General features: G+C 47.6%; 2 protein-coding genes and 1 long non-coding RNA gene across 5 annotated transcripts; 2 read left to right on the forward strand and 1 right to left on the reverse strand.

The window, feature by feature from the left end:
* Positions 1-8,953: 8,953 nt before the first annotated feature.
* Positions 8,954-71,845, reverse strand: LOC140918181 (uncharacterized). Of its 2 annotated transcripts, none has more exons than XR_012161102.1 (3): positions 71,692-71,845; positions 13,446-13,648; positions 8,954-9,717 (listed from the first exon to the last, which is right to left on the reverse strand). It is a non-coding gene; the product is annotated as an uncharacterized lncRNA (long non-coding RNA). The 2 variants fall into 2 exon arrangements; XR_012161101.1 differs by lacking the exon at positions 71,692-71,845 and adding an exon at positions 29,934-30,011.
* Positions 56,412-68,859, forward strand: GRIFIN (galectin-related inter-fiber protein). Its single transcript, XM_073361508.1, has 4 exons — positions 56,412-56,453; positions 66,922-67,001; positions 67,106-67,268; positions 68,586-68,859. The coding sequence occupies exons 1-4, from the start codon at positions 56,412-56,414 to the stop codon at positions 68,748-68,750; spliced, it is 450 nt and encodes a 149-aa protein (XP_073217609.1). The 3' UTR covers positions 68,751-68,859.
* Positions 71,846-85,943: 14,098 nt separating the features above from the next.
* LOC140918179 (galanin receptor type 1-like) lies at positions 85,944-90,558 on the forward strand. 2 transcript variants are annotated; one of them, XM_073361982.1, is made up of 3 exons: positions 85,944-86,991; positions 87,036-87,428; positions 88,153-90,558. In XM_073361982.1, exon 3 carries the CDS (start codon positions 88,320-88,322, stop codon positions 89,649-89,651), a length of 1,332 nt encoding a protein of 443 aa, XP_073218083.1. In that variant the 5' UTR covers positions 85,944-86,991; positions 87,036-87,428; positions 88,153-88,319; the 3' UTR covers positions 89,652-90,558. The 2 variants fall into 2 exon arrangements, with proteins under 2 accessions (XP_073218083.1, XP_073218082.1); XM_073361981.1 differs by having other exon boundaries at positions 85,944-87,428.
* The last annotated feature ends 49,350 nt before the right edge of the window (positions 90,559-139,908 follow it).

Raw genomic sequence — 139,908 nt, forward strand, 5'->3', positions numbered from 1 at the left:
CACAGAGCTGCCCGTTCTCACAAGGAGAATTGGTGACAGAGTGGTTTACTCTGCACAGAGACAGTGGGGATTTGCTTAAATCTCTGGTAATAATAATTACGTTGCAGCTGCCGGGGAGGAGGCTCACAGCTATTTTGTTAGCAATTGAAAGCCCAGATCTGGATAAATAAGGAAGCTTGAATCTCTCTCTAGAGGAAGATAAGAAAATAGCTTATTCTCCGGCTTCAAGAGACAGCTAGCCCTTCCTGCTTGACTGAGGTTCAACTCTGGGGAAGATGCTGGGAATGAATTTGTACCTTTTGTCGCAAATTCTTTGTGTTGGCCTGGAATTCTCCCTTGTGCCCCAACCCCATCAAAGCTGAAAGTGCTGCCATGTTATTGTTAATCAGCCAGAGGGCCTCTTGCAAATTACACCGGCTCCTTTGTCAAGTCGCCTTTGGGAGAGCTGCTGTACAAGGCTCTGGAATGCTGGGACAATGGGACCGGTCAGTTCTTAATTAGACTGGATGCAGAAGGGAGCTGGCCCAGAACACTGGTGTGTTCCAATCCCCTGGGAGGTATTGGGCAAGAGGAATGTATGCTGGGAACTGTGAGCAATCCCGGGGAAAAAAGCCAATGAAGGGGCATGAGGGAGCATGCTGATGAAAGGCGACGTGCAAATGGGACCTTGTTTGTTTCCTTTGCATGCTGGAAATGCTTCTTACAAAGGACCAAGAGTCAGCTGTATCTAAGAGCTACTTGGGGGTGGGAGGCTGCAGCCATGAAAGGTAATTTTTACATCTTGTTTTCCATGAGGGGCTGAACTACCTGCTACCTAGGGAGCCAGCCAGTGTGTCATCTTCATTAGAAAGCAGGGGGAGTCTTGAGTAATGGGGCATGAAACGGCACGTGTTTGAACATAACATAAGAACGGCCATACTGCGTCAGACCAAAGGCCCATCTAGCCCAGTAGCCTGTCTTCTGACAGTGGCCAATGCCAGGTGCTTCAGAGGGAATGAACAGAACAGGTAATCATCAAGTGATCCATCCGCTGTCACCTGTTCCCAGAGGCACAAGGCTTTATCGACTCTTTAGTGTCTCATAGCAAGGCTCCGCACAAAAGACAGAGATGAACTCAGAGGTTTTGCAGGGTTATGTTGTCTGGTCTGGTCCGGTCCGGAGTAAAGACGCTTAAGAACACCATGCAATGTATAGTAAACACATGCTTGATTAACGCTGCAGTGAATAGGAACATCATGGTGATGCCTTGCTGTGACATACTGCCTTTCTAGAGGCTACCAACCAAGGAGCCTCCCTTTACAGCAAAGAGACTCCTTCTATAACATCCAGGAGTCACCCTGGCTGAGATCCGATGAGTTCAGCTCCAGTTCCACTTCCAGCAATGAACCAGCATGCCATACATCTTTCTGCAGCATCACATCGGAGACCTTTGTCCACATGCACGGACCATACTCACACGGCCAAGGGAGCAGGCAGTTCCGTGTGTCTAAGACATGCCCAAGGGAGTGAGCTCACGGGGAACAGGCTTTTCTCAGAGGAATCAGATGACAGGACTGGGCTAAGAGCTACTTGGGGGTGGGAGGCTGCAGTGGGAGGCTGCAGAGCAACCTGAGGGCAGGGGCCAGCGTCTCCAGAAGAGTCTGAGGGGTGCCCTGCCCCCTCCGATGACAGGGTTTTATCTAGAACCTGCTGGGCATGTCCACATTTCAGAGCCAGGATCTCAGCTCTTTGTAGCCAGAGTCACAGGATCTGAACATTTCCAGACACCATAGCTGTGATTTACAAGACTGTTAACCACACGGAAAAGAGACTGTGACAAGCACAAGCATGATAAGTCAGATGCATGAATATGCAGTGGCTGGAGCAGCTGGCAGCAGGGCTGAGAAGGGAGCTCACCCCACTGGGGCAGTGCGGTGCCCAAAGGGCTTTTAAAAATATCCTTTGAAAGGTCCTTTTAAAATGGAGGTTTGAGGCCTCCCCACCTCTCCCAGGTCAGGCCCAGCAGCGTCTCCTGTGGAATCTCTTAACAAAGGCCTTAGTTCAGCGTCAGTTAAAACGCACCACCAGAGCCTCCCCGCATCATGCCACATGGAAGGAGGACGAGCCCATCTGCTCGGGGCAGATGCACAGGGTTCCCAGGCTCCCGTGTACAGTACCAGCGGGTTGGGGGAAGGGCTGCTTAAACAGTAATGAGTCCTAAGACCAGATGCTCTGATTTGCTAAGGGGGCTGAAGAAACCCGGGACCCAGTTCATGGGAACGCTCCCTTCCCCACCACGTGCACATTAACCTCTTCACTGCCACTGCTCTCTGCATGTGGGTTCACAGCCATCCTTAATATCATGCCCAGAGAGGAAGGAGGGCCTTGTTAAGGCACAGGCCTGGGAGGCGAGAGACCTGCCTTATATTCATGGTTGTGCCACAGACTTCCAGCATGACCGTGGGCCAGTCACTTAACCGCTCTGTGCCTCAGTTTCCCCACTTATAAAATGTGGAGAATACTAATCCCCTACCTCAGCGTGAGGCTAAGCCCATTGTGGGCTCTTCAGATTGAAGGTGCTATGGCCCTACAAGGCATCATTATTAGTGACTCTCATTCATTTGACGGAACCACTGGGCCATGATACAGGAGCCCAATTATTCAAGAGGGGAAAAGGATCTACAGCTAATACAGTACAGCAGAAGATGGAGGAAAGTGAGAAAGGGGCATTGTAACATGGGATTTCACTTTGGTGGTGGCCCACTAAAAAATAAAGCTGACTCACTCCTACTCCCCCACATAGCGTGATTTCTGAGAGCTGGTGCAGCTCCTTCTGTCCAGGCCTTTATTCAGGAATTCTGCAGCAAAATCAGCAAATGGTGTGAGGGAGGCAGGACCAGAACCTTCCGCCTCCAGCTCCAGAAACAGGCCCCTTCACTTGAATGGCAGGAAAAGCCATTTAGAACGCCCCACTAATAGTGCCCATAGCGTCTGTGTGCAATTCGTAAGCAGCTGTGAAGCCCGTCGGGAGGCACTCGCTCAAAGAGAGCCAGTACATGGCACAGCGCCCTTTAACGTCTGAATTTGGACACAGCTGGGGTGAGTGAGAGGTGGGAGGCCCTGCTGCAACCATACATGGCAAATCAGTTAGCATTCCGGGCACCTTGAGACCCGCCAAGTCCTGATGAATTGGAAAGGGAGCTATTTCCCCTCCTCTGCATAGCTGCATCATAGAACCTGGAAATGCAACTAGGATTATGATGCCAGGAGTTTCAGATCTGATAGGGGAGGAGATGAGCCTGAGTGTTGTGGCAATTTCTCTGCTGCTTTGGTGTCCAGCCCAATCTGTCTGCTTGTTACCATCTCTGCCTATTGTTCAGGGTCACCCCCTATGCTAGAGAGTACAGCCAGCAGCTCTGCTCCAATTAGTGAGAGTTGGAAACAATGAAGTCTGGCGTGGGGGCGCTGGGCGCTGATTTGGCCTCATCTGATTTCCCCAAGGACCCACACTCTGGATCGGAGTTTTTCTCTGTGACCTTTCACATCCGCTGTCTCTCCGACAAGCACCTGCCAGACACAAACACACACTGAACATGTCAGCTGCCTGCCTGCTGCCTGGGGGACAGAGGGGACTCTATCTGGGCCAGCAAAGAATTTGAAGGGCTATGTGAAAATCCCAGCTTGATGGAATGTCTCCCTGTGATACAAAGGAGCTGCCTCTGTCTCCTTGTGTCCCTGTGCTTCTGTCACCGCGCACGATGACTGACCTCTACAAACCACTGCAAGGGACTCCCTCTCCTCTTACAGGGCCAGATCCTGCCATCCCACTGGGTTTGATTCTCCATGGCCTTGCCCCTTATGGAGCCATTTACACCTGCATAAAATGCTACTGTTCTGATGCCATCGCATGTTACCGCTACGTTGCACAGGTGGAAATGATAATACAAAGTAAGGCATGGGGAAATCAAGCCCATTGACTTCATCAGTGCTACTTGCATGAGTAGAAGCTACTCCTGGGAGCAAGGGTTTACAGAATTGGTTAGTTTCACTTGTAAATCTACATTCACCAGGATCGTCTCTTTACCTGCTGCCCTAGGAGCTCCCTTACCTGAGATGAACACTGAACAGCAGAAAGAGAAAAGGAGTACGTGTGGCACCTTAGAGACTAACAGCATGGCAGTGTTACTTTATACAGCCTGAAGTAGCAAACAACTGTTCCCCTGCAAAGCAGATCTTCAGTACATAGCAAGTAGCTGTGTCCTATCAAACTGATATTACTGGTTCACAATAGTTAAGGTTGGGGCTAGCTTACTGTTCAACACACATATATTACCGTCCCAAGCATATATTACAAAAGATGTATCTGGTGCGTACTAAGCATACATATCCAGTAGCCCTTGTAGATGCAGCAAAAGACAGCAGGGTCTTGTGGACTGATTATGTGACTTGGAACCAGAACTCCTGAGATTGAATGTTCGCTGTGCCACCAATGAGCTGAATAGATTTGAGCAAGACACTTAACCTTGTTGTGTCTCAGTTCCGCCCCCCTCCATCAGCAAAGTGAGCATAATACCACTAAAGTGCCTGTCTGATGAGGACACAGTGACTTTGTCCTTACCCATAACTATTTCACATTTGGAGACAATGTATACCTTCAGATCAGCGGCACTGCTATGGGTACCCGCATGGCCCCACAGTATGCCAACATTTTTATGGCTGATTTAGAACAACGCTTCCTCAGCTCTCGTCCCCTAAAGCCCCTACTCTACTTGCGCTATATTGATGACATCTTCATCATCTGGACCCATGGAAAAGAAGCCCTTGAGGAATTCCACCATGATTTCAACAATTTCCATCCCACCACCAACCTCAGCCTGGTCCAGTCCACACAAGAGATCCACTTCCTGGACACTACAGTGCTAATAAACAATGGTCACATAAACACCACCCTATACCGGAAACCTACTGACCGCTATTCCTTCCTGCATGCCTCCAGCTTTCACCCTGACCACACCACACGATCCATCGTCTACAGCCAAGCTCTGCGATACAACCGCCTTTGCTCCAACCCCTCAGACAGAGACAAACACCTACAAGATCTCTGTCAAGCTTTCTTACAACTACAATACCCACCTGCAGAAGTAAAGAAACAGATTGATAGAGCCAGAAGAGTTCCCAGAAGTTACCTACTACAGGACAGGCCTAACAAAGAAAATAACAGAACGCCACTAGCCGTCACCTTCAGCCCCCAACTAAAACCCCTCCAACGCATTATTAAGGATCTACAACCTATCCTAAAGGATGACCCAACACTCTCACAAATCTTGGGAGACAGGCCAGTCCTTGCCTACAGACAGCCCCGCAACCTGAAGCAAATACTCACCAACAACCACATACCACACAACAGAACCACTAACCCAGGAACTTATCCTTGCAACAAAGCAATTTCTGTGGGGGGGTGGAGGGTGAGAAAACCTGGATTTGTGCTGGAAATGGCCCACCTGATGATCACTTTAGATAAGCTATTACCAGCAGGACAGTGGGGTGGGAGGAGGTATTGTTTCATATTCTCTGTATATATATAAAGTCTGCTGCAGTTTCCACGGTATGCATCCGATGAAGTGAGCTGTAGCTCACGAAAGCTCATGCTCAAATAAATTGGTTAGTCTCTAAGGTGCCAAAAGTACTCCTTTTCTTTTTGCGAATACAGACTAACACGGCTGTTACTCTGAAACCTGTCTGATGAGGGTATAATGAGGACTAGTTAATTATATGCGCTATCATTATTGACTGTGGTAGGCAAGAAGGTTTCGGTTTTTTTCTTTTGTGCCAGAGGCGCCAGTGTGTTTCATTTAGGGGCAGGAGACACGTACAGCTGGGACCCCCAACTCATGTCACAACTCATGAAACTTCTGACTGCTCCTGAGCTGGTTTGAATTCAAACCAGCAACCTACAGGTGAAAAGTTTTTAAACCCATTATGCAGCCCCATAGTCAACCAGGCAGCCCTCTTTAGTAGCTCTATTACTCTGTCCCTTTCACTTCTTTCCCCTCTAAATTCCTTTTCACCAGATAATACAGGCCCTCCAAGGCCTTTGCCGTCCCAAGTCTCACTCCAGGAGATCTTACAGGTGGGATGTGAGCCTGTCAGGCTCAGTGTCCTGTTTGAAAAGGCCTTGACTACTGAACCCTGAAAAATCTCACCCTTTCTGCCGGCTCCTTCCATGCTGCTGGTTCCCACACAGTTCTCCAGCAGACATGTGCCTCCTGGAGAGTCACATGATCTCCCTTCTATCTAGCTTGGTGTTGTGGGAATCCGATTAGCAAACGGCACTGGCTCCGGGATTGGGCAAAGCTGGGCAAGAAAAGGACTAGTTCCAGGGAAGTGTTTTCCCACAGTCTGTTCCCCTACTGCGGTGACTGCAGAGGAAATCGTCCATATCTAAATGTGTCCTGATAGCTGCACTAATCTAAAACCGAATATGCAGCTTGTGGTGGGCTTGTTGGCAGTGAATAGGGTATTAGTAGAACACATGGCCTGCATTCAAGATAAAACAATGGGATGTATTCTCTCTGGGCTGTCCCCCTCCCCAGTTCTTGCCTGGCCGATTCAGACTTTAACCTCTCAAGTGGAAACACGGAGCCGAGATCTCCACGGAAGAAGGAAGAGGAGCAATCACTGAGAAATAAGGTCAGGAGTTTCTTATCCTGAAGCTCCAGGGAGCTTCCTCTGCCCACGCACACCTTCCATTACTGATATGACAGTGCCTCACGAGAGCCTTACTCAAGGGCATGGACACTGTGGCCCAGAGAGGGCAAGGCCAACGTGTTCAACGACTGGCCACTGAGCTGGAGTGCCACAGTTTCTGGGTGCCCAGGTTGACACACTGGGGGTCTGAGTGTCAAAGGTGCTGAGTCCCCCAAACTCAGTCAAAGTCAATGGGAGCTGTGAGTGCTCAGAATTAGGCCCCAGGGAGTCTCAAGCTGGACACCCAATGTAAGCAAGTGCTTTCAGAAACTGCGTGTTAAGTGACCTGCTGGGAGTCCATTCTGCTCTCCAAGGCATCTCATAACCCTGCCCCGGGCTCTGTTCTCCGTCTGCCACCTCCAGCTCTGCCCCAGCCCTCTTCCTAGAGCTCCTTTTGCTTCCATTGCCAGTCTTCATGCCTGGAACAACCTCCTATCTAAGGGCTGTCAGGTCCCACCCTCTCCTTTCTGCTGCAAATTCACCAGTTCTGCTGGGTTTTAGTGACTACATCTTGTTGTCAAGGCCCTGTCTACTCCCTGCCAAGTTGTAGCTGACTGCTTTGGTGGGGCCCCAGCTTCTGGGCTGACTGGAATTGCCACAATACCTTCATCTGAATTTTGAAAATGGATGTGTTTAATTAATTAGAGGTGAAAATGAATCACACACTCAGCACAGCGCCCCCTGGCTTATTTATTGTGAGGTTACATGCAATTTGTTTTGTGCTGGCCCCATGGTTTCAGTTTTCAGTGCCATAGATGTTTGTATTGGCAGCACGCCGCTACACTGGAGAAGTTGTTCTGGGGGAAGCTGGAAGGTTTGGCAGCCGGGTAGGGGCAGCTGGAGTTTCTGGAGTAATAGGAGGCAATCTGGAATTGTGGCATAAACAGACTAGCTGGGTGTTTCTCCGAAAATGATCAGCAGTGAAGTAGTTAACAATGTTGCCATGTTGAGTAACATCTTTAGGTTTCAGGATTAACACCCATTTGAGACTAATGGGGCAGTTTGCACTTGTCTGAGAGCTATTGTTTCAGGCTGTCTGCAGACTCAGGCAGACATCACTGCATTGGTTTGCATTCATGGCATGTTTGCAAGGTTCTCTTTACAACCATAAGGACAAGAGACAATGTGGTTTGCTTTTAAATGAAAGCATGGACCTCCGAACACTGCTCCGAACACATGGCATTTTGGGATGTATAAGTAGGGGCATAGCGAGCAGATCGAGGGACGTGATCGTTCCCCTCTATTCGACATTGGTGAGGCCTCATCTGGAGTACTGTGTCCAGTTTTGGGCCCCACACTTCAAGAAGGATGTGGATAAATTGGAGAGAGTCCAGCGAAGGGCAACAAAAATGATTAGGGGACTGGAACACATGAGTTATGAGGAGAGGCTGAGGGAGCTGGGATTGTTTAGCCTGCAGAAGAGAAGAATGAGGGGGGATTTGATAGCTGCTTTCAACTACCTGAAAGGGGGTTCCAAAGAGGATGGCTCTAGACTGTTCTCAATGGTAGCAGATGACAGAACGAGGAGTAATGGTCTCAAGTTGCAGTGGGGGAGGTTTAGATTGGATATCAGGAAAAACTTTTTCACTAAGAGGGTGGTGAATCACTGGAATGCGTTACCTAGGGAGGTGGTAGAATCTCCTTCCTTAGAGGTTTTTAAGGTCAGGCTTGACAAAGCCCTGGCTGGGATGATTTAACTGGGAATTGGTCCTGCTTTGAGCAGGGGGTTGGACTAGATGACCTTCTGGGGTCCCTTCCAACCCTGATACTCTATGATTCTATGCTCTGTGTACAGGGCTGGGCTTTGCACTACATCCCAATACTAACCATACTGTACCCTCCTGTGCCTATAGAGACAAATCCTGCAGTCCTTACACAGGCAAAATTCCCACCCCATGCTCATCCCAGGAAGGGGCACCGTGCAGTATAGGTGTCTGAGCCCCTGCCCCATGTGCAGATCCCTGGGTGACCTCTGTACATAGATTGGGGAAGGGAGCAGGCCCATAGCGTGTAGCCGGCAGAGTCAGGAATGGAACCCAGCTCTCTCCTCTAAGCTCCTTTTAACCTACATTAGCAGCAATGCGCTGCTGCCCGCCACCCTCAGCGAGAGCACTGTTGATACCACTCCCTCAGCCTCAGGCTTAGCAATACCCCCTTTTCTCTTCTCCTGGCACCCTTCCCCACCCGACCCCCAGCCTCAGCCCCAGCTGTGTGAAATCCCTTCTGCCCATCTTTACAACAGAGCCCGGTGGGCGTGAGCCAGGCAGGTACAAATAGGTGATGGTGCCACTAATTTGATCAGTGGAAATGAAACGATCATCTCAGGATTCAGTCAGTGCTGTTCGGGGCAGGGGAAGACAGCAGGTTGGCCGGATGGTGAATCCTCCAGCATCCTCCTCCTGGGCCCTGTTGAAATTCGCCTGTTTTAACTTGTCTGTATGCCTCATTAGGGAGATGTACTGGAAAACACAAGGCAGATCCAAGCAGCTTTCTTCACAGGAAAAGCTTTCATCACATAATAGTCTGAGGCTTGTTTGATGCCTGGTTTGAAACGCAGCTGAATAAAAACAGAGAAGGAGTTTGAATACTAATAGGCAGCTGGAATGACAAGAGACTTTTTCTTCACTCTCCTGCTGTAGAAAATACCACAGAAATTTTGTGTGTGGGGCCGGGGGGCAAGGGGGTTGATTCACAGTTAATCTTAAAACTACGGCTTCCACTGTAAATGAAAATAAGCACTCATATTCCAGCCTTGTTGCCATGGAGAGAGCTGTTTAATTAACCACAACCTTCATGCCACAAAAGTATCCAGGAAAATATTACAGAATTCTCTATGAGATGCTTCAGTTCTGTCATTATTTTCTTGGTTTTTGCGTAGTACCAGAATTTGCTAGAAGTCCTTCAAGTGCTTAGTACAATCTAGTGCAACACAGTTTTGCTGTACATGCAAACTGAGCTGGGATGCTGCTGCGAGAAACATGGTTTAGGAGCCTGGGTTAAACAGAAAAAGGATTACATTTAGACTAAATACATAAGACCAGTTTCCCTGGTAGGGTCTCTACAGATGGGGCATTCCAAGAGAGAGAGAACCTGTCCCTCTAAGCCCCCTTTATGTTGCACCAGGACAATGCAGAATTGGACTTGTAATCTCTTTATTTGAAAGTATGCATGTGGCATAAATTTGTTTGGCCTCAGTTAAATTACCTGTGCCCAGTGGAATCCATTCAACTAATCTTATGGACTGTGGCTTAAGGACAGAGTGCTGGGGATCCCAGCTCCTTGAAGCAACCTCCCTTGGCCTTGCCTGCACATCAAGGTAGGATGTACATCTCTGGCAGTGCCCAAGATTTTACTCAAACACCAGCTCTTCATCCTGAGCACAGCAGCAGAGAGACTCTAGCCTAGCGATTGCATGGAGGGGTCTGGGGCTGCCAACAACACTGAGGTGGGGGACCTGGCACAAGCACAGGAAATACAGCTGTCAGAAAAACTCCAGCATGTTCACCCATCCCTGCCCTGCAGCTCCCCTTTTTGAAGAGGAGAAGTGCTGTTTGTGTTTCAGACAGTGCTGATCCTGTTGGCCAGCCTCTACCTGCCAGTGTCTGTCAGACACTGCAATAAAGAGTAACCCCAGGGCATGAACAGCCCGCCACAGGGACCCCACCCACAGAAACCTCTCCTCCCCTAGTGGTGCAATGCCTTGCTAACCCAGCTGCTCTCCTTCACACCAGCGGCCCCAAGGCTCTGCTTTATAATGGGTGTCGGAGTGCTCTCCTTCATAATAAATAAGAGTTTGGCAGATCGTCAAACATTTGCTCAATCCCAACCTTGAAGCTGAATCCAAACACAATCTAAGCAAAGCCTTCACCTCATCAGCCCCAAGGAAACACATCAGGATGAGGAGCCACGTTCCACTCTGTGCTGCAGCCCCTCACACCATGTCTGGTCACAGCCCGACAGGAGGGCTAGCAGGCTGGTCAGCGGTTAGGACACTAGCCTGGGGTTTGGGGTTCCTGGGCTCAGTTGTTCCCCATTCTGCTGGCTGCTGCAGACTCCCTGTGTGATCTTGGGCCAGTAACAATGTCGCTGTACCTGAGCTCCTTATGTGGGCTGTAGCACTGTCCTGCTACATGAAGATAGCTACATTAAAGATTGTGAGGTGCTCAGACACTATGATGATGGAGGCCATATAGATACCTACGACAGATGAAGCTTTTAAAGGAAAACTCCGCTTGACCCTAATCATTATTGCATCCTGCCATTACAGGGGGACTTTCAACTGACGATCTGATTTAGGAAGGTACCAAAAGATCTAGCCTTTCTGAAGGCTTGCGGTTACAGCCCTGGCCCTCTGCTGCTCAGGCCCTGGACTCTTGGGACCTGTCCTAGTCTGAGGGCCATAAGCCAGGTAAGATGTGCTGTAGCAAAGGCACCCAGTCGGATGGGATAGAGAGGGTCATGGGTAACGCAGCAAGGGGCTGAATTTATGGCACCCTCTGGCCAGAGAGCTCTGTGTTTGCCACAGAATCAAAAGCCACTGGCTTGGAGACGACAAACAGCTCAACGATGATTATCCCCATGGGTGATCAAGTCTCAAGGCTGTTAAGTTGCTTGCTCAGGGTCACATGGAAAGTCAGTATTATAGCCAGGAATAGAACCCAGTTTTCCTGGCTCCCATCCCCTCTTATAACCTGTACACACACTTGTGAGCATGGGAGCATTGCTACTAAGCAGAACAGAAGTCAAGTCTCGCTCTCAGACTGTGGGGACTTCCTATGCCACTCAGGCCATTGTGCTTTTTAACAGTGATGGAACACTGCAGTGCTGCATAATTCTGATGGCTCGAACCTGGAGCGCTCGGGAACATACAGCTACGGAGAGCTACCAGGCAGGTCATACCAGGAGCTGGCACAACTGGTACTGACAAGGCACACCTACAACAGGTACCAATATAAAGGGCTGTGTGCAGTCACTGTGAGCTCCCGGGCACAATGGCAAAATGTAACCTGCCTGGTTGGCTGTGCTCTGCCTCCGCCACAGGGAGCAATGAGGTCAGGTCTTCTCTGACATTGGTTAGGAGTAACTCCACTGAAGCCACCGGTGTGAAAGAGAAGAGCAATGGGCCCAGAAAGCCAAGCTGGCTCACTTCTAACTGGGCTTAAACCTGAAGATTCAGCCATGGTGGTGAGTTAGGATTGCCTCCCTTGGTAAGCAGGAATGAGAAGAGCCCATGTTGTGTGGGTTTGACCTTTCAGTGCCGTGGGATGGAACACCAAGCAACTCAATAGGATTAAATCAGCCATACCATGCTCAGGGGCATCAAAACCCAGTGCTGGTGCCACCAAAAAAAAAAAAAAAAAAAAATCCCTAGTACAGTGAGATTCTACAGGCAAGGTTTTATCAGCCAGATCCTGATCTCAGTTACTCTGGTGTAAATTTGGAGCAACTCCACTGAAATCTGCTTAAGGCAATAGAGTCAATAGACATAAGTGGGTTTATTGGAGATTTACCCCAGTGTACCTGAGAGCAGCCTTTGACCCAGAATCCTAAGGAGAAAACTAGGCTAGCTGGCAGACGAGATGGGAGATACAGTATAAAACAGGATCCCTAGTGGGAGAAACTTGAGGTATTGCAGATGAAGAAGGGCCAGCTGGCAGCTCAGCATTTTCAGATCATCTTGACCTTGTCTGGAGGGACTCACTTCTCAGCCTCAGGAGGGGGAGACGGGCCGGGGGCGGGACGAGGACTTTTCCCTTGGTGCTTCCCTAATTTAGAACCTCATTTCCATTCTTGTGCTCTCTTGAGAGGCTGAGGATTCCTTCACTGTTTTTACAGTTTGTGCTGCTTTCTCTCCCCCTCTGTTTGCCTTTTCCTCTCACCAGTGACATGAAACTGAATTAAATCTTGTTGGGGGAGAGGGAGGAGACAAAGAGTCTCCTGGGCTTTGTGGTTTCATTAAGTTTTCCAGAGACATAGACATGATTCAAAATGCCCCTTGAGGTAATGTCAGACTGAGTGGCTCAAGGGGGTTTGTCCTACAGGCCAGGAATGGGTGGCTGCAGAATTAGTAACACTCTTCATTATTTCACTCAGTGGGGTTCTCAGTTCTTTTGGTTCAGGCTCTGATCCGATACTGCCGACAGCCCCTGCTGAGGGAGTGAGATGCTGGAGTTGGTAGCATTGATTTTTCGGAGATCATGCTGCCAGTACCCTCCAGGTACAGGAGAGAGGTGCTGAAATTGTAGTGTTTGTGTTGTCTGTAGCCTAGGGCAAGCTGCTGAGACAATAGGTCAGCAGGTCTAGTGCTACTGCCAGTGAGCCAAGAAGATGGTGAGTCTATGACATTGGCATCACTGAGATGGATTCTGCAGCTGTCCCAGGCTGAGCCAGCTCTGTGATGGACTTGTACATTTGTGCAATGGTCTGTTACCTGCACACTGTAGGGCACCCACCTTTACACAGTTCCTAGGGCTCAAGGCATAACCCGGTTGATTTCCTGGGGTGAAAGGCACCTACCTGTACCCAGCTCCCTAGGGCTCAGGGTATAATCTGGTTAATTTAAGTACCCACCCATACTCAGTTCTTAGGCTCCGGGAGTATTCTTCTGCAGGTTTGCGAGGCCCTTTACCAGTGAAAGAGCCTTACACAGTAATATCCTTAACCTCTATTTATTAACAGTTACCAAAAAAGAAATCACACGCTAAGCATATAATGCTCACCACTCCCAATAAGGCAGAGAAACGTTTCCTGATGGCCAGTTAGGATCAGGTCATCTGGAGACTCCAGCTTCGGCACAGTGTGGCTGATAGGGTGTTGAGGTCAAGCAGCTCTGATCCTGGGGCTGTCCCTTGAAGTAGGTTCCAAAGAACTTCCTTTTGAACCCCAGTTTATATAGTGAAACTTGAGTCCTGCTTAGCTGTACCTTAACCAATCATTTTAGCAAAGTCTTACAAAATAATTCTTTGATCAATCCTAACAATTCTTTACCCAGTCATACCCCACCACCTTAGTTGATTTACACCTTGCAAAATTAGCTATGTAACAGACAGAAACAATAAAAAACCAGACAGAAACCAGACAGATAAACAATAGAGAAGTAGGGACCATAAAGGTAAAAAAACAAAGAAGTAGATCTTTCACACCCATAACTGTTGATAAGCGATTCCTTGCCAGATAGAATGCTATCAAAGGAAGTTTTCTTTAAACATTTTAAGAGATTCCTTGCTTATCTGGTGATGGTGGGTACTATTAGGAGGGGTGCCTTCTTAACTGCTCCATATCACATTGTTTTGATATAATTTAGATGGAATGTAAGGATGTGGTTTTCTGCCTCTTGGCTCATGGCTGCTGCTGTCCTAATGTGGCTGCAGGCCTCAGACCTTACAGGTCAGAGAATTCAATGCCTTGCTGGTGCTGCTTATCCTAGTACTGGTTAGCTTCTCTCACCTTGCTCTTGTGGTGACCATCATCTTGGCTGACACACCTGGGAGTGAAGTCAGGGGCTCCAGCATTCAGAGCAGCTAGAGCTAGACAGCCCAACTCTGTAGCTGGGGGCTGAAACAGACTCAAATTGTCTGCAGATCAGCACAGAATAGGACACGCAATTCACACTGACCGGTGTTACACTCTCATGCGTGTATGTTAATGTCGTGTTTGATGTGCCGCCATTCTGTCTCGTTGAAAGCATGCATCTCCTTCCAGTGAGGTTGGCATGGAGACAGCATGAAGACTGCATATACAGTATAGGAGGAGGAAGCTTGCATGGTAAGATTCCCCTCTTCCTGGCCTCATTCACTAGCTCAGGGACACTGGGGGGGATGGGGGGAGGAGAACACTCTTGAGAACTGTCCTAGTTTGAGGACCGTAAACCATGGACAATGTGCAGTAACCAAGGCCCCAGGTAAATGGGGTGGTGGGCTAAGTGGGATAACGCAGAGAGAGCTGAATTTATGGCACCCTCTGGCTCCTTTAGAGATTGCTGCATTTGACAGAGAACTAAAAGCAACTGACTTGGAAGGGGAAGGATGAAAGGCTAAGAGAAAAGAAAGGATTATCTTTCTCTTTTTTTTTAAAGCAGCGGAGGAAAAGGAGAAACCATAGCAACAGTGGGGGTCCTTTGGACTTAACACTCCACAGACAAGGCCTTGATGTTAACATTCTGCCTGCACTCAGTTTGGACAATCCTCAGTAAATCTTGTTAAGAGACCCAGTTCCCCCCCTCTCCCCCCAGCTCCACACACCCACACACCCCTTCTGTTCCCTGACCTGCCGTTAGAAAAGTGATTTCCAGAAGATGGAATCAGTCACAGCCCTGTGTTCCCATCTTCTCTGTGCAAAGGAAGAGGTGGTGGTGAAGGGGGGCTGAGGGTGGGAGGGCGATCCTGTTAACAAACCTTGGCTAAACAGGCTGCCTCAGGCCTTCCACACAGAGTCTGTCCCCCCGCATTGATATTGAAATAAGGTGCAATCCATCATGCTACCAATAGGCCCCTTTTACAGAGGCTGAAAAGAGCCACTATCAACGGGAGGGAGAAAAACTTGTCAAGGGGAAGGCCAGACTAAAGCGTGGCAGGTGTGTTATGGAGAGGGAGCCTGTTGGAATGAGAGGGTGATTCATTGCCCTTGTCAGGGGAACAGCTTCATGCTCTTGCCAGGAAGGGCTCTATCAGCAGCAGCAGAGCCCTGTATGCAGCTCTATGGTGGGGGCCAGGTTCCCCTTGGTATGGGGAAGGAACAGGAGAATGATCAGATGCAGAGGAATTGGGAGACAGCTGGCTCTGTACAGGCCCAGGGAGAGTGCTGGCATGTGGGATGGAAAATTGCCTTTCTTTGTTCATATTTATGGGAATCCCCTTTCTGTAGGTGTCTAAGTAATTTGGAGAGTGAGATTGGGGAATTCTTGTACATTTGAAAGGGAGGCACCAACCTGTATGGCGATGGGGATAAACATCTACTGAGCAGGGCTTGATAGAGACCACCAAACTCCTTTCACTTGGGACCAGAGCCCAGGCCTCAAGAGGCAGCATTGTATGTTCACCCACTGCACCTCCAGGAGCCACATAAGAGTGAGACCTTGGATTACTGGACATTAGCAAATGCTACTGTGCAATCCCATCACCAAATTAACTGGTTCTAATCCCCACCCTAAAACCCATTTTAATCCATGTTGCTGCAGTTCGCTTAGGACCACTTGATTGCCTTATGTGTCCAAGCTCCATAGTGGGATTAGGCTGGTACCCAGTGCTGGCACAGCAGTCAGGGAGGTGCTGTACTTGACCTTTAGTGATACACTCACCCTGTGCTGGTGGCTGGGCATGAAGAAGTTGAAGATCACATAGCACTTTTTGAAAAGCGTTGGAGACCCTATGAAATAAATGACTTGGGCAATGCCATAGACAGTGGTAGAATTAGAACTCAGGAGCTGATGATGCTAAACTCTGGGCTTGAACTGCTAAAGCACTGTGTAGGGTCTAAAATACCTAGTATATCTTACAGGTTTCAGAGGAACAGCCGTGTTAGTCTGTATTCGCAAAAAGAAAAGGAGTACTTGTGGCACCTTAGAGACTAACCAATTTATTTGAGCATGAGCTTTCGTGAGCTACAGCTCACTTCATCAGATGTTTACCGTGGAAACTGCAGCAGACTTTATATACACACAGAAATCATGAAACAATACCTCCTCCCACCCCACTGTCCTGCTGGTAATAGCTTATCTAAAGTGATCAACAGGTGGGCCATTTCCAGCACAAATCCAGGTTTTCTCAGGTTTTGAGAAAACCTGGATTTGTGCTGGAAATGGCCCACCTGTTGATCACTTTAGATAAGCTATTACCAGCAGGACAGTGGGGTGGGAGGAGGTATTGTTTCATGATTTCTGTGTGTATATAAAGTCTGCTGCAGTTTCCACGGTAAACATCTGATGAAGTGAGCTGTAGCTCACGAAAGCTCATGCTCAAATAAATTGGTTAGTCTCTAAGGTGCCACAAGTACTCCTTTTCTTTTTTAGTATATCTTAGAGTCCATTCCCACAATAAAGGCGGGCTTTATCAGATAATAAATTGTCTCTACAAAATAGATCCTAACATCCAATGCTATGTACAGCATGGGCCATTGCTAACCACACAAAGGCTACTGCATTGCAATATGCAGTCACGGCACTCCCAGTGGCTAACTACCTGAAACTAGGTGCAATGGGAAACCTTGAGTCCTAGCAAACTAGAGATAGGCCTGAACCAAAGCACCCAGATGGGAAAACCAACACAGTCTGGGGGAGCAGGGCAGTCTCTGACTCCAGATCCAGAGCTGAAATTCCTAGCAAGCCCTTTGCCTACAATGGGCTGAACTCAAGCCCAGGACTCAAACACTCTTGAACTTTGGGGTATTCAAGACCCAGGTCTCAGTTTTGTAGGTCTGGCCCATCTCTGTCAAAAAATAATAGATTTTGTTCTACGCCACTACTAACCTGGTGGGATGGCTCTGTTAGAAGAAACCTGAGGGCCAGGTCCTGATCTGAGTAACACTGGGGTCACTCCAGAGTAACTCCATTGCAGCCACCATAGGTACTTCAGACTCACACTGGGTTTGTCCCCAAGTCTCTATATTCAGTGAGCACTATATTCAGTTCTACCCACCTGGATGCCATAATGAGCCACCCTGAGAATGCAAAATGACTATCGAGATCCAATTATATCCAATCCACAAGCAGCTGCTGTTTATTTACTTGGCTGCTTCCTACCTATGAAAGACAGAGCAAGGGGAGACGTGCTTCTCATATCCGTTGAAGGTGCAGCTCCCGAGGAGCTGTGGTGCACTGGCAGGACCATTGTTCTGAAGCTAACAGAATTGACTGTGACACTGGATATTTCCTCCTCTAAGCTGTAAACATTGTCAGGCCCTAGCTGCAGCAGGTTTGGCCTTTCCCACAGCAGACAATGCTGATATGTGGGCTAGGGCCCTGGGGAAGCCCACATCTGCCTGCAGAGGAGGGCGGCCAGCTAGTGTGTCCTGTGGGGGAGGGGGATGGAGGAAGGAAAGCAGCAGGCCTGCAGAACCACACTAGCCCAGGGGAGGCTGAGGGAGGGGGAATTTATTTGTTTATTTATTTTAAAGAAAACCATATAAACCTTATCATTAATTAAGCAACAAACTGAGACACTGAGCTCCTCTGTCTTGCAGCTATGAGAGCATTTCGGTTCCAATGGAAAAATCACTCCCCTTCGCACAGTCTTCGTCATGCTGGTGCCATGTTCCAAATTCAGCCTAGGTCTCTCCATGCAGCAGGCAAGGATTGCAAAACACCCTCCAGAACCTCCCTGTTCAAAAGGGGCACTATGCTACGCTCTTCTTCCACACGAGATTGTGTTGTAGTCCAGGGATCACTCCCAGCAGCTCCCTCCACTCCCATCCCTAATCCTGGCCCACTGTCGAAGGGAGGCCCCGGAGGGGTGGGGGAAGGGACTGGAGAGCAAACCTTCCCTGCACTCACTCTGTAGCGGTGGCTCCTATCCCGCTCTGGGGGTTGTGACCTGGCGCAAAAGGTCAGAGCACCACTCAGGTTTGGCCAGGCACCCCTCCGTCATGATGGAGGGGCAGCTGGGCCAAATTTGAGAGAGTGCCATTGCAACCTGGCACATGGAGTTGCAGCCCCATTCAGGTTTGGCTCCCTGGGTTCAATGATATCTCTGGGCAATGATATGACTGACCCATGAACCCATGCCAATGCCTCCCCTGCTCCAGAATGTGTCCCATTTTCCTTCTTCCTCAAAACTGCAGTTTCTTCAGCCAGTGCCCAGGATCTATGTGAAATCTACTCCTAGAGCAAAGTCCATGGGCCAGATCCCCAGCTTGCACAAATGGATGTCGCTCTATTGACTTCAGTGGTGTTGTCTTGAGTTGTGCTAGCAGAGGATCTAGCTGCCCGTACAGCATATACCCAAGTGCCTCCCACCCTTTGTCTGTCTTGTCTATTTAAATTGTGAGCTCTTTGGGATAGGGCCTGTGCATGCAGATCACAATGGGACTCTAAGCCCTGCTATCACACTAACTCTAAACCTAATGATACCGAGTCAACTGAGGGATGTAACAAGCCAGGGGAGCCTATGGAAGGAATCGCCAGTTACCACATCTTGCCGGAATTAGGGCATTTATATTAGGACTAGAGCTGTGCAGATAATTGCTTTTTCATTTCCCCAGCTAAACAGAACAACCATACACAATTCACCTGGAGTGGATCCGAAACAAAATAGTTGACCTTTTTTTTGCAAACTGAAAAATGTTGAAAAAAAATGTAGTTTTGGGGCCAACAAACCATTTTGTTCACCCCAAAACAAAATGTTTCATTTTCTTTTTACCTTTTTTTAATCCTGTTAAACAACTTTAATGAAACAGAAGCAAATTTCAAAAGGCAGAGTCATTTCGACTCGAAAAATCAAAATGTTTCGTTTCAAAACGCTGACACAAATGTTTCGGTTTTTTGGGACTATTTTCCCCTCCGACTGAAACCATCTGGTGAATTCAACACAAAGTCTCAAAGAGTTTCGGTTGCCTCTAATTTGTATTCTTCAGCGAAAAAAGCTTCCATTTGAAAAACTTCACCCAGCTCTAATTAGGACATAGGAGCTGTCATAGTAGACCAAACAGTGAGTCCATCAGGTCTAGTACATTCCTGCCTTAGCATCTTTCAGAGGAAGGAAAATAACTCCATAATGCCTCTGTGCCATTCTGAACATTGAAGGGGCTGGAAAATTCAGATGAAACCCTGAACCATGAGATTTGATAGCCCTTATTTAGCATGAATAATGAAAAATTCTTATTACCTATATTATCCATTCCCTTTTAAGACACTGTGCAATGTTTAGTTCTGTGACCTCCTCCTTATCGTTACATATCACAGAGCAACTCTACGTTCCTACAAGTGCTTTACCTAGCACTGGAGGGTTTCACAGCAGGACCACGGGTTCATTCTTGTTCCCCACACGTCCATTTTATTGGAATATTTGACAAATGCCTTTTGATTATCTGCCTATGGACGCTACATCCTCCTTTATGGTTGAGATGTAGTTTGGTGGGTGGGAGAGGGAAAGAGAGATGGGGGGAGAAGGTAGATGCCATATCGCAGTTTTGTGACAGCAATTCCCTATATACTGGTGTCCTTTGGAACATATCAACAGCACGCTCAGGAGAAAGAGGGCATTTCCAGTCCATTCCCATACACAGCCATGTGCAGCCTCCTTTAATCCCTGCTGTGTGTGTGTGGCAGAGGTTGGAGGAGAAGGAGGTCACAGATGGGGTGTCCGTAGCTACCATGAACCTGTGAAGCCCATTTCCTTGCTGAACTTCACAGAATGTTCCCAGGCCAGGGAAAGTCTGGCTGTGGAACAGAGGCTCCCTGCCCTGGGAATAAGCTGCATGATCTAGACATAGAAGTATGAACGCCTCTGTACTGAGTCCTGCCAATGGAGCAGGCCTAGAGAAAATGAGCCGATTCTACTGTGTTAGACAAATAAACACAGATCTCTGCGTTCACTGGGTTTCGAAGGCAGTGACCGATGGCAGTTTACCAGGTCACCGGGCCCCTGCAGCTACCATCTGCTACTGCAACCTGGGGGTCCCCGGAGAGAGCAGCAGAGGAATGCGAGCCGGAATGATGCGTATCTGATCCATCCGCTTGAGGGGAGAGGAGCTTGCCCTTGTGGCCTCAGCAAGTCAACGTACAGGCGCAGCGCGGGAGCCTCTCAGGGAAACCCTTGTAGCACGGACAAGAGGGCAAGGAGAGTGCTAGCCCCTAGTGGCAGGGGGAGAGCACGGAGTCTGTGATGGGAGGGAAATGGGACAAGGCAGAAGGGAAAGATGAAGAGAGAAGGAAGAGCGGAATGGTAACAGGAGAGAGAGAGAGAGAGAGAGAGAAAGAGAGAAGGGGAAAGGGGGAAGGAGAAGAGAAGCCACTCGATGTGTCTGGAAAGCCAGCGCTGTCCTGAGGCTTTCAGAGGCAGTGTGAAAATGGACTGCACAGTGGAGCGATTTCTCTTCCTCTCTGTGGTATATTGCGGACTGTGTGGGAATTGCAAGCTGTCACTTTAACAATGTGTGTGTGTAATGTGTGTATGGGGTGGGGAGGTCCTGATGCTGCTTGCAGGCTAGGAGACTCCGTAGGGAAGTGTGTGATCAGTTTGTCTGCAGAGAGCCAGCAGAGAGCAAGGTGGGGTGAATTGTACTTCTTTGCTTTATGGAGCAGCCTGCTTTGTCTCTCTGGGGTTTTAGTTACTGTGTGTTATCATATTGGAGGCTAAGAATAAAAGTAGCATTATGTTGCAGTGCCAAAAGAGTATTTTATATTTGTATCTAACTTTTCTGTGAGTATGCAGAGAACATAAAATTCTCCAGCTCCCCATCTTGCTGTTCTCCCTACACTGTTTCACACCCTTCAGGAGAAGAGGAATCTGTCCATTGGTTTCCTTTCTCCTTCCAGAGCAAGTTCATCTTTGCCTGGCCAATATCCTTGCTGGCCAAAATTGTCTCATTGTTTCTTGATAGTTCCCCATCTCTAAGTCTCTTGTCTTAGACTTAGATTTTAAGCTCTTTGAGGCAGAAACCGTCTTTTTGTTCTGTGTTTGTACAGCACCTCGCACAATGGGGCTTGAGCCATGACTAGGGCTGCTAGACGCTACGATATAACAATAATAATAAAAAACATAAAGGACGTAATATGCTTAACTCTTTGTCCCACCCACATGTCTTAACACCATAGATAGTGCATATTGGTACCTACTTGGATTGATAAAATGGAGTACAAAGGAGTTAGGCAAATGTACTGTCCACCAGTAGAGTTCCACAAGGAGGGTCACGCAGTGAATTCGATGGACAGAGATTGGGTGAAGCTATCAATACAGGTGCACAAATTCAATTTTTCCCAAAGCTGTATGGGCCTTTCCAGCCAAAAAAATAAAGTGCCAGGTGAAGAGAGAGGAGGACAGATGGTCTTGTCGTTAAGATGCTGGCCTGGGACTGAGGAGATCTGCCTTCAATTCCTAGCTTTGATGGTGCAACCATGGTGTCATAAGGCATGCTCCTACCTCAGACCATGACACAACAGATGTGCCTGCCTCAGTTTCCCCTTTCTTCCACCCATGAAAGGAACATAGATTCTCAGTGTCCAATACAAAGCCCACCTCTGGGCATTCTTTACTGATATACATCAGTGCAGTCACTCCCTCAAAGCCTTGCAGTAAAACCATTCTCTAGCTCCCACAACAAGCATATGCAAATACAGCAGCATTTTCCATTCCTTTTTCCCGGGACATCACCTCCAAGTCACCCACCCGGAGTCAATAGCAGCATTTTGTTTCCTGTTCCTTTGGTCCCTGATCCAGGACCCCACTCTCCAGGCCCCTCTGCCAGACAGAGCGTGACCAGTCTCCTTGCAGCCCTTCACTCAGGTCTGTATGGCTCCTCCTCCAGCAGTATTCTGGACCTCCCTGCCTGTGAGTCCTACCCCTGCTCAGGGGATCCACTCTCCTTCAGTAGCCCTTTTGCTTCAAGGCTCAGCTACTCTCGATATAGCTGGATTTTCCCTTTTCCAAGGGGCCACTACCTGAGCCTTCTGCACATGTGGAATCCCCTGCTTTGCTCAGTTCTCACGAACACCTTCATTACAGCTCCCATCCAAACTCAGCTCTTTCTACTGGGTTTCCTGGAGCTCTCTCCAGTCCTAAGCAACTCCTGCCAGCACTTCCTTGCTGCTTCCTAGCTCTTGGACTCTCAGGCAGCCTTCAGCTGCACCTGACTCTCCCGCTTTCCTTCCCTCTAGGGCCCAAGTCTTATGTCTCTTCAGTCTTATGGGGCATGAGGTGGTCACCGACCTGCTGCCCTCTTGAAGGGCCAGCGCTGCACTGTGACAATGGGCAAGTCATTTAATTGCTCTGTGCATAGGTTCCCCATCTGTAAAGTGGGAATAATAATAATACTTTTGTGCGCGGTGGAGGTGTTTTAAAGATAAATCCACCAAGACTTGGGACGGACTCCGGTGTTAGTTATGTGAGCCACATAAGCACCTAGAGTAGAGAAATGAAATGCCCTATAACTGATTTCAGAGTAGCAGCCGTGTTAGTCTGTATCCGCAAAAAGAACAGGAGGACTTGTGGCACCTTAGAGACTAATAAATCTGTTAGTCTCTAAGGTGCCACAAGTACTCCTATAACTGAGTAAATTATAGTGAGGGATTCCCAGTCTTGGGACTAGAAAGACTCTTACGAGGACCCAGGGTCAAAATGACCCAGAGCAAAACAGTAGCTAGCATATTTTGGACTGTGCAGAGGGTTGAGGTTTCGATGAACTGACACAAACAATTGTTTATCTCCAGAAGAAGTTCTGACAAGGCAAACGCACATGGAGCCATAAATTACCGGAGGAAAATCCCACTGTGTAGGAAGTGGTGCATAAAACACAACAGCAACTCACCGTTCAAGGAAAGTCACTCTGGAGTTTTTTTCCCTTTCGACATACAGTGTCGCTGCAAGAATGCCTCACACCTGATTTTAATGAGAGACAATCACATCCTCTCAGCCCTGACAGTGGCAGAGGGGACCCACAGAAATAACTGGCTCAGTCACACAGTGATAAACATGTCAAGAGAATGAAAACTACAGCTTTCTTTAAAAACAAAGGTCCAGATGCTCAGCTAGTGTAAAGTGGCATGGCTCACTGAAGTCAATGGAGCTCCACCAATTCACACCAGCTGAAGATCTGGCCCTGCCACACAGAGTATGATGAAATGGCGCCCGGCAACCAGATTTTCAGTGTGATTGGAAAGGTCGCTCTTTGGCGGTGTAAGCCAAATTCTCATATTTCCTTATCCAAAATAAACTGTTTGGTGACTGTTATAGATGGGAGCGATTTAGGGAAGGCTTGAAGGCAGATAAGCGGTAGGCATATGTAAAAGGAGACCCGAATTTCAGGGATGTAGGCAAGGGAGAAGGGACGTGTTTCTAGATGAGATCTGACAAGAGCTGGAGAGTGGGTGCAGACAGTGACAAGGAAGCTGTCACATTGGGCACAAGCAGCAGAGGAGAAGGCTCCTGCCAAGCAGAGAGCTAGCGCGAGCTCCCAAATGCAGCTCTGCCTGTGCTAGGCCTCTCCCTGGACTCAGTCCAAAATTGCTGCATCCCCCCGGCCCCCGTTCTTCCAGGCCTGGACTCCAACATGGCTTTGCCAAAGCAAGGCTATTCTGACCTGACCCAGCCCAGCTATTCCAGCCCGGGGCCCCTCTTGCGGGGAGGCTGCCACTGTCGCTGGGTTTGTAATGTGGAAAAATGTCTCCTGGGAGCTCAGCTGCGATCAGCAACTCCTCTACCGGGAGGCCCAAGTAGCATCTGAACCCACATCTCCAGAGGAGAAAGGCTAGCGCACTAGCTCCACCAAATCCTCTAACAATGTCTTTAACCATTAGCCGGTTGCCCCACAGGCTTCTCTTCCTAGGCTTAGCAGCGCAGGGCTGGGCCTGCAAGGCTGCAGTGCCTAGAGGAGACTGTGTGTGGGTCCCAGGGAGGCCAAGCACTCAGCACTGTCCTTCAGTCTGAGTAGGAGTTAGACCAAAGCCCTTGCTACACCTACTCCCTCCCTCTGAAGGCCAGGTTGGGTAACAATGGAGTGAGGTGTGGGCACAGTTTGGGGGGGGCTGGAGGGAGACAAATGCTAAATGTGATCCTCTATTAGCAAAGGAGGCGCTTAGCTAAGTGCTCCCCTCCTAGGCCTCAGGCTGCTCAGCAGCATCCTAGTTAATGGGGGATCCTTTTGTTCCATATCCTTGGGTGCATGACAGCGATTCAAGCCGAAACCCAGCTCCGCATAAAATCTACAAAATGGGAGGGGGAGAGGGAGAGACACATCCAGGAGTGTGTGTGTGTGTATGTGTTTGGACTACCCATCAGGGTGTCTTGGGAGGATGCACCTGGTTTTCCATGTGGAAGAAGGAGAGATGCAGAATTCCATCCTTGTTGAAATGATCCGGGGCAGGATGGGGAAGTAGGAGGCTGGCGCTCACCTCCTTTGCAAGATAAACTTCCCAAGCAAACTGCCTCTTTGCTCCCCATTACAGAAGCCACTTGCATCGCTGACAAGGTGATGCGCTTTCCTGTCTGCTCATGGCACTGTCGTAAAATGGGAGACTCAGTGATGACCCCCATCACCAAGAGCATCTGCATGTGGAATGGGGGCAGGCAGCTGTACTATCCTGAAAGCCATAAAGATGCCCCCAGCACATTGCCTGGGTGAAGCACAGATGTCAGCTGGGAAGTTGCTGAAGAAAATGTTGTCCTCAGTCCTCTCCCCATGGCCCTGAGATGAAAGCAGCTAACAGGCACTCAGGGCTACCAACCAAATAGTCACTGATTAACCAGCGCTGATGGAAGATGGCTCTGTGCAGCTTGGCAAGAATTCCAGGGACAGAGAGACATCCCGTTTTATTGTATTTGCACAACAACTGGTTTACTATTCCCCTCTCAGCAGCAGATGTTTCAGCCACACTGGACCGAGACTGCGGGACTTGGTGGGAAAAAACCTCAAGAGACAAAAACAATCTCCCTCGCCTTCCTCCGTGTCCCCACTCCCCAATTTCCTCATTCTCTCTTTTCCTGTCTTTCTTTTCCCTTCCTCCCTGTTGCTTCATGGCTCTGTCTACTCCCCATCCTATCCTACATGATCTTAAGCCTTGGCATCACGGTAAGGTTTAGCTGAAAGACATGCCAGAGGGGACAAGTCAATGCGCTGCAAACACACAGATGCACTAATAAGACACCATAGCTAAGTGTGTTGCAAACAGCCCTGTTTTATAACTCGCTGTCCTCTATGCAGTACACTCAGTGAAACATGCAGCAAACACATTAGTTATCTGACCAGGCAGAAGGAAAGTGACAGGAAGGTTACAAGAGAGATAAATATGAGAAAAACGGGAAGGAAGAGGAAAAAATAAATATCCCACTAGTTGTTTAGGTAAGACACAAGACACCAGTCTCCAGCATCCACCTAAGGAGAGAGAAAATAGACAGTTGCTGGAATCAGGGGCAGTCAGATTTTTCCCTCCCTTTTATATTTTCAATTAACTTTAATTTTGTTTGTGGATTCTTTTCCTGTCCAGAGGCTGCTGCCAAGTGCTCAAGTCTCAAGGAATTCCGCCGGTGCTGAGAGTGCTCAGCAACTCGCAGGATAAGGCCCGTGAAACACATCCAACAGCAGCTTAAACCGTGTGCTGCGCTTTCTCCCCCCACAACTATTTGAACAGAGCTGATTTCCACACACAGACTCCAGCCTGCAAGAGCCCATAAACACAGATTAGTTCTTATCTCTGACACGCAGCATTGTAGGCACAAGCTCGGTGGTAGAGGGGGGGGCTGAGGCGTGGCCCAGGGTGCTCTTGCTGGGGGAAGAAAATTAATTTGAAGACTGGAAGACAAACGACCTGGGGACAGAGTGTCCTGGGAGAGGAACCCTGAAACAATGATCAAACCAGAAAGTCCTCTGCTGAAAAGCAACCTCCAGAGCCCTGGAAAGAGCTGGAGATGAAGCAGAGATTAAAAAGCCTATGCAATCAGGAGGCAGGAAGTGTGATCAGAGGAAAATATTTGACTGTTCTACCATTCTTGATAATCAGCTGACAGATCATCCACAGAGGAGGTAGCAGTCCCTTCCTGTGGTCTCACCACCCCACACCATCCTGGCTGGGCCCACACCAAGCCGTGCTGCCCTGCCTATACCCCACATATAGGCACACAGGACTGCTCTGTGTCCATCTAGTCTCTGCACATGAAGTGCTGCTCAGTGTCCATCCTGTCATGTACGATGCATGCAACACGGCTCTGTATTATTTTATTTGTATTGCAGTAGTGTCCAGGAGCCCCAGACATAGACCAGGACTCCATCGTGGTAGGTGCTATACAAACACAGAACAAAAAGATGGTCCTTATGGTGTGAGCAGGCATCTATCCTTTAGGGAGACATTGCTCTGTAACCATTTGTGAGCTCCTCAACGCAACACAGCTCTGTAGCCCACCACGAAACATACATTCGATGTTTATACATCCCAAGGGACATACATGCAACACTGAGCTGGTCTGGATCCAGCTGCTGAATGTATATGCAATGTTCTGCACCTGCTCTTATGTGCAAAATGCATGAACCACCCATGTACAGTCCTCCAAAAGGAGAATTTCTAGTTTCCTAGAAAGAGGCATGTGACACAGCTCTGCTCTGTCCCCATAGAACACAGCTATATCATCCAGAGTTCATCCATTATAATGATCTCTACCAGTTAATAGGACAGGCAAATATATATACACACACACATCTCTACCTGTTTCTGTATAATACAGGGAGAGTGCAGGAAGAACCATTGCTTGGGACATTTAAAAACTAGAATAGCTAAAGCACTAGAAGATGCACACCAGACAGCAATCCTACATTGACCTGGGAGAGACTAGAAATCCCAGCCATTTCTTCCATCAAATGCCATTCACCAAACCTAACACCTCAAGCTTGTCCACCAGCCCTTCGCCAAGCCCCTGACTCACTACCCTGCCTCCAGCACCAGCACCAGGAGCCTAAGGACCATCTGCCCAACACCATGGTTTCTTGCTGCAAACTTAACCCCATCATCCTTTGTGGCTGCAAAAGAATTATGAGACTGGGGTGATTTTGGGGTTCTGGGTGAGGAAAATTGAGAACTAGGGGGCAAGATGGCCACTTCCAGTGTTCTATGGCTCTCATCATCTGTCTCTGCATCTCTATTCACGTTTGTATTTCACAATGTTGCAAGATGGAGTTATGGTAACTCTGTTAGGGCTGTGGACAGCGAATAAAGAACCAGAAGAGGTTGTAGTGGGCTATCCCTTGATTAGTCTACATAACAGTAACATGGGCAAGCTTTTTTGGAGTCCCACTCTCTTTATCAGGGCATCAATAGGACTTTGCTCTGGTTTCTAGTCTCTGAAGAAAAGAGGGTGATGATACAGGAAAGCACATTCACTCATTTGGAGCATTGTGAGGATAGGTGTACTGTTTGTTTAAATCCAGGCAGGAGGGAGGTTCTAGTCAGAGAAGCAGAGAGAGATTCTATGCAAATAAAACTCCTTGTCCAGTGCTAGAAGAAAGCAACACTGTGATTCTCTACCATAATCACACAACAGTTGGATTACTCATGCCAGTAGCCTTTACACTTGGGAGTGAAGTCAAAGGGCCTATTTGCATGAGCAAGGGCTGGTCATGTGTGTAAGAGTTTGCAGCATCAAGCTCTTGCTTTTAGTGAGTCCACGGAAAGGCACCACCTAGGAAATCCTTGGTTCTTATGTCACAGCCAATTAACACTAATTGTGCTGTGATTATAGAAGCCTGAGCGCTGGAAGAACACTGAAGCCAGCCTAGTGTGCACACCCTGGTACAGATCACACAGATGGACAGGGGTCCATATGCACAGTTAAGAACACAGGGCCAATTTGGACTGCCATTCACAGTAAAACACACTTGCTGATCCCCTATTCTCCTTACTCTGTGATTTTGATCAGGATATGCCAGTGTAAGCAAGAACAGAGTTGGGCCCTCAGCAAGCCGCAGATCAGAGAAGAGAAGAGAGAAAGAAAGACCTTTTTGGAAAGTCCTAAACCTGTCTCTTTATCTCCTTAATCTGTATTTCCCCCCTAAAGTCCCTTTCTGTACAGGATGAAAGCGGATTTCTTCCCATTATTTTCATTTTCTGTGCCCTTTAGGAAGGCACTTGCTTGAGACTAATTGAATTTTCTGCCCATGGATAGAAAGACACGGTGTGGAGTGAGTTAAAGTCTGACGTCAGGATGGGGTGAAGAAGCCGTGTTAACTGGTGTGGGGACAGCCCCTCGCTTAACAAAAGCGTTTGATTCTGTCCCCTCTTGTTAAGAAGGAGGGGATATTTATTCTGTTTCTTTCTCAAGATTTTTCCTTTCAGGTCACAAAGTGCCCCCCATGACCATGCAGGCCCCACCTCCCCCTTCTCCTCTTTGTGCCAGAGGCAGCTGGTAGGTTGCAAAGGGGACAGCTTTTGTCTCTGGACACACTTTAACATTTCTTTACAGGACCAGGGAAAACCTCTCTCCTAATTCATTTTGTTGGGGGAGGAGGGAGGTAGTAGGCATGTCAAGGCAAAGGAATGAGAGGGGGTGAAATGTCACAATAGAACCCAGGGTCCAGAGCTTTAACATAGGGGGAGAGAGGAAATACCTAGCTTTGGTGAGCAGATGGTGCTGTGGGGTTGGGGACATTACTGTTCAGAGGAGGCTTGTGTTGAGCAGCCAGCTGAAGCAAGAAAGCAAGAAAGCAAGCAAGAAAGAAAGAAAGAAAGAAAGATGAAAAAGGCCAGAGCCCAATAAAAAGGGAGTTCAGGGGCAGCTTCTTTCCAAATCCAACAAAGAAACCTCTTCTTTTCAATCATTACCATCCTGGGAACAGGCTCCAATTAATCTCCTGGCTGCGACATGTGGGGGATTCGCTCGGTTTGTGCTACGAGTCTGTAGACGAGCCCCTTTTCCTGTAAAAATCACCATCAAGCCACTAGGGAAGGCGATGCAAGGCCCTGAGTCACCCCGGAGCCTCCAAAGCTATTCCAGGTGCAGGTGGCTCACTCTCTGGGCAGGAAACTGTTGCAGAGAGGCATGATCTGGGTCATTTTACAAGAATGGGCGAGACGCAGCATTGCGGTGCTCCAGCTTTATGCCAAGGTAACTGTTGATTTCAGTAACTTGGTGGAGTAACTCAGTGATGGAGCAACCAGGGAGTAACACAATAGTGGAGGAGCCCTGGAATAATGGGTGAATTGGACCCATGCATTTTCTTCAGATGTCTCTGGCTGAATTCAGTGTTCGGCAGCCTGAGGAACTGACAGAAGTTTCCAAAGGGAGGGTTAAATTAAATACACAGAAATCTGCTGGGCTCGCTGATTGAAAAAGGAAGGGGAATGATGGTCCAGTCAATAGAGCCGTAACTTCAGACTTAGGAAACCTGGGTTCACATCCCTGCTCTGCTACTGATTCCTTGTATGACCTTAGTTAAGTCCCAGCACCTCTCTGTGCCTCACTTCCCCATCTACAAAGTGAGGATAGTAATACTTCCCTGCCTCATTTTGGGGTTGTGAAGATAACTGTGTTAAAGCTTATGAGGCGCTCAGATGCTATGGCAATAGTGGCCATACGTACCTGAGATAGACAGGAGATTAATGTGAGAGAGCAGGGGGCAGATTCTCAGCCATGACAGTGGATTTATATTTATCTCAGTGGTCTTGTCTTCCCTGGGGAAAAAAAGATGTATTTTTAATTCAGGTTCACTAGCATGAGGTAAAACCCCAATGAAAAGAAGGCAGTCTGTAACAGTCTCCTCCATAGCCTTTAACTTCGCTTGCTAACTCGGTGTGAAAGCTACAAACTGCCTTGTGGGCACTGGGACATTCCCTCGAGTTAGGTAACTCGAGTTAAGAACACACCTTTATTTCATTGTTAAGACAATGCCCCAGGAGCCTGATTATAATTATTACATATTCACATTATGGAAGGCTTCAAATGGGACAGAAGCTCGGCCGTGCAGGGCGCTATATGAACACAGAAGAGAGACTATCCCTGTGCTGAAGAGTTTACAGTGTAAAGGCAAACGAGATGAAATGTACAGAAGGGGATACAGCAAATGAGCTATTCTGCTCCCCCTTATGTTGGGGCAAATTAGGAGTAACTCCATTAGGAGTAGTGCCATTAAGGGCTTATGCTGGCGTAAAACTGGTGTGAATGAGGACAGAGGCAGGTCCTGGGTTTCAAAGTGCAACCTTTGTCACTCACTGGACATTTCCAAAGTGCTTTGAGAAACATCTGGTTCCCACAGGAGTTGGAGGCCTGGCCCTTGGGAGAAACTCAAGTAAAGAGATGTTCATTAGCCAGATTCTCTCATTTCTGTGGTGATGCTCGAGTAAACCCACTTCGGAAGATGCCCTAACTGCTTCATAACACACCAAAGGTAAATATTTAGAGAACACATGGAGCAGGAAACCACCTTTTAGAGCACCTGCAACAGCTGCTGTGTCTTGAACTATCCATGAATCGAGATGCTTATGCCTAATTAGGCCAAAGGGGGAAATTGCCTTCTGAATGGGGAAGAATGTCTTATGTCAAAGGCATCATCACAGCCCTACCAAAGCAGATCACTTATGGAGCCTAGGTAGTAGCTTTCGTTTCTGCCTTCATGAAGGACTTGTAACTACTCAACCTCTATCACTAGGAATCACTGTTGCATTTAGTCTAAGATGGCATTATTCACTTTCACGTTTATATTGAAAACCCCCAGTGATGTGTCCCACGTTCCGCTGTGCAGCCCAAGTGCTAAAATAGGTCCACATGTAAACATTTGTCTCAACTATTATTTGAACAGGAGTGTCCACCCAGACAGCAACATTTCTACATCTTACTTTACATGGTTGACTCCGCTGAAAACCACACCTTTGGAACCAGTGGTGGATTCCTGCCATCATTCTGCAGCATAACTCTATGGCTTTGGTTTTCCAACTGTGGTATGCACACCCCCCCAGCCCCGGCAGGACATGATGAGGTTAGTAGGGGTGGCGAGGTGAGGGATGGGGCTGTGGATGGCCAGCGCAGGGCAGCAGCAGGGAGCCTGTGCAGGGGGTCCTCAGTGTTTGGGGGTCAGGGAGCACACCCCCGCCCTGACAACAGCCTGCTGTTTTCCCCCCTCATCCCCTCCCTGATCACTGGGGTCTCCCTGAGCACTCTCAGGGCTGCTGCCCTGCCCAGGCCCAGACACCCAGCTAGCCACAGTCCTGCATATTTTAAACCCTCCAGAGCCTACAGGAGCGAGAGGGTCTGGGCAGGAGGGAAGGGAGAGAAAAACCCTGGTCCACTCTGCACTGTGCTGCCATGGGTTTCTCCAGAGATTGATCCAGCTGGATCCTGGCCCACCCATCCCCTTGGGTGTCACTTTCTGCCCTGGATAAGCAGGAGCTGGGGGCGGGGGTGTTATGTGACTCCCACAGAGAAACGGGGCTAAGCAAAAAAAGTTAGGGAACTATGGAGTGCTCATACAGCTGGGCAGATGGTACAGTAAGTATCCGACAAAGGGCTTTTCAGCATATTTGCACATACAGTATCTCCCTCCAGTAAGTGTGTAGTTGTATACAGAAGCGTAGGAAATTATATGGGCAGGTGAATCTACAGGTTAGACCTGCATGCAGGGGAGTAAGCAGCATGAGGCAGGTCTACATTCATCAGAGGCCCAGGGGGAGTGGAAATGTTTTTAAATGATTGAAATGTCTCATGTATAGACTGTGGCCCAAATTCATTGCTGGAGCAAACAGGAGCAGCTCTATTAAACTCCGTTTATGCCAGGGGTGAATCTGCCCTCGGTTTGCTCAGAGGCACTCATTCGGCCAAATTCTGCTCTCACATACACCAGCATAAATCAGCTTCAACAGCAAGGGAAAGCAGCATTCTCCCCTGTTTGTAGTGTTTGTGCACATCCTTAAGGACTCACCAACGCATATCTTCACAGCAGAGTTCTCTCAACCTAGGAATGCACAAGGCTAAAACCATGCAGCAGGCTAACCACAGGGCCTCTATAAACTTCAGCGAGACAAGTTTCCCTTTTAGCTGGGAGCTGATGTGTTTTACTCATGTGAAGTTCAGATTATTATTATCTATTTTAGGCTAGTGCCTGGAAGTCCCAGCTACAATCAGGGTCCTGTTATGGTGGTCGCTATACAAATAGAGTAAAAGACAGGTCTTGCCTGGAAGCACTCACTATCTAAAGAAGAGCTAATTTGCCTCCTCTCCACCTTGCAGACCCAAAGCTTGGGAATTTGCGGGGTGGTTAGCTCTCCAAAGCATCTCAGAGACAAGCTGGGGTTAGATTCCCTGACAGGGTCTATTTTTTCCATACTGACTCATGTTTGAGAAGTTAAATATTTACAATAACTGTTAAATATTTATACTGAGCTGCCCCTCAAGCAAGAAGCCATCCCGTTGTGGGCTTCCTTGGGTCTGCCACCATGTCAGTCAGATGTCTGCACGTGCCCCAGCTTGGTATGGCTCCCAAGTGCAAAAATGGATGAATTTCATTGGACTGCCTCTGGAGAGTGCTCCATAGCAATGGGATGAAGGGTGGAAGGTTCCCGGGGTGGAAGAAGGGAAAGGGAGGAATCACAAACTTCAGCACAGTAAAGCCCAGAAATGACCAGAAGGCCAATCAATTATTTTGGGGTAGGAGGAAGCTGTGGGTGTCTCCCATTCAGTGAGGGGAGAATCTGCCAGGGGTTTATACTTCGTAAGGTCACAGAGCATGAAAAGGGCTTGGGGAATAAGAGTGGCGGGAGGAAAGGGAATCTCACAGGATAATTGCCAAAAGAAAGAAAAAAACAAAGGGTACCAGACTTACAGCTGCTGAGGAGCGAGTCTTTCATTCCAGGCCCCACATACACTGCATTTCACAGAAAGAACTGCATGCCTGGATTCATGTATTGGAGTGCTGTATCCGGTCTGTCTAAGAGACCCATATGCACCTGAGTCATAGGGAAGGCATGCGCTCCATCGAACAGGACTGACCTGCTTAGGTGGGTGGGTGCATGTGTGGGAAGGCAGAGGAAGACAGCGTGTCTGCTTAGGGGACACTGGGTTCTGTCCTGTGTCTGTGAAAGACAGAAACACATTCCTGTCTTGAGAATCTTTGCCCATTTCCATTTGCAACAGATGCCAGCTGCACCTTTGTCTTTGTTTCCTAATCCGTCCAGCAAGCTGTATCCTAATGCAAAGATTAGGCTACACAGCAACACAGCTTTTCCCCATAGGAAATCCCCCTGTACGCTTTCTAGATCTCAAACGGTTCTCAAACTGTGGATCGGGACCCCAAAGTGGGTCGGGACCCCAGGGCCAGCATTAGACTTGCTGGGATCCCAGGCTGAAGCCCAAGCTCCATCACCATCCAGGGTGGCGGGGCTCAGGCTGTGGCCCCCTTTCCTCCCACCTGGAATGGCGGGGCTCGGGCTGCAGTCTGCCCCTCCACGGGTAATGTAATGACTTTGTTGTCAGAAGGGGGTCATGGTGCAATGAAGTCTGAGAACCCCTGTTCTAGATTATCAGTGCATGGCTCCTTACTGAGACCATGGGGCTTGGTGCAGATGTTTGGTGTGACCCACAGGAGCTTCTCTGTTTGGCTGCACTCTGGATTGCCTGCAGTCTGGATCCTCAGGTAGCAGGATGCTGCAAGCATCTGGGTATTGCAATGCAGATTACGCCAGTTGGAGAGTGACAGGGCATGCGGCATGGCAAACACTCCACGTGGCATCATTCTCCTGATTTGTTCGGCTCAGAGCAGCATGTAGGAATATACCAAAAGCTGAAGGCTGGTGCAGACATAGGGATCCTCATCACAGTCTCACAGACCTCTTTACATGACACGCAGCGTGGGAGTGGCACGTGAATAGTTGCTTTTCATGCAGGGAGTGTCGATGTGAGGACTCCAAAGCTGCTTGCCAGACAAATCCTTATCATGCTGCTCTACAAAGTGCAAGCAATTCCCAGCGCTTCTGGGAGAAACCTGCTTGACCCAGAAGGGAGCGAACACCAGCCTCTGGAGTTTGTTTCACTCTGTCTTCTGAATCTGGACTCTCTGGGGTTAATGTCTGTTCCAGCCAGGGTGCAATCTCTCTGCTGGAACAGGGCCAGGGGAAAAGAGCCTCCATAGTGTCCCTGTTTGCTTGGAAAACAGGCCCGATGTTTTCTCCAAAGGGCAGGAGGGATGGCGGCAGAGCATTGTTTATCTTGGGCCTGATTCAATGCAGTCTCATCACCCCTGACTCCTCTGCCCCTTGCTTCATCCTGCCCTGGATCAGAAGGGAGGAGGAGAGGCAAAACCTCTCCAAGGAGTGCTCAGTGTCAGGCGTCTCCTCCCCATGCCGGGGTCGACCTTCTGAGGGCGTCTGCCTTGTGTGAGCCCTCGAAGCGTGCTCTGCACTGCCCTTCCTGTTCCTGGCCCTTTCCTTTCCACTCTGTTCCAGCATCAGGCTCAGGGCTGGGCCCGCCCTTTCCTGCTTGGCATCCCGCTTGTTGGGGACAGAGAGGATGCCTGTCTAAAGCCAGCACATTATTCCTGCCCTCTTCCTCCAGCCTACCACAGGATCCTACCCTCCAGCCAGCATCGTCCCTAGGACATTCAGATTAAAGGACATTTAAGAAACTCTGGATTTTATAAATCACTAATTGCTACTGATCTGCCCAATTCTATCCCTAAACCTCCCACTGCTGCAGGATGCAAGGGGTGTGTGTGTGTGTGTGTGTGTTTTCTTGCTCTCCTTACCCAGGTAAACCTACCACTAGTGTGGGAGTCTTGCCTGAATGAGGATATCATGGTCTGGCTTTTTCAGTTCACATTATCAACCTCTGTACCACGCACTCAGCCTGGCGGGGAGGGGAAAGAAAGATGCATATTTTGGCTCAAGCTTGCTGAAGAGACAGGGGAGAGAAAACACACACATATTTGGCTAACTTTCTTGCCAGCGATTTTCCCAGCGGAGAGATAAAATGAGACAGCAAGAGAAATATCACAAGTACAGATCTTCTCAGCTGATCAGAAGTTGTCTTTGGGCCTGGAGGAGCAGCGGGGGAGAGGAACACTCCACAGGGACATTTTTCAAAAATAGAGTCATTCTGGTGCAACTCCAGCAGCACGATCCATCAGACTTGACATTACTGCTGCCCCCACTGCCGAAGTAAAGCTGTGAGGAGTCCTGACCCGGCTGAGATGCGCTTGTAGCTCCTTGAACACCCCCTCCGCCTTGGGGTCTGTGACAGCTCTCAGGGTGGACAGGAGTGCGCGTACTCCGGCACAGAGCAGCCTGGGAGCCCTACGGCTCCTGTTCACTTCCCTAATGGTCCAGCAGTTGCCCCTTCTTGCTCATCTCCCCTCCAGCACGGCCCCTTTTGTTCACTCTCACTGAATGTGCCCATTTCTCCCTCCGCGGCCTGGTCTGCCATGCAGGGGCAGAGGCCTGCTGGTCGTCTTCGCACCAGGATGTTCCTCACACGTGAGCTATGGCCATGCCAGCCAGGCGGCGCAGAGCGCTCTGGGAGAGCTCGCTAGCTAGGAGTCAGGGTGACGAGAGGTGTGAGGCAGCACTGGAAGGAACCTGACCTCTCATCCCCTCCTCCCAGCATGCATCTATCATGACCTCTTTTGTTATGACCCCGCCGCCTTGAAAGGTCATTTCTGGGCCCAACCCACGATCCAGGCAGAAGCTGAAACCCTCCATCCGTCCTTAGTGACAGAACTAGGATTCAGTCCTCCATGCCACCTACTGATCCCCTCCATCTCCACCCACAGTGACAAGTATCTTGATTCCCCCTCCCCAAGGGTGAGCTCCCCCCAGCCACCACTTAGCGCCAACCTCTACCTACACACGTTACATGGGCCCCACAAAGACTAGGGCTAACAGATGATTAGACTCTCCAGAACATCCTGCAAACTCCAGGAGCTTCAAACACTGGGCCCCCTAAGTTGACACCTCCCCTCTCTGGGCTTTTCTCAGCGCAGGTAAATGTCCTGGAATGCTATTCCTGTGGCTCAGTCTAGCACAAACCAGAAAGGGAGGAGGGATCGGTAAGCCCCACGAGAAACACCACAAAACCCAGCAATTTCTTCTTTCACTGGGAAACGCGATGCTGAATGTTCTCTCACTCGAGGGACGGGGTGCAGCTTGGCAGTGTGACTGTGAGCCCGAGTCCTAAAAGAGCTGCTTAAAAATAACTGGGGGGGGGTAACAGAGCAGAGACGTGAGGGGGAGTAGGGGCAAGAGGGAGAGAAAAAGAAGAAGAAATCAATCACTAGCTGAATAATAATTAGTGAAGAAAGAGAGCAAGGTGGTGTGGAGAAGAAAGTGTGGGAAGAGTTGCCCTTTGCATATAGACAGGCAAAGACAAACTGCCGTTGATGTGGTGGGAGCAGAGATGGTGCCCTCTCTGTCACACACATATGCACATATATCATGCAGGGCTAAGGAAAGCCAAGGCGTCAGATGGCTTGGAGCTGGACCAGCCGAACTGCTCTGGGGCACTTCCTTTCAGGCCCTACTTCCTTATAATAATAATTTTCAAAATCAAGAGGGGATTATGGTAATGATGATCAGCCTCATTAACCTCCTTTCATCCCTGAAATTAAGCCACCCAATAGTCCCCTGATAGCAGCTCCAGTAGGGGAGAGATAAGCAGCAATAACAAAAGGAAATCAACCTCTCCACACTAACCTTTAAAGGGATATGGGTCAGCATGCGCTCCTAGCCTAATACATGCAGATATTCCTGGCTATTATGCCAAAGAGAAACATCTTCTCACGTACCTTTCCAGCTTGCTCAAAGACCCCAGCCACGAACATTTGGTACTGTCCCCCAGTGGGCTGAGCTCTCCTACATCCCCCCCTGATGTGAGGAACTGGGACTGGAGCAGCTGGGACTCCCACTAATCCCACATCCACCCCGCCAGCCAGCAGTCCTGTACAGTTTCCTGCTGGGAATAGAAGAGCTACCCAATAACCAGCACTTAGGCCATTCCCGGTGGTGACTCCTGTTAGGGGAAGCTAGAACTGAAAAAGCTGTAGACACCCAACAGCCAGCACTCCCTACAGTGACCCCCTGTTGGGAGCCATTGGGACTGGAGTACCCTGAGCTCCCCGACACCTGGCATTGTTGGACCATGCCCCAAAGTGCCTCCTGCAGGGCAAAATGGGAGTGGAACATCTATGTGCTGCCCTATACCCAGTTTACCCATACCAGCCCTCCCTAGAACATCTCCTGCTGGGAGGAAAGGAGACTAAAATAGCTCACAGTCAGTGACCCTGCACTATTCCCAACAGTGCCTCCCGCTGGTGCTGGCGGGGACTGAGCTCACTGCAATTCTCCCCACCGCCGTGGCCTTGGCAACATTTTCTCCAGTGCCCCCTGCTGGAAGAGGCTGTGACTGGAGTGAATTTTTCCTGGGCTACCCCTCAGTACTGCTAACATTGCTCAGTGCTACCCGTACGTTATAGTCTTTCAGAGCCCACATAATGAGCATCATGTGAGAGGAAGGAAAAATATTAGGGGAAGAGGAAAAGGAAGGGGGTAAACAAAGATATTTAATTAATCAATGTCAGAACCTACATGGCTGAACTCAGCAGATGTTAGCAAGACATATTCACATCTCTCTCCCCTCCTCTGCCTTCATTTGCTCTGTTTCAGCTCCATCTCTCCCCTTTCTCCTCCCATTCTCTGTGTGTGCAGCGGGAAGGAAAGGTTATATACAGCAGGCATGAATCCAGGACTCAAACTGGGGTCCAGGAGGAGAACCTTCTCCAGTCCCAGTCACCCAGGTGTGATGAAACTGGGGCTATCTCCAGACTGGGCCACCACACACTAGAGTGAGTTGCAGATCAGCCTCCCAGCAGAGGGACTCATAATGAGGTAGGACACACAGCCCTTGGGAGAGGTTCCTGTTTTGAGGGAAGGAGGAAAGGAACGGATGAGGCCACAGGGGATGTGTTGCTGGCCCTGCTAATAGAAACCCTCTGTATAAACAGGGAGAGGATCCGACAGAGATCAGAGATGGTTTTTCTTTCAAGAAAATTAAACATTTAAAAAATTTGAGAACACACGCCCTCACCCCCTGGACAGTAATTAACTTCTTCCTGTGCAGAATATGGAGCAGTTTCCAAAAACAGAGCTAGATGGATTATTTTTCAAAGGAAATGTTATTGAAAGAATCTTCTGTTATGTCCTAAAGTGGGGAAACAGTCACAGTGACCTAGGAAGAGCGGTCTTGATACACGTGCAGCCACTCTGGATACCCAAGCACACAGTGGCACTCATGGGGACCGAATCTAGTGCAAGCTCGGGAGGCTCCAATTTTGTGCATTTGATGCTTATCCAGTGAATATGCAGCTGTTCTGCAATGACTAATAGGAAAGTCCTTGCTGAATCATTACAAGACTGTACAAATTGATGCAAGGAAAGCTAGTTGACAAAAATCAATGTGGCTATGGAGAAGCTCCATTGCCGGTGACGATGTTTGGTGAAAATAAAATTCCATAAGAAGAAGGGTCCATTGTGCTCCTGAAAGTCAAAACAAAGGGGAGAGACTGAGAGTAACAAATTTAGACCCATGGGATGGAATCTTCAATAGAACTGGCTGGAGGATAATTCCATGTCGCGACAACTCTTGAGATTTTGACCTTTGTTTTTGTTCATCACTGGAACAAAAGCAAAAATCTCTCCGATGTTTTCGCAAACCAGACTCGGGTTGAAACAGCAGTTTCCCTATCATAGAGCTTTTCCCTGCCAAAAGCCCGATTGGTCCTTGCAGTTCCTTTATGTGGACGTTGTCCAAACTCTGTTTAAGCCTCACTTTAAGCAATGGCACAATCTAAGCCCTAGTCTACACTATGAGCTTATGTCGGTATAACTAAGTCGCTTGGGGGTGTGGAAAACCGAACTCCCAGTGTGGACAGAGCTATGTCGATGGGAAAGGTTCTCCCAGGGATATAGCTACTGCCTCTCGGGGAGGTGGAGTACCTATGCCGACTGGAGAGACTAACCAATTTATTTGAGCATAAGCTTTCGTGAGCTACAGCTCACTTCATCGGATGCATCGAAAGCTTATGCTCAAATAAATTGGTTAGTCTCTAAGGTGCCACAAGTCCTCCTTTTCTTTTTGAGAATACAGACTAACACGGCTGTTACTGTGAAACCTGTACGTGTAGACAAGCCCTAATAGATTTCACTCCTTGGAAGCTTTTCTTGATATGCAGCTTGAATTCTTCTCTTTCATCACTTGTCCTATTAATCCTCATTATAATCCTGCCCACGCTAAATAATTCCCAGTTCTTTCAGATATCTAGATACTGCTATTTGCCACCTCAGTCTCAGTCCAAACAAAGATATTACCTCACCCACCTTGTCTCTCTAATATCCTGAGACCACCACGGCTACAACACTGCATACCTCAGCCTTTACTTAGCCAAGCTAGAGAGATTTAGCTCTCATAATCTTCCTCTTAAAACAATCCCTACAGCCTGCTGATCGTTTTTTGTTGCCTTTCTGTGAACAACTTCACAACTGGTCAATATCATGCTGGTACTTTCAGGTTTCAGAGTAGCAGCCCTGTTAGTCTGTATTCGCAAAAAAGAAAAGGAGTACTTGTGGCACCTTAGAGACTAACCAATTTATTTGAGCATAAGCTTTCGTGAGCTACAGCTCACTTCATCGGATGCATAAAGTGGAAAATGCAGTGAGGATGTTTTATACACACAGACCATGAAAAAATGGGTGTTTATCACTTCAAAAGGTTTTCTCGCCCCCCACCCCACTCTCCTGCTGGTAATAATGGTAATTAGATGCCAAGACCCCAGCTCCAAAGAAAAGCTACCACCACCATTTCAAACACTATGCATGTAGGTGGAAGGACAGGGAATAATGATTCAAAGAGAAGAGAGAGATTCTCCCTTGGGCTTGGGACCAGGTGCATTGAGGGAGAGGCTATGGATGGTCCAAGAAAGAAAGAAAGAAAGAAAGAAAGAAAGAAAGAAAGAAAGAAAGAAAGAAAGGCCATTTTGATAAGGTACAAGGTTGCTCTGTGCCTGTGAGTCTATGGAGAACAAAGGAAGGGGAATGTGCATGGTTGTCTCCAAAAGTGTTGCAAGCCAATCACCTCTGGCTCTTTGTTCTCTGCTCCCTCCCTGGGTATTATGTTCCCAGTGCCTTCAGGCAACTCACTCTCTGGCTTTCTCTCCCTGCCATCTGCCACTGCAAATTCCATCAAGCTTCTACCCTCTAGGAATAGAGTTTCAGCCTATTGTAGAAGTAAGTGTGAGAGAAACCCAACCTGGGATTGCTGTAGGGGGAGTTGGACAATGGGCACAGGGTATTCGGTGAAATGCTAGGGTATCATCTGTTCCCAGGTCACTGAACAGAGCTCCACTGTATTCTGGTACATTTCCATCTCACACACAGGAGATGTGTGGGTTTAGGAAGCAAACTCCCCATTCTTTGCTTCAGTCCAGAAGGTGTAAGGGTAGCAGCCAAGCTACTGGCAGGTGCCATGGGGCTGTGGGATCCTCAGGCCTAAGCCTTTTGCACCTGGACTCACTGTGTCAGTCTCTTCACCAAATGTCCTTTCTTGCTGGACCCAGGCTCACGGACAGACGTGGAATGTCAGCCTGTGACTGCAGCGTGATCCCACTCCCTTGAACGGCTGGAGCCATCGGCCACACAGTCAATGCTAATCCCACTGTTTCGAATTTCAAAGCCGCCAGAATCCCATGGAGCCACCTCCGATCAGAGGGCAGCGCCGCTGGGCTGCTTTGAAATCTAGACAGGGGTGTCTCCAGCAGGCAGCTTTTAAAACAACAGCTGGAATCCTTCCCTGCAGGGGACAGTGTTGCATGTTGGGGATGGGGATTTGGAACAAGGAGCCAAACCCCCTGGTTTGGGCTAATCCATAGGTATAGCCATCATTGTCACCAACAGAGTCAGCATCTTACCCACTTCCCCTCTCTTCATTCAGTAGCACTGAGCCTGTTTCATTAGCTGAGATGATATTTCAGTTTCCAACATCAGATGTTGCATGCTGAGTGAATTGTCTTGCTATGACAGGCACAACAGTGCCGTTAGGGGGCTGTATTAATTCAGCTGCAAAGGCACTGCCAAATCTGTTTCTCTAAACTGGGTTTCAAATACCTCAAAGTGTGATCAGACTTTTGGTTTTGCCTAGGTTATAGCAGCTACCAACCAAATTCAGATCCATATGCTGAACCTCACTGAAGTTTGAGGGTGTTTATAGCCATGGATTTGATTTAGGCTGATTTCTAGTAATAGCGACTATCATTCACAACTTAATAACTAAGTCAGACCAGATTCCCTGTGTAGATGTTCTGGCATTGTGTCTTAGCAAGGTGGTTTCTGGATCCAACTCCTCCAGATATTCCCCACACATGTAGATCTGGGTACATCATGAGGAACCTGGCCCTGGCTCTGTCTGTTAGTGCCTCCTATTAGCTTCTTGTGGTCCTTGGTGTGTTGTTTCCCTCCTTTGGAGCCACTGGGATTGCCAGTGGCAGGCTTCTTGCAGGGCACAGTGGCACTGGGAAGCCGGCAGCCCCACAGGAGGATCCAATTCTTCATGCATTGTAACTCCTCCAGATACGGGGTCTGAGGATGAGAGTGCAGGACCATCAATGGGACAAACTTGGTCATGCCCGGCAACATTCCTGCTTTCAAAAGGCCCCTGGGTGTAGGGGCCTCAGTGGGCATCAGCCTAAGAAGATCACGTTACTCAGGGGCCTTTGTACATTTAACAGCCATGACAAAGCAGCAAAAAACTATTGCAGTGTGTGTGACTGAGCAGGAGGGTCAGATGAGAAACGATTCTGCAGCGCTCAGCCCAGCTTTAATACCGCTTACAGATTAATGACACTTACTGCTTTGAAGAAGAGAAAAAGGAGAGGGGAAACTAATTGGGAAGTGATGCAGGGGAAAGCCTGAACCTAATCCCCATCCCCTTCAGCCAGGCCTCCTGGGAATGACTTCTTTCCCTCTGTGTCCCTGTCCCTGATGCTGGATCTCCAGTCAGCCCAATGCTAGGTGTGTGTCTCGTATATCAACAGCAGTGGATTTTCGAACGCTTCGCTGCTGTGCTACTCACTCACCTAAACGTGTTCTCAAGAGAAAACAGACTCATTTCTGGGGTGCTGGGAATCCCTCTCAGCTTGCTGGCTGGGCCACCAAATCTCCAGCTGTGTCAGACCCAGTACAAAGGGCCAAAACATTCCTCCGCTAGGAGGATATTACAGACTCAAATCTCTGAAAGGGTACGTGCTAGATCAGAGGGCTACCGTGTCCCTGACCGAGAAGAATCCAGATACCCCAGAGTGCAGGATGCCTTAATACAGGCATAAGGGATAAGGGCCTGGGTGAGAGTTTTAGCTTGAGTTGACCCAGAGAAAAGGTTGGATCTGAGACCCATTGTGCAGGAAGCAGTGGTAAGATCTGGGCACAGCCTGAATGTGAGGAGCGGGAGAGAGGGACGAGTTCAAGCCAGCTTGCAGGTTATAGGCCTGGGAGATGGAGAGAATGGTGGGATTTGAGAATGAGAGGCTGGGGAGCATCTGTGAGTTCTGCTTTGGCCACGTTGTTTTTAAGCATCCAGAAGGAGATAGTGGAGAGACAGGCTGGGATATGGGTCAGGACGGAGAACGAGAGCGCCCAAGCGGAGAGGTAGGTTTGAGAGGTGCCGACGTAGAGGTGGTCGTTAAAATGGTGCGAGTGGATGAGATCACCCAGCGGTCGGGTGGAGAGAGAGAAAAGGAATGGCCGGAGAAGTAGGCCCACCAGGGAAGAACTGTGTGGCACCAGCCAGCAGAGGACAAGCTGTTGAGTAGGAGGGATTGATCAATAGTGTCAAACACAACAAAGGCAAAGGAGGAGGAGGATGGAGTGCAAACCCTGACATCTGACCAGTAAAGACCTCCCTTCAGGAGTGTGAATAGGATGGAAGCTGGGATGAACTGGAGGACAGGAATTCAAGGCAGAGGTTGGCTCTTTCATAGATTCTAAGGCCAGGAGGAAGGATCACTGTGTTCCTCTAGTCTGACTTCCTGTATAGCACAGGTCATGGAACTTCTCCAAAATAATTCCCAGAGCAGATCTTTATACACACCCACTGCACTGGCAAGGCCCAAATGGCCACTTGCATGGCCGGCTCCATCAGAGAGTGCAGGCCTGATCCCAGTGATCCCTGCAGCACCGCCTCCACACCCAATACGCCATTCAACATTCCAGCATCAGAGGCACCCTAGCACCAGTGGCTAAAATCAGAGCTTGAACACGCTCCTGAAGCCCTGGTACACCCATGCCTCAGAACCAAGTGCTGTCTGGACAAACTCTGCCTGTTTGCACAGTGGCTGGAGGTATGTTGGCCACCAGCCAGCTTATCTCGGACTCGACTGTCTCCCCTCCACCCACGGGATAAGACACACTTGGCTTCGGCAGGCGTGACAAGCAGGACTCACTTTGCAGGGTTCTCATTCCTCTTGCCAGCTCGAATGGCACCACTGGCCCGAGTCAGCATGTTTGTACGGCCTCCCTGCCACAAGGTGCTTTGCTCAGCTCCCGATGTCCATCGGCACATTGCTGACGCAGCATAGCAGAAGACAAAAAGCACCGCGGGACTGAGTCTGCTGAGGGTTCGGCACCTCTTTCAGGATGCTGACACCACTCAGTTCCCCACTGCCCGCACTCCAAAGAAGGAGGAGCATCATTTGCAGGGGCCAGGAATTCCCTCCTTCCTAGTCCTGAGTTTGCCCTGGAAGAGTTGCCATCTTGGCTGGCCTGGCACCAAGGGATTGAACTGGGCCCCATCAGAGCTCAAGGCATGGATTTCTACCACCTCAAGCGCTGAAACAGCCCCATAACCTCTGCGGCTGAAGTATGCAGAGGCCAGGGGGACACTCCCATAGGCAAAGCTTGAAAGGTGTTAAAGGATTATCTTTTGCCCACTCTTTAGCTGTATCTGCTTTTCCACTGCCTGCAGCCACAAACATCCCCAGAGCTAGAGCTGCTGAAGCCATGTGCTGCTCCCGAAGAGGGACTAAAGGTCAATTTACTCCTGCCCTTTACAGCAGGAGAAGCACTTAAGCCTTCTGAGCTACATCAGGGCCACTGCGGGCAGGAAAGGAAAATAAACAGGCATGGGAGCTCGGGGCAGCTCTTCCTCATGAAAGAAAATCAGAGAGTCAAATCTTCCAGTCCTCAGTCAGGTAAAACTGTTGTCGTCAGCGCCTCCACTCATAGGTATAAACATGTGCTCAATAACTATCCGCTTCATACATAAAATAGCTGAGCCCTCTTAGCCAGGGCTGCACATCCTATGTGCATTGGCTCAGGGACGACATTTTATGGCATATGCTGAACAGTGCTCAGCACACAGATGGTGCCCAGTGAATAATACAGATCAGGACAATAATCGTCGACTTTATGGACTCTGTGGCTGCAATTTCTGTTCTTTGTTCTGGAATTGGCCTGGATACAGCTGAAACCCCAAGAATTTGAGGCATAAACACATCTGATATGCATATGTATCAGAGCTTATACATATGCATATACATACTTCTCATTCCTTCCTTTTCTCAAACTCAGAAAAAAACCCGAAAAAACGAAACAGTTTTCAGTTAAAACGTAAAATTTGCACAGCAGCCATTGCCCTACACCCAGCATTCTGGGACAGAACCTGCCAGCCCATGGGAGTTAAGTGATCTCCTCTCACCTGATTGATGTTCTCTATTTCTTCATCCTTCCTGACCTCTGTGCTGCTTTTCATGCTGTTAACCATAGGCACCAACTCTGTGGGTGCTCCGAGGCTGGAGCACCCACGGGGAAAAAATGATGGATGCTGAGCACCCATCAGCAGCCCCCCTATCAGCTCCCCCATCCCCCTAGTGCCTCCCACCCGCTGTCGGGCCCCGCCGAATAGCATCTCCCACTCCCTCCCAACATCTCCCACCCGCTGCGATCAGCTGTTTCGTGGCATGCAGGCAGGAGGCTCTGGGGGAAGGCGGGAGGAGCCAGGATGCGGCGTGCTCAGGGGAGGGGGCGGAACTGGGTGGGAAGATGTAGGGCGGGATGGGGCCTTGGGGGAAGGGGTGGAGTGGGGGCAGGGCCTGGGGCAGAGCCGGGAGTCAAGCACCCCCCAGCACTTTGGAAAGTCAGCTCCTGTGCTGTCAACCATGACACGTTTCCCAATCGCCTGGGACCAATTGCCGGAGTCGCCGAGACTTGGCCTTCTTGGTTTTGCTTCCATCTATCAGAGTCCTCTTTTTTTTCAGCATGCAGCAAGGAGATCGCCTGATCTGGTGGATAGGGTGCTAGCCCTGAGAGACCTGGGTTCATTTCCTTAATTCCCCCAGGGACTTCCTGTATGACCATAGGCCAGTGTCTTAGGGACAGAGTTTCAAAGGTTTTCAGGCAGCTAGTGGGGTTTACAAAGCACCTGATCTTCTAGGCACTTTTGAAAATCCTACTAGGTGCCTAAATACCTTTGAAAATCTGGCCCTTAGTCTCTCTGTGCCTCAGTGCCCCATCTGTACAATGGGGATAACAGCACGGCTCTACCTCACAGAGGGGCTGTGAGGAGAAATAGATTAGACATTGTGAGGCACTCAGATACAAGGATGGCGGGGCCACATAAGTACCACAGGTAGAGTGGAAACTTCTCTATACCACTGCTCTCCCTTCTCTAGGTCTTTTTGGCCCCCTCTTTTCTCCTATCCCCCTCACAGCTCCCTCCCTTCTGAACGTAACCTTGGCTGTATTTCTTCTATGCTAATACTACTAATCCCCTGAGGTCTCCCTTCAACACCCCTGTGCAGAGTGATGCCTGTTTTACAGATCTAGGAACTAGAGTGCCTGGCAATGCTTTCAGGCTCATCTAACGACTTCCAGATCCTTAATTTAATTTAATTACCAGGCCTTTACCAGGCCTTTCTTACCTTAATCACCCTGCCTCTGTTTATAAACAAAATACTGCCTCCCTGCCCTGGGGGCTGCAGGCAGGGAGCAGCACCTCTCCTCTGCAGAACTCAATACATTCCACACTCTGCTCATTGCCTTTGCCAGATGTCTGCACCAAAAGTCATGCAAGCTGGGACTGGAAATCCCACCCAGTAATGAACATATACTGGATGCTTTGCTGCCTCGGCCCAAATTTGCAAAAGTTGCTTAATATGTTGCGTGCTTCCATTTTTGGGTGCCCAAATTGAGACACATCCCTCTCCCCCCAAACCTTGGGTCCTCACACAGCAAGAGTGGCATGGCTGTCAATGTGATGCTTGATGATGAGACATTGTCCCTGCCGCAAGGAATCTAGGGCTCCATTTTCAAAAGTGCCCATTACCCAGACACTCGTATTGCTTTCCCTGGAAGATGCAGGGCGCTGAGTTGTTTTGAAAATCTGGCCCTTCCAGGCTAAATAATCCTGTCGCAACCCACCCTGGCTATTTCAGTCTTAGGACTCTTCTGAGCAAAAGTTTGGAATCCTTCCAACGTGGTGTTTTTTTTGGGAGGGTGATTTTTGTCCCCGTGTGAATCTAAATTAATTCTAATCTGGCCAAAAGTTGCTAACTTGACCACTGCCCCTATCAAATCGACATGAATGTCTGCAACCTGGAGAGAAAGAGGGAGAGAGAGACCTGGAATCAGCAAAAGAAGAGTCCACATGGCAGAAATGGAAACCAGCTTTGGAGTGTACGTCAAAGGCTTCCAATAAAAAAAGGACTGACAACATTTGTGTGTGTGTAAATGCAGGCTTTTCCATGTGCAAATGGATGCTGTTGTCAGTTCGGTGTGTGTATTTGTGGAAGCCCTTGGAGGTTTTACTTTTAAGTTATTCAATGAGAACAAACCCAGATAAATACTCCCTGCTCATTGACACCAATGCACTGCTCCAGAATCTGACTATTCCTCTGGAAACAGAGCTGGACAGGGCTGCATGGGATGGAGGGAGACTCACGTTGGTGGGGAGGGGAGCTGAGGAGTTTAACATCCTGCCTTTATTTTCCACCATCTAGAACCCTCTGCAGTATCTGCTTTGTTACTTAAGCTTCCCTTATGAATCTGCCCTTCCAAAAGCCATCTACACTAGAGAGGTAACTTAGTTGTCTCCTGACCTCATTACAACGTGGTATTATGTAGACAGGAGCTAAATGTGACGTAACTGGGTTGGGTAACCGGGCTAAAGCCTTGGACATGCCCTGATAGCAACCCATCCACGCTACAGACTGCAGCTGTGCGGTCACTGGATCCCTGGACATAGCTGTATATGATATGTAGACTGAATCCCTCGCAGATTGTCACCAGCCCGCTTTCTTTGCAGCCATTGGCCAGAAATGTTTGGGAGAAGCTGGCCCCTTCTTATGGAGAACATTAACTTTTGGTTGTTTTGTTTTCCTGAAATGCCAATCTCTTATTAACCTCGCCTTTCCAATCGAGAGCTTATCTTACAGAATGTCCTGGGTCACAGATTGCCACGATTCCTTTGCATCATGCTGGGTGAGAGACAGTCATGCCTGAAGCCCGGATACTGCAGCCCAAGAGACAGACATCACCAGACCACAGCTGGATGACAATGAGAGATTACCCTGCACCAGGCTAATGCAGGTTAGATGATAGCCAGGGAAATGTGAGCAGATGCATTGGTATCCACTAATTCAGGAGAAAAGGAAATTCAAATGGAGATGAGGACCCATGAAGTCCAGAGTGTCCGTTTATAGAACACTTTTCCATAATGCTCACATTCCAGCTCTGAATTTCAGAGGGGGTCATCCCAGATCTCTGCAGGGAGAAGACCTTCAGAGTTAGGATTGCCCCAGCTATCTGGAAGGAGATCACCAGCTCTCGGAACCACAGCAAGGTTAAACCACAAACCTTCGGAAGAGAAACGCCATTCCTCAAAGCTTTGGAGAGAACCTTCCGTTCCCTACAGGGTATTCAAAGGGCTGGAGTAGCAGCCAGAGGGCAGGTATTTTCTGAACCACACATGGGGTGCTCTTCTTCCTGCGATGCTACTGTGGTTTGAGGATGCAGAGATTTGTGAACAGCCTTAGAAGAGGCTGTGTGAAAAGCCCCTTTATGTTTGAGGTGAAATCCCATAGAAACTGGTTGGGATAATTCAGGTTGTTCAGCAGATCCCCTCTGAATGAGAGCAGAGAGGGGGCAGGAGCATGGCAGAGTAATTCATAACTGGCCCCCTCACCAGTAGGTCACAGGTGGCACACAGGTTTTTCCTATGATAGCTTTGCCCTGGGACCAATAAAGCCTCTTTAATCATTGTTCATCACACACACAAAGGCACACGCAAAGCAAGAGTTCAGAGAGAGCCGGCACCTGGCAAAATCGTTACTTGCCACTTTAATTTATTTCAGAGCTGACAAAAAAACAAAACAAAAAATAACTCACACAATAGTAAAACTTCATAGGCCATGATTAAAGTCTGCAAAGTTCAGCCACTATAAACAGATCCCAACCATCTTCTCCAGATAGCCTTCCTGCAAGACAAACCCTGCAGCAGAGCTCAGAATTTATAACATGCTACGCTCCCCTTGCACCTTGCCTCCAAGAAGTGTAAAGGAGCTCACAACCCAGTAATTAATTAAGCCTTACAGAACCCCTGCAAGGTGGATAAATATTATTCTCCCCATTTTTCAGATGGAGAAACTGAGGCACAGGGCGAGCAAGTGACTTGCCCCAGAGCACACATCAAAGTCAGTGGCGGAGCCAGGAGCATAGCCTCATAGTCCTCACTTATAGGCCTCTGCTCCAACAACTAGAGAACACGGACTCAAGTATGTAGAGTGGGAGCAGACAGATTCTTGGAGCTGGGAGGCAACTCATACCAGCATGATTCTACCTGTACAATTACACCACTATAACTCCCCACAGTTACACCACTATAACTCCCCACAGTCGCTTTGGAAGTATCATACGCTAAACCTGAAAAAGGCCTTCCCATTCCAGAATACAAGTGCCAAGGCGGGCCATTATAGGAATATAATTATGCCCGGTGCTCTGATGGCCCGCTTCACTGCAGCGTTGGAGTGTCTAACAGTTATTTCTGGATTTGATTCTTTCAACACCCCTGAGAGGAAGGGAAGTATTGTTTCCACTGTACAGATGGGGGCCTGGAGCATAGGGTAGATGGAGTGACATGCCCAAGGTCGCACAAAAAGTCTTTGGCTGATCTGGGAGTGGAACAAGTCCAAGGGCAGAGGCCTAGCCAATGCTCCTTCCCATGCTCCTCATCCCTTATTCTACAGCTGCCACTAGAAACAGAGAGGAAAGAATCCATGCACAGAGCACATTTTGCATGGGATAATCACAGCCTCTCCGCTCAGTGCTATGTGCTGTAAACCCTGGGGCAGGAGAAGGCCATGACTGCTCAATCTGGGATGGAGACAGTCTCCCTTCCCTGCACCCTTTGGCACAAAGCAACAAGCAAGAGGGAAACTCAGCCTGTGTCTGCCATCTCCCCCAGTCAGAGCCCGCAATGAGGGGGGCCGTGAAAAGGGAAAACAGTCAGACAACATCCCCTCCACCCTCCCTATCCCTGCCTCATTACCCGGGAGACCCATAAACCGGACTGGCAGCAATAAAAGCTTATCAACTTGTAAAACACCCCCCCACCCCCAGCACATATCCTTGGGCAGCTCTGTGATAAGAGATTGAAATGCAGGAAACAGGAGTGAAAGCACAATAGAGAGGGTTCCATAACTAGGTTCTTACATAAACAATGACTGGTCTGCGTGTTAATAAAGGGAAGGCGTATACAGCACCCAGTTCGTTAGCTGGTGTGTGTGTGTGTGTGTGTGTGTGTTCTGCCCTAGCACAGTGGCTGGTGCAGAGGGCCTGTTTATTGAATGCTTAGTTCTCAGCATCTGGCTTGATTTCACCACTTAACTCTATGTTCTCAGTCCCCCCTGGCCACCTAGAACCAGCTGACCCCTGCGGTAGTGAATGCAGCTCCCGCTAAAGTCAATGAAAGAGGTGCTAGGGCTGACCTTGTCCGAGAATGTTTATGCCCAAGACGTCAGCTGCTAATGGGAAGGTTAATTGAGGGTACAGAAAGGTGTCTGCCTCAGAGAGTCAGGTCCCCACGCCCAGTAACTGTTATTAAAATATTTGCAAAGGCAGTCTGGTGTGATTAAGTCTGACCTCAGCTTCGTCATGTCTTTTCTTCAGCCTTGGACAGATAGGCCAATTTGGAAGTCAACCATTTCATTGGCAATTTAGTTAATTCAAGACTTTGTTTTTTTCCCCATGGATCGGAGAGCTGTAGGTTGAAGTCCTTCATCAGGCCTGAGGCTTACACTCAATGTTGACACTGCAGGGCAGAACTGGTAGACATGCCAACCTTCAACCGGGATATTTAACCCAGGTGCCTCTTTACCAGTTCCAAAAGCTGCCCATGTGGAAGTTCGAGACTCCACGGTACTCACTGGACAAGAGCAGGATGTGCTGATCAGTAAAACAGTTTGCACTGTTCACGAATGTGTGCAAACTGTTGACTAGCTGGAGCAAATTAACAGCTATATGAAAATGATCCTGGCTGCAAGGACATGGTCAGCTGGTTTTCTTCTGAGACACTCACTGCTTCACGGAATGGGAGCAGCCGCTGGATCTAGGACACCAAAGCCTCCACCCTGCCATTTACAGCCCAACTCCACATACAGGTGTGAACATGAGTTAGTGTTCATTAGAGCCAAGTATGGTATAAGATAGATGCTCTCCAAGCTTTTCACAGAACTCTGCCAAAGCACCTGGATCCTAACCTGTAGAATCTCCTGCTGTTGCAGTCCTCATCCACCACAGGGCTGTGCACTTTAGTCTTGTCTTACAGCTGCACAGCTGTTCCAGGCCAGGCATCTGGGGAGCAGAGACTGCCAATCATACAAAGTTGGGCGGTGGTTTTGTCACACGGACAAATGGCCCCTGGGAGTAGCATGGAATCTTCAAACCCATTTCATATGTGAGCTGAGCCAGGCTTTGAACTTAGGTCTCCAAAGGCGATGGACTAGCGCATTAACCCAGCTCAGGCCCTGCTTCCACCGGAAGGAACAGATCCCACTCCAGCTCCGTGAGCTGTTCCAGATGTTTTGGAAACCCCTTTGCTATTCAGTAAAAGCTCCAGAAAAATGCCTTAAAGAAGTCCAATTTTAAAAAAAGAAAAGGAAAAAAAGAGGCTATGAAGAACACAGCCAACCCCTGGGAGCCTGGAACCCATCCCCAGGCTGAAATCTGCCTAAAATGCAAAACAGAAGAGATGGGGAGTGCAGGCAGCACATTCAAGCAAGAAAAAGGTTCCTAGGGGCCAAAGAGAACATACAGAGCCTTGCCATTGCTTTCAGGCCAGGATTTCACTCACACTCTTTTTCCAGGGACTGCCCCAGGCATTCCTGGGTTAGAATCCCAGGTATCAGCCTGGACTGGAGGACAGAAGATGTGCTCTAGCGGAAGTAACAGGCTTGATCCCACACAAGAAGGGTGATGGCCGCGCTTAACTTCAGCGTCCCCTACTGGTGGGCTAGGGAGCAACATTCATAATGGCCTTGAAAATTCTGGGCTTCAACCTCCCAGCTGAGTAAACCACAATGTGGTGAAGGTGGGGAGAGAGGGGTAAGAGGAGAGACTGCAACATCCAAAGGAGGAAGAAGCTCTAGTGAAGGGGCAATTGATTGAAGCTACCCTATGCATGCAAAATAGGGACTATAATAGGGTCCTTTTTCTTTTAAATAGCCAGGGCCTGGGTTTTGTGAATCTCACAGCCCACCTTGTGCTTTTCCCTCTGGAAATAGAAGAACTAGCTCCCACTGGAGGAGAAAGCTCTAATTGCTGGAGCTGTTTGAACAATCCAAACCCTGTCCCATCAGCCACATCTTTGTGCAAGGAGACAAGGGATGGAACAGAGGGTCACAGGTGTGTACTGGTGGTGTAGCCAAGTGAAAGCCAAACAGCTGGAACTGCAGAATCTAGCACCAGGAGGTTCTTTTGACTTGTTTATTTTTGAGCATAACTAAAATGTAGCAAGTACAGAGCAGGGGCTTGAGTCATGGCTCACAGATTATACACAGCAGCGTATCCATTCCTGCTTGATGCAAACACAGATTCCCATAGCTGGGATTTTGATTGCCTCTGATGGAATCTGTTTGTGGCCCCTTACTGAGCTAGTCTCAGACATCCACATCCTGAACTTGCCTCTGAACTGTCCTATTTCCTCCCAGTTTCCACTGCTTCCTTTCTGTCTGAAATCCTGGTCTAATAAGTGGTTGATTTATAAAACACCCCTTTTTGCCACCACCCCCAGCCACAGTGCGTGGGTGCTGCACAGCCATATCAAAAACAATGCAGTCAAAAGCCAGAAAGCGAGAGAGACCTGAATAACACCCTGGATCCAAACACCACCAAACTCTAGAGATGTTCACAGCCAGGCTTCGTGGCTTGGGCCCATCTCTAGCCATAAAAATCAGCAAGAAAATAAATAACCCAAAATACTCCAAGGTGCTAATGCAATGCAAATAAATAAATAAATAACAATACTGAGAAAAGAGTGGAGAGTCCTATGCTGGACCAACAGAGATTAAAATTGTTGAACACACGTGGGAAAAACAGTGTGTTCCAGATGTTTTTAAACTCTGGGAAGAATGATCAGAGGCGGACAGGTGGCTGCAGCTCAGCCAGAGCCCCAGGGCCAGGCCTTTGACTCGAGGAATCTTTTAGAGTGCACAAAATGCGGAAAATGTCTGGGTTGCCATCCACTAAGGAGCTCTGTCTTTCAAGATAAAATGACCCACCCTTGCGCCAAGATTTGAGAAGTTGAATTTTAATAAGGCAGTGCTGAGTCACCTCATGGTGAGTCACCTAGGGCGCACCAGGAAACATGTGAATTCAGTTCCCTAAATAAAAGGAGATCTTTGCTAACTTTTTCATTTTTCCAGTTTTGTTCTTTGTCAACCAAAAACAAAAAATAAAAAACTGAAGCCCCATCCGCCCTGAAAAGGTCAGCGCCACGTCTCTCCCGAGCAACTGTTTATAGATATAAAGTCTCCAAACCTGCTGCAGAAGTTACCTGAGCGGAGAAGCTGAATCTGGCCCTCCCCAAAGTCCCAGGACGTTTGGGTTTCATGCCCTGGGTCAAGTATGTCTTTAATTGGGGTAGTGGGAGGTGTCACACGGCTACTGATGCACCTTGAGTGGTGTAACAGGGCCAGCCTCTTACAATATGGGGCCTCTGGCAAGGGCAGGGTTGGAGCTGCTGGGAAAGAAAAATTAGGCCATGATTTGCCTCTCCGTGCATTGGTCTTACTGCCAAGGGGTGGAGGGTGTCTGATCGTGAGTTTTTGCCTGCTATGCCCAGATACCAATAACTGAGAAGTAGGTAAAGCTGGCCAGTAAACGGCAGAACCTGGATGGGATACAGAACTCCCAAATGAGGCATCCCTGACTGGGTTGCCATCTGTTTTGCTAGTTGCTTATGGCTGGCCTGGTTTGAAGGCATGTAACTCCCAATACTAGCGCCTGCCCTAGGTTTCACAGAGCCCTGTGCAGCGTAACACTTGCATCATCCCACCAAGCTTCCAGCTTACATGTGGCTCGGTGCTGATAACTCTATGCTCCCACATTCACAGAGGTCGCCTGCAGTTCCCCTCTCATGTGCTTGTGAGTCTCCATGGCTTTGGTAACCCTTCAACAACCCCACACGTCCCAGGAGAGTCAGCAGGTGCAGCCAAAGCATCACTTTACAGGGGACGAGGAGCACTCAGCACTTAGGAAAGGGTGGGTCTGATTCTCAACTATACCTCTCAGGCCTCATTTTGTGCTGGGCCATCTTTGTACCTCCTGGATTCCTTCTGCGGGCTGGAGCAGTTCCTAGGGTGAGTCGAAGCAACCCCCAGGGGCTGATGTAAATCAGAGCAACCCCCAAGGGCTACTCCAATTTATGGCAGCCTTATTCCAGGCTGCCTCTGGGTTAATCAACACCCAAAATAGCTGTAGCAAAAAATACTCCAACTATTTCACCTCCAGCTCCTTCTTTGCACGAGGGGCAGTGAACGGGATGAAGCGCAGGGTTGCATATGGTGACTCTATGCCACAGCAGTGGCAGGAAAATTCCCCTGGGGTCATTGTGGTCCCTTGACACCACCACAGCTGATTAAAGAGGCCACTGTTGCATTGGAATCCAGCCTGTAACGTCTGTTGCAGCCTGTGGGTGGGATCACACAGGGAATCAGAGGTAGTGCTATGGGTGGGGACATGGGGAAGAAGGAATGGGGGATGGACCTTCTGGAGAAGGATTGGTTCCCAAACTCAGTTGCAGCAAAATCTAAGGCTGATGTTGCAAAAACCACCTACAGTGTGTGCCAGTAGCCAAGCAGCGGCTTATTGCTTAGTTCCTAGATGCTTTTCTCTTCCAGGGACTGGAGCTCATCCTCTGCTGAGCTCTGTAAGCCCTTGATGTCACTGAGCTCCTTTGTTCTTCAGATCTCGCCAGGGCGGGGCTCATGCCTCTGTCATCATCAGCACTACTAACAAGTCCATAACCTGAACCACATCCTATTGTATCCCAGGACTATCTACCGTTGATCTGCCCCAAGGCAAAACCGCACATCCTGGTCTCCATGCAGGAGGCAGGTCGGTGAGAATGACTTTGTTGGAATGACAGACCTTGCCAGCAGCTCTCACTGTTTGCTGGAGTGTGTTATGTCAGCAGCAGCCAGGGCTCACACACCTTTCTGCCAGGTAAAGACCATTTGCATGTTGGGATGTGTGGGAAAGGCCCGTCAGGCTTAGGATGAGGCTGGCTTCTGATTTAATGATGCTGGAAACTTTGTGAACTAGTTGTTCACACAAGTGATCAGCTTCAAATGGTGGAAGCCTCTCAAGGCAGGGCACAACACCCCTCCAAGGCAGGGCAGTCATTTATCCCCATTTTACAGATGGGGAACTGAGGCACAAAGAGGCTAAGTGACTTACTTAAGAAGTCTATGGCAGAGCAGGGACTCAAACACATGTCCTCCCATTCCCTAGGCTAGTGCTCTCGCCACTGGGCCATCCTCCCTCTCTGGGGCCTCAATGACATAGTCAAGGTAAGAGGGCCTGGGAACCTGCTCTGTTTGGGAACTCATGTTCTAACTCACTGGGTTTCAAGCGGATACTCAGCCATTGACATCCCAGCCCCATTCCACTAGAAATGAAGAGGCCCCTCTGGCTGCAGACTCACAGAGGAACTGAGCCTAGAGAACAGCTACTAGCTGAAAGCAGGGCTCTGTGGGGGAAGAAGCAGGAAGCAGGAGCATACCGTGGAAGGAGAGAAAGGTGTTGATACACCCCCATCCTCATGAGACAACACCACTGGGGTCAAAAGGGGTGGGGACAATGCCCCTCACCTCAACGGAGGAAAGAGGGCACTCTGGGCTTTGGGGCTGTACTAGATGCTGTCTGAAGAACACCCCTTGCCAGTGTGTCGAGGTACAGAGACACCCCCCTCCCCATGTGGAACAGTGTGCTCAGATGGGAAGAGGTTGTAAGAGAATGCTCCAAGTGGATTATGTCTCACTTGAGCACTCTGTATTTTCCACTTGCCTTTCTTATTGTTCTCATTCCCAGCTGCTGAATCACTGAAAGCTGTGTCCCACCTTACACTGCAGGTTCTTACAGCTCCCCGGAGTAATGAGAACAGCTGGTAGGAAAACAGCACTGGCTTAGTCATCTGTAACTTCAGAAATCCTGAAGTTACAGATGACACTTTCCATCTCATAACCTTCAGAATGATCTTCGCTGAGTGGCGAGGTGGGTTGGGGGGTGGATCCTGCCACCCAAAATACACCAGCCAGTTCCAGTACAACAGCACTTCATTCATGAATACTTGAACCCATGATCACATGCTCTGGTCACTTATTCCTCCCACCTTCTGACTTCCTGCTTCACCCTAAACCCACTTGACTCGGAGACGAAGCAGGTGCAATGTATTCACTACTGTGACCAAACAGGGACCGGACCGTAGACGAATCGAACCTTTGAAAGGGTGGAGTTTAGTGCCCACAACACCCTTATGCCTGGCGCCATGTGGAAAATCAAGTTCTTTGGAGCAGTTTCCATGTTCAAGGTAAATTACACAAAAGCTGCAGCAGACCAGGTTCGCTAGACATTGACATGCCATTATTTGTACCCACAGCTGATTGCAGGAGCAAAACTGGAGGACAAGCCAAGGCCCCTCTGGAAACGTGTCCCTTTGCCTTTTAGGTGGGGGTAAAAAACAGGATTAGCTACTAAGGGCTGCAGATCCCCCCACATTCAATATAGTCTCTCACATGCTAAATACATTAGGAGTTGTGGGGTGCCTTATCCTGAGGGGGCAGGACCTATCGACTAACTCTGGCTACATACCAGTGGGAACCCAATTACCTGCCCTGGTAGCCAGGTATCACAGAGACCCTGGATAAATAGTGAACAGGGTGAATTCCCACATGGTCTCCCTTCTTTTCCCAGGATCTTAATTGTTTTAGCTCTAAGCCAGTGACACCCACGTTCAGCCTCAGGAAAATGGCAAGGGCCAAAGCCAGCCCTGAGACGTCTCTGTTAACCCTAGTTAGGAAAGACACAAATAAATACCTCCCTAGGAAAGTATCTCCGAGCAGAAGGAGAAATCAGGTCTGCATGTAATAGGGCAATTATTTCAGGATGATCAACTACGGGCTATAGAAACCCTTTGCAATAAATGTCATTCCGTCCCTGTCCCTCTGTTGACTTTTCTCCAGCTCAGGCCTAACACATTGAGCCACCAGGATGCAAAAGGATTTCATGAGCAGCAGTAATGGTGATGCTCCAAACCCTCGGATCTAGAGGAGTGATTTCCAGATTATGCAAGGAGTCACGCAAATTGGGAATAGAACCTACACCTACTTGTATGAAGTGATGAGAGATCCCTTGATAAAGAGATGCCCCTCTAACATCCTCCCACTGTGTAACTAGAAGGAGAATCACTGGTGTTCCAAAGGGCCTCAGCTCTTAAGAAACTAGAAGCAGATAATTTATATCACTGATGTAACCCATCGACTAGAGCATTCATGGAACAGGTCCCATCTGTGCTGGTCTGCAGAGGATATGAATTGTTGCAGCCCCAGCTGCAGAGTCATGGCACTTTAGCTCAAGCTGTAACAGTTGATGCTTTTAGCTCCGGAAGTCCCCGTGTGTTGACCATGAGAGTGGCCGTCACACTGACGTGTTGGTAGGGATGAAGTAGGAGGGTCACTTTACCCACCTTTAGGGGGAATCCCCATATGAGAGGATATTAATCCCAAATCATAAGCCAAACTCCCAGAGTAACATTTCCTAATCTGCCTTATGGGGGGTTGAGTGGTATGGTCTTCCTTTAAGGGGCAGCTTGTCTTAAAAGAGAAACACTTTGTATTTCTCTAGCTCCTTCCATTCAAGGATCTCAAAGGATTTTAAAACACAGATCCTGGTCAGTGAAGGGGAGTTTTATCATTTCACTTCAGTGGGCCCCAGCTGATGATTGGGGGGAGGGATAGCTCAGTGGTTTGAGCATTGGCCTGCTAAACCCAGGGTTGTGAGTTCAATCCTTGAGGAGGCCATTTGGGATCCGGGCCAAAAATTGGGGATTGGTCCTGCTTTGAGCAGGGGGTTGGACTAGATGACCTCCTGAGGTCCCTTCCAACCCTGGTATTCTATGATTCAGGCTTGTGGGGCTCCGGCTGCTGGGCTAAAAATTGCAGTGCAGAGGTTTGGGCGCAGGCTGGGGCCCGGGCTGTGAAACCCTGTGCGGGGGGGGTGGGCCTCAGAAGCCAGGCTCCAGCCAAAGTCTGAACGTCTACACGGCAATTTTTAGTCTTGCAGCCTGAGCCCTGAAAGTCGGAGTCAATTGTCCTGGGCTCTGAGGCTCTGTGCCACAGGTTTTTATTGCTTCGTACACGTACCCTCTGACCCCTAGTCACTTGTCTGGAAACAGTCTTTCTTCCTTCCAATCCAAATGGAACTTCACAGTCAGCGACTCCAGCAAAGATGCAGCCTGGATGAGCCTTGCGGGAAAAGAGAGCCCCCGGCTGTTGTTGCCTAACTGAGAATGATGTGGGACACTGTGATGACAGCCTAAATAATGGAAACGCTGACAAAACAAATGAGCAAAACCTCAAGTGATGAAGCAATTTCCCATGGTTTGGCTGCCCCTTGTGGACTATGACAAAGTGGACACTTTAACAATGCATTTGAAACTCCATCAATATATTTTAATATGAAGCCTGCCAGATACAGGGCGTGCCTGTGGGTGTTGACTCTTGCCGTTTCTCTTGCTACGTTGCACGATGCACGATTTTTCTGGGATTCTACTGGTCTGCATCTTAATTATGGCAACAATCTGTCTCATTTGAAGAGAGAGAGAGACTGTTGCACACTAAGGGGCTGATCCAAATCCCACCAAAGCCGATAGGAGTCTTTCCCTTGGACCGAATGGGCATTGCATCTGGCCCGTACAGCATTAGCTCTGTGCAGTATTTTCATTACTAATATTATTTGCATTAGGGTACTGCCTAGAATCCCAACTTAGACCAAGGCCCCATTGCATTAGGCGTTGTATAAGCACATAGGATGATACGATCCCTGCCCTGAGGAGCTTGCAAACTAAAGGGACAAGACAGACCAAGACAGGGAAGTGAAAGAGAGGCAAACTGACTTGCTAGTGATCACGCAGTAGAAGAATGGCAGAGCTAGGAACAGAACAGAGTTCCCCTGTGACCCACTGCAGCAGCTGATGAACTAGGCCATGCTGCATGAATACCTGCATAGGAGTAGCATGTAGAGTGATTTTTTATTCCAGTTTTACCCAGTTGTATGTGTGACCATCCTGTTGCACAGAGCCCCAAATAAGATATATAAAGTAAGATCTTAATAATGTGCATGCCCTCAAATAAGGCACTTAGGGAGTCAGGGTGCTTCATTAATGTATTATTAATAATGATCAGTGTTAATATATTGATATGGCTATGCAGTATAAACTTGTGTGACGGGGACTGTGGTAGGCTTTCCTGTACTCATGTGATGCACACTCTGTGTCCTTGGAAACAGTGCAGGAAGCTTTAAGATGTTCCAAGCTAACCACCTGGTACCCTCATCCCTCCATCCACAAAGCCTTTAAACATATTTACATTCTCCTCCCCTAGTGGCTAAACAAACAGTTGCTAAGATCAGTTGTGCATAGGGACACAGAAGGAAGAATACAGGTAGGTAAATAAAGGCACACCTGTCAAACTGGTCTCTGGTTAAGCATCTTTTCCATGTCAGGTGAATGGTGTTTGCTTTCTTCCCCAGGACACATCACTCACAGCAGCCGTTTGCCTTCAGAACAACAGAAGCCTTTTCTTCCACTCAACTTGTCGCAGAACGTGGGGCCTGCTGGGAAGCGCTGTGAAGCGCTGAATCACCCACCCTCTGCCTTTCAGGCCCCTTCAAGGTGTCTCAAGCTGGGCGCCCAAAAATCTGTTTAGGCTGCAACTCCGTGGATGTGTTGACTCCCCATTTCCCACCTTTGCTACTCCTCGTGCACCGGGGCGACAATGGTGAGCGCACTAGCATAATCCCACTCCATGTTGTAGCTCCCATGCCCTTTAACCCTGCTCAGAACAAGCATAGAGGACACATTGGGTTACAGTCCCGATGGGCCGTCTGTGCCAGCTCTCCCGCCATTTCCAGCCCTCACAGAGCTTCTAGTGCAACAGTAAGAAATTAAATGGAAAATGGCAGAATTGGCAAAGCTACCATCTGTGGCGGGAGCTCCCACGTGCCCATCGTTTGTGTGCCAGAACTAGGTAGGGATTTGATCCTTCCAGGACAGGCCTTTTGCTTGTCATCGAAGTAGGTATTTATAAAGGACGCTGATTCCAAAAAGAGGCTGCAACAGCTGGGGGCTCTGTGCAGAAAGAGAGGTGTGGTGCCCATATGGCTGTGATGAGACACAAATATGGTGCCTCCATATGTAGAAAGAGATCTGTTTCCACCTTAGACCCTTCCATTGCCCCTAAAACAGGCTCTGCTAAAACCCAGCCCAATGGCCTCCTTTGTTTTTAGTCTGGCCTTTTCACAGGAGAACCAGATGGGGAAGGGACAAGCAGGGACATTTTGGAATGAGATTTGTAAGTCACAGCCAGTGGGAAAGCAGGACAAAGAGTGAATCTTATCGAGTGTATAGTCCAGCGCCTCTTCTGGAAACCGGTAAGGAATTATTCTGAACTCCCTGTAGCTCAGGATTCGGCACAGTGAACACAGCGTCAATCACAAAGGGCCAGTTCACAGGCTGCAAGGAGGGGACAGGGTCTGAATTTGATAACCAGGATAGCATTGTCTTTTATACTTCGAGCTTTGTCTCATGACTCCCCTGAAGCAGTCTCAGATTCCCGCCTCTATTGTGTTGCCCGATGCTGCCACCTGTAGCACAGAACTGGAATTCCTGCTCCAGTACATCTGTTTATTGGAAGTGGCCTGTCACAATGTGTGTATTTCTCACGGCCGCCTAATACTGAGGTGAACGGAGAGGGCTGAATAAAGATGTCTGACTACATCCATATCTTCCACAGTTCTTTGTAGCGTTGTTGTAGCCGTGTTGTCCCAGGACCAATCTCGTCTCTTCCACACTTCTCTTCAGATATGTGTTTCTTTGACTGAAGATGTTTCTGTACTTATTTGTAGGCAGCGAAGGAGGTTGATAAAATCATGGACTCATAATTACAGATGGAAAAGACCTCTCAGATCACTCAGTCCCACTCTCCATATAACGCATTATCTCGTCTCTTTTTCAATCTAATCTAAAAAAATCCCAAATCCGGGCACCTTTACCACATTTTCTTTGGGAGATTATGCCACAGTCTAATAGAACTCATGGTCAGGAAGCTGTCCTGCTATTCACCCAAGAACTTCCCTTCCCTATTCCAACCCCCTGCTCTGAGCTTTCCCAGCTTCCAGCACTCTTGGTATTTTCTCCCCATTCTGAGTGTTTACACCTTTCAGATAGTGATAGATGATCTTTCCTCTCTGCAGTCACCTTTTAGCACAGCTATCCATATCTGGTGGGATTTTCAAAGGCACTCGGTGGCTTCAGTGTGATCAGGCTCAGGCAAATGCACAGAATACTTGTATCCGCTGGTGAGACAAAGTAACCCACGATGATGTGTTACAAAAGATTGGTCAACAGACTGTAGAGACAATGATTTGAGAAAGAAGGCTGAAGAGGTTTGGGCAGATTGTACGGAATCAAAAAACTGTATTCCTAGAAAAGTCCTTGACTGGATACCTCCTGGTGGAAGACGGACAAGAGGAGGACAACGGATGACATCTGAGAAAACCACTGAGAAAGATGTCACTGTCATGAAATCAAACTGCAGACTATAGAAACTGCAGACTATAATGGAGCAAGAAAGGGAGAAAACTACCTTTGATAGCAACCAGCTGCCTCACGGAACCCCCCAGTATGTGCCCGTGCTCCATCAGCAATGATGGATAAGCAGATTGCTGTGCTTGAAGGATCACTGGTGAAATATTTAATGCTGACATTAAATATTGTTAAACTTTAGAGTTAACAGTCATGCTGAAGTGAACAGAAGCAGTTCACACTTCTCTCAGAGCTATTGTTTCAGGCTGGCTGCAGACTCAGGCAGGTATCAGGCAGTATACTGTAATGGGGGAAGCACTGTGGCCTAGTGGACAGAGCACTGGACTGGGACTGAGGAGAACTGGTATTTATTCCCAGCTCTACTGCTGGGTACCTACGTCTTGTTGCCTCAGTTTCCCCATCTGTAAAACAGGGATAATGAGACTGACCTCCTTTGTAAAGGACTTTGAAATCTACTGATGAAACGTGCTATATAAGAGCCAGGTATTATTAGTAGTGTCACCGCATCTAGTCCCTTCTGATCACATTTTCAGTTATTGCTGCAACCACAAGAGCTTATGTTGTAAGTTTAGATTCAGGAGTACATTTATGCAGTCACTTAAAAAACCCTGCAATATGCAACTGTTATACATGGCAACCTAATCACCTTATAGGCAGAGGCGTACCTAGTTTTTGGGGTCATGGAGGCAGTCCTACCTGAAATTCTGTCTTTGGAAGGTGTAGAGGTATTCCCTGGCTCAAGTTAATTCATCTGGAGATGTATATTAAATAGGCAACTCCTCCCCATGCTTCCAGCTGACAGAAACTGACATTACAACAGCGCAGGGGTGCTGCCGCACCCCCTTCTTGAAGTAATAACAACACCCCAAACACATGGCTTCTGCCTTCAGCACCCCCAACTATAAAAACTATTCCTGCACCACTGCAGCAGCCAAGGGATCCCCCCACAACCAGTGCTCTGCAGCAGTGCTGTGCAATACTCAAACTGTTACGAGTCCCCCCGCAGTTCTGCGCCGTCCCCCACAGCCGCATTTCCAGAACACTGGAAAGCTGAGCCCGCCCCGCATCTCAGGAAAAGGAAACCAGTTGCGCCCCCCGTTCAACCCACTGGCTTAGGAGGGCAGCATGGGGAAAGCGTGCACCACCACTCTTCGCTCCCCTCCAGAGCGATGCATTCCACATGCCGGGGAAAGCGGCTCTGCAGCGACCCCTGCTGGGGGAGGTGGCGATAGGAATAGCTCATTCTCCCATACACACACACATTCATGCTGCTGCACCATTCCCTATGTGACCCCCTGCTGTGAGAGGCAGAATTGGAATTGCCGTGAGAGCCCCTCGCAGCCAACAACACTCTTACACCAATCTCTATGGCGACTCTCAGTTTTCATTTCATTGCTGCCCTTTGCTTGGTGCCTTTCAGCTCTGGGAAATATCTGCTCAGCCCCCAAATACATGGATTGTACTGTGCGAAGAGAGGGGTCGATGCAATGTGCTGTTATCAGCAGCGTGTTAAATCCTAATGCGCTGCTGACAATCCAGGCTTTGTCGGGGAAAAGTGACAGAGCTTGAATCAGCTGATTCTAGACAGGATTACAAATGACAAAGAATGAAAGAAAAACAAGTGGGAAAAATTCCTCCCGTATACACAGAAATCATCACCTCTGGCGGGGCAACACAGAGGAGGGGGAAGAGGGAAAGAGGCTTTTTTTCCCAGAGTAGCTATGTGAACCAAGAAGGCTAATATTCTCCCCAGTCATGTCTCCCTCTGCAGTCCACTCCTGCCCAGGGCATGGACCACAGGTATAATCAAACTCCCCCCCACTCGGAGGTTACTCTCCGCAGTCACCTCTTTCTCCCCAAGAGTCTTGTCCTAGCCTGTGGAAGAATCTCCCAGAGGATTAACCCACAGGGATTTCTTCTTAGCCATTTCCCTGTCAGGAAACCCACCCTAACCAGAGGGAGGCCTAGTGCAGTAAAGACCAGGTGTTATCTGGGATTGCAATTCAAACTTTCTACACTATAATAAAATGATGCCACCACGTCACCATTCTGGATTATTTTGTTGCTGTTGCCATTGTTAGTGAGAACACAAGGTCTGGATTAGTGCTGAGAGAATGAACAGTCTGACTTTGCAAGACAGGCAGGGAGTGGATTGTTCCATTCTTCTTCTCCCACCAAGGGTCAGGAGGCTAGCTCACTCCTCTGTCTCTGATAATTCCCCCCCACACACACACACGTGGTCAACAGCCCTTATATCAGGCCTTGCTGGCTGCACATCCCCCCGTGGGTCGGTCTGACGGTGGAAAGGCAGATGAGCAGCATGGCACTGCGGGTAAGGGAGAGGGACGAGCATCTGGCATAACTCACCAGCTCAAGCTGGTGGTCAGCGTCTGGGGTTCTGGTAATTCAAGCACAGGGTAGATAAAGAAAGAGGATTGCAGCTGGGGAGAAAACCCAGAAATCTGGCCAGAGCAAAGCCAAAAACCTACAGGTACATGGGAGTTCTGCTTATGGGGCTGCTCTTCTGTTTCAGTAATGAGCCCCAAAATGTATCTCTGTTGTAATCGAGTACAGAAGGATGTTTTAGGGCAGCTGGCCAGATTGTGGTCTCAGTTACACTGGTGTAAATCCAGACTAACACCACTGACTTCATTGCAGTTATTCCAGGATTACAGTGTTGTTGGGAGATCAGAATCTGGCCCAGCGTCTAGTGGAGCGACCCAAGCAGGGGTCTTTCTTTTGTAGGTTAAAATAATCTCTCTCGGGACACCCAGTAGCAGAGAGGGAGTTGCTGTTGTGAGGCAGGTTTCGCTGTATGTGCTGTAGTGACTGTAGGGGTGAGAGCCAAGTGAAGCCCAGACTGGGTATCCAGCATGACTTCCACCCCGTTTACACCTTACAATCAGCTTTGCATGACCCAGGTGTTTTTAAGGGGGCAAAATGTGTGAGTATCATTATATCCGCTGTGTGTGGGGGGCCAAACAGCAGCATGAGAATGGCGGGGAAGTGTTTAGTGGGCTCCGTCTTTAGAAGTAGCCAGACAGGAGGCTGGAGATTAACAGAGGAGCTGTCTGAGATGATTACATCTCAGCTCCTGCCCTAAGGACGTGTGTGTCTGGGGGACGCTAAGCACGGTTTGAATGGACTCCAGTGGCAGAGTAAAAGACTGGATGAGTGAAGCCCGGGAGGGAGAGAGACTGTGTGTTCTACATGACTGGGAGTGAAAACTGGGACTGGAGCAGAGCATCAGAGTATCTGCCAAAACCAGGAGTGATTTCTCCCAGTGATGGGGATGAGCATTGTGCAGTGTGTGTGTGTGTGGGGGGGGGGCGAGGAGGAACCATGAGATTTTATTATTATATTATTATTATTATTTATTATTTGTGCTGTGGTAGCACCTAGGACCTCCAGTCATGGACCAAGACCCCTTTGTGCTAGGCGCTTTGCAAACACAGATGGTCATTTGGGGGTAGAGTGGGCATACCGCTAGCGAAAGGAAGCAGGTGTCATTCCCAGGGGAGTATGGGGAAGAGAGTGAGCTGTTTCAGATGAATTCATCACTTACTTCAGCTCCCTGTTCCAAATCCTTATGAGGAAGGTACGCTGAGCCCCAAGCAGTTCAGCGGGTGAGGATCTCACTGGGAAAACTGTGACATCTCAAGTTCCATTTGCTCAGCATGGACATGAGAGATCCCAGGGTATTTTCTGTAAGAACGGCAGCTTGACTAATTTTTCATAGCCAGAATTCCTCTTTTTCCCATTGTGTTGTGCTGAGATGTGGGCCCCTTTCCTCCTGCCTTCCACCCTTAGTAGAGCCGGCTGCATTTCAATGGTGCTGCTGTTGTGTGAAGCACAGGAGAGAGAGTCGGCTCATAAGAGCATCAGAAAAGGGAGGAAATGTCAAGCATTTCTTATGAAAAATGGGTTATTCAACAGACACATGAATTATTGAGAAACGAACCTGCTCTCTCCGTCTTTTACACAAGTTTAACCCCTGAGACTGGACAAAGATCCCAGCCTGGAAAGCGTGAGGTGTGTAACAGTGACTGAGGTGGCCCTTATCCAGCTGCCCATGTTCCACTGACTTGAAGGAAGCTGTGAACAAACAGGAGAGAGTCCAGTGAAGAGCCACAAAAACTATAAGAGGTTTGGAAAATATGACCTCTGAGGAAAGGCTGAAAGAACTGGGCACCTTTAGTCTAGGGAAGGGAAGGCTGGGAGGGAAATGGTCTTCAAATATGTAAAAGATTGTTATAAAGAGGATGGTCATCAGTTATTCTCTATGTCCACCAAGGCCAGGAGAAGAAGCAATCGACTTAGTTTGCAGCACAGGGAGATTTAGGTTGGATAGTTAGGAAAAACTTTCTAACTATAAGGGAAGTTAAGCACAGGACCAGGTGAGAGACTGTGGAATCTTCCTTAGTGGAGGCTTTTAAGAAGAGAATAGACAAACATCCGTCTGGGATGGGCTTAATCCTGCCTTAATATGGAGGGCTGAACTAGGTGACTCTTGACAGCCCTTCTAGCCTGACATGTCTATGATTCACTATTCCCCTCTGATCAGTTCCTGCCATTCCAACCATCCCTCAAAGCACCTCACAGTCTCATGCTCAGGACCTGGCAGATTTTGCACTGTTGAGGGTGAGGCGGGGAAGAAGGATGTCCTTGATTTCATAGCAAACAGGGACTTTATGCAGGTTTTTTGCAGCAAGAGCCCTGGCATTGCTCCGCCAGTTGATGCAGAGCAGTGATTTCTGAGCTATCAGCGGATAAAATGGGATTTGCCACCCCAAAACCTCTTGTATAAAGAGCTGGGCTGGGCTGAAGAGAAAGGGGAATTCTGAGAGCAGGAAAGGCTGAGCTGGTTTATGCTTATTTTGTGGCATTGCTGAGTGACAAAGAGGTGGAGGGGAGAGAGGAAGAGGAAGACAAGGGAAAAGAGGAAGAGAAGATGGGAAAGTGGGGGGATGAAAAGTGACTCAGTGATAAGCTGTGGAGGAAATGGGGAAGGAGAGAGAGGGCAGGGGAGAAAGCCGAGATACGTTTCTTTATTGCTGAAAAGCTGGTCTCTCTCACCCACAGAAGTTGGTCCAATAAAAAATATTACCTTCGCCCGCCACCTTGTCTCTCTTCGTTGCGGAGTATAACTGACTTGTGTTTTTTTTTTCGTTCATAGTTCGAAGCATCATACCCAGAGGGGCTGTGTCCTGGCTGGAGTGTGATAGTTAAAGGCGAAACAAGCTCCAGTGCAAATATGTAAGAGCATTATTTGCAGCCATTTTTCAGAGCATCATGGTGTCTCACGGGACCCAGCTGCCAGGCTTCATGGGTTTGACTCACTGATTTCTCTCGTTTTTTAGGTTTGAAATTAATTTCCTCTGCAATGCAGGAGACCAGATCGCTTTCCACTTTAACCCTCGCTTCTCTGACTCCAAAATCATCTGCAACTCCTTCCTCTCCAGCCACTGGGGGCCGGAAGAAGTAACTGACACCTTCCCCCTAAAAGCAAAGGAACCTTTCCAGGTAATTCAATATCAACCCATAAATCTCTGGGGACACTGCCTGCTGGGAGAGAGACATGACTGCCAGCCCTGGAGTTGGCACCAGCAGTACAAATCATTCAATCCTTCCCTCAATGCACAGTTCTGCTCAGTCACCCTGTTGTAAACCTGGAGTAACTTCACTGACTTCATTAACTCCAATGACAAAATAGAGAACAGAAATTTGATCTCTTTAGCACTCTGGGCCATATCCAGCATGGAGTAATGATGCAGGTGTAACTCCCTGGGCAATCCCTGGGCTCAGTTTAGCAGGGATGTAAATGGTGAGGTAAACTACAAATCAGTTATAAGATGACTATAAAGAGCTGTAAGTGGTTAAGTGGTGTGACTTGCACTGCCATGCCATATAGGGGCTGTGCAAAGCAACTGTAATGCACAAGGCAAGTGGGAGGATTAAGGATATATGTGATTAGCAGGAAAATCAATTAACAAGAGGGTGTAAGAAAAAGCATGCCCCCCTTCACACACACACTTTAAATTATACCCACAAAGCCTATGGGGAACTGGACCCACTTACTCCAGACCTGATTTATCCCTTCACAACACCAAAAATCAGTGTTAGCCAGTGCTTCTCAACCTTCCCAGATGACTGTATCCCTTTCAGGAGGCTGGTTTGTCTTGCGGACCCCCAACTGTCACCTCAGTTAAAAACTACTTGCTTACAAAATCAGGCATAAAAATGCAAAAGTGACAGCACACTATTACTGAAAAATGGCTAACTTTCTCATTTTACCATATAATTATAAAATAAATCTATTGGAATATCAATATTGTACTTACATTCACGGAATATATACTGGGTGACATTTTAGTTTGTACTGATTTTGCTAGTGCTTTTTACGTAGCCTGTTGTAAAACTAGGCAGCTATCTAGATGAGTTGACGTACCCCCTGGAAGACCTCTGCACACCCCCAGGGGTACGCCTACCTTTGGTTGAGAACCGCTGGTGTAAGCTACATTTGTTTTGCACACTCCCTGGATGCCAAATGAATGGTAGTTACTCTGCTTTGCCATTTCCCATCTCCACCAATGAACCCAAAGCCCGTGTGTGCATTCAGTCTAGTCTCTGGGCCGTGGTTTCAGCTACCACTAAACAAAGAGGTGTTTTAATTGTTCCCTTAGTTAGCCTGAATGGAAGGTGGCTAGCACACCCATCAGTGTCCTAGAGGTTTGTCACTGACCACAGATCAGACATGCTTTCATTTGTGCTGGATCAGCTTCTCTGGTGATGTTTCAGACCAAGACCTGGAGATCCTAACTCTCACTCTCTCTCTTTCAGATTGAAATCTACTCTGACCCAGACTATTTCCATGTTTCCATTGATGAAAACAAAATCCTCCAGTACAAGCATCGGCAGAAACAGCTCTCGGCTATCACCAAACTGCAGGTCGTTAATGATGTCAGAATTTCTTCAATGGAAATCACCAAACGGAGTCTTTATTAGGCACTAAAGTTGGGACAGGCTTTCCAGCCTAACCACTTTTAAGAGCCCTGCCCCAGTAGGCAACTGGTTACCCTCTCTCCTCCCTCTCCCACACATCATCTGCTGTCTCCAGCAGGAAGGATGTTGCTGGAGAACACTATAGCACAGAGTTGTCATGCCCATGATGTACTGTATCCTAGCAATACAATGGCAATACATAGCAAGCTCATTAATGTCAGTCAGTCCAGATCCCTAGAGTCATTCTGACACCATGTGCCCTAGGGTGGAGAACTGGAAGTCTAGGCATTTTCATCCTTGTTTGTCGTAATGAACAATGGCATTCCACACAGCAGTTTGTTGTGTGTGGCAGTATGCACTGAATGGTAAGAACATTTGAATTTTATCGGAGCAAATATTCCTACTCCGGAATAGGGTATGGATTAGCTACACTTCTCAGCTGTAGATGTTGATCTAGGGGATGTGTAAGAATGATGCCAGCAGAGAGGGGCATGTGCCTACTGGAGCTTGGTACAATGTCAACATGATCACCAATAAAATCTGAAAAATGGCACCCAGTGAAGTGGCTTCTACATTCGTCGGCCCCGGGTCCCAGCTCGCAGGCAGCCCCCTGTCCTCCAGGAGAGGAGGTGATCCCTGACAAATGGTAGCAAAGGACTATGCTCCTTGCTCCTGCCCTCATACAGAATGAGGCCTGTCCATTCCTTAGAGAAATCCGTGGTTTAAAACTCCACCAGTTGACCTTCGAGCAGGGGGTTGGACTAGATGACCTTCAGGGGTCCCTTCAAACCCTGATATTCTATGATTCTATGATTATTCCTCCCCTGGGGCTCTAGCCAGGGTCTGATTCTTTAGCCACAGGGTACAAGCAACTCTCATTGACTTCCGAGGGAGTCACTTGTATCCAACAGTGGGAAAACAAGGCCCTTTGGCATGAAAGGAGGGGGTGAAACCAAGCTCCTGTTCAGAACCTGGGGAATAAAATTTGTCAACTAATTTTGCAAGATTTCTTGGAATAATTTTGTCCACACTGCAACAATATGCATATCTGCTCTGCTCTAACCCGCCAACTTTCCTGTTGTTATACAGATCCCAGGAGTGATTCTGTGGCTTAAAAAGGGGAGGGGTGATTCTGTGGGTCAAAAGGGGGAGGGGTTTAAAGGAGCACTGAGCCAAGATGATTTTGTCAGAACGCAAGGGAGACACAACTAAAGTCCAGGCCGAGGGGTCCTAGCAGGACTGGGTTCTAGCAATTATGTTTTTCAGGATAAGCACAGAGCGCCATATTTTTAGCAGCTAGACTCAATCTCTCTCTCTCTCCCTTTCCGTCTTCCTTCCTTCTCAATCCAATGGAATCAACACACACTCACTTGTTCTCCTGCTTTCTCCTTCCCCCTTTCCTCTCTGACATTGTCCACCTCTCTCTCCTCTTGGTGGGATATTACGTGTAGGACCCCTTGACTGCACTCCAGCAGTAGAAAGGCTGCTAATGGACAAACTTGCATGCAGTGACATAAACACGTCACCATTGTTAAATATGAATATGAATTAATTCAAAAGGGCAACTCCAGCTGCCCTCAAATCATCCCCTTGTTCACCAGGTATTAGACAGATTGTGTTCCAAATGGTAAGCCATAAAGAAAGAGGACAAATGGCTGCTATCTGCTCCTCTACTATCTCTGGTCATTGGAAGGAGTCACTGGAATTGTTATCTGTCCAGTGAAAAGTCAAAGTTTAGCTCTGGCCTTTTCAGAACTCTTTTCGTCTGATTGGCTGAGGTCATTCTCCTTTCCTTCTATTTATAGTCTTACTGACCTAAAAGGAAGGGGTGAATAGTCTGCCAATCCCAACACAGAATACTGCAAAGTCTACATTTATGTGTCTTAAAAGTATTTCCAGACTATAACTCGAGGACATTATGTTCTCATTGCAAAGACTGTACTGGGAACACAGGAAGGCTCAGAACAGATGTGGTCACATTAAAAAGAATAGAAAATATGTTTTGTAAATGGCAACCAGGCCGGTTACAAGACAGAAGGTGGAAATTGTGATAGATGTACCTCCTTGTTAATCAAGTCCTTACCACAAGCCGAGTCGCACCTTGACCTGGAGAATCCCCCTTTTTGGAAGTGAAACACTTTCACTCTCCCTGTTCATTCCTTTTTGGAGCTTCCAACCACTCTGAAGTAAAACCACCACTGCTGGGTCCCACTGCCCAGCTAGGGGGTCAGCCTCAGAGAGGGGGGCTTATTTCCAGAGGAGCTGCATTTATAGTCTGATCCAGATCAGAGTTACAGTGGCCAAAACCCACAGTTATCTCTGCTGAAGTCAATGCAGTTACACAGGTCTAAAATAAATGCAAGTGCAATCAGACTCAGGACCTTTACAGCATAAAATTTGCCCTGTCTGTCTCTGATACCACTGAACTATATTTGAAAGAAATTGCTCATTTTATTTGTCCCTGTTGGGAAGTTTCATGATGCTGATTATGCTTCATGGGGGAAAACTGCTGAGGGAATTCAAAATAATAATACTTTGCACTAAACGCCATCCAGGGCAGGCCCATCCATATAGGTGGTCGCCTAGGGTGCCAAGTTAAATGGGGAGCCAAATTTGTGGGGGGGGGAGCCAATTTTTTTTAAAAAAATGAAAAAAAAATGAAAAAGATGAAAAACAATACAAATAAAATAACGAAGATGTCATTATTTCAATTCCCTTGCGTGTATGGAGGGAATATGAATTATAATTCATTTCTCTACATTTCTGAGAATTTATTAATGTGTCAAATCTTTTATTTACTGCAAAAGAAATAATGTTTTAGCAAAAAAAATTTCAGTTTGCAACATAGGGCCAAGATGACCCACTCCGCAATTTTGATAGGCAATAACTCAGACACAATGAAACATCTGCCAGCGGCAAGAGCTGTAATGCTAGTGACACCTACCTCGAATATACATCAAGGTCACATAGCCGGAAATTCATGTAGAGCAGAGAGTCGGCATTGCCTCATGAAAATTCAAAAGACATTGATGCTACAGATTTGTTTACTGAGCTTCAGGCTTTTTCAAGATGACTTAAGAAACATTCCACTCCTGAAGAAGTACTGAAGTTTGTCTGTGAAAATAAGACAGTTTTCCAAACATTTTTATAGCTCTACGCAGTCTTTTAACTTTGCCAGTTTCCATAGCTAGTGGGGAACGTAACTTCTCAAAGTTAAAATTGATAAAAACGTATCTGCATTCAACAATGGGGCAAGAGAGACTTGTTGGATTTGCCACAACGTCAATAGAGCATGAAATAGGTGGAAAACTGGATCTAAAAGAACTAATGTCTGAATTTTCAAACCTTAAAGCAAGAAAAGTCACGTTTTAAGAGCACAGAGTGTTTTTTATTCAGAGTGTTTTGTAAATAAAGGTTAAAGTTCATTGAAGAGTTTTCTTATTTCTTTCTATATTGGATGTGGTGGTAATGGCAGTTAAAGTAGGATAGCGTAATGGATGATTTTGGATTTGTAACAATAAAAATTATAATTAACATTTTTAATGCATTTTTATTTGAAATCGGACTGAAATATCATCTAGCTGTCATGTACAAATCTATTCTGAATATTTCATGTCTCTATTTTATCTGATCTCAGAAACATTGGTTGGACAGACAAACTGAATAATTAAGCCTCTATTTTATAAAAAAAGCTTAAAAAACATTAAAAGGAAAAAAGGGGTAAAATGTTTCCCAGTTTACCAAAAACCTCAGCCTAGATCTGCCCTTAGGGTTTGGGGGTGGGAGGGCACCAATTGCATGGTTCATCTAGGGCGCCAGTTGCTGGTAGCTAGTCTAGGGCCGCCCCTGGCCCCACCTATATCCCACCACTATATAAATATTCCATTAGTCCAATTACTTCAGTCACTGAGCTTGGATGAACAGGGCAAACATATTTCAAGTACAAATAAATAAAAAGAGCTGCCATAAAAAATTAGCCAGCAACATCCGATTGCACCGTGTCTCTTCTAACACACAGGCTCCCTCAGCCTTCCTGAGAGCTAATCGGCTGATCTCACTTATTTACCATCTGAGAGAGAAACAGAGTGCAAACTTTCCTGACACATCAGTGGAGCTGCTGTTGGGGTAGAAATATTAACCACTCCATCCTCACACTGAAACTTTTGCTTCCCTGGCAATGAAAGGTACTTGATGGCTCCTGGCTGTAGCATGTCTCATTCTTGCAGATAGAAATGCTGATATGGAGCAACTAAGCCATAGAGCATCCCTGAAGGCAAGACATACACCATAGCTCAATGTTACAGAGTTCTCTCTCTCATGCCGCCACTGGAACTGGGATGTACCCTCTGGCTCGGAGTCGCCCTCTTCTGCCATTTGTTGATCACTACTCTTGAGAAGTTTCAGAGTAGCAGCCGTGTTAGCCTATATTTGCAAAAAGAAAAGGAGGACTTGTGGCACGATTTTGATCGTGATTTAGGCTTCCATTGCTGGCTTGCCACTGCCTGCATCAGGCCTCTTGATCAGTGTCACCTACTGCTGCTCAGGTTAGCCTGAGAGGTTTGCTGAGCCCCTACAGCCGTTCTCAGGAGAGGATGAGGCATGCTGATGGTGGCAGGAGGCCCCTGATTACTGGTCTTTTGGCTACAAGGAAAAGAAACGAGGCCTCTTCCCCCAGCTTTAAACAGGCCTTCATATTAATGGTTAGGGAGCTGAAACAGGTGGGAGCTGATGAACAGGAGGCTCCCCCCCACATATATATGAATCCCTTGGAGAGTTTAAAATCGTGTTAGAAGCCAAAGGGCATATGGTCTGCAGCCATGACAGAGATTAATTCACCCCCAGTGCCACTGTTAACACCCCTGGTCTTATGTACCCCCAAAGCCATAACTTCATTATGTCCCATTTAAAATGACGGCACACAAGAGCTGGAGCCATGCTCAGAAGCATCACAGAACACTCCCAAATCCTGGATATGTGGGGAGAGGCTATCTGTCCTGAAGCCTCCTTGGTGGGGTAAGACATGACTCTAGTTATAAATACAGAAGCTGCTGCTGCTATTGGTTTACGTAAAAGAGAGAGGAAGCCTAAAAGAGATGCTCAGATCCTATCCTAGAACAGCAAGCGAGAGGAAGTTTTACAGGCTGGAAGAAACCATGTGTCTGAAAATAGCTGTGATCCCATGATTTCCAGGCTGAAGGAGTCCTCTCCCTGCCTGATACATGTTCAGATCGATTTAGCAAGAGTTTCTGGCCTGTAACTGTCCCAGGTAAATCCCCAGGCTAGAGTTTCTTGCCCAGGAGTCTCCTTGCTAGGAGGGAATGCTGAATCTCAACGTACTTAAATAGGTTGATGAGTGTCTTTTTATTGACAGTATTTTGTCCCTAGTTGTTGCTACCTGGAGCAATAGAAAAGAAGTCCTTATACCTGTAGCAGGGCCTGATCTTCCTCTCATTCATACTGGTTTTACATCATAGCTCCAGTGAATTCAATGGGGAGGCGAATCAGACCCATGATCCATTGTCCCTGATCCTGGTAATGGATTCCGTGCCTGCTCTGCTCCTCTGCGGTGGCACCCCGGGTTAGGGCCCCTCAGGGCTTCGCTGAGTCAGGCAGCGTCACAGAAAGGAGCCCTGCAGGTGTCCGACAGACACGGTGTCCGCTGATGCCTCTGACATTCAGTGTCTGGTCAGGACTCTGACACTCTTAATAATTGTCACATTTTCCTGCAAACAAGCTCTGTCCGCTCCCCCACAGCCGGCTGAGCACCCTGACTCACTAATCAGTGACAGTCACATCCAATCAGCAGAGCATGCTGTCCAGTGACATCAGAATGAGAGGTGTTCTCTCTGCCAGCTTTAACAATGGGCTCTTCTCTGACCACATGGGTTGCTGGGTCCTACCTTGGGAAAGCTAATGCGGGATGGAGGTGGGATGGGAGAAGTGGCTCATTGCCGGTGCTGATTGGCAATGAGGAATACTGAGGCCTCCCTCTAGTTCTGGAAGGCGGAGGGGCAGGATGGGAGTGTTTAAAACCCATTTGAAAGGTGGAGGCGCAGAGCCAAAACGAAGTCTGTGGCCTTGGACAAGCCTGATTTACCCTGCACTGCCATTGTAATCCCTTAGCCTTGTTATTAATTCTCCAGTGATCATCTTCCATTCTGCCTTGTTTCATTCCCTGGGCAGTGACTCCTGCTGGAGAGAGACGAGCTGACCGGGGCAGGCCACTGACCTTTAGCCAGCAATTTTCTGTGAACACCAGCCAGTGTTTCTAAATTACTGCCTCGGCCACCACGCTATAACACTTGTAATCCCCCTGCCACGCCCCATTGTCATTGAATGTGGCTCTGGGAAGAGCAGAGCTGATTAGCAATGGGCATCTTTCTCACCCACCACTGCTCTGAACTCATCTCAGGATCTAGCAGACTCCAGCCTGGGTTTCTGATTTACTGCCCAGGCCTCGAAGCCCCTTAAGTCAGCAGGATTTGTGGTTTCTTTGTGAGAAAACTGGAGATGAAATGTGCCTTCTTTCCGAGGAAATGGCGGGGAGGGGGATGGAGAAGTAATTCACTATTCTAGGGTGAGACAGTTCCTAGTGCTACCAGCCAGGCCCGGCTGCATGAGGTCTGCCACCGTTTGGACCAGGGAGTCAGTGGAGACTGTGCTGGAAAGGGAGCAAGTGCTTTTCCTGATGGTGTTTGTGGGGAAGGGGATTTCTTACAAACACAGGACAAAGCCTGAAGCATTTGAATCATTTCAGCTTGGACGAGACACTCCAGCCTCATGGTTGTGGGGCTAAGGGTGAGGGCAGGTACCATCCTCGGACACTTGCTGCCTGGTGGTCCTGGAGATTAAAGGCAGGCTTGAGAGAGATTATCTGAAACCAATAGACATAATACAAAGGACCTGGTATTGGAAGATAAAGTCCTCAGGTTTTCTGACAGTTATGCTATTATATAATATTAGTGACCACGGAAATGTTATTTATTAGCCTATCAGGATCCAAGTTTATTACACACTCCAGTTCTTGTGGTCTGCTCAGACCCCTCCCCCTTCAGCCTATTTGGATGCAGCACCACGTCACGTGTAGCACAGCAAATTAAGGTAATAAAGCTAATCAAATCTCTTGCTTCATCAGAGCAGAAGATGATTGCCTGTTAAGATCAGGAATTAATTCTCCATCCCAAATCCCCTAAAATAATAATAATACTTAGCTCCTATATAGCACTTTTCATCTCTCTACCTCAGAATGCTTTGCAAAGGGAGGGCAGCAGCATCACCCCATGTTACAGGTGGAGGACCTAAGGCACAGAAAGGGGAAGTGACTTGACCAAAGTCACAGAAGAGCTCAGGTCATTGGCAGAGCCTGAAATAGAACCCAGTTGAACCTCACACCTGATTCAGTGTCCTACCCACAGGAATACACGACCTGCCTGCAGCCTTGTACAAATGGCTAGGTATCGCACAGGTTGAGGTTCTTCATTGCCTTATTCTGAAATCCCAGATATCTCCTACCAGCTTTTGTGGACTAATACAGTGGCTCTCAACCTTTCCAGACTGCTGTACTCCTTTCAGGAGGCTGATTTGTGTTGCGTACCCCCAAGTTTCACCTCATTTAAAAACTACTTGCTTACAAAATCAGACATAAAAATGCAAAAGTGTCCCAGCCACACTATTACTGAAAAATTGCTGACTTTCTCCATATAATTTTTACCATACAATTATAAAATAAATCAATTGGAATATCCATATTGTACTTACATTTCAGTGGATAGTAAATAGAGCAGTATAAACACATCATTGTCTGTATAAAATTTTAGTTTGTACTGACTTCACTAGTGCTTTTCTGTAGCCTGTTGTAATACTAGGCAAATATCTAGATGAGCTATGTACTTCCCTGGAAGACCTCTGCATACCCCCAGCAGTATGCCTACCCCTGATTGAGAACCACTGGCCCAACAGATAGACCCAAGATTGCAAACCCGATGGGCAAGATCCCATTAAGTCTGTTTTGCACCACTTAGCAAGCTAGGTCCCACATGCTGTGTGTAATGCTGGACCACCGGAGTTAGAGAAGGGGCCTAAGCTTGTGAGCAGTGAATTAACCTAAGGTGCATTATCTTCTACTGCTACCAGCTTTTCTTTCTATGCTCTGGGCTATAAGTTATCCTTCCTCCAACTTCCTTTGCTTCAGATTCCACACTAAGTGCTGATCTAAGTGCCATGCATATCCCTGTTTACTTCCCTCTTCTTCAACACAACATCCTGTCCCAAAAATAAGATGTCTGAGTGATTTACAGCACCAACTGCCCCTTGACTGTCAGAAACACGCAGCCATTTCAGCACCTAACCTTGGCCTTTGCTCTAAGCTTGAGCTGTGTTGCTAGCACATATTGGCTGTCACACTAAGCCCCAGAGGTTGCTGCCTCCCAGAGGCCCAGCAGTGGATGACCAGCTGTAGCTTCTGTAAGTTACCTGGGGTGCTTCTAGGAGAACCACTTCACTAATATAGATTGTGCACTATTACTATAGAGCAAAGGCAACCTACACAGGAGATCCTTTTCGTACCAAGAACTGAAAAATGTAGATTTTGAACCTCTCAGAATGTGGGGGTGTTTGGGTCTGGAGGTGTTTGGTTCAGCCTATTAGAGAAAGCTGAAATATTCAGACCCAAATTCAAATTTGCACCCTCCCCAGAAGTTGGGTACTCAGATTCCAGGTGCATCTTCCTTGGTTACCCTGCTAAATGCTGTGGAGCAGGAATGCTCACAATTTCCTGAGTTTGTACACAAAACATATCAGGTTTTGTCCATAATACACATCATTTGATCTCCAGCCATTGTTACAAAAATGGCTCTACTCCAGCAACTATAGCTAACCTAAGCCCTATAAACCCCAGCAGGTCCAAGCAGAAACAAATAGAGTCAGGGTCAGAATACCCCCTGGGAGATAGACTTACTCCCTTCCTTTGTAATTTTACTTGCTCTATTCTCCCTGAAATCCTTTACTAGCAATAACATTTTTATTCCAGTCGCTTTTTTCCCTCTGCCTTTCCTTCCTGTCTCTTTCTGTTTCCACTCCATTTCCCTCTAAGCCTGCAGCTAGGAGAGGGTAAACCACACTGTCAAATTTAAAGCCTTTGTCATATGATGCCCCCTATTAGCAGTCAGCTGATCCAACTGAAAATCCTTTGTCATGTGATGACCTAGTAGTCAGTTGCTCATGTTTCTGGGTGTAAACAGAGGAGGTCTGTTAGAGTTTTGCAAGCCTGGAACTGTTTAGGTAGACTGAGATTCATGTAGGGCCTTGGTAATTGGGAAATTGGTGGTCTCTGGATAATCTAGTAGCTCTTTGCCATCCTGGGCTCTTCTTCTCAGTTGTACTGGTTATTCAGGTGTAATGCCACTGACGTTAATAGTGTTACACCAGTGCGAAATCGGTGCAGCTGAGAGGAGAAACAGAACCACCTGACTGCTGTGGGTCACCAGGTCTGATTTATCTGGACTTCATTTTCAGGCAGGTTCTAAGTATTTCTCCCTGGTGATGAAGGAATGTGTGTTTTACTAAGAGTGGATGTGTCACTGGTCATCTAAAAAGAGAAAGAAAAACAAACCCTCACTTAATTAAACTGACCTTAGTTGTAGCCGAGGAGAGAGAAGGTGCAAGATGCTAGTACAGCCTGTTGCATTCCTGCTGGAATAGGAGGGGCATATAGATTAATGCAACCCTTTGGGGAAATATATGGGTCCTTGAAATTAACAGGAGCCGCAGGATCACAGCCCCTCTGAAAACTTGCACATAAGGTTTGAAATCCTTGACTTTCTCAGAATGGGGGATCTCAAAAATATCAACATCTGATTTTCATGAGCACCAAATTCATCTGCTCCCCTCCAAAAAAAAAATCCTGAGTGAAACAAACAGTGGCAGTAAGGCTGGTGCTTTGCCTGAGAGTTTGTTCAACTGGTTTTCCCTTTCTTTCCCAGACACCTCAGTGCATGGCGGTGGGAAATTCACTGCTCCCCTTTGAAAAGCCCATCATGTTATAAAAAAAAAACATATTGATCTTTTGGATGGCATGAATTTGATGGGAGATGGTTCTGGCTGAACATGAGCTCAAGATCACTTGACACTCTTGTTTGTGTATTTGCGCTGTAAGTTAGATACGTACAGTATTGATTTCTACTGACAACTAGTTTCAGAGTTAGTACAGCTCTGCTGTTTATATTCACTTGCTCACTTTTTAATGAGGTTGGATCAACCCCTCCCGCCACCTGTATGACTCCATTCATTTAAATAGAGGTCCTACAGGGGTGAATTTGGCCCAGGATTTCTCTATCACTCCACAGATTTCTATGTGCTTTCCCTCCTGCTCAATCCAACAACAAACTATTTGGGGGAAAATCACTCTTGCAATCACACTAATGGCAACATGACATGTTGTTTGGTCTTGAATCAATTAACACCAAATCAGACCAATTCCTGTCCATATAGTTATCTTTTTATTCCAGCCATTGCATTTCTGTACAGCTCAGTCCATGAGACTTCTAGATAACAAGAGTGGCAGCTACAAAACTTGGCTTACATGTATTTATAAAAACAGGCATCTAGGCAATTCACAGTCATAGACCTCAAAAATTACATATTGTCCATTTAAAGTACTTAAAAGGACATTCAAAAACTTAAAATTAGTCATTCTTTGATGCTTGTAATTATTCTTAGAAAACTGAAAAAAATTCTTTCAATATTGTTCCTTTCCATTTATCAAACAGTGATTTCCCATTTGTTTGTTTTTAAATAAATCTGAAACATACTTAGCTGCTTTGGTGTATTATCTTTAAATGATATATCAGATGCGAGTCTGACCCCATGCTAAATTTACACGGATGTCAATCCATTAACTTCAGTGGAATTACTCCTGATTGACACTGATGTGAATGCAGAATCGGGCTCCCAATGTCTTATGCCAAAAAATCTTTGTGCACCATCAGCATCCATCTCGCTGGAACATTTCTGGAAATGGATCATGTTTGATTAGCCAGCAGAGGGAACAACAAACCCTGGTTTAGTAGGTCCCCGAACGATGGTTCTTTGTTTTTATGATGGCTTGGCCATGACTTAATATGGGGTTTTTGAGTAATAAGGTACTGAGGCTCCAAAGGACTTACCCTGTCAGGGTAACTTTGGAGGAGGGTAACATTTAAAGCTAAAGTACTGTAACATCCTCCTTATGGCAGGATATCAGTCCATACACACATAGAGAGAGAGGGCTCTATTATTTTGTTGCTGCCATTGTTCATGCTGCTTGTGTGTTCTATCCCTTTCTCCACCCTGTGTTTCTCTTGCCTATTTACATTGTCAGATCTTTGGGGGAGGGACTTTCTACTCCTCTGTTTGTACAACGCCTAGCACAAAGGGAGTCCCACTCATGGTTAGACTTAGGCTCACCATAATAATAATAATAATTTGTATGGCATTTAACAGAGATAAAAGAGCACATGGGCCCTGCCCTTAGGGTAAAAGGAAAATAACAGCATGAACTAGAGGCAGGTCAGGGCATGGAACTGAAACTGCATTAGTGACACTGATGGATGATCTCCTCCTGTCAGTGGATAGAGGGCCCACATCCAATCTCAGCCTCCTGGATCTCTCTGCAGAATTCAGTACTGTAGACCATGAGACTCTTCTGTCATGCCTGAGAGAGATGGCAGAGGTCCAGGGAATGCACTAAAATGAGCTGAGTCCTTCCTGGAGGAATGCACACAACCACTAGTGATGGGAAACTGCCCTTCCACTACTAGATCTCCGACTTCTGGAGACCACAAGGATCAACTCTCTCTCCAGACCTTTTCAGCATCTACATGCAAACACTAGGTGAATGATCAAACAATAAGGACTCAAGTGCCAGCAATATGCAAGTGATACATAGCTCTACCTATCCTTCACCACATATAACCACACCACTGCCACCAAGATGGCCTGGTGCTTGGATGAGATCAGCTCATGGATGAAGAACAGCTGGCTAAAGCTGAACCCAAACAAAACAGAGACGCTGCTGATGGGCAAAGGAAAGCACTTGGAAGAGCTGCAGGCATGGTGCTGTTCCCTTTGGTGGAAGGTACACATCCACAGTTAGTCAGTTCAGTCTGCAGCTTGAGAGTTCTAGATTCTTCACTGATGCTAAACTTTCACATAGCATCTACATGTAACGCTCTCTAGCACCTCAGGCTGGCTAGAAAACTCTATCCCATCCTGGCGGATGATGACCTGGCCTCAGCTATTCACACCTTTGTCACCTTCCAGCTGGATTACAGCAATGTGACAGACCTGGCTGTGAAGCCTTCAGCACTTAGGAAACTCCAGCAAGTACAGAATGCCGTAGTGCGTCTCGTCAGTAACATAGGCTACCGTGAACATACCATGCCTGTCCTCTGCTCTCTGCACTGGTTTCCCATAGAATTTCGAACCAAGATTGGGGTCTTGGTCCTTGTCTTCAAAGCACTTCATGGCCTGGGTATCTAAAAGACCATCTAAAGCCCTGGGTTGAAGACTGTGGTTGACAACTCTGCTCTTGTGGCACAAGAGAGCTTGCTACACTTAGAGAAAGCTCATCTGTGTCAGAGATAGAACTTTCTGGGGGACCAGTCAAACCTGTGCAATGAACTCCCCCAAGAAGTAAGGCCCACCCCAAACATCACTACCTTTTGCCCCAGTGCAAGGTGCATTTCCTTTACCTTGCCTTCTCAAACACAAATACAAAGCAACATGTATCTTAAAAAAAACACCTAAAACCCTACCAGAAGAAGACACTCCTCTGGGCAGTGGATGAGAAAAAAACCAAAACATGACAGATGTGTAGTCAAGTTGCTGAATGCACTGGAAGGCACTCAGACATTATGGTGAGAAGTGTGGTATAAGAACCAGACAGAATAAGGGCTTGTCTACATGCAGGGTGAAATCCTGACCGCATTGAAGTCCTGGGGAATTTTGTCATTGACTTCAAAAGAGCCAGGATTTTACCCACAAACTTTGTCAGATCATTACTGACATAAGCTAACTTAATATAAGCCATTTCTTAAACATTTTACAGAGAGTCCACTCAGGGGTTTGCAACAATTTAACTAAAGTGGTGCAAATTTGTGATACAAGCCCTAACTAAACCTCACATCACTGCTGTGAGGCAGGCAAGGACCATCCTGTCTATTTTCCAGATCAACTCAGAGGGTATGTCTACACTGCAATTAGACACCCTCTGGCTGGCCCGTGTCAGCTGACTTGGGCTCATGGGGTTCAGGCAGTGGGGCTGTTTAATTGCAGTGTAGACATTCCAGCTTGGACTGCTGCGTGAGCTTTGGGACTGTCCCACTTTTCAGGGTGCTAAAGCTCAAGCTCCTTCTGAAATTTTGACTCCCTGTACCCTGATGCAGTTGCCACACACCTGACCTCCTAGGCCGTAGAAGTAAACAGCTGCAGCTCAAACAACCACATGAGTTCCACTAAATGGATCAAAACAAAACTAACAAAACAATTGCAAAAACAAAGTTTGGTTTGAATAGAAGCCTACACACTTAATATGGCAGTAGACAACTTCTGCATATGTATGCAGATACACTCACATGTACTATATGACATAACAGGGATACTCCCAAGGTGGTCAGAGACACAAGAATAACATGCTTCAGCAACCTCACCAGTTGAGAATGAGACTTAGTACCCTTATATTTGAAAAGGAGAAAAGTTTAATTCAGTGGTTTGCTGTAACTGTATGCTGAACTGAAGAAGTTACTCCTCCATTGCACTCCCAAGTCTAGAAGTAGCTAGGAGTCAGTTTGGCCACTGGCATAAACTAGAACAGCCTCAAGGCTTCTCTAACCTATGCTGATTACAATGGGTCCCAGGATTGCCAGAGCAAATCCCATTCCAGCCACTCAACTTCCTGCTCTACCACACAGCCCTGGAGCACCCCTATACTCTGGTGCCAGGAAAAGGTGGCATTGAGCAAGCTATACTGCCTTTGCCCTACCCAAGGATCCCTTATGCAGCTGATGCAAAAGGCACAGTGCAGGTTTGAGCATTTGTATTATGTTTACATTATATAGGGACCTACCTACTACGAGCTCTTCTGAAATGCTGGCAAAGCCCCTAAGTGGCTGAATTGGCCTGATTCTCCTTTCACGCCAATCTTGCACAACTGTAATTCCATTGGCATTAGTGGGGTTACTTCTGAATCATCCCTTTGAGAGACCAGAGTCAGACCCATAATATGCAGAGGTGAAGAATGAACTCCTGTATATTTGGCCTTCATACCAGTGTAAACCAGGAACAGCTCCACTGAAGGCCAACTGGTGTGAGAGGAGAGAGAATCTGGTGTTCAGTGTATTCTCTTCATTGCGATGCTCTAGCAACTTCCTTCTGACTGCATGCCACATCTTGAGTTGTTTGGTGACTCTGAATTTATCAATATCCTTGTTCCTCTCTCACCATTATATATTCCTCCCCCCCACTGTAATGTGTCCTCCTGATCCATGAGTTAGAGATGATTAGGCACTTGTGCATCATGCCAAAGTTAGATTCACTGCCAGTACCTTAATTATATTGCACCACTGATCATCTTAAAATGTTGTTTGATATTTTAAACTTTAGATTTTTCAGGCTTCTTGACAGTGGGCCATGCAGGTTGCCAGTGGGGGTTACTAGAACTAAATTCATTAGTTTGGGCTTTTGGAATCTTTTAGTTTATGAATATAGGCAGCCATAGTCTATGATTTAAGTATAACATCTCTTAAGGGGCACCGGCACATCTCTTTGTTCTTCACCTGGGCCTTTTATTAACACCCTGTTAGAGTTGTATGTCTACTGGCCTCTGCAGTGTTAATGTTGTGTACAATGACATGTCTACCTTGGGAGAATATGTGATGTGTGAGCAAGGCCTGGGGGGCAATGTACATTTCAAATGTCTAGATCTGGCCTTAGCGATGTAGCCATTTGCTTTTGGCGTAGGTGTGAAATAACAGCAGATGTCAGGGATCCGAAAGGGTATTTGTGCATTTCACCGGGAGGGCAGGGGGATTATAGTGTGTGTCTTGCGCTTTGAGGAAAATAACAGTTAGTCTGTAGAAGCTGTTTGTCTCTGGTGTCCTACAAATATAGGTATGTGAAACTGAAAGGAAATGGATTTTCACATGACCAGAGCAAACACTGTTCTAATGCATGCCAAGAGATTTATACCCAGATCATTTTTCCCCTCCTGGACTTGAGGTTCCATTGATGATTATTCTTTCATTTCGTGGCAGGCAGACTGGAAATATTTCCCTTTCCCTTCACATTAATAGATGAAAATAGATGGAAGTTTTTCCATTGAGTTCAAGGGCATTTACAATTCATTGACAAACAGCTTCCACCTGTGAAAAGGGAACCTCAAAACCAGGACTGGATTATCAACCTCGCCAGCCTTCTCTTCCTCCCATGTGCAGCATATAGGGAGAATTCATACTTTTTTTCCCCTGGGGAGGCAAAAGGAAGAGAATAAAGACTAACACCCCCCACCCCTATGTTTTTAATTGCTTCCCCCAGCCCAATGGCTCATCAGTTCCAACTTTACTCCCTGATAGAGACCTCACTCTTTTTAGTGACTTTATTCCATGATTTAGGCCCATTTCTTAGGGCTTGTCTACACTTGCAAAGGTACAGAAATAGGTAAGACAAGGCCCTTATTCTTAAAAGTTTTGTTAGCAAAGGACAAGATTCATCCATCCATCTATGGCAAGTGTTTCTAGAGGGCCCATTGCCATCATCCTATTTGCCTGTCTGTTTATTGATCTGAATTAACCAGAAAGATAGGATTAACCCTACTGTACCATAAAATTAAGCAATAAGATTCCCAAGTCTCTCCCACAGGGGGTAGGGTTGTAGCTGAGCCCAAATAATCAACCATATCTGAAGCTCCCAGGCTGCCATTCGCTTCTGATCCATTAGCTAGTTATTAAACCTCTTTATCTCTTATTGCAGATCGAAGATCCACTGCCAGCCACGCTTAACTCAGTTAGCTTAAAAGGGAGCATAGTTCGGCTTTATTAAACTCCCCTTTCCTGCCCTGATGGCTTGGAGTTAATGGCTTTTAATAAAACAGCATGAGAAGGTGCTTCAAGTGGGGGCTGGGTTTTTTCCTAAATGTAAAGCAAGCAAGGAAAGAACGTTCCTCTTGGGGCGCGGATCTAACCCCAACTCAGCCCCATTATTTGAAGAGTAGGACTGGGGCAAAAGAAGCCGGTGTCCTAGAGGCAAAGCTTTGGACACTGATGGAGACATCCGTCACCTCTTTGAAGCCACTGAATTGTTTCCAGCATCCCTTTCCTGCCCTGCTCTGGCTCTGGGGAAGCGAAGCACCGTTTCCAGCCCTAAACAATCTTCTCTCGCAGCTCCGCTCCCGGGGACATTAGCGTTGGCTGGGGCAGAGATTGTGGCTCCTGGGCAGAGCTCAGGGAAGTAACACCGAGGGGGACAAAAGACAGAGGCTTGCAGCAAGCGGGCAAGCCCTGGCTCCAGGGCTGGAGTCCCAGGGACTCAGCTGCCCAAGCAGACGTGACAAGCATAACGCGGCGCTGGAGCAAGGGGGCAGCAGTGGCTAGCCGCCCGCGGAGCAGGAGGGGAGAGGTCGGGGCTGCGGACCGGACCGGCGAAGGGGCAGCCGGGATGAGACAATCAGCAAAGCCACCCCCGCCAGGCGGGGCGAGCCGCCGGAGCGGATTGGCTGGAGCGAGGGGCTAGGCGAGGAACATGCCCGAGCTGCTGCCAGCCTGAGCCACGCCAGGCAGAGCAGCGCCCAGGTTACAGGCTGCCCCGCCGGGCTCAGGGCTCACTCGGCCCCCGCGCCCGGGCACGGAGCCCGGGCAGCCCGGGCACGGAGCCCGGGCAGCCCGGGCACGGAGCGAGCCCTGGGCCGCTCCGCTCTTGGCTCGCCCGGGGACGGGAAGGGAGCTGTCCGTTCAGCACCACGGGGATGCGCCTGCCCCCCCGCCAGCAGCCGGCCACTCCCGCCAGCGCCCGGGGGCTTTTCATGGACAGCCCCAAACTTTCCTGCTCGGCGCCTGAGGGGTGGAGGAAGCAGCAGCTCCCAGCCGGGCAGCCAGCGCAGGGACTGGGGCGATAGGGAGCCAGGCACAGAGCCTGGGGTGTGGGGGGGTGTGGGGGGGGGCTGTAGAGCGATCTGCATAGGGGGGTGTTTGTGTAGAGGAGGTAGCGTGTGTGTGTGTGTGAGAGAGAGAGAGTGTGCAGGGGGGTGTCTGTGTGTGTGAGTGCAGGGTGTGTGTGTGTCTGTGTGTGTGAGAAAGAGTGTACGGTGTGTCTCTCTGTGTGTGTCTGCGTATTGTGTGGGTGTGTAGGGGTGTGTGTAATGTGTGAGAGTTCAGGATGTTTGTGTCTGTGTAGTGTGTGTGTTTGTGTAGGAGGTGTGTGTGTGTGTGTGTAGTGTCAGAGTGAAGGATGTGTGTGTCCCTATAGTGTGTGTGTAGGGGGGGTGTTGTGTAGGGGTGTGTGTGAGAGTGAAGGATGTGTGTGTCCCTATAGTGTGTGTGTAGGGGGGGTGTTGTGTAGGGGTGTGTGTGAGAGTGAAGGATGTGTGTGTCCCTATAGTGTGTGTGTAGGGGGTGTGTTGTGTAGGGGTGTGTGTGAGAGTGAAGGATGTGTGTGTCCGTATAGTGTGTGTGTAGGGGGTGTGTTGTGTAGGGGTGTGTGTGAGAGTGAAGGATGTGTGTGTCCGTATAGTGTGTGTGTAGGGGGGGTGTTGTGTAGGGGTGTGTGTGAGAGTGAAGGATGTGTGTGTCCGTATAGTGTGTGTGTAGGGGGGGTGTTGTGTAGGGGTGTGTGTGAGAGTGAAGGATGTGTGTGTCCGTATAGTGTGATGTGTGTGTCCGTATAGTGTGTGTGTAGGGGGTGTGTTGTGTAGGGGTGTGTGAGAGAGTGAAGGATGTGTGTGTCCGTATAGTGTGTGTGTAGGGGGTGTGTTGTGTAGGGGTGTGTGTGAGAGTGAAGGATGTGTGTGTCCGTATAGTGTGTGTGTAGGGGGTGTGTTGTGTAGGGGTGTGTGTGAGAGTGAAGGATGTGTGTGTCCGTATAGTGTGTGTGTAGGGGGTGTGTTGTGTAGGGGTGTGTGTGAGAGTGAAGGATGTGTGTGTCCGTATAGTGTGTGTGTAGGGGGGGTGTTGTGTAGGGGTGTGTGTGAGAGTGAAGGATGTGTGTGTCCGTATAGTGTGTGTGTAGGGGGGGTGTTGTGTAGGGGTGTGTGTGAGAGTGAAGGATGTGTGTGTCCGTATAGTGTGTGTGTAGGGGGTGTTGTGTAGGGGTGTGTGTGAGAGTGAAGGATGTGTGTGTCTGTGAGATAGTGTAGGCTGGGTGTGTTTGGGCGCAGAGGGGAGCGAGTGTGCACACCGTGAAGTGTGTCTGATCGCGTGTGCGCCCGAGGGGAGCGGGCAGGTGTGTAACAAGTCTGCGGGAGCAGCTCGCAGGGCCGCCCCCGGGGAGCTCCCCGAGTTGGACCCACCGGTCCCGCTCCCTGCTCTCGGCGGCCAGGCGCCCTGAGCTCTGCGCACAGCGTCGGGCATCAGGCAGTCAATCCGCCGAAGCGCCGTTCGGCCCCAGCCCCGCGGCCACCCGGCCCCGCTCCCCTCGCACGGCCGGCTCCCTGCGAAGGTGAGTGCCTTCACTCCGCCTGGACGGGGGGCTGAGCTGTGCGGAATCGGGGGCTGGCTCTGAGGGCCCGCGGGGCCAGGGCTGCTGGACACGGGCGAGCGGAGCTGTCTGCTCAGCACCACACCTGGGGCCATGCGGAAATACAACTTGGGGTGCCAGGGGAAAGTCTTTCAGCCCAGGGCTCTAACTGGGACAGGATAGCTTGATACTAACAGGCATGGCTCTGGGCTTCTTCCCCCTCCTATCTCTGGGCGATGGGGGAGGACCAGGGGGATGCAGTGTCTGGAAATAACCCCAGACTCCTACAAGCAATGACAGTACTGTCCTGGGGTCAGAGCCTGAGGTGTTTGCTCAGCATTTACTCAAGCGCTTTCTATGGGAGGGCATCAGCCAGCCTTTGAATACTGGGGCTGAAATAAAACCTCTCTCTAGTGGCAGGTTATTCCATCGCATGCCGGGTTCTTACACCTTCCTCTGAAGCATCTGGTGCCAGCCATTGTCAGAGCAGGATAATGGACCAGATGGACTATGGGTCTGAGCCAATCTGACAATTCCTATGTTCCTAAGGATTTAAAGGCATCACCCTATGCATGGAGCTGATAAATTCACTGGGAATCCATTTCTGACTATGTACAATTCTCCACACATGACTGAGTAACAATTAAGAAAGGAAAATATTTACAGTAGAACATTCTGACCCCTCTTCATTAACTCTCTTTTCCAGGCTTGTATGAGTCCATTGGAACATGCCAGAACCGCTCAGGGTCCAGTGGTGGGAAAGGAGCTTCCCGGTCATAGCATCATAGAGTTCAAAGCCAGAGGAGACCACCAGTCTACCCCTGAGGGGTGGTGTTTCCCTGGCTGCTTCTGTGTGGCTTCTAGGGAACAGCAATGAATTCCTCCTTCTCTTTCCCAGAGAGCCACCTCAGCCTGCTAGACCTTTTGAAAGGAGAGAACGGGTCCCTTCCCAGAATGTGGAATGGGAGCCAGGAGCTGGACTGGGAGGAGCTGGAAAGAATGCTCTTCCTGTTTGCAAAGGAGCCTGTCACCATCAGCCTCACCGTCCTGTACCTACTCTCTTTTGTGGTGGGATTTGTTGGGAACATCATGTCCATTAAAGTGCTTACCAGGAAGCGCAGCAGTCGGATGCCCAGCCTGAGTGCCACCAGGAGCCTCCTTATCAACCTGGCTATCTGCGACTTGATGGTGGTGTGCGTCTGCATGCCCATCACGGTGGGGAACTTGATATACAAAGCCTGGGTGTACGGGGACTTCCTGTGCAGGGCTGTGCCATTTGTCCAGGCCGTGTCCGTCTCAGCCAGTGTGCTCAGCCTCACGGTCATTAGTGTGAACAGGTATTACAGTGTTCACAACCCTCTGAATGCCAGGTCCTTCTTCACTCAGAGGAAGATCCTCAGCACCATCCTGGTGGTGTGGGTCCTGTCCTCTGGGATCTGCATGCCCCTTATATTCATGAACAAAAGGGATGAGATTGGGGCGGTGGAGGGACTGCCCCTGGTGTTCCCAATCTGCAGGGAAATATGGCCTCAAGAGAGGCTCAAGCAAGCCTACAACTTCCTGCTCTTCTGTGCCCTCTATTGCCTGCCCGTGCTATTCAATATGATCATCTGCTTCCTGACCGTGCGAAGGCTGTGGAGCTGCACCAGCCAGTTGAAGGAGCACAACTCCCTGAACCGATCCCTGCCAGCCTCCAGGCTGAAGATCCGCAAGAAGGTGGCCCAGATGGTGGTGGCCCTGGTCCTGCTGTTTGCCATCTCTTGGCTGCCAGTCTACTTGATGGACATCTGGATTGACTTCAACATCCCCAACTCTTTGCAGGATGTGACTCCATCTCCCTGGGTCCTGCAGCTCAGACCTTTTGCTCAGTGGCTAGGCCTCACCAACTCCAGCCTCAACCCCATATGCTATTGCTTTGTTGGGAACCTCTACAGGTCAGCCAAAGAAATGAAGAGCAAATACCACCAGAAGATGGTCTCCCTTTTTAACTTCTCTCTGTCTGAAAGGACTGCACCTTCTTCTGTGCCTGAGTTGCTCTCTTACAGGAACTCCATGGACTCTGCAGGGAAAGAGTCCAGCTGCACCCTGGCAATGAGCAAGAGATATCAGGGGGACACTGACCCTAAGAACAACTATGAAACTCCACTAATGTCCTGCCAGTCTCTGTCTCTAAACACCATGTCTAGTGAAAAGACTTCTCTATAATCCTGCTCAGGAAGAACACCTATTAATACATTCATCCTTACTAAGAGGTGTATCAGACGCATCTGATGGCCATTTGGTAGGTTTTTCTGAATCTGATATTCTAAAGAGGGAGAAGAAACCTAGCATGCCCTCTCCCAACCTTCCCCGTCCCCAAATAAAGACAGAGGAAGGAAAGAGAGATAACGAGAAAAAATGCCGAGAAAAAGATTACTTCTATTTTAACTGAGATGAACTTACCAAAAAGGACAAATTATCTCTACCAGAGACACCTGGACACAAGAAATGCACAATCCTCTTGCTCATTAAAAGCTTTCACACTGAATAGATAAACTTCCAATCAGATGTTCTCCTCCTGCAGCTCCATCTCTGCAGAGATGCAGGTTTGATACATTAGCCATTGTACTTTGACCACTTGCTGTTGCTTACCCTGTGCTGATAAAGTCCAAATGGAACAAGCTCTCTCCTGGCTGCAGATGACATCAATCGGAGTTGCAAACAGTAAAGAAACTCTAGAAACCATAGAACATAAATAGTATTAGCAGAGAATTTCACATGCTGTGCCACTTGAGACGTCATTGTCTGATCTGTAACACACCAAGCTGCCATACAGACAAATGCTACTGAAGTGAGTTTTCTGTGACATAAACATTATGGTTCTGTCTTTGGAAATTCAGAAGAGATACTGTGGTCTCAGAGCCCCTCTGAGAAGTGCAGTAGGAAAATGGGCTCTTTGGGATTGGGAATATTTTCCTTTTGGTGGTTTGGATATAACTGGATTTCTGTTAACACATTTTCCACTCAGAAAGTCAGCTCGCCCACCGCTCTACCTGTACAAAGCAAAGACAATGGCATGTGAAAATAAAAGTAAAAGGTGTTTTATAACAATAAAATCAGAACCAAACCGTAATCTGTAGTCCTGTTATATTTCTCTGGGGAGGAGAGATTCAAAGTCCTTTTATTTTTCTAAAGAGGAAATGCAGGTTAAAATGTGTGCTATTAGCACTTCTAAAGGAGTCTTTGCTAAGTAAATAGTCATGATTGTTTATTTGTATTATAGTAGTGTCTAGAGGTCCAGGCCCAAATTGTGAGTTCATTGTGCTATGTAGGGGTTCTCAAACTTCATTGCACCATGACCCCCTTCTGCCAACAAAAATTACTGCACAACCCCAGGAGGGGGAAGTGATGCTGAGTCCACCTGAGCCCCACTGCCTCGGATGTGGGGGAGTCAAATCCCAAGGGCTTCAGTCCCAGGCAGGGGGCCTATAGCCTGAGCTCTGCCACCCAGAGCTGAAGCCCTTGGTCTTCGGCTTTGGACCCAGGCGGTGGGGCTTGGTCTTCAGCTTTGGCCCTGGGCCACAGCAAGTCTAACGCCAGCCCTGGTGACCCCATTAAAACGGGGTTGCGACCCACTCTCAGACTGGGGATGTGACCCTTCAGGGAGTTGTGAGATAGTTACATGGGGGTCGCGAGCTGTCAGCCCCATAGGGCTGACAGGCCTGAGCCTGGCCATGCACGGGGCTGACAGGCTCAATCCCCCATTAAATTAAATGAATATTAAATTAAATTAACTTCCCCATGTTTAATTTCTAAAGGGGGGGGGGAGTCACAGTCAGAGGTTTGCCATGAGAAAGAGGTCACCAATACAAAAAGTTTGAGAATCACTGATATATAGTCACTACAAAAGACCAAGCCTCTTCCAATGATCTAACAGTCTGAATACAACAGGTAAAGGGTGGGAGAAAAAGATACAACTTACAAGTAGAATATTGGGATGAAAGTCAAGGACCACCTCTTACCATATGTCTGCATAGTGCCTACCACGATGGGGCCCCAAATCTGGCTGTGGCCCCGTGGTGCTACTATAATGCTTTGTTCTCTGCTTACTCACTCAGCAGCACTTGGGAGACTAGAGGTGTCATGTCAGTGAGCAGCAAAATACAGGAAGCAGCCTTTTTGCCAAAGATTTCACATACTGTGAAACCTAAACATTGGAAGACTAGAAGCAATCTTATTAGAGAGCAGGGGGGACAGTGTTCTGTGGAAACATATGATTCAAGTAACATCCCACTGCCTCCCAGGGAGCCTTTTGCTTTGAGAGTTCAGAGAAAGCCAGACTGAAATAGCCATCTGTCCCAGCAGGATTGCCGCCTTTTTAATGATCATTAAATATCATTTCATGTTACTAATGATCTGCCTGGAAAACAAAGGATTGTCTCCTAACAGATAGTTGCATCCAGAGTCTGTTTTCCCTTCTTTGTGTTAAATGGGCACAAAATCACAATTAAGCATTTTTACAGCAAGTGAGAAATGTCTCCTGACTGCTGTGCTCAGTGTGAAAATGCCATTTGCATTTCTGCAGGTGATAGCTCATGGGACATGGACAGCGCCTGTTGCCTGGTACATAAAAGCTGGCCTTTTAATACCCTTCAGGGGAACATTTGCAATGATTTTATTTTTTCTTTCAAAGCATATGTTAGTGTTGGTGAAAGATGCCAGGCTGAGGAGCAGTAGGGGCCAAACCAAAACCCATTTAAGTCAGCAAGCTTTGGATCAGACCCTATAAATTGAAATCCTCTACCCACAGACCAGGTGCAGCACAGCTCTGCAAAACTTCCCTTATGTTGCCTGGATAAATGTACTCAATCTTGTTCTGAAGGATCTGTGTCTAGGGAAATGAGGGGAATATAGGAGCTGCCATATCAGATCCATCTGGTCCAGTATCCATCTTTGAGAAAGGCCAGGAGTGGATGATACAGACAATAGTACAAGGACTCCGCTGTGAAAATTATGGTATAACCTTCCCATAGGACAGGTTTCAGAGTAACAGCCGTGTTAGTCTGTATTCGCAAAAAGAAAAGGAGGACTTGTGGCACCTTAGAGACTAACCAATTTATTAGAGCATAAGCTTTCGTGAGCTACAGGCATCTGAAGAAGTGAGCTGTAGCTCACGAAAGCTTATGCTCTAATAAATTGGTTAGTCTCTAAGGTGCCACAAGTCCTCCTTTTCTTCTTCCCATAGGAGAAGTTTCTTCCTGACCCCATCATTTACTGGGTTTATTTATGCCCTGAAGCATGAGGCTTTATGTATCCCTTAACAAATTCTTTAGAATCTGATTGAATGAAACTGCGGGAGTTGTCATTATCGATAAACATTTCTTACCCTTTCATGAATCCTACAAAGCTCTTGGCCTCAGTGATATCTTGTGGCAATGAGTGCCACAGGCCAATCATGCCTGCATAAAAATATTTCTATCACTTTTAAATGTATTGTCTTTCAATTTCACTGAACATCCCCATATTCCTGTGCAAAAATAGGAGTGTCCACATTAACTTCTCTGTACTATTCATTACTTTGTCTGCCTTGGGAGGAGAGGAATAAGAGGGAACATAATAAACTACAGCCTCAGTCTTTCCAATCTCTCCTTGCTTCTTATCATCATTACTGGTACTGGAACCTCCTTCCCTCTCCATACCCATTCACTCCTTGACATCTCTGCTGAAACTACCCAGACGCCTATCAATTATCACAGCTCGTTTCTGTGACATGCATACCTGTTTACTACTGAGAACACTAATTAATTTCACTCAGTCTACCCAACAACTGCTAAATAGGAATGATTTTCATTCACTACCACCTTAGGGCAGATTTGAATCAGTGATGTAAGAGTGAAAGCCTGTGTGTCCCATGAGACACCCCCTCCCTCAACAGGTCATTCAGCCATGTCTGTGTGACGTGGGCTAGCCCAGCTGAGGTACAACTGCAGCATTTGGAAAGGTGGGTTTTTTCCTCCCTGCTCTCTGATACACAGCTATTTATAGCAGACCAGATCCCCTTGGGGACCTGCAATCTCCTTGTGTCTAATGCCTGACAACCTGACAGGCGTCTAAATGCCATTAATGCTTCTGGCCCTGTGAGGAATACACAACAGACACATCTTTGTATACTGAACACTGATGAATTCCCCGCAAGGAGCCCAAGCTAAAGGTCTTGCTCATGGCGTGTAGATTAGCAAACATATTTCTCTGTACACATTGGTCAGTGGGGGCTGGATAGTCTGGGAAAGTGCATTTTAAAGATACCGAATCTTTCCCTAGGAAAGCCCCAAGAAGTCAAAGGAAATGTCATGATCATTAGACCGTCCCAGGAGCATATGGGCCCAGTTTAAAAAGCTCTGGAAGGAAAACGAAGATGCAGCCAACAGTCATCATGGTTTCACAGTCTTTGTTTCTCTTTATCCCCATCAGTCCTTGTTTGCCTCTGCTGAATCCCTCACTCTGGGTGCAGTGCGACAGGATGCTAATGACCAGAGGATGGCATTGCTGGGCAGCTGAGTTGGCATTCTGCTTTCCTAAGGCCAGTGGGCCTTGTTCAGTCCAAACACATGAAGGCTTTGGCCCTGGGCCATAAGAACAGCAGCACCGGATGCATTTTGGCTTCTTGATTAAAAGATGACTTAAGGTAATCATGACCAAACTTTCTTCTGTCCCTCCCTAGGGCTCATGGACAATCACTGCCCAAAGGTTGATTTCATCAACTGAAAACACACCCACACTTGGATCTTTGTGCTGCATTTAGTGAGAAGTGAAAGGCTCAGAGGTTCAGTTTGAGGTTTGGGGTTCTTCTTATCTGAACTAAACTCATTGCTGGTCCCTAGTTACTAACCTCCCATCCCATCCCATAGCAACTACCCAGGACACATGGGCTTTGTGAAAGGAGAAATCTAATTATCCAAGCAGTATAACTACTAACTGTTTCCACAGGAAACAGACAGTGAAATAAGGCCATTGACTCATTTGCCATTAACAATGCTGTTAATACACCCCAGCTCCACAGGACCTCACCCTATTCTAAGCTTTGCCAGACTGGCTGCAATTTTGCCATTTGAATCAATATGGGCAAATATGCTGCAAGGTGGGTGGGTGTAATGTAACTTTAACTGAATCTCTTTGCTGCTGCAGGAAATCACAGACAGTTTCTCTATGGTGCCTGGACTGTCCTACTGTCTCTTCCTCTTCTGCCAGTCCCATGCTCTCAGTTTTGTCTCAAAGCCCTCAGCACCTGGGGATGGATTTTCTGCCAGTTGAATTCAGGCTTTAATTCAGACCTGGTGTAACTCTATTAAAGGCAGAACTTTATGGGCTTGATGGGACATGGACTGTCTCTTGCCTGCTGCAATTACTGTACATTAACATTGACACAGCGGAGACTGGGGAAAGCTCATTCATTCATTGACAAAACAAGTGAATGTTTGTCTCAATCTCTGCTGGAGATGCTGTAGGGGTGCCCCCCTGCTTTCCTCCCTTCACCCCATTTTTATTTACTAATCCCGCAACTCTCACCCATTCCCTCCATCACCTCAGCCTCTCCTCCACCATCTGCCCCTCTATTCCCTTTCTCCACCCTCTTCCCCAACTCTCCATCACGGCTCATCAATGTATTTATTCCTCACAAGTATTAGTAATGTATATTAATAATAAGAAGTGTGTATATGTTGAGTCACTGACATGCATAGCCATGAGCAGAGACATTTAATATTCTGATCTTACTTACACTGCTGTAAATTAAGAGTGACTCCTTTGGAAGTCAAAGATGTTATGTGGGTGTGAATGAGATCAGAATTGAGCCCATGATCCTGCCCCAGAAGTTTGTCATTTAAGTGGATTTCCTTCAGTCTCCACCACTTTTGATTTTTCCCCATGGCTGGTCTCCAGCTGCAGGCCCAGATCCTCAGCTGTGCCAGAGCGCCCCAGGCTGCAGATGAGGACAGCAGAGGAAGCATACATCACTGTCAGCCATCTTTCTACTCCCCTGAACTTGGGACAGCTAAGAGCCACTCGAACCCCTGGCATAAGTTAGAGCAGCCTCAGGAATCCCCAGCTGCCTGGTTTAAAGTTGCTATTCTGGGGGCACAAAGCAGCCTTAGAAGAGGTCAGAATCTGACCCTGTCTTATTATTCACCATCACTTACTCCTCAAGAATCTCAGAGGGCCTGTCCCACCCTTGGAATAATCCAGAGCAGGGCAAGAAGAGGGTTCTCCACAAAGGGGGGAGGGTTCTGTTTGCTCATGTTTTACATATTTTACTTAATTAACCCCCACCCCAGAGATGGAAATATCAGGCAGATTAAATGCAAAGCCACCAGCACAGGGGTCAGCTTGTGATTCTCCTTCAAAGCTCTTTTGCTCTGGTAGTAAGTCCATCACACAGACACTTGACATATTCTAAAATTAAATCAGTGAGAACAGCAATGCCACCGGCTGACTGTGGCCTCCTACATTTTCTTATGTCCCATATGGTGGAGAAGGAGGAAGTTCTCCATATTATCTTTTTAGGAATATCATCTGCACCTCAGTTTCCCCATTTGATATTATCCTCCTGACTGCATGGAATTAAATCAAAGGAGGTTGCTGGGAGGAAACAAACAGGAAATGAAACAATGACAAAAATATGGTACTGCCATATCTTAAGGAATACCCAGGGCCCTTAAGGAAACAATGGGGGAGCTATTCATTAGGAAGTGGTCACCTGCTTGGTTCCAACCAGACTTGCAAGTTAATTTTTCCCAGGCCTGAGCCTAGAATCAAGGGGACCCCAAACCATTAAAGACCCCAGTCTAGAGAGAAAGTGGGTGAGCAGGCAGCAGTGGCTGGAGATGGGTCTCTAACAGAGAAACACTCAGAGGACCCCTGTCTCTCCCAGGGAGCAGGGGGCTGGGCTGAGTGGAACTTACCCAAAGCTTTCAAGGTAAGAATAAAAGTTATGTCTGACCCAGGCAGACAGGCCTTTTGTTATTTTACCCCTATGCTCTGAGTGTTACGTACCTGTGGATAATAAATAATATTTTGTATTGAAGAAGCTGTTTGAGTCACTTTAATCAGCTGCTCCCACAGGCTCCCTGAGGAAAGGGGTATACAGGTGCCAAACACAGTTGGGTCTGTCATGTTATCATGGTGGTAAACAGGGTGACTGCAGCCCTAAGACCCAGTCTAGTTTCTCTATCTAGAGAGAAGTAAAGGTATCACAACCTGTCACTAAAGAGATGCACTAAAAAGGGTCTAAAGTGCTGCTCGCCCTGTAACCACAATCTGTGTTATTAGTGAAATCCTTAAATCAAGCCTCTGGATTCAATGGTCAAGTATCATGACTGCAGTATACCAGTGTTCTTATAACAGGGACTAAACAGCCAAAGTTCTGTCCCAGCATGCACTGGGCTCAGTATAAAATCTGGGACGGACACTGTCAGAGGGAGCCTCATCGTTTGTTGTTCTAGAGCCCTGGTCAGGAATATGGAAGGGGTCCCCCAGCACATTACATTCATCTCTCCATTATGCACCTTTTCTGGCATTCAAAGGGGACATACTCCAAAACTAACAAGTGGGGCTGTTCCTTATACTTGCATATCTCCTGCACTCCACTCCAGCCAGCAGGTGTCCCAACAGTCCCTTTGCCTTCCCTAGCAAGGATGATGCCTCCAGATTCCTTTACAGGGCAATCCAGGATTCAATTCTCTGCTTTCTTGGCAAGTCATTTAGTGTCTCAATGCCTCAGTTTCCCATCTGTAAAACGGGAAGAATGGTACTCCTCTGCCCCCCAGGTGTGTTGTAAGGATAAGTATACGAGAGACTGTGAAGTGCTCAGATATGACAGTAACAGGGACCATATAAGTACCTAGATAGATTCAACACTTGCAAACGAACATTTTTCCAAGTGAGGTGTCTCCAAATCAAAGTCCTTCTGCTTGGTGCCCCTTGCTCATTGCAAGAAGCAGCCTGAAGAAATCAATGCCTGGAGCATTGCAGCAAAGAAATGGTCTGGGGCTGGCAGAATTCAGGGGCTGGTTAGTTTGTCATCATCATCACTGAACGGGGGAAGGGAGTTTTCCTGGAGCAGAAGTGTCACCTTTGATTTTGCATGTTTTCAATGCAGCAGCCTGTTCCTGTTGCATAGCTCCATGTTAGCCAACGCACTGCATTTTGGCAGATCAATTACAAAAAAAAGGCAAGTACATTTCAAATAACTTCTATGGGAGACGTTTCCTGAACCTGAACTCTGAAAATACTCAGGAGGTGGGAAGCATTGATCCCTTCCATACAAGCATACAGACAAGAGGCAGATCAGAGCGTACTGCTCCCCACAAAGCTCTTCCACGGAGAAGAGTGTTATAATAGGGAAGCAGTTATCATTGGGCCTGATTTTCAGAGGTGCTGAGTTTCCATTGACTTTGGCTGGGTTTGTGAGTGTTTAACACCTTTAAAAAGGAGACCTTTATTATTTATAAGCGCCTCTCTGCTCATGGTGCAGGAGCTTCCTGGGTCTAAAATGAGTGTTTCTTTAGTGTACGTCCAAATGTGGATCACATGTGTTTCTGATATGCAAATCTTTGAGAATCCTCTCCTGAACATAAACTGATCCCCGTTCATCTCAGGTGCAGTTAGCTCCATCCCAAGTGAAGGGTTCTCTAGCTTGACTTCCCTTCACCATGCTGTGCAGCCCAGAACTTTGTCACCCTTAGCCAGTGCAGGTTGAGGAGCATTTCTGATTACCTTAGCAAGGCTGAACTTGCGAGGGATAGTCATCCCCGAGAGCACCTTTCAGAGGATCTCCACAGCTACCTATTGACTATGAGTCAGAGATCCTGTATCTGTCTCCGCCTCCTGCGTCGGAAATGGATTATACATCGAATGCATCCAACTCGGGTGTTGCATAATCCATTTTCCACTTGAGGGGGTTTTATTCAATTCCCAGTTTTCTTTTCTCAGCTATTTTGTTGCAGAAAAGGTGTGGCTGCTTATGCAGGATGTGAATAAAAAAAGAGTGTATGATGAATGTATTGTTTAGGCAGATTTATCCCATTATCTAGTGCTCACAAGCCCAGAAGTTATTTCTCAGGGCAGTGAAGGAAAGTGTAATATGCTATATGGAAAATAAAAGAAAGAAAAAGATCTAGACAGTGAAGTGAAACATCTTAAACTAGTTACTGGCAAAAAAATAGAACTGCCAATTTTATTAAAGCTCACAAGTACCTGCTAATACGTTACGATAAAGATCTGGACAATTAAACTAATAAAGCTATTAAATCTGCAACAACCGCACAGCCTAAGGATCTCAGAAAGCCGTACACTCTCAGAAGAGACCTTTCTATTTCCATTTCCAGATATTAACATGCATAAGCAGCAACAGGTAGATGGTATGTGAAGCCCAGATGACAGAATCCACCTAATCCCCTTAAGCTCCAATATCTCTTTAATTGTCTCCAAAGAAGTTTGCAGGTTGATGCACATCAAACATATTATCAGTGATGGGTCCAAAGCACCTCCTTGCCTCTCACAACCAATTTAATTATTTCATGAGTTCTGCCTAGTGCACGGGGATCTTTCTGCAGTTCAGAGCATACTCTGCATAACAACCAGCCTGTAAAACAGCAGGTTCATTTTTGCTATCTGCCTAGGTATCTAAATGGCATCATTATTGTAATTTCTCAGTGCTTCACGATCATTAATACATTTATCCTCTCTGTGAGGCAGGGAATTAGAATTATCCCTATTTTACAGATAAGAAACAGAGATGCAGTGACTAGTCTAATGTCACACAGGGGGTCTCTGGCAGAGCAGGGAAATGAACCCAGGTTTCCTTTGTCCCAGCCCAGTGCTTTAATCACAAGACATTCTTCTTCTAGACTCTCTAGGCTCTTTTGGGGGTACACAGTATTTACAGGAAGAACTGACAGGTTCCCTTACAGCTCCACAGTGCAGCTCAATAGTCAAAGCTGGAGTGGCTCACAAAAGCTTATCTGGGGATGGGGAGTACTGTGTAAAAACTGATGACACAATATGGCAGATGAGCATCAGGGAGAAGATATGCTACAAAGACAGGAAAGGCAAAAATTCTCCTCCTAGAGCCACCTTGGCAGTAGCCAGCTTTGGTATTCTGCTCTTCCTGCGCGTGCAGGACTCCCATGGAAACCTGCACATGCAAGGAGAGCAGCACTGCAGAGTCAAGCCTTACCATGAGGCTTGTCCTTTATGGGATGGTAGATGTCCCCTTGAGAACTAGAGGCTCTTCAAGTGAAGTTGCAGGCAGAGGAGTAGCTCTATAAGGATAACAGGTTGGCCTCCAGGATTACATTTTCTCAGGAATTTGCAAATCACTTTGTTGGGCGTACAGGCCAAGCAATGATTTTTCTGTCAGCCCTGTAAGCTCCATCTGCGCTCTGAACATCAAACAGAGCTGTTTCTGCCTCCCACACTAGCATCACCAGGAACAAATTTAGTTGAGCATTTTATTGAAGCTCAATTCAAAAGAGACCCCAGCCTGCTTTCCCATGCCAGTGTTGGTTCTGCAGTGCTAACAGTAGCAAAAACTCATTTGTTTCAGTAAACAGATGTAATTCAGTGACTGAAAACACACAGGGCTTGATTCTCCTCCACTCATTCTGCACCAGTGTAACCTGTTGACTTTGGTATACTTATTTCTATTAGTGTGAGATTGGAACAAGGCCCGCAAGGAACAAAATACAGTGGATGCAAAGTTACTGTCATACCAGCTGCTGTAATTCCATTGACTTAATGGAGTTACTCCTGATTTACAAGTCAGAGCTGGATCAGGCACCAGAGGCAGAGTAAGAAGGTGCCATTTTTATATTGTCAAAGTTACTTCTGAGAACAAATACCATAACAGCTCTTCCTAAGAGTTCCTAGCTTCAATGTGCTCATTACTCTGCCTATGAAAGCATGGAATTCCCATGCTCTCAGGTAACCCTGAAGTCTCAATGTCTGACCGTTTGCAGCCATCCATCTGCTCTGCATGTGCCCTCTGAGACTGACAGGGGCAATTGCATCCTTAAATAAATCTTTAGGCAATTTGTGGCATTGGGTATTGAGTTGCCCTCCTGTTGCCTGGTATTTCCTGAGAACAATGCAGTGGCATGATCAGGCCCCTCACAGTGCTAATTGTAATAATAAAGAGAGAGATTTTCATCCAAATGGGCTTTTGTTGGAACTTTCAGGAACCTGATCCCAGCTAATAATGACCTCTCCGGCTCGAGTTCCAAACAGCCCCATTCTGCTCAACTCAGTGAACACCTGCCTGACTGCAGGCTCTGCAAACAAGGAGCATTTAATGGGCTATACCAGCCACATGCCATAAACCAATAATCCAGCACCAAGTCAGAGCAAAGCTGCTGCCTTCACACAGCTCACTCCTTTTTTCTCCCCCAGTAAGTAGCATCTGGTCAGAGGACACAGAAATAAATCATTGTCATGCTGGCTACAACACCAAGTGTGAGAACAGTATCGTAATCCCTGCACTGAACCAGTAATAGAAAATTACCATGCAGAAGTAAAATGCCCATCAATGTTGCCAGGGTATATACAGGTTTCAGAGTAACAGCCGTGTTAGTCTGTATTCGCAAAAAGAAAAGGAGGACTTGTGGCACCTTAGAGACTAACCAATTTATTAGAGCATAAGCTTTTATTCTCTTTATTATTACAAACCCCTCCAACGCATTATTAAGGATCTACAACCTATCCTAAAGGATGACCCAACACTCTCACAAATCTTGGGAGACAGGCCAGTCCTTGCCTACAGACAGCCCCGCAACCTGAAGCAAATACTCACCAACAACCACATACCACACAACAGAACCACTAACCCAGGAACTTATCCTTGCAACAAAGCCCGTTGCCAACTGTGCCCACATATCTATTCAGGGGACACCATCACAGGGCCTAATAACATCAGCCACACTATCAGAGGCTCGTTCACCTGCACATCCACCAATGTGATATATGCCATCATGTGCCAGCAATGCCCCTCTGCCATGTACATTGGTCAAACTGGACAGTCTCTACGTAAAAGAATAAATGGACACAAATCAGATGTCAAGAATTATAACATTCATAAACCAGTCGGAGAACACTTCAATCTCTCTGGTCACGCGATCACAGACATGAAGGTCGCTATCTTAAAACAAACAAACTTCAAATCCAGACTCCAGCGAGAAACTGCTGAATTGGAATTCATTTGCAAATTGGATACTATTAATTTAGGCTTAAATAGAGACTTGGAGTGGCTAAGTCATTATGCAAGGTAGCCTGTTTCCTCTTGTTTTTTCCTACCCCCCCCCCCCAGATGTTCTGGTTTAACTTGGATTTTAACTTGAAGAGTGGTCAGTTTGGATGAGCTATTACCAGCAGGAGAGTGAGTTTGTGTGTGTATGGGGGTGGGGGGGATGTGAGAACCTGGATTTATGCAGGAAATAGCCCAGCTTAATTGTCATGCACATTGTGTAAAGAGTTATCACTTTGGATGGGCTATCACCAGCAGGAGAGTGAATTTGTGTGGGGGGGTGGAGGGTGAGAAAACCTGGATTTGTGCTGGAAATCACTTTAGATAAGCTATTACCAGCAGGACAGTGGGGTGGGAATAGGTATTGTTTCATATTCTCTGTGTATATATAAAGCCTGCTGCAGTTTCCACGATATGCATCTGAAGAAGTGAGCTGTAGCTCACGAAAGCTTATGCTCTAATAAATTGGTTAGTCTCTAAGGTGCCACAAGTCCTCCTTTTCTTTTTAGGGTATATACACTGCTACGAAAATGCTCCCACTGGTGGGGACATAGATGACAAAAAGAAATTAGGGTGAAGAAGCTCACATTGATGGTACCCCAGCCATTAGCAGAGGCACGTACCAGATCATAGCTGTTCGGGCAGAGAACTGCTGAGGAACATATCACACAGCTTAGGTCCTCTCTAGATGCACATATAATCCAGTCCATTTCAGGTAGTGCTAGGAGAATCACCCCAGTAGTACCCCAAGCGCCTTACACACGCATTACATTTCCCATACAGATGTTTGCCGTGGGCATTGGGTTGTATGCTCTTATAGAAGGTGCGTGGAGTTAAACTGAAAAGGGGGGACTTTGCAGAATAACTAGACACAGTGTCCTGGAGAAACCCATTCTACAGTAGGTAATAAGCAGATATATTGCAGTAACTCCTCAAACAGGGACTTTTCCTTGCTGTCAAGGTAAAGAACAGTTAGTCCTCTTGGACCCTGTCATGTGGTTCACTACTCAGGCACCTCCTTATGGCCACTCTCGACCAATCTGACACCCCCTCCTTCGGTCGCTCACTCCATCTCTCTCTGGACTCGATTGCTTCCTCTTCACGGCTCAGCCCTTTGGACAGGTCACTATAATTTTCCCCTTACAGGATATCAAAGTTCCGCTGGACGATCTGTCTCAGGCAGTCTTCCTTTCCACTGCCCAGACCAGGCCACATCTCTAGTGGCTAGCCGGGGAACCCAGGCCTGCTCACTACTCTAGGTTCCAGCAAAGGCACCCTATGCCCAGCAACCACGGTCTACCCAATCTCAGCCCTATTGCTGTTCACCTGTGCTCTTCCTTTCTTTGTCTACTGGCCCACCCCCCTACCACTGCAGCCTCCTATGATTACTTCACCCTCTCACAGGCTCTTGCCAGCTTCTGTATTCCGAGGCAGGATCCTAGGGCTTACTCTCCCCCTAGACCTGCTCTTTGTCTCTAGCCCACTCCCCTCCCCTCCCCTCCCCTCCTCTCCTTTCTAGGAAGTAACTGAGAGTTCCTTCCTGTAGCCTGCTCTTACCACCAATTTACTCTCTATATGCCTATCCCAGCTCTTCCCCCAGCTGGGCTTCATCAGCCATTAGGCTCAGCCAGCCCTGACTCTCCTCCAGGTGCAGCCAGGCACAGGGCTTACTGGACCTTTTTTACCTGCTCAGGCCTTGTCCTGTTGGGTAGACCCCTCCCTCCCCCCAGTCCCCCACAACATTTCCCATCTCAAATCCAGGCAGGCACGCTCAGAAGCCAGAAGATTGATATAACTGTCAGGCAGGCAGTAAAGTGTGTCTCCAAGGTAGAACGTCGGACTTGGCAATCTGAGCTCCTGCCAACAGCAAATGGTTCCTCTCAAAACCTCGGCCACCACTGAACAATAAAACCAAACTAATCCTGGAAACATCAGCAAAAATGACTGACAAATAGCCCCAGTAAGTCTGGAACTATTGCAGCAGCTCTGAGCTTCCCCCTTTTGCCACACCAGCCAGGGTTAGCTATACCATTCCCTGCACTGATGATTCCTTCCAGGGAAGCCTGGGACTAGAGTAACTGAGCTTCCCCTCCACACCAGCATCAGCTACTTCACTGAGGAAAACAAGAGCCGTCACCTTCAGCCCCCAACTAAAACCCCTCCAATGCATTATTAAGGATCTACAACCTATCCTGAAGGATGACCCAACACTCTCACAAATCTTGGGAGACAGGCCAGTCCTTGCCTACAGACAGCCCCCCAACCTGAAGCAAATACTCACCAACAACCACACACCACACAACAGAACCACTAACCCAGGAACCTATCCTTGCAACAAAGCCCATTGCCAACTGTGCCCACATATCTATTCAGGGGACACCATCAAAGGGCCTAATAACATCAGCCACACTATCAGAGGCTCGTTCACCTGCACATCCACCAATGTGATATATGCCATCATGTGCCAGCAATGCCCCTCTGCCATGTACATTGGTCAAACTGGACAATCTCTACGTAAAAGAATAAATGGACACAAATCAGATGTCAAGAATTATAACATTCATAAACCAGTCGGAGAACACTTCAATCTCTCTGGTCACGCAATCACAGACATGAAGGTCGCTATCTTACAACAAAAAAACTTCAAATCCAGACTCCAGCGAGAAACTGCTAAATTGGAATTCATTTGCAAATTGGATACTATTAATTTAGGCTTAAATAGAGACTGGTAGTGACTAAGTCATTATGCAAGGTAGCCTATTTCCCCTTGTTTTTTTCTACCCGCCCCCCGACGTTCTGGTTAAACTTGGATTTATGCTGGAAATGGCCCACCTTGATTATCATGCACATTGTAAGGAGAGTGGTCAGTTTGGATGAGCTATTGCCAGCAGGAGAGTGAGTTTGTGGGGGCAGGGGGTGAGAAAACCTGTATTTGTGCTGGAAATGGCCCACCTTGATTATCATGCACATTTTAAGGAGAGTGGTCAGTTTGGATGAGCTATTGCCAGCAGGAGAGTGAGTTTGTGGGGGTGGGGGGTGAGAAAACCTGTATTTGTGCTGGAAATGGCCCACCTTGATTATCACTTTAGATAAGCTATTACCAGCAGGAGAGTGGGGTGGGAGGAGGTATTGTTTCATGGTCTCTGCGTATATAATGTCTTCTGCAGTTTCCACAGTATGCATCCAATGAAGTGAGCTGTAGCTCACGAAAGCTCATGCTCAAATAAATTGGTTAGTCTCTAAGGTGCCACAAGTACTCCTTTTCTTTTTGCGAATACAGACTAACACGGCTGTTACTCTGAAAAGAGATGATACTGAGTATCATCCACCCCCATTGCCTTCAGGATGTCCAGTCTCTCACAGGATACATCCCCTCAGTTGTGGCTGGTAATGTTTATGTTACATGGTTCTAAATACACTTCTGCTGGCCACCAAGTTGTAGCAAAAAGAAATTTCTTTCTACCTTTTTCTGTCCCCAGAGGCTGATGTGCAGTGGACTGTCCACTGCCTTTCAGTGCAGGGTCAGCTGTCTGTAATATGGGCAACATGACTGAATGGCAAAGATCAGAAAACTGATAAACTGATCATGTACCAAAAAAGCTTGAACAACGAGCCTTAGGCACTTAGGCCTAGAACCATGGGGAGTTCGGTACCTAAACACTTTTGAGGATCTGGGCCTTATTGGGTTTGTTATAGGAAGTGACAGGGGGAAAATCCTAATAACAGGAAAGTAACATCAAACATCAGAAGTTCTCTGTCTGACTAAGGTCTATATCCTGCTTCAAGACAGCAAAGTTCTGTCATTAAGATGGACGGAAAGGAAGTGAGAAAGAGCATAACACAGTGTTTCATTTATAACCCTCCATTTTCTGCACATGCTGATGAGCCCAAGCATGTTAGATCAAGAGGCTTTTGTCCCCAGTGGGTATGTTCTGATAGATTGTTTTCTCAAGTCCTTCCACAGTTGAGAGAAAAGTTAAGAACTTTCTTTCAATATCTTGGCATTCTGTGCTGAACAAGAGAATTCTGCAACTAAATTGTTTCAGTGGGTGTTGTGTTACCAGACACATAGACCTAAACATGCACTATGAGTCTAAAATGATTTTGATTGCAGATTAAGGAAAACTAGCAGCAAGAAAGAACAAAGGTAACGCATCCAGGAGAGAGCACAGTGTGTGCCTCTCCTCTGTCAGTAGCTGCAGCCACTCGAAGAACAAGATGGCTGAGGGAAATTCACCTGCAAAGGGCTAGTGCAGTGTCAACTCACTGGGGTGAATATCCCACCCCATAGGGAGCTCTTGTTGGGTAGGAGAACTTTTCTCTTAGGCTGGGTTAGCAGGTCAGCAGCATAATGTGACAGCTGCATCTTCATATGATACAAATGCAATGTTTTAAAAAATGAAAGCTGAAAATATGCAGATTAGAGCAGAAGTGGAGGCAAGGCCACAGTGTGGTGGAATACAGGGTTTTGGGTTTTTTTGCACGCTTGTGATTTTCTCCCATTCCTGCATATACAGCGGAGGGTAGGGCTGTTAACCATTATTAATAATGAGCATTAGGCTGGAATGGTCACTTTACCACCAGCCCTGGCAAAGGGCAGTGTTTACTGTGCTGTCCCTGGTGCAGAGTGAGATGCTAGCCAGTGCCCTAGGGGGCAGAGCTCAGATCCTGTCCCTTTCCCACCATCCACCTGCACAGGAGGGAAGGGCTTAGTGGCTCTGAATTACCTGCTGTCTTCCTCCTGCTGCAACCTGGCACAGGTAGCCAATGCAAAGGAGTGAGGGACCTCTTCCACTCCCTTACTCCCTTGTGCCACTGGGTCATGAGTTAGTCCTTATGTAGCACTTTGAAAGGGGCTTTACAGAGAGATCTATGACGCATGGTTCCCAGCCTGAAGGGATTACAATCAAAAGCCTCAACCTGGCTAAGGGTGGATTGGGGCCACGCAGATCCCACTGCAGGATCAGGGCTTTTATTAATGGATGGTTTCAGAGGAACAGCCGTGTTAGTCTGTATTCGCAAAAAGAAAAGGAGTACTTGTGGCACCTTAGAGACTAACCAATTTATTTGAGCATGAGCATGAAGTGAGCTGTAGCTCACGAAAGCTCATGCTCAAATAAATTGGTTAGTCTCTAAGGTGCCACAAGTACTCCTTTTCTTTTTATTAATGGATGGTTGTTCACATATATTTGAAAGCATTGCTGTTCACCGTTTCCTTTCTTTTTTTTCTCTCCTTTTATTGCCAGTTCTTTAAATTACAGAGATGAGATCTCCTCTCGTCTCTTGTCCACAGATCCATTAAACAAAGCATCCAAGCAATCCATATCTATTAAATAAAACAGTAAGAAAAGATAAACACATTGAAACTGCCATCCATTTATGCCTGCTGTTCCGAGGCAAACATAAGGATCAAGTTAAAGAGGAAAAGCAAGAGGGGAGAAGAAGACAATTACCTCAATGTGTCCCAGTGGCATTCTCTGATAAGTGTGATAAGAGAATTAAGCATCATTTCGATACACTCTGCCTATTTATGAGGTGTTTGCACGGCACAAAGCCACTAAGCAAAGTAAAAGAAAGAGGAAGAAGAAAAACAAGTAAATCCAGGTGACTCCACTGACCTGCCCACAGCAGCATCACCCAGAACCCAGATCTCCTCTGGCTATTCTCTATGCTCCTAGGGCCCAAGCTTGTGAGGTGCTGAGAGCCTTCTGCAAGATACTCAATGGCTTCAACTCCCATTACTTTAACTAGGGAGCTGAAGGCACTCAGCCCCTGACAGAATCAGACGTCTAAGAAAAGACTTAACGGGCCAGATTCTGATCTTGACTCCAGTCCCTGGCAGGGAAAGGGGGATGGAAAGGTGGCAGCTGAGGATGACTCCCGAGCAGGCTTGCCCAGGTCTATGCCATGTGAATGCCAGAGGGCACAGGAGAGGATGGGAATTCCAGAGATGGGAGAGGAGCTGGAGTGATCGCCAGCTCTCCGAATGGCCCTTGGAGGCAAGTTCAAGTTGCCAGCACAAGTTCCATCCCTGAGGAGCTCTGGAGCAGCTGAGGGTCCAGCCCTAAACTATCATCCGATTGACAGAATATGTATAACCCCTTTGTATATCAACTGTAACTTTGCCACCTGTGACCTGGTTCCACCCCCACCCCCGCACCAATTTTACACCACTGTAACTTCATTTCCCACAACGGAGCTGGTCCTGATTTATCCCAGCAAGAGGAGACTCAGACCCTATGCATTTATGCTTTTCACACAGTCCTTCATGGAGGACAAACATCTTCCTTCTATTCCGAGTATCATTCTATCTAGACATGCAAAATATTAAACTCGCTGACCCTGGAAATCTCCTCCTTCCACATCCCGAAGCTGATCCTTCTTGGTAATGGAAGAAAAATAATGAATGCAGCGCCTGTAGCAGGTTACAAATTCAAGGTTATTGCCTCCGAGTCACTGGCTGGCATCTAAAGGTAACTTCCCCTGACGGAATTATGAGTTTATTAGGCATGTGAGACATTCCTGCAGCGTGAACAGGCAACACGAAGGCAGATTCACAGATTCATAGATACTAAGGTCAGAAGGGACCATTATGATCATCTAGTCCGACCTCCTGCACAACGCAGGCCACAGAATCTCACCCACCCACTCCTCCTCCTATGTCTGAGCTATTGAAATCCTCAACTTGTGGTTTAAAGACTTTAAGGAGCAGAGAATCCTCCAGCAAGTGACCCGTGCCCCATGCTACAGAGGAAGGCGAAAAACCTCCAGGGCCTCTTCCAATCTGCCCTGGAGGAAAATTCCTTCCCGACCCCAAATATGGCGATCCGCTAAACCCTGAGCATATGGGCAAGACTCACCAGCCAGATAGTACAGAAAATTCTTTCCTGGGTAACTCAGATCCCACCCCATCTAACATCCCATCACAGGCCATTAGGCCTATTTACCATGAATATTTAATTACCAAAACCATGTTATCCCATCATACCATCTCCTCCATAAACTTATCGAGTTTAATCTTAAAGCCAGATAGATCTTTTGCCCCCACTGCTTCCCTTGGAAGGCTATTCCAAAACTTCACTCCTCTGATGATTAGAAACCTTTGTCTAATTTCAAGTCTAAACTTCCTGGTGGCCAGTTTATATCTATTTGTTCTTGTGTCCACATTGGTACTAAGCTTAAATAATTCCTCTCCCTCTCTGGTATTTATCCCTCTGATATATTTATAGAGAGCAATCATATCTCCCCTCAACCTTCTTTTAGTTAGGCTAAACAAGCCAAGCTCCTTGAGTCTCCTTTCATAAGACAAGTTTTCTCATAAGACACAAACCCTCGGCCAGCGATTGCTCAGCATCCCTCTCCTGTCCAATTGGCAGCCCCAAGATTTGTACAGTGTATTGCTGCTACTTCAAATCAGAGTTTCTAAAAGTTGAGACTCCTCTCTCCCCCAGTCGGCTATTTACCTTGCTTAGCTGTTTATAAATCGCCTAGTACCTTAGAACTGCCACTTAGTTCTTTCCTGTTAAACAAAATATTTTCTTTGACGAAGACTCCTGAGACAGCCCGGATTGCAGGGCTCCTAGGAGTGAATAGAAGCAGAAGTTCCCTGAAGTATCAGGGCAAGTCAACACTTAAAACGCTGCGTCAGCGCAGCTGGGTGGCTGTAATGCTTTAATGAAGATGCTGTCAGCCAGGGGTGGGCAAACTTTTTGGCCAGAGGGCCCCGTAAGGGTTCCGAAACTGGATGGAGGTCTTAAATTGCTCCCCGTAGGAACGTGCTACTGACTGTGTACTACTCACGGCTGCCAGTCCTGGTGCTCTGAGCGGCACGGTAAGGGGGCGGGGAGGTTGGATAAGGGGCAGGCGGTCCTGGGGGGCTGTCAGGGGACAGGGAGCAGGGGGGGTTGGATAGACTTGGGAGTCCTGGGGTATGTGTCAGGGGGTTGGGGGGGGTGGATAGGGGGCGGGGCAGTCAGGGGACAGGGAGCAGGGGGGGTTGGATAGGGGGTGGGGTCCCAGAGGGGTGGTTAGGGTCGGGGGGTCCCAGGAGGGGGCAGTCAGGGAACAAGGAACGGAGGGGGGGGTTGGATGGGTCAGGGGTTGTGAGGCAAGTGGGAGGGGGCAGATAGGGGGTGGGGGCCAGGCTGTTTAGGGAGGCACAGACTTTCCTACTGGGGTGTAGTGTATTAAAGTGCTCCTCGTAGGAATGTGCTACTATGGTGTACTACTTACCGCTGCCAGTCCTGGTGCTCTGTAAATAGCTCGTTCCTACGGGGAGCACTTTAATACACTACACCCAGCGGGTCTTGCAGCCATGCTGCCCGGCAGGAGCTCGCAGCCCCCTTGCCCAGAGCGCTGGCAGCACGGCGAGCTGAGGCTGTGGGGGAGGGGCCAGGGGCTAGCCTCCCCAGCCGGGAGCTCAAGGGCCAGGCAGGATGGTCCCACGGGCTGGATGAGGCCCCCGGGCCGTAGTTTGCCAACCTCTGCTTTAAGCCGATGGGAGAGAGTTCTCCAGTCGGTGTGGTTAATCCACCTTCCCGAGAGGAAGAAGCTACGTCAGTGGAAGAAGTCTTCCGCCAGCATAGCGCCGTCTACACAGGGGGGTTAGACTGGTATAACTAAGTCGCTCAGGGGTGTGTGGATTTTTCACATCCCCAAGTGAGCTAGCTGTACGGGTATAGGTCTGCAGTGTAGACCAGACCTCAGATTCGGTGGATATGACATCCCTTCTCTTCTCAGTCCTCGGAACCTTGAAGCAAGAGTCACTTTCCTGCTCTAACCAACAAGTGGCTCGGCTTTTTAAAGAGACCCCTCCCCAGCTTCTCATTTTGTGCCTGCAGTTCTGACCCCTCAGGTGACTACTGGAGCAACTCGTTGTATGCAGACAGCTGCCTCCATGATTTGCAGGGGCAACCATACGGTCAGACACGTAGTCAATTGGGTTGCAAAAGCACTTCCATATTCACAGAAAATTCCAGGCCCTTAACATCAATTAATCATGTTTTTAAAGTTGCTGATTTATATGCTGATAGGACTGGCTGCCTGGTCAGTGTGAGGTGTACAGAGGTCAAATATACCCTGAATATATATTGTTAATAAGTTACTATAACTCCCTTTCTGCTTCAATCAGGAAACAATCAGTCTATTCCACACTCCATGACAAGCAAGATTTAAGCAATCACCTCTTTGCCTCAGTCAGGAATAATTGTGTCCTGATTTGAAAAGTACTGTCCAAAGTAAAAGAAGATGTGAAAAGAACCTGGGGTTAAAATTAGTAAGCTAATGCTCCTGAAATGATCATCACCTTTTTGGCAAATCTGAGAGGGACATGACCTCCTTGCAAATCAAGAACCACCTGTACTGATCTCTGGCAAGGAGCTTAAGATGGTCTGATTGTATATTAAGTTTCTGTTCATCACTGGCAATCTTCTCCTGTTATCACAACTTTTGGTGGCTACATGATCATGGGCCATGTAGTGGCATTCCTTGGTACACACATTTCGGAATTCTTTGGTCTTCCTTTCTTATATGTCCCTACCAAGTGAGCCAATGAAATCAAACCCATAAGGTCTTTAAAACATCTAAAACTGTCTTTCACCCATTAAATGGGATTAGCTTTTTAAAAATTCTATACTGAAGTTCAGGGCTGGCCTCTCACTCTGATACGGTAAAATTTTCAAAAGTGCCAAAGTCACTTAGGAGCCTAAGTCCCATTTTCAGTGTCGTAAGCACTTCAGGGGTCAGATTTTCAAAGGTATATAGACACGGGAAGAAGCAGACACCCAGTGGGATTTTCAATAGTGCCTAACCAGCTCAGGTGTTTCTTTGAAAATCCTGCTAGGCACCTGACTGCTATTCAGACACCCAAATACCTTTGAAAATCTGGAGCCTAAAAAACGTAAGTCTCACTGAACATCAATGGGACTTAGGGTCCTGAAGGTAAAATTTTCAAAAGCATCTGAGCAACTTTTTAGAAGTATAAGTCCCATTTTTAAAAGTGACTTAGGTACATAGGAGCCAAAGAAGGATTGACTTTCAATTAGCTACTAACGCCCAGATTTGTAAAGGTGTTTAGGCATTTCTGTGCTCAGCATTGAAATTCCTAACTGATTTAGAAGCCTAAATGTCATTTTCAAGAGGGTTGGAGACATTTAGGAGCCTAAATCCAATTCACAGTCAATGGAGCCCAAAATCCTTTTAAAATGAGACTTAGGTGTTGCAGTACTGAGAGCCACAATGCCTAAATATCTTTACAAATCTGGGCCTATGTGCTTTTGAAAATTTTGTCCTAAGTCTCTTTTGAAAATAGGGCTTAGGCTCTTTTGAATACATTATCCCTAGTAGCTTATTTTCTCAAACTGATGCAAAATTTACCTTAGGGCTTGTCTACATGAACACTTTGTTTGCGGCAAGCTGGGGGGTAATCTACCCCGCACTTGCTTGCCATGCTCTAAGTGTCTGGGTGGACCCTGCTGCCGTACACTGTTCCCCAGTGTGCTTTAATCTATTCCTGTTTCAAAGCAGGATTTTCAAACCCACTGTAATGGGTCCTTCAAATGCTTTGGCCAATTCTGCATTAGCAACTAAACCATTTTCTACTCCAGTTGAGGGAGCACTGGAATCCTGGTTAACACCTGTTGTCAGACATGGGTCCATTTTCCTAGAGTAGCTAGTCAAACACTGAGGTCTGTCCTTCGCTCTGTCATCTTGGCCACCCTGACTAGTAATAAGGTGGCTGTGGAAGCATTTTGTTACCACTTACTACGCCAGTGCTATGCCTCTCCTTACCCGAAAGCCGTGGGGGTGCCGGAGTCTGGAGGGGAGAAGCTCTCTTGCTCCGATACGGGCACTGGTGTCTTTTCAGTCTCCGCTCCCAGGTTTTATTTTCACCTGCTCAGATGTAAGGAGGGAGGAGATTGGGGCAGAGCTGGCTGTCAAATGCAGGAATGAGACAGGAAGCATTTGAATTGGTTTGGGTCTCAGTGACTGGCCAGGCAGGCTCACAGCCATCCTCCTGCTGCTCTCTTAATGAGCCTGAACTCAAGCCGGACATCTCTAATGGCAGGAAAGGGATCTTCAGGCTGGATTCCAATAGCCAGGGATAAAACACTTTCTTGCAAACCCATCAGAGGGCAGGACATACCCCTTAGGCTTCTGCCGCTCCCAAACCAGCCCCTTTCCTACCTGCCTTAGTACTTGATTGCTCCTGCAAATGAGTTACTTTGACTTAACCTGTTGGTACCGACTGCAGACTCAACATTGGGCCATAAACTGCAGGTACAAGATTGAGGCTGGACAGCAAAGAGCTGCTTTCTGCTACCTCTGACCACCTCCGTGCCTGCTACAGATCCCTGATTGCACTCCCCTTCCTTCTGTCTGTGTCGTGCTCTCACGGCTGCATCCCCGTGCTATGGAATTTGGGATCCTGGCAGAGGCTGACTACATTTAATCCATGTGATGAGCGTGAGAGAACAGTACTGCAGCAGCTCTGTGCAGGACAAGCTTTCTTTCCTGAATGATTGTAACTCACGGAGGTTATTTGAGGTTGGAAAAACAGTGGGGACAAGCAGATCTAAGAACATCACCTCCTTTTTTCATGGAGCACCGCAGCCTGCTTCTGGCAGTCTGGGGGTGAGGAATCTCTTGTGCAATGACTCCCAGTTCCCTCTCCCCCACCTCTGAGGTCTTGGAGAAAGTCTTGATCATGGTCTTCATACAAGCAGCCAGTATCAGAGACAGATAGCAACCATCCAGGGAATTTCTCTCTCAGACGCCAGACGCACTGGATAACAGGTTGTGTGGAAACTCTACCCGTCATAAACTACGGATAGTGAACAGTCACCATCACCTGTTCATAGACGTATGTAACATCTCTCTCTCCCCTCCCAGTATTTGAGATCATGTTAGTAATTTAATCCAAGCCGAAGCGATCTTGGAATAAAAGACATACACCATGCTCTCCATCAGTACCAGAAGCAATGGTTCCTGAAGAGTCTAGAATGGCATGTCTCCACGGCACCTACTAGGAGATGCTCTCCTCCAGCCAGTGGGAAAGGAGGCCCCAGACCAAGAATGTGGAGTAGCTTGGGTTGTCCTCTGCAGGGTGGGTTGAAGGACATTGAAGAGGCTTCTGGGACTGAGATTATGAACACGTCCACCTGGTAGTCGCAGGAGCTGGGGTTGTTCTCCTTAGGCTGGGGATGAGGCAGGGCATACTGTGCTCCAGCAGGGCCATGAAATAAACCTCTCAGACAACTTGGAAAAGAGTCACTAAAGTAGGCTTCAGAGTAGCAGCCGTGTTAGGAGGACTTGTGGCACCTTAGAGACTAACACATTTTTTTGTAGCTCACGAAAGCTTATGCTCAAATAAATTTGTTAGTCTCTAAGGTGCCACAAGTCCTCCTTTTCTTTTTGTAAAGTAGGCTTCAGTCCTAGCCAGGAGTGGGCTGAGGACCAGAGCTCCTAATTGCCGTTACACAGGGGGGCACTATTTAGCTCCTATTCTCCTCTGTCCCACAGAGCTACATCCCCCACTCTCATTTACCATTGGGGTAACGGGGTTGCTGTAAAACTCACAAGGAATCTTGCCCAGAAGGTCGCTTTCAGACAGGCCAACTCTCTGGGTGTGATTCTCCTCTCCTTTCACCGCTCTAACTCCCATGTCTCTCCATTGGCTTCAGTGGCATTACTGCAAACTTATGGCAGCGTAAGTGACAGCAGAATCAGACTCCCAGTGTTCAGCCTCTGATGACAGACTGAGATTATGAGTGGGTTCGGCCTCCCACCTTTACAGTGAGCTTGGAGCAGGAACATGATTAGGGAGCGAGTGTGGCACATATGCTGTGAATACCAAGAGGAAATCGCTTAAGGAATGCTTCAAGCCTCACCTTTCATGAGAACAAAAAAATCCCCACCCCTCTTACCCTGACATTCACTTTTGGTGAACAACACCTCGTGATGGAGAGAGAAAGGATTCAAGCTAGAGAGCATGGGTCCTGGGATCAACTGTCTGAAATAACAGAAAGAAAAGGAGTACTTGTGGCACCTTAGAGACTAACCAATTTATTTGAGCATAAGCTTTCGTGAGCTACAGCTCACTTCATCGGATGCGTGCTGTGGAAAATACAGAAGATGTTTTTATACACAGAAACCATGAAAAAATGGGTGTTTATCACTACAAAAGGTTTTCTCTCCCCCCACCCCACTCTCCTGCTGGTAATAGCTTGTCTAAAGTGATCATTCTCCTTACAATGTGTGTGATAATCAAGGTGGGCCATTTCCAGCACAAATCCAGGGTTTAAAAAGAACGTCTGAGGAACAAGGGGGGAGGGAGCAATAAACAAGGGGAAATAGGTTACTTTTTATAATGACTCAACCATTCCCAGGCTCTATTCAAGCCTAAATTAATTGTATCCAATTGGAATTAATTTTCACATTGGATACAATTAATTTAGGCTTGAATAGAGACTGGGAATGGTTGAGTCATTATAAAAAGTAACCTATTTCCCCTTGTTTATTCCTTTCTCCCGCCCCCCCCCCCACACTGTTCCTCAGACGTTCTTGTTAAACCCTGGATTTGTGCTGGAAATGGCCCACCTTGATTATCATACCCATTGTAAGGAGAAAAAAGAAAAGGAGTACTTGTGGCACCTTAGAGACTAACCAATTTATTTGAGCATGAGCTTTCGTGAGCTACAGCTCACTTCATCAGATGAAGTGAGCTGTAGCTCACGAAAGCTCATGCTCAAATAAATTGGTTAGTCTCTAAGGTGCCACAAGTACTCCTTTTCTTTTTGCGAATACAGACTAACACGGCTGTTCCTCTGAAACCTGTCATTGTAAGGAGAGTGATCACTTTAGATAAGCTATTACCAACAGGAGAGAGAGTTTGTTGGGGGGTGGGGAGAAAACCTGGATTTGTGCTGGAAATGGCCCACTTTGATTATCATACACATTGTAAGGCTAGATAAGCTATTACCAGCAGGAGAGTGGGGGGGGGGGGAGAGAAAACCTTTTGTAGTGATAAACACCCATTTTTTCATGGTTTGTGTGTATAAAAACATCTTCTGTATTTTCCACAGTATGCATCCGATGAAGTGAGCTGTAGCTCACGAAAGCTTATGCTCAAATAAATTGGTTAGTCTCTAAGGTGCCACAAGTCGTCCTTTTCTTTTTGCGAATACAGACTAACACGGCTGCTACTCTGAAACCTGAAATAACAGAATTACATAGTGTGACAAGATGATTACATACTGTGCTCCGTGTGTACCAACAAAACACCCCAGGCAGACTGGGAAATAGACACACACAAAATCTGCCACAGCTGCACCTCCAAAAGCAACCAGTGACCCCAGCTGGAAAGGTCATTCCTTTCTCGTAGTTCAGCTGTTTCCAGTTTTCTGCTAAGTCCTTTAACCACCTTTGTTGTCAATGGCCTTCATACATCCACAGAGACAAACACAGGCTCATAGTGACCCGTGAACAATGCACGTGGACTCACACACTCATCTGCACGTAAGCTTTGTCTACATTGGACTTTCGTCGGTAAAACATTTGTCATTCGGGGTGTGAAAAAAACACACACCCCCCAAAAGACAAAAGGTTTACTGACGAAAAGCACAGGAGTGAACAGCACTTTGTCGGCAGGAGGCTCTTCTGCCGCCAATGCTAACGCCGCTCGTTGGGCGTGGCATTTTTTTGTCGGTGGGGATGCTCTCTCCTGCCGACAAAGAGCGGCTATACTGTGCACCTTTTAGTGGCACGTCTGTGCCACGTCTGTGCTAAAAGGTGCGTAGTGTAGACATAGCCTAAGACATCTTTGCCCCTCAAACACACAGGCATTCACTCCATCAAGCAAAAGCACAATCACAGATTTAGGCTATGTCTGCCCTACGGATCTTACTGCAGCACAGCTAAACTGCTACAAGGTCTCCCCTGTAGCCGCTCTTTGCCAGCGGGGGAGAGCTCTCCTGCGGGCATAATTAAACCACCCCCAACGCACGGAGTTAGCTATGTTGGCAGGAGAGTGCTGTCCGCACCAGCTCTTTTGTCGGTGAAACTTATGTCCGTCAGAGGGGCGGTTTTTTTTCACACCCCTGGCTGATAAAAATTTTACCGACAAAAGTGCTAGTGTAGACAAAGCCTTAGAGCTACACACACACACAAAAGACATAACGTACACAATCACAAAACTCAGCCTGCCCCACCCAATTATATACACACAAGCTCTTTGGGACAGTGACCATCCTTTTGTACAGCACCTAACACAACGGAGTCCTGGTCTATGACCACACACTAATAATAATATAAAGGCAGCCGCATGTCCACATGCGTCGTTCACACATGTACACTCAAAAGGATTGATTCATCCCGAAAATAAGCAGTTGGTAGCACTGGAAGTGGATATGGGATGACAATGATTGAGTAGTGATGGTGTGATGCTCAGGAGGGGCTTAATCTTAAACCCACTGAAGCCAGTGGAAAGACTCCCATTGATTTCAATAGGCCTTAGATCAGTCCATTAGAGGTCAAGTCTTCCTGCATGTGCCTGTCTGAGATGAGTCAGAAGGCGCATGGATTGGTACTGCATCTTGGGTTTAGTGGGAATGTGACAGGGTGGTTGCATTACGCTGGGGACAGGGGTGAAAATCATAGAAGTGTTGGGCAGATGGTTTGGTACTGCTGGGGGTCACGGGCATGGAGATGTGTTGTTCTGTTTGAGTGAGGAGGGCGGTGGTGATGGGCTTGGGGAGGTGCAACTAAAAGGTGCAATTTGAAACATGTTTAGTTAAACCAGTGCAAACTCCAGTGTGGACATTTTTAATTTGATTTAAATCTAGCTCACAGCTGTTTCACTTAGTTCTGCTGACAAATTTACAGGCACAAGCTCACCCGGTAGAATCGATTTGAAACCCAGCTTTCTGTCTCCCCACAATGGTTTTGTGTCGATTTAAGTGCATCTTCGGTGTGTGCACATGGCCCAGGGGCGTCCATAATTCTGCCAATGCAGAGTGTGTTTTGATTTTGTGTTACGAGGCCATTTTGGCAACTGTGTGATGTATGCACTTGGAATGTCACCGATCTCCTAGAAGTTCCATCTTCACTGCAGTGACCCAAAGGTTAGCAGCCGCAACTCGGATACTTTAGCCCTGCGTCAAGGAAGAGAGATGTCAGGGCTCCAGCCTTAACCTCACTGATAATGTACAAGAAGACACCATGACCTTCATTCAGGTTTCCTTAGCAAAATTAAGCCATGGTCCTTATACAATGGTTGGCAGTAACACAGAGTAACCCCAAGGCCCTAGCAGGGAAGGGACAGTAATTCACTGTCACCATTCAGCTTTCCTTATACACTATGTTAACCCAAATCTGGCTGGAAGTTCTGAACCTGACCAACTGCCCCAGGCGCTCAATCAGGAATTTCACATTGCTTCTGCAACGGGCTGCATAAAACACCGCGGAGTGCCTATCGGCTCGTCCGCCCTGGGTCTGTGCATAGCACCCTGTCACTATAGTCCCTTTGGAGTACCTGAAACAATTCCCTCCATCCTCCAACCTTTCACATACTTGCACTCCTGGGGCAAACCCAGGCCCCATTGAAGTCAATGGAAATTTGGCCCATTTTGAAGTCCATGGGGCCTGGTCTTTAGGGAAAAGAAGGTGCTGACAGGGTGTGGGCTCGTTTAACACAGGCTGCCTTTGCCAGGAATGGAGTCCATAGCTGCTGCTGGGGTAGGGGTAGGCCTGTTACCCAAATTGAAAGAAGTGAAGCACCCGCATCTGCTCAGCTCTTTGCCACTGTTTTTCCCCTCCCTGAGTTTGCTGTTTTCTTATTCCGCTGGAATCAGCCCCTCAGTGTGATTGGTGGATCTGGCAGTTTCAGCTTTTAATAGGTCCTCAATCATTCCTGGCTTCCCTTCCCTGACAAAAGCACTCCCTCCCTTGGCCATAAAACATCGCATAAAGCATTTCCCCTCATAGCCTGGCCAGAGAGAACTGGAACAAACCAATGGAAATTTCATCCTGCAGGCAGTTTTCTTTAACCCTGAGTGTGCCACATTCCCCAAGCGTGTCCACCTAATAAGGATTCTTTGCACTTATAGAGCCCCTTTATTGGACATCGCAGAGCACTTTATCGCCATTTTACAGATGTGGAAACTGAGGCACAAGCAAGGTAAGGACCTTGCCCAAGGTCAGTGGCAGTGAGGACAATGGCAAGGTCTCCTGACCCCCATTGCCACCTACTCTATTCACCAGAATACACTAGTATCCACGGAGGTAACCGTGGGCCACGGGGCTGCCCTGCTGCTGGCCAGCTGTAATAACAAGTGACACTAGTGCAAGGGGCAAGTGGGGAGGGGGATTGGTCTGGAAGGATGGTGGCTCACATGCGTGTCCTCAAGGATAGTAGACTTGAGAATAGCGTGAAATTAGGGGCAAAGTATCCTCACAGGTCTGTCAGGGATGCAGGAGATTCTGGAATTGCTTACTCCCCAATCCATGCTGCGTGACTGAAAGCCATTCAACCCTACCTGAGACGATTACAGGGGGCAGTGCTACCCATTTCACATGTGGGCATACTGAGGCTCAGAGAGGTCATGTGGCTGAGTGAGTCCGTGGCAGAGCCAGGACCACAGCTTAGGCTCTGCACTCATTCCTCCAGGCCAGACTGCTACCAGGGAAGTTAAGTTAAGGGAAAACAAAGCCAATGTCCCTTAGAGCCAAACCTCCCCCTGTGCCAGCTGTGGGGGGAGGAAGCGAATAATTTCACAAGGAGCCGAGTTGGCCAATACAGCCCTGCCTGGAACTCCCAACCCAACACATGCATGGGGAGGAAGCTCTCATCCCTCCTCTCCCCAGCTCCCAGATTATCTCAGCTGCACAGTCAATTAACCATACAGGAAGGTGAAAGTCAAGAATCATTTTGAATATCCCCCCGCCCCCAACTCAGCCTGCTTCTTGTTCTACACCCAAACCTTGTGAAGCCATCACACAGAGAGAGCAGCTCCCCCCCAGGAAACCAGAGACAGGCACAGAGGTTTGGTTACTCCACATCTCCTGGCTGCACTACAAACAAGGAAATGAGCTGTAATTTTCCAGCCATACTACTGCCACTCCTGTGAGTGCGAGATCTATGCCAGCGGGCACTTTGCACTCCTCCAACCACACACAGGGCTGTATAGCCTGCAGGGCAGGCAAAGCCATCTTCACCTGGAAAGATCTGCAGTGCAGACATAGGGAAAGTAGATCTGTATAGCAGGAGCATTTTCAGGAGACCAATTCAACATGGTGTTTGGAGTGGGAGAGGCACCCCTGCCCATTACTGAAACCTTATTGGCTATCTTGGATGAAACTCTTGCAGAGGTGAAGAGAGACCTGTATTCTTGGAGGGCTTTGGAGTCCCAATTTCCAATAAAATTAGTGGGAGCTGGGTGCCCCGGTTCTCTGGGTGGCTTTGAAAAGCTCCATTCTTTTGCTTTTCTAATGACATGCACAAAGTCACCCATACTGTTACAAACAACTGTTAGGAGGGAGAATCCTTGCAACCTCCTACAAGGGCTTTAGCCCCCCTCTCCCCCTCTCCCCTTAAAATTCAAGCTCTGGTGTAGGGACTTTGTCCATCGCTGGACATTTGTATGTTAATAGAACCCTTGCCAGAGCACCTGTCTCCAGAGAAATGTACCTCTCCAAATTCTAATCCAAATGATAAATAACATCCATTGTGCCTGGGTGTAATCTGGCTCCGAGTCATTCCTGGGGAAGAATCTTTGGCTTCACAAGGATCAGTGGAATCTGATAACCATCATCCCGCATATAGATCAGGACAATAGGCTTACTGCTTCTTCACGGGCAAGTACTAACTCTCACATCCCCAAGCAGAGAACTGAGAACTGATGCATGTAGCAGGTAATAGGACTACTCATAGGAGTTGGTTCTTTGTCACAAGGGGAACCAAGAAGGGCACTTAAGTGAAGGAGTTTGCAATGGTGGATTTCTATCTGGCCCTGAGGCAAAGAAGCCCCTTGAGTTGGCAAGGGCAGATACTATAAAGGCCGCACTTGGCATTGGACACAGCTGCATTCTTTTACTTCTTCTTTTATGTTTCGGTTGAGTCCTGCAAAGCTCAGGGATTGAGGCACAAAAACTCACAACACAGGAAGCGGTGGTGCCAATTCAGATATTTCTTAGAGGGGGCAAATTCCAGTCCCCGCACTCCCAGCAGGGACCCTCTTGCAGTCCCCACTAATTCCCCTCCATATGCACCCCAGGTCTACCTTGGCCATAGAGTCTCCCCTCTCTCTTACCCACACACTGCATGAGCTGGTACCTTCAGACATAGAGTTCTTGACGTACAGGAACAGACTCCCTGTGCACCAGGTTCCAACGCCATTTGGCCCGGGCGTGCCTCCAGCTGGACAGAGGAGCAGCCAGGCCAAACTTGACTGGTATTGCAACCCTATGTGCCACTTGCTGAAATCTTACAGAGTAGCAGCCATGTTAGTTAGTCTGTATTAGCAAAAACAACGAGGAGTCCTTTTGGCACCTTAGAAACTAACAAATTTATTTGGGCATAAGCTTTCGTGGGCTATAACCCACTTCATCAGATGCATGGAGTGCATGCGTGTAAACTCTCTTGCTTGAATATTCAGAGAAGGTGAATCAGATCCAAGAAGATGGGTGCTGAGAAGATAGGATTGCCAGCACTCCAGGATTGGCCAGGAGTCTCCAGGAATTAAAGATTATGTCATGTGATGAACTCTCCAGGAATTTGTCCAACCAAAGTTGGCAACCCTATAAGAAGACCCTAAATGCACGCACGCGTGCACACTAAGAGGTACAGGCACCTGCCTAGGGGACTGAGATGCACCACACATTACAACCGAACAACGTCCTTGACAGACCATCTTGCTTACGGCTAAATGTCAATTCAGAGAAATAAAGACACAAAGACATAGCTCAGACAGAACAGGGAGCTCAGCAGAGAACAATCAGACAGGCACAGGCAAGTGACAGCCAACAGGCAGACTAGAGGAAATCGTAAGGGGAGTGGGGGCGGCTCTGGCTTGCTTGGTTTCTGACAGGTTTCAGAGTAACAGCCCTGTTAGTCTGTATCCGCAAAAAGAAAAGGAGGACTTGTGGCACCTTAGAGACTAACCAATTTATTTGAGCATAAGCTTTCGTGAGCTACAGCTCACTTCATCGGTTTCTGAGACAATTCTGCCCTCTGCTGGTCCACATCATTGATGGTGGAGAGCAAAGATGCAGAACTTTCCTCTGGGCACATTTCCTGCAGTAACTCTGCCCGATTCAGTGCTTTGGGTCTAGCTTATTTGCCACGAGGAGACGCTGTGATGGATGGTGGTACACAGAATGCTCATAAATTCAGAGGCCAGAAAAGGACCACTGTGATCATCTAGTCTGACCTCCCGCTTAACACAGGCCATAGAACTTTCCCTAAATGATTCCTGCTTGAAGGACAGTTTCCTCTCGCAGTGTGTGGGGATGGGCAGCTGCTTCTGTCATTCTGTCTCTGAAGAGCTGGACCACAACTCAGGTGAGTTTTCAAGAGCAGAGGGGTGTGCATTTGTGCCTGGTGAAGCAAGAGATACTGGGTGTCTTCCTAGAGTATACTACTGGAAGCAGTCAGCCAGCCCTGCAGGTTAACGTGAGCGTTTTAAAGGAAAAGAGAGAGACTTGGAACATTTTCACAATTCAGGTTTGCACAGCACTTTGAAAGTGCACAGTATCATTGGGCTGGATTCTGCTGTCCTTGCTCAGCCCAAACTTTCCCCTGAAGTCATGATATATTATTTTCACTGGGTAAATGAAACACAGGAGAGGAACACTGCCTACTAAGAGCTGCCATGAAATTATTTCATGCTCCTGGGGTTTATATAACCCCCCTTCTATTCTCCCTCTTGACACCATTAGGGCTACTGTGAATTTATCACGTCTTTATATAACTTTTCTCCTACTTCTCTCTCCAACACAGCCCCACATTCTCACCCTCACTCCCAACTTCACCAGCTCAAACATAATAGTAAGTGGTACCAGGGTACACGGCATTAATCTAATCCAGTCTTTCTGCCTCTTGTATCCTGGAGAGATTGTGCTCATTGGTCTTTCCAAGACACCTGTCAACTTCATATCTGAATTCACATTGCAATGAGGCACTTTTCATTTGAGATCTCCAATGGTCTTTACAGCTGAGGACAGGAAGCAACTAGAGGTTAAGTTACTTTGCTGAAGATCAGCACATGAGCCAATGGCAGAGCTAGGAACAGAACCCCAGGCTTTTACTTCCTTAATCATGTGTCTTGGCTGCTGAAAAACAGCCACCTTCGTAATTCTTTTTCTTCTCAGAAAAGGAAGATGAGTGTGATTCCAATACACTAATACCAATGTGGGGTTTATTAGTCATAAACTGCCAGTTAAACTGCACAGGAAGATGACTCAAGTTTCCTCTCACTTCATTTTTTTTTTTACTTAGCATGTTACAAGATTTCTCTCTATTTACAGAGAACATCTCCCAGAAGAGGATGAGAAATGTTATTCAGGGGAACAGAACCTTTAAAAACCAACAGGCTGCCAGTTAATCCATTGATTGCTAGCATTTTCCATATTGCCAGCCGAACAAGAGCAAAGGATAACAGACAATATATGTCTGTATATTTCAGAGGGGCTACTTGCAACGTTCCTGATAAGATCTGCTTCATGGTGATAAGGAAACTATGTTACCATTAGGAAGACTGCCTCCTTATCTGTCTCTCTCAAAGCAACCATTACAGATGACTGAGTTAAAGTTGCTAGGGGGCTCTCATCCCAAGGCTGAACTCTGCAGACTCACCTAGTAAAACCCACATGTGCTGACTTGTTCTCAATTCTTAGCCAAGGGTAAAGTGAAGGTTCCTGCTTTTTTGTTCTTTGTGCTGCTGAAAAAAAATAATTAAAAAGAATCACCTCACGGTGACTTTGTGGGTGAAAGGTTACACACGGAAAAGTCAAAGTTACCCGCCGCAACTCTATTCAGGCCCCTGGCCTGGCGTTTTCTAAAGTTATATATAGTAAGGAATACAAGTTGGTGTAATGGAGTTACAGTTACCAGGGGAACCATAACAGCTGTGTGTGTAAAAATTCCACACCAATCGTTTGCATCAAAACAGTTTCTTGCATTTAAAACAACAGGAGTGAATGACGAGCAACCGAAACGAATGCACTGCAAGCCTGACCCTACAAGAAGCTGATTTGCCTACAGTCACCCCGAGCTAGGAGCACTGAAGTCAGGATACAGATTTTACTAGCCGTGTTTTAATCACTGAGACATGCTTAAGAACATAAGAATGGCCACACTTGGTCAGACCAAAGGTCCATCTAGCCCAGTGTCCTGTCTCCCAACAGTGGTCAGTTCCAGGTGCTTCAGAGGGAATGAACAGAACAGGGCAATTTGGAGTGATCCATCCCCTGTTGGCCAGTACCAGCTTCTGGCAGTCAAAGGTTTAGTGGCACCCTTAGCATGGGGATGTGTCCCTGACCATCTTGGCTAATAGCCATAGATGGATCTATCCTCTGTGAACTTAATTATTTTTTGAACCCAGTTATAGTTCTGGCCTTTACAACATCCCCTGGCAACAAGTTCCACAGGTTGACTGTGCGTTGTGTGAAGAAGATTGTCCTGTTGTTTATTTAAAACCTGCTGCCCAGTAATTTCACTGGGTAACCCCTGGTTCTTGTGTTGTGTGAAGACCCTGGTTCTTGAGTTATGGGAGGTGCAGGGTCTCTTCATTTTGCACTGAAATCGTAAGTGTCCTAGCTGCAAAAAAGCAGCCAAATATTTGTTTAAAGTATGAATGAAGCCCCCATTTTCCTCTCCATACTCCCTCCCCCACCCCAAACTGACTGTTGCTGATCTTCCTAGGGAAAATACTTCCTATGGGTTTAGCCTATCCAAGAAAAAATTCAGCCTGAGGGTTAATCTTTGTGGATACGTCTAAAAAAAGGCTTAGAAGGACAATGCTGCCAGCTCTGACCTCAGCACAATGCAGTCAAACTGCTGGGGCTGTACCAGTGAGCTGCAGAAGTTTATTTTGAGTGTCAGAAAGGCTGCCCCCAATCCACAACTCTCTGGGTTCCCCCCTTTTCTAGGGCTCTGCTTGTGGGCTTAGGACTGAGCCCAGAGAGAGAGAAATAAAGAAGCCAAGTCACCAAATGAGATCCTGGGCAGCATCAAGCAGTCAGTATTGTAACGATAGAGACCGATTCCAGCTTTGTCAAAAGAAATCCCTGCAAGAAATACCTGGAGCTCAGTAAAAAGAAAGGGAGTACTTGTGTCACCTTAGAGACTAACGAATTTACTAGAGCATAAGCTTTTGTGAGCTACAGCTCACTTCATCGGATGGCAATTTACCGGCAATATCCTGGACAAACCTCATTGAATTAAGTTGAAGTATTTTGGGGTCCATTGTATTAAAAATGCAATTGTTCGTGTGCTATAGCAAGACTGTATGCTACTTCACTGGGAAGCAGGGTGTGGGGGGGTTATGCTAATGAACTTTCTCCACTGATCAGCTCTTTGAAGCTTCGCCCTGGGGAGTGGGCCCATTGTCTGGCTGATTACCTATTCAACATCTCTTCAAAGGTTCAGACTGGATTCTCTAGAGACTAGCAAACAAAGAAAGGATGTTGGGATAAAGATCCTGGCGGGGAATTGACGCAGGGCTTTTGTTCTTATGCAGCCAGGCCCTCTGGTCCACAGAGGGCCCCAATCCTTAGGGAAGGGTTGGAAGGACTTTGGCCTACGAAGGCCCCTTAAGACTGTGTTCTCATTTTGAGCAAAAAGTGTGATGAACTTGAAACCACAGGGGAAACCCCTGTGGGGAGGGGGGACGTTTTGAAGGGCTGCTCCTGCCAAAGCCCTTGCTAGAGAGGGTGATCTCTAGTAAGCTTATTCGCATGCATGTAGATTCTTTTATTGTTTTTCATATGTTTTCTCCGTAGCACTTTTACCTGAAGAATAAAATAGGATTGCTTGGAAAGAACTGTGCGGTAACTTATAACTGGGGCAATTATCCTATGTACCCTCTCTGAGGGAACAAGCAAAGCAGGCCCGCTTAGGCAGACTGTCTTTTGCTGGGAATTACACAGTGATGGCAGGGACCTGTTCAGCCTGGAAATACCCGGGTCAGAAGGGAGAGAGACACAGGCCTCCACCCAAAAGAGGTGATGGCTGGGAAGCGGGAAGCCGAAAGCTAGCAGTGCCCTTAAGGACATAAGACGGGCCATACTTTGTCAGATGAATGGTTCATCTAGCCTAGTATCCGATCTTCTGATGTTGGGCCTCTGAGGGGAAATAAAGGTGCATTTGCCTACAACTGTGACACTCAGTGCTTAAAAAACAAGCCAATGTCCATTTGTTCCTCCAGGCAGAGGACAACAACATCAGACAATCAACACTATTTTAACCAAACTGGATCAATAGAGAAATTACATTTGGCAACTGCGCTGTTGCCAAATGGAAATTCCCTCCCAGTCCCTGTCCTTCCAGAAGTCTTAAGTCTTTAAATATATCTCTTGTAGAGAGACGCCAACACTTTCAGCATCTACAGCTGAAAAAAATTGGAGATGAACATCCCAGCTCAGAGGCAAACTTTGCAGCTGGGCTGTATTGCTATAAGCTGAACTAAAACCCTGTATATAAAAAAAGGCAAACTTTCTGAAAGTTCAGAATTGTAGGCAAACTTAATGGCCCTTCCCCAAGAGGGAAAAAAACAAACCCCTATGTAATAAATAGAAACTGGGACACCATTTAGGAACTGATGGAATTCATATTCACACTTGCTGAGGACTGAAGTTCCATCTCATCTTCATATAAATTCACTCTCTCAGATACTGAAGTCCTGTCTACACTAGAAACTGCTGCGCTGGAGGGAACGCAGTTCAAAGTGGTCAGCAATGGTTAGGTGGTGCGATATGGAGGGGCCTAAACTGTATGCTAAGATACATGTCTAATCCATGATGCATCCCTGCTGAGTGCAAGGCTGCAGTATGGATCAGCAACCTGGCCGGGTTCCATCTCATTAATGCTGCAAGGTGTTTTACTGTGTAACAACCTAGGCCCCTATGACCGTAGTTTCTACAGCAGAGGGAGAGCCTAAATGTGCAGACAGTGTAAAATGACTACCGAGGAGAGAGCGACACTCTGATCTGGAGGTATCAGTGGAGTAACACCAGGGATGATATTGGCCCACTGTATAATGTATTCTTTGTCCAGCTGCACGCGACAGTGACGGCTAGTACAACTTCATGCAAGTTGGGAGAGTTCAAAAAAAGGGTGCAAGAAGAGAAAGCCATGTCTTTGGGAGTCTTATGGAGAAGAGGAGAGACTGAGGTCTGACTCCAGTATGATTTCAGCTTCAGCATTCTGAGGCAGGGACTGGCTACAATCTCTATAAAACTAGGACTCGCAGCAATACCTAAGTCCCTGAAAGAAAAACCTTATCGTGGGCTCTGCAGCCACCTATGGACGTGTTTGGTTTAATATTTGGCTGCTAACACTGGCTCTGTTTCAATCAGGAAAAACACAGCCAGGCGGTGAGGCCACAGCTGGAGAAATGTCCATACCCCTTATAAATACAGCTCTGATTCTCCCACGCCCATTGCAATAACAGCCTGCAGCTTACGGTTACAGAATCTGAACATTTCCAGGACGTGAGTATTTTTATATACAAGGGGACTCATTTGGAGAGGACACGGAGAAAGTGAAACTCCCTTAGTAGAGAAGTAGAACGGAAGTCCTCATTTGTCAGTGCATTGCAATATACTAATGGCAACCCTAGATCTGACGCCCCTCTGCTTACAGTGAAGTTATTTTGGGTGAGGGAGTGAATGGCTTTGAAGTCCAGGTGAAATTCACTCCTGCACAGAAGCAAAACCAAGGCTTGCGTATGACCTAGGCCCTTTGTTGAGTGATTCACAGGCCTAAATTGTGTTTGCCTTTTGCACAGGCATGAATTTCACCCTTTTCCAAGTTCCACTGTATCTGGTCAGCCATTTCTGACATGCCTGTTACTGTGGGATCCGAGCACTCTGTTACCCTGTGTGTGTGCGCACGTGCGCCCGGGCACCAGGCAAAAATACATATAAAGATGGTGAATCTCAAACCACAACAAAGAGCATTATGCTAGTAAAAAAGCAAGGCACACTGGTCTAGGATTAATTAAACCAGTCAATGTTTACGGTAGGAAACCGTAATCTGGGATATCACTGGGGAACACAAACCTGGATCTGTTATTTGTATTATGTATTATCAAGATGGAGGTCCCATTGTGGTAGGCACTGTACAAACACATAGGTGATGCCTACACCCTTTGAGTTAACTGAGTGCTAATTAACTCAAGGGAGCTAAAGCCTTTGTAAAAGTTAGTTAGGCACTTCCAAAACGTTTGTTCCAGGCTACAGATGTTTGAGGTTTACACTAGAGATCAGCCTACCCCAAAGAAAAACAGACCAGACAGAAAGATTGTGTGACATACCCAAGGTTACGCAGCAGGTCAGTGGCACAGCATACAACCAACCCCAGCTTTCCGGTGCCCTTGCTCTGATCAACCACTGTGCTGAACCACCTTAAAGTAAGCTACTTTTAAGAAAGCGTCTGGGGAGCACACAGCTCACTAGAAGGCGGCCTGATTTTTTCTTTTAATATTTCTCTGTGCCATTTTCATTCCTATCGAAGGTACTGGGTTAAACAACAGGCTCAGCCCTTCAAGCCCAGCCCCTGCTTGGATTTGGAACTTGCAGAGAAGTTTCAGAATTGGCCTAGGACCTCACAGCAATTCCTAGACCAGCAGACCAGTGCCACAAACACTGAGCTTATTGCAGGTCGGGCTGGAGAACCTAGGCTTCTGATTCAAACCTTCCGATTCAAACGTGGGTGAGAAACGCCCTCAACGGCTGGCAGAGTAAATTGCGTTTTGCAGAACTGCTCTTCACTTCCAAAGTCTGGAAATCCCAGCCACCTCTGCTAAAGCAATCACCATGTCAACGGCTGGCTGCCCCTGTGATCCCAGCACCAATTCCTCAGCTTTTGTGCAGTATGTTTTGACAAACTCCAACCCCGGTCAAATTAATTATTTAATATCTATGCTATTTCCTTATCATCTGCCCTTGGCTCCCTGCTCTTAAAAAGCACAAGCCTTGATGCTATTCATGATTCCATGTGCTTTCTTGATATTCCCTCTTGCTCATCTAAGGTCTGGTCTACACTTATGTCGGTAAAACGACGATCCTCAGGGGTGTGGAAAATCCACACTCCTAAACAACACTGTTATACCAACCTAACCCTGAGTGTAGACAGCGCTATGTCTACGGGAGGGCATCTCCCACCATCATAGCTACCACCTCTCAGGGACACTGACAGGAGAAGCTCTGCTGTTGGCCTAGGTAGCGTCCTCACTAAGCCTTACAGCCAAGCAAGCTGCCCCACTGCAGCGCTGGGTAAGTGTTTATCATCGAGCTGTAACCCCATTTTTAACAGCCCTCTTGATTTTCCTCCTCCCCACCCTCCTGCCTTTTATACTTTGCAAACCCACAACCCCAGCCCTGCTCCACTCGCTGCTGAATGCTCTGTTGGCCGCTGGCCGGCTTTTGACACATTGGTTTTATTGGCTCTTCTCTATCCCCAGAGCCCCTCCCATTTTTCCACAGAGAACTGTCCAGGATCCAAACAAAACAAGACTGTTTTCCAACCTCCTTTTCTTCCATCCATTTTGAATTCCTGCCACCCGGGGAAATAAACACGGACACTGGAGCGTCTTTGCAGCTCTCCGAAGCTGTTGCGTTCTCTCTCTGCGTGGCAAGTAAAAGGACAAGTCAAGACACTGAACTGCGACCACTTTTTCTTGCAAACATTTAAGTCTGACTTGTGGTGAAAAGACATTAGATGCTGACACGTTTTGGCACCAGGATTCTGCCTAGATCTGATTATTTTAGTGACAAGGGTCTGTAATAAAATATGGAAATATTAAAGACAATGGCCCCTTAAAGTGATGAGTAATGTCTGTAGCAGGCTTAGTCCCTCTGCCTCACCCTGCAGCACTGGGGAAAAGGCGGAGCTATGCAGCATTTCTCTGCCTTTCCCAAAGGCTGGGAGAGGGACTGGTTACCATGATGGAGCTTGGAAACTCATCTGTGCTATTTAAACATCTGGGGTAGCTTGGAAGCCATCCCAGATGTGGAGTGCTAAATAAAACTCTGACCCACACACAGTTCCCAGTCTGACTCTTCTCCGTGGGTCAGTACGAGCCCTTGAGATCTTTGTGGGGCAGGCCCTTCTGTATCCGAGAGCCAGTATGTTAGACTCTCATGTGAACAGCCTTCCAAGCTTGCTTTTTGGTAAAGCAAGTCTGACCTGAGTGGTGGTGGTCCACTTTACATCAGACCAACCATGTTTCACTATCCCAACAAAAAGAAGGGGGCGGAATAATATATAAACCCCACACTGCTACCTCACCTTCCAGGCAAAGAGCTCTATAAACTAATGAATCCCATCCTACAACCCCCCATGAGGCAGGCATTAACTCGCCCCTTTTTATAGATGGGGAAACAGCACCGCACGGTTGAGTGCCTTGCTCAAGGGCATACAGCACGGGAACAGCAGAGCTGGGCATATGAACAAGCCCTTCTAAGTCCCTGTCCTGTGCTTTCACGGCTAATCCCTGGTCCTTCTCAGACAGCTCTGTCCAGCGAGGTGCCAAGCTCTCAAATTCCCACGGAGCTCAAGAACTCGGGCCAGGGGCACGACAACACCTGGATGATGGGGCACAGGGGGCATTTAGGACTCAGCGCTGTGAGGATTTCACAGTGACCATCAGTGAGGCAGGAAGAGTGTCTCTACACTGCACCTGGGAATGAGCTTCCCAGCCTGGGTCCACAGACTCACGCTAGTGCGCTATAAAGAGCTGTGTAGACAGCGCTTCGACATGCTGGCTCTGGCGCTGAAGCCCAGCCCCACAAGCCGGAGTTCCAGCTGGAGCCGGAACGTCTACACGGCAGTTTCTAACACACTAGCGTGAGCCCGTTAACCCAGGGGGGGAGGCTTGTTCCCAGATGCAGTGTACACGTACCCCTTGGGACCTACTGCTCAGCAAACCAGATGTCCACATTAGGACTTTCTGGGCCCGTACACACTGGAATGAACAGGACCAGAGCTGAATGGGGGAACAGTAGAGCTCTTGACTACCCAGTCACATATCCACCCTCCCCATGAAATTCTATTAGACTCTTACACAGAGATGAAACCAACAGGGTTCGACAGAAATTACTCTATGAAACCCAGAGATCTGAATAGCAACCTCCTTTCTCTAGGCTTTTTGGATCCATCCTGCAGAATTCTGTAGCAGGGGTGCGGTTCTCTCCTCAGGCTGACTGCACGGCCCAAACAAGCCACCAGAAAGACCGCCATTCTCTGGTAATTGCTACAGCAGCCACAGCCTCAGCACACCAACCTGTCCCACACACCACTCACTGCTCCCCACCAGGACTGTTATTCACAAGAGAATGAATCGTGACGCTGAGGCAACGTAAAACAGGATTTATCCTGTAGAAAAGGCCAGCCGCACAAAGCCAGTTTCTCCTCTGCCAACTGTGTTGGCACCCTCCTCCTGGGTCTTTGGCACACTCATAGGCCTTAGTGGCAGGGCATCACCTTGGGCAGACAGCACTGATCCCATGCTCCTTTGAGTTTAGTGGTATCTTTGCATTTGGGAGAACTGTGTTCTCTGGGCATTGGGGAGCCAGGCCTTCATAGTGCTGCTGAGTTTTAAACTATGTAGGTTTTATTTAGGATGGAAACATTCAACACCATTGCTAATGGAAATGCCATGTTTCAAAGGAGACCTGACTCTGCCAGAATCTCGTGAGAGCCTCAGTGGAATTCTCTCCCCACGCAACCAGAATGGCTTTCCACGTGGAGAATTCTCTCTCTTGTGGCTTTTTAAAGGCCAGGGCACCAGACCTAACATTTCCCTCACAGCAAAAAAAATCACACACCAGTCTTGATACTTGCATGATCCTGCTGCTGTGCATGTCCCACTTACATTTACTACATCACGGAATAAGGAAAGGAACCTGCTGCAAAAGCAAAGACGAAGCAGAAAAGAGCCCCCTTCTCCCCGAGAAAGGATTAACCAAAGGGTCCTGTTAGAACTGGCACTTCCCTTAGTCCTTTGAAGGGTTTCCAGAGTAAATCTAGTGTGAGCAGATCCTTAAGCAGAGGCTGCAGAGCAGATGTGACATCAGGTCATTATAACAAGCATTGTAACAAAGGAGGTACCTCACCTAGGCTGCTTGAAGGTACGCTGACGGAGCACTTGGGAAGTTTTTACTTGTCAGGAAGGAACCAACACTGAGTAGGTATGGGGGCTAAGGGGCCTTCAGCTCCTACAAAGATAAAGATGACAAGGAGCCCAATTCTCAGCTAATCCTGCAGGGATGGGAGGCAGAAGGTGGGGGGTTAACACAGCTTTAAACCACAGTTGCATTCCCATATTTGGAGCTTTATGGCGGCTTTAATTTACGCTTTGCTTCCCACTGCTCCTGGGAAACACGGGACTAGCCATAGTGCAGTGTACTCTGAGCCAGCCCTGTACTGGGGGCAGAAGGCAGGGAGCCTTCAGGCCAGCCCGGTACCGCTCCCTGCACAGGAGGTAGTTTCCACTCACTCTGAGGCTCCTACATGCTACCAGAAGAGCGTAAAAGGGCCTTAGTGTAATGAAGAATTAGACCCCCAATTTCTAACATCTTTGTATTGACACTATAGCGACAATGGCCGTCTGGTACAGACATGGTGGAGTGGGAGCTGAGGGCAGTTCTGTGCACAAATTTCCCACCCACTGAGATAACAGATTCTTCCTCACACTTCACAGGAGCCTGGGCTGGAAGACACCCTCCTAACCCTTTCATCCTTGAAGGCCAGCTTCAAAGCCCAGCATTATCTTTGCAGATGCATGCACAGGGCTGGCCCAGACTCTGGCAGGCTCTTATTGCCCTGTAAGGCTTTATGTTACTAGTAACATCTGGTAACAGCAGTTTTCCCAAATAAAACTCCCTTGAACACTTCATCCTTAGTTCAAGGCAGAGCTGTGTTTTCTTTGGTAGTTTAATTAGCTTCAGGCTTCTCACTCTGACAGGATGGGGAGGGGCTGCACTGGCCCATTCTAGAGCAGGGACTCAAAGCGCAAGCTGGAATGGTCGGAGCCTTGTTCAAGCAGCCAAGTGTCACTGAAAGACGACGTGGGAGATGTACCCATTCAGGGACCCACACTCAGGGGAAAGCGAAGCTGTGGATAACTCTCCATGGGAAACAGGACTGAGAGCGGCACATTTATTCTGCATGGGCCATCACAGCCATCACCTGGCACTGGTTTTCTATCCCTGCCGTACTAGCCCCCACTGTGACCAAAGCCGAGAGGTTCTGCAGGCCACATCCACTGTCCTGAACCATGCCTTCCCCTTCCAATTATCTGCTATCAGACTGCAGCATCTCTTTACAAACCCACCAACTTAGCTGTAGCTCCCAACATGGTCTCCCACAAAGAAATCCCTCTTCTGACTGTGCCCAATTCCATCAAGCTGTTCTGATGGCAAACCTTGCGCCCCCATCATGGGAACTGCATCCTTCATCTACACATTGACTTCTCTTTGTGGTTAAATTAAAAGTGCGCCGCTCACCCTTTGGTCTGTCAGATACACATGATCCTCCCCGTCCTCACCCACCCAGGACTCTCCATTCGTTTTTATCCTCAGCTGGAGAGTTTCCTAGGGAAAATAATGTGGACAAGCCTTTTAGGCTAGTCACATGATCACTTTCCAGTCACTGCACACAAGCACCTCACCATCATCTTGTACCTCAGCAGCATGAGATACCGACGGGACGTCTGTGCTAACTGCGGAAAAGGTTCTGCTTAGGCTGAAAGAAACCCCCCCCCTTCTTCCCCCCCACATTCTTCCCCATCCCTTCAGTACTGGCATTCACCCCTTGTGGATGCTCATTCTGAACCTCACCATTAGGAATTCAAAGACACTTGTCACAACCTTGTGTTCCGCAGTCTCATGTCTGTTGGCAGATCTACCCCACCTTTGTCCTTTGCTATCAGGATGGCTACTCCGCCCTCCTCCCCCTAACTAAACAGCAGGGCAATCTGAAATGGTTAAAGCAGCTGCCAACTGAGATACAGACATAAAACACACATTAAGCCCTTAGCGGGTCATAGTATAGTCAGGAGTTGTACGGACACAGCCCGTGTGAGGCAAATGCCTCTAACTTTAAAAACGTGGGTCTAGCTCTGCCGTCCTCACCTAGACCTTCGGATGTTTTCAATGGGAGTGCTAGGTGGGTAAGGACTGCAGGATCAGACTACGTCCATTACGCTTCAGCAGGGCACGGTACATCACAGAGCGTGCAATTGCACTTACAAAACGGTTGCATGGAACATGACATCAGCTGAGATGCTAAAGTGACACCATGTATGGTCTCAGTTACACAGGTCTTGGAATTCTTCAGTCAGACTGCTCCTTACAAAATCCCTGTATGTTCATGCATCTACTCACATGCTCAGTCCAGTTAGAAATGCAGCGCAGCTTAGGGCAGGTGATCAAGCATGGACAAACCTTACTTTAGACACTGAGGGCATCTGACAAAGCCAGCTTTACTCAGACATTTGAATGGGGTGGCTTGGAGGCACCCAATATCCCCCAGGAAATTAGTACTGTCTCATTACTTATCTATCTCAGGCATTGCAGTGGGCCAAGGCTGTAGTCCCTCTGTGGGTTACAGTATCAGTACAAAAAGAAAAGGAGGACTTGTGGCACCTTAGAGACTAACCAATTTATTTGAGCATGAGCTTTCGCAGGTACTCAAAAAGATTTCTTCCCCTACCAATCAGTCCTTTTCCATTTGCCCGGCATTGCTTCCTTGGGTTTCTAATGGAGCTGACATTAACATGCCTGGTTGTACCCGCCCCCCCAGTTTGCATCATCAGAACAGTCCACGAAGGGTGTGGCTTAAACCCACATCCACACTCACAAAGCAGGAGGGCCCATATCTCGGCTCTGGGTCTGTCACCCCAAGGTTCTTGGCGCTGTCCGTATAATCTCTGGCTTTTTAACCACAAATTTAACCAGCAGCCGAGGGGGAGAGGCAAAACAACAGCAATGAACAGATGTTATTAAAGTGGAGGCCATTTTATGGAAGGTCAAATTTCAAGCTTTATTGCTCTACCCTGTAAGGTCCTGAGCACCCTAAGCTCCCATTGGTACCAGTGGTGCCGACAGTGCTCAGCACCTCACAGGCCTGTGGCTATGTCTACACTACAAGCTGGGGGGTGATTCCCAGCTCACCAGATATCATCACGCTAGCTCACGTTGAGCTAGCGTGCTAAGAGGAGTCGTGTGGCCACGGTGGCACAGGCTAGCTGTGCCTGAACCCCATGAGTACGTACTCAGCGTGGCTAGCTATGCCACTGCTCCCCACCCTACCACAACTATACTCTTGTTTTGAGCGCGCTAGCTCGAGGTCTAGCATGTCTCCCATCATACCGTCTCCTCCATAAACTTATCGAGTTTAATCTTAAAGCCAGATAGGTCTTTTGCCCCTTGGAAGGCTATTCCAAAACTTCACTCCTCTGATGGTTAGAAACCTTCGTCTAATTTCAAGTCTAAACTTCCCGGTGGCCAGTTTATATCCATTTGTTCTTGTGTCCACATTGGTACTGAGCTTAAATAATTCCTCTCCCTCTCCGGTATTTATCCCTCGGATATATTTAGAGAGAGCAATCCTATCTCCCCTCAGCCTTCTTTTGGTTAGGCTAAACAAGCCAAGCTCCTTGAGTCCCCTTTCATAAGACAGGTTTTCGATTCCTCGGATCATCCTAGTAGCCCTTCTCTGTACCTGTTCCAGTTCCAGTTTGAATTCATCCTTCTTAAACATGGGAGACCAGAACTGCACACAGTATTCCAGGTGAGGTCTCACCTGTCCCTTGTATAACAGTACTAAAACCTCCTGATCTCGACTGGAAATACCTCGCCTGATGCATCCCAAGACCGCATTAGCATGGTAAATAGGCCCAATGGCCTGTGATGGGATGTTAGATGGGGTGGGATCTGAGTTACTACAAAGAATTCTTTCCTGGGTATCTGGCTGGTGAATCTTACCCATATGCTCAGGGTTCAGCTGATCGCCATATTTGGGGTCGGGAAGGAATTTTCCTCCAGGGCAGATTGGAAGAGGCCCTGGAGGTTTTTCGCCTTGCTCTGTAGCATGGGGCACAGGTCTCTTGCTGGAGGATTCTCTGCTCCTTGAAGTCTTTAAACTATGGTTTGAGGACCTCAATAGCTCAGACATAGGTGAGAGGTTTACTGCAGGAGTGGGTGGGTGAGATTCTGTGGCCTGCGTTGTGCAGGAGGTCAGACTAGATGATCATAATGGTCCCTTCTGACCTTAATAGCTATGAATCTATGTCTATGAGAGATGGGAATCAAGCTTCCTGCGCCAAGTGTAGACACCCCCCTCAGTCCCAACTGTGACAGTCATCCTGCTACTTGGTTATTCCGACTACAAGGAGTTTTCACGCAGTAGAATGGAATTAACTATAGCCACATCCTAGACTTACGGAGCGGGAATTCTTTCTCCAGCAGTCACAGCAGAAAATAAACAGCCCAGGGGTAGCGAGGCAAAGGGGTCTCCATGCCACCCTTGTGTCTTCCTGATTCTGGGCTGCTGACGAGGCCCCCCCAGCATAAACTGGAGAGCCACACGCTGCTCTCATTTCAGTAGCATTCCAAGCGTTGCTCCATAACTTGGAGCAGCACAGAATCTCCTTAGCGCTCCACACTATGGAGACTCCCCTGGCATCCTCCCCACCCCCGCCCACCCACCCCCCAGGGAGGGGTGGAGAGGCAGCATGGGGATGACTCAGCACCAAGGATAATCTCCCCCAGCCAGCTGTGCCTCCAGAATGGGCCACAGAGGCTCTGGTGAAATACCACTTGGCTCTGAGAGGGTGGAGTAGTTTTCCATTCAAGTCTCGCTGAACATCAGCAATGTGGGGTTTGCAACTGTTTCAGGAGCTCCCTGCCAATTGCAAAACCAGCCCACTGCCATCGAACATGACACCGCACTAACGAAAACAGTCTCAACAGCAACCGCCTATCAACCCATTTCTACTCGGTCTGTATCAAGCAACGTGCCTCTGGTGATCTTAACTGAGACCACAGTGGACCTTTGCCCCATGCTACTGTGTGGGGGAAGTAGGAGGAAATGCGTACAGCACATGTGCTAAGGAATGGTCACATAAACACCACCCTATACTGGAAACCTACTGACCGCTATACTTACCTAGATGCCTCCAGCTTTCACCCAGATCACAGCACACGATCCATTGTCTACAGCCAAGCTCTACGATATAACCGCATTTGCTCCAAACTCTCAGACAGAGACAAACACCTTCAGAATCTCTACCAAGCGTTCTTAAAACTGCAATAACCACCTGGTGAAGTGAAGTAACAGATTGACAGAGCCAGAAGAGTACCCAGAAGTCACCTACTACAAGACAGGCCCAACAAAGAAAGTAACAGAACGCCACTAGCCGTCACCTTCAGCCCCCAACTAAAACCTCTCCAACGCATCATCAAGAATCTACAATCTATCCTGAAGGACGATCCCTCACTCTCACAGACCTTGGGAGACAGGTCAGTCCTCGCTTACAGACAGCCCCCAACCTGAAGCAAATACTCACCAGCAACTACACACCACACAACAAAAACACTAACCCAGGAACCTATCGTTGCAACAAAGCCCGTTGCCAACTGTGTCCACATACCTATTCAGGGGACACCATCATAAGGCCTAATCACATCAGCCACACCATCAGAGGCTCGTTCACCTGCACATCTACCAATGTGATATATGCCATCATGTGCCAGCAATGCCCTTCTGCCATGTACATTAGCCAAACCAGACAGTCTCTATGCAAAAGAATAAATGGACACAAATCTGACATCAGGAATCATAACATTCAAAAACCAGTAGGAGAACACTTCAATCTCTCTGGTCACTCAATAACAGACCTAAAAGTGGCAATTCTTCAACAAAAAAAACTTCAAAAACAGACTCCAACATGAAGCTGCAGAATTGGAATTAATTTGCAAACTGGATACCATCAAATTAGGCCTGAATAGAGACTGGGAGTGGTTGGGTCATTACAAAACCTAAACTTAATTTCCCCATACTAATTTCTCCCTACTGTTACTCACACCTTCTTGTCAACTGTCTGTAATGGGCCACTCGCTTACCACTTCAAAAGTTATTTCTCCTCCCTTGGTATTCTGCTGTTAATGGATTTAACTCGTTAGATTGACCTCACACTTGGTAAAGCAACCCCGCATCCTTTCACGTATTTATATTTCCTCCTGTATTTTCAGTCCATGCATCCGATGAAGTGGGTTCTAGCCTACGGAAGCTTATGACCAAATACATTTGTTAGTCTCTAAGGTGCCACAAGGACTCCTCATTGTTTTTTTTATAAAAAGAAAAGGAGTACTTGTGGCACCTTAGAGACTAACCAATTTATTTGAGCATAAGCTTTCGTGAGGTACAGCTCGCTTCATCGGATGCATACTTTCCACAGCATGCATCCGATGAAGCGAGCTGTAGCTCACGAAAGCTTATGCTCAAATAAATTGGTTAGTCTCTAAGGTGCCACAAGTACTCCTTTTCTTTTTGCGAATACAGATTAACACGGCTGTTACTCTGAAACCTGTTTTTTTTATGGTATGTTTGGCATTAAGTCTGCATTACATTACCGACCTCTCATATCCACAAATATTTAACACCAATTAAATTCACCAGGGAAAAAATGTAATTGCCCAGAAGATGGATGAAAACATCCAAAATGTATTTTTAAAAAGCAGGGTTGGCTATGACCAACTCTAGCCACCCCACCCTCCAGAAATTAAGGAGCTGGGAATCATCAAGAGACCCCCATTACTACTCATTAAACGAGATGAGGCTCTTGAGCATCTTTCAACTTCACAGCAATTTGCGGGCAATTGAAAAAATTAACAAGTGATGAAGTCAGCCTTCATTTATTTGGTTTTTTTTAAAAGCTTGGAAATAGTCGCTTCCCTTCCTTTTCGGTTCACTCTCAAACACTCCAGTGCAATAGAGGGCTGAAAAACACGCCGAGGACCTGATTCTAGTCTCCCGCTGGTGTAACTACACCAGACAGGATCAGAATCAGACCCTCCATTTCTAGTCTGTCCACGAGGTTTTAACCTTTCACTTGCAGGTGACAAGTTTACTGCAGTGGCTGAGTATTTATCAAGAACTGGAGCCAGGAGCATATCTAGCAGAAAGGAGGGGAGGGCAGACAAGAGCAGAACATCTGGGAGGCAGGAACAGGAGACAAGAACATGTATGGAGGACTGGAGAGAGCCAGAGGAGACGGAAGGAGAGATCCATGCCTGTGGACACCCCTGGAAGGAAAATGAATAAAGGTAAGAAATAAGGTAAGATCATGAGGCCATGCACGGTGGTAGCATCTGAGGAGCTGAGCAACAGGTAAGTTACCTAAAGGCCTGTGAAAGGCTTAAACACTGTAGCCCATAAAATGTTCACCAGCCTATCCAGAGTGCTGGATGGCCAGTCCTTATTTAGTGAGAGCGATGAAAGCAAGATTCAGCCAGAGACTGGAATATTTCTAAAAGCATACATTTCCTTTGGGAACAGCCCACACATCTCTGGCATGGCAAGCAACCATCACTTCCTGCAGCGGTGTCCATCAAAGCAGATGATTAAACCTACATCAATCATTTGGTGTAAACAGAGAGTCAGGGGACTGGGACATCATGTCATGAGCAACGGCAACACACCTCTTTGCTTTGCTTTAACAGCCATCTGGCAGTAAGTATCCCAGCCACGCACCACAGCCATGTTCTCTTAATTAGTTTGGGGCTGTGAATGTGTCACACGTCTAGAGATTGCCTGTGTTGAATTCGAGGCCAGTGATAGGGTCAAGCGGCCTGGCCCTAAAAAGAAACACCCAGACTTAGATGGATTGATGCTCCCAGATGGCTGTTCTCTCTTGAGCTGCTTTTTGTTTATTTGAAACCCAGTTGCTGATATCTGCAGACTGCTTCATC

This window comes from Lepidochelys kempii, chromosome 10 (genome assembly GCF_965140265.1).
Source record: "Lepidochelys kempii isolate rLepKem1 chromosome 10, rLepKem1.hap2, whole genome shotgun sequence".
Lineage (NCBI taxonomy): Eukaryota > Metazoa > Chordata > Testudines > Cheloniidae > Lepidochelys > Lepidochelys kempii.

Bases quoted from the DNA above. Each gene is read 5' to 3' on its own strand.
- LOC140918179 (XM_073361981.1), top strand. From the start codon at position 88,320: ATGAATTCCTCCTTCTCTTTCCCAGAGAGCCACCTCAGCCTGCTAGAC.
- GRIFIN (XM_073361508.1), top strand. From the start codon at position 56,412: ATGTGGAAAATCAAGTTCTTTGGAGCAGTTTCCATGTTCAAG. The intron at 56,454-66,921 runs GTAAATTACACA...TTTCGTTCATAG, and splicing joins GAGCAGTTTCCATGTTCAAG to TTCGAAGCATCATACCCAGA. The intron at 67,002-67,105 runs GTAAGAGCATTA...CTCGTTTTTTAG, and splicing joins ACAAGCTCCAGTGCAAATAT to GTTTGAAATTAATTTCCTCT.